This window comes from Condylura cristata, unplaced genomic scaffold (assembly GCF_000260355.1).
Source record: "Condylura cristata isolate star-nosed mole 26May11 unplaced genomic scaffold, ConCri1.0 scaffold00019, whole genome shotgun sequence".
NCBI classification, from domain to species: Eukaryota; Metazoa; Chordata; class Mammalia; order Eulipotyphla; family Talpidae; genus Condylura; species Condylura cristata.
The window spans coordinates 20,883,113-21,007,306 of record NW_004567120.1 but is presented as its reverse complement, the minus strand read 5'-3'; the positions used below and the strand labels follow the sequence as shown (position 1 = coordinate 21,007,306).

Genomic DNA, 124,194 nt, shown 5'->3' with positions numbered 1-124,194 from the left:
AGGCACATTTTAAATGGGAATTTGGAACCAATACTCCAATGATTTCATGACATCAGGCTTACATACTAGAAATGCAGAGTTCAAAGTATGAAATTAAAGACAGTAAACAGCAATTGGAGTCAGGTACATAGTGCAAAAATAGCAGATGTGTTTTCCTTCGATAGTTTTTGCTTTTCTATTGACCTTGTGATTTATCAGCTTTCATCTTGTAGATATGGTTTGGATTCTTCTGAGTGTTAACTGTAATTTAACCAATTATCAATGTGTCCATATCAGGACTAAATTGAAGTGGCAATCGCTTCACAATAAATTCACTTTCTTGTGGTACAGACTGAAGCAAAATTCCTGCCACATGTCAGATATTTTTGTCCACAATTATGAAAGAATTTACTGGCTTCTCCCTTGATTCTTCTATTTCATATACTCTTATTATCATATTTTCTTTCTTGAGGAAGGCAAGCATAAAGAGAATAACATTTATGGAGCACCTAATGTTATACTATTACAATGAAAATGGTTCCTGGTAAGGAGCAGTTGTGAAATAAATATTTATTAAATGAATGAATAAATGTCAGGTATTGTATCAATTTACATATGTGTACTTATTTATTCTTAGAAAGATTCTGTATCAGCTATGTACTTTCCCCCTTACTTATAAAGTTGAAAAATATTTGCATGTATTTTATAGGCTCTTTATGAGGGTTGCATGAATGCACAAAGCAATTAGAATAGTTCCTGGTAAATCATAAGCATTGTTTTAATATTATTAACTATTATTTTTATTTTCCAGTGTCACCTAGGTATGTAAAAAAATTTAAATTTCATGTCTGTCTTCTAAACTTTTCTTCTAAATTTCCTGTTAAATTAATTAAACAAGAGGCCATTAGACTGAGCTGGCTCTAATGCTAAGATGGTCTGGTAATCTAAAACTATAAATGCCTCAAGTTTAGGAAGTCAGATTTTAAAGACAATCGATCATGAAGTGTAAAACAGGATTTAATGCTATAGCCAATCAAATATATTTTTTAAAGATTTACGTATGCATACAAGAACTAGGGTACAGATCATAGGTGCGGGGGTGGGAGGTGAGAAGATTCATTAGAGACAAAGTGGGGAGCAGAATAGGTGGATTGAATTAAATACACTGCTGAGAGGAGCAGCAGGCTGCAGAGGAGAGGTCTGCTGCACCATGTAAGTTTGATCTCTGGCTTGGGCAGTGGCTACAAATAGCTTCATAGTGCTGTGCGTTAACCCTTTGCACCACCAGGGAGGCCCCCAATTTCCTTTCTATACTTCTCTGCTTTCTATAAGTTTTCTCCTTAGTTCCTGCTGGTGGTACTCTTATAACCACTTCAGTGCAGATGGTTACAATAGATAAATGCTGAAGTAAACTCTATGTTTCAATATGCCTCAGTTTATCTTTTACTATTTTTTATAGCTTTAGTGTGCTCATCAAAGAGCTCTAGGATGTCTTATTTTGCTGGTTTTCATGCATACCTTGTTTACTTTGTAATCTTCCCATTTTTCCTTACTTGGACCATTTTGTAATTCTTTGAAAGATAATGTTCCCTCTTCAGTCTGGTTGTACATTACTTTTTTTCCCTTGACAGTACTCTGATCCTGAGGATATATTTTCTTTGAAATCCAAAACAGTTTAAAAATTTCTTATTTCAAAACAATGTTTTCAGTAATTGCAAATGCTACTGCCTAATGATTAAATAGTTCATTTTCTAGTCTTTTCTTTAACTAATGAATTTAGATTCTCTTTTCACTGCACTTGATTCTGGAAGTTCTCAATGTTTGATTTGAGATGGGGGAGGGAGGCAAATGGGATATGGGCACCATTGGCTTGGTAGGTAGGTAGAAGATGTGCATACATGAAAAAAATAAAAATATAACCCCCTAAATTAAAATACTTGACTTGCAATATAAGGAAGATGAGATATAAAGTACAACTTGCTGACACTAGTGGATTTAAATAATTTGACTTAACTTGCTTGCTAATTCGTTATAGGGTTTGATTCTCAGTCCTTTCTTCTGTGGCTCAAACATATGATAAATGTAATTTCTGGCCACATTATCATTTTGCATTAATTTATATGGCCACAAAACAGTTTAGAGAAGTTGTCTTTCCTGATTTTTATTTTTTTTAAGTAGATTTTATGTCAGATAAACATCCCTAAGATTTCTTTAAGAAAACGAGCCCCTAAATAAATTACTCATATTAAAATGAATGTAAAAGTAGTGCATAAGATAGTGAAATTAGTGATAACTGAATATATCCAAGCATTCTGAATTTTCTTCTGTAACTTGGCTGATTAATGAAAAAGATTTTAACACCTATGAGTGGAGTTGTGTAGGCTAAAGCATGAGGGATGCCAGTGTCCTGAAAGGTTGGGTTCAGATTCTGAGAATTGACTCCTAAAATCGAGAGATCGATTACATTCATATCCCCCGTGTCAAACACTGAGAATTCCACCTAAACCAAAAGCTCTTAAAAAGAACAACAAAAATCTTTAAGGCTATTTCATGATCAAAGAGTTTTCAATCAGTCATCCTGACAAGATGAGAAGAAACGAGATATTTTGGCGATCTTGGCACAACTTCAAAGAACGATAGAGCAGAATGCACAAAACTCGTCCAAGTTTTGGAAGGCAGTAGTTTGGCTGAGACCCACATGCACAGCAACGAGAGCTTTTCTTGAAAACATTTTAAAATTCTTTTCCTATTTTGGCATTCTAAACGCGACAAAATTCAGTTATGCCTAAAACTCAATTGTGCACCCATATTTCGGGCAAACGGACCCCCAACGTTTTTTCCGTGTTAACACTGGGAAACGATTCCTGAGGCATTGCGGCAAGTGTTTCAATCAGACAGATAATAGCTTTCTAAACGCGGTTTTAATGTATTCTGAAACGAATGCCTTTCATCCCCATCGAATGGCTTTGCCTTTGTTTTGCAGAACGAAGAAGGTGCATCAACTTAGAGATTCTGGGACTCATCGCCACACGAGCTAGAATCTAGCTGGTGTCGCTTCGCAAGCTTTTGGTACCCAAGGCAGCGGAGCCGGGATTCAGCATCCTTCCTCTGACCATACATTTTTGAAAAGCAAGCGTTCGGCACGTTGGAACCTCTTCTCTCCTCTTCTCAACACCTCCTCCCATCCCGCCCCCCGGTTCCTTCCCACCCTTTACCTCCCCCACCCTCCCCCAGCCTGCGCATGCGCTCTAAGAACCCCCTACACTCACGGCTCAAGCTGAGAGTATTGTCGGGGGCTATTCTCTCTCCTAGCAACATGGCGGCGAGTCAGGGAGGTAGTGGTAACAGTGGGGGCGGCGGTTGTGGTGGAGGTGGAAGTAGCGGTGGCGGAGGCGCGGCCGCTGGGGGAGGTGGTGGAGCCGGAGGGGGAGGCGGCGGCGGCGGCGGGACCCTGGTGGTTCCCATCCCGGTACCGACACTTTTCGGTCAGCCGTTCCCTAACGGGCCGCAGTGGAACCCGGGGAGCCTGCAGCCTCAACACACCGTGAGGAGCCTGGACCGGGCCCTGGAGGAGGCGGGCAACTCCGGCATCCTGAGCCTCAGTGGTAGGAAACTCCGAGACTTCCCGGGCAGCGGCTACGACCTGACGGACACCACCCAAGCAGGTGACAGGACGTGGCGGGGGAGGGGAGCGGGGTTCGGAGAGCGGAGGTGGGGGGAGTGGGTGGCTGCGTGGCTGCGTGGTTGGACTCCGCTGGTCTGGGCGGGTGCGCGGGGGCGGCGAGACGGACAAAGTCTGAACAGCCTGTTCTGTTAAGTGTGAGAGGCAGAGAAGGGAATGGTGGGTGCGGTGGTGATGGTGGTGGTGGTGGAGTGGAGTGGTGATTGAAAGATGTGTGGAAACTGGGTGGGATGCGAGGGCTGAAAGAACGTTGTTGTGAAAGCGAGTTCCCCCCGGAAGGGTTGGGGAAGGAGGTATTGACACCTTTCTTAATGCACTTCTTCCAACTCCCCAGGATGTTTCCATCTTGCCCGGAGGAGGGGCGGGGGAAGGCGGGGAGGCTGGAAAGACAATACATAAAATTGTAATTCTGCATAATCCTGAAAGGCAGACGTGCCCGCAGGAATAGCATACTCCCTTTTCATAGTACAGCAGCTATTTGCCACGATTTTTCTGTGTTCTCCTGTGGCGTGTGTTTTAATCATCCTAGAATAGTCTTGTCTTCTTGTCACGTATGCTTTTAAAGACAGATTTTTGCTTTTCCTGGTGTTGGAAGGCAGTGGTGGTTAAATTAGTATTTGCTGCAGTGGCGAATTAAATCATCAATCACTTAACGTGTCTGGTTGCTAGGGAAAGAATCCTTGTTTTGAGTTATTTTACTGTCTTAATTTTTATAGCAGGAATAGCCAAAAAAAATTAAGGGCATTTTGGAGAAAATAATTAACTCCGTTCTTTATGGAGTTGTGAGTTAATGGCTTATCCTTTTGGATGAGAAATCGGCTATTGTAATGTTCTTCTTACACTCTCTGATCGTCTTTGTTGTGGCATTATTTGTTCTGAGCACACTCTTCTTTCCCTTCTGCCTTGTAAACCAATCTGATTATTTAGGTGTGTTTTGGTGTTGGGGAAGGGCTTAAAATCTGGTACTTATGTGTCTGTTTTCATCAGCTCTGCTGAAAGAAATGGACAAAATCATTTTAATAATACAATAATTTTGAAACAAAATATTCAGTGAATTCATCCATAAAGAGAAATAACGACAGATTAATTTTCAGAATAACACTTTCAGTGTTAAAAATTTCTATATATTACATCAAGGAGGAAAAATCCAAAATTGAAGACTTAACACAATTTTTCTTAGGAATTTCCCCAAGAACTTTGAATATGTAATTGATCACTGATTTTGTGTTTTGGAAAACATGTTTCAGTATTTACTCCTTCTGAACAGATTTGCTAAACAATATATAGTCATGAATATGTTGGCAAGATATTATGCTATTTGGTATGTTTTTGAAAAGCTTCAAGAACATTGGTTTCAGATAGCATCATCTTTGAGATATATTGTTTTACTTATTGCCCTTTATGACCTATAAAAGATCCCTTGATCTGTAAAACAAAATTTAAGCATCCTAGCTTGCATTCAGGGCTTTCACTGTCTGGCTCCAATTTATATTACAACCTTACCTCCCCCAAAGCTCCTACATAGAGCCCTGTCTTCCTACTAGGTCACCTCTCTGTTCCTCAAGTTTATTTTATGATTTTCTGTCTCAACTTTTTAGAAGGTCATGGATATGCCTCACCACCTATTTAATTTTGTCCAAACCCTAGCCATTCTAAGAAGCCATTATCTCGGGTTCTCTTAGTCCACAGCAATTTTCTGCATCTTTGACTTCCCTTGGTGCTTACTGATCTTTACTACTTGCTTGCTGCCTTTATTTTCTTTTTATATTTGTATCTTCCCATCTTAATAGATGGAAAACGCCTTGAAGCAGGGAATAAATCATATACTTGTTCAGTTTTCTTATATGTTGCTTATATTGTACTTGGTAATATTTTTCATAAATGTGCATCTCATGTGATTATAAGCTTTGACTTTTTAGTTTTCAATCAGTTTTCTGAAGCATGTGTTCTTGATAAACATTCACTCATCATAAACTTAGTCAACATCCATAGCAATACAGGATTTATTTAGATAATTTTCCTTTTTTGTTTTTCCAGTTGAATGTATTTTCCTTGTGAGGAAACTTCAAATTTTTTTTAAAGATTTATTTATTTATGCATACAGAACTGGGGTACAGGCCAGTGGTGCAGGGATGGTGAGAGGATTCACCAGAGACAGAGTGGGGAGCAGAACAGGCAGATGGACGAAGCACACTGCTGAGGGGAGCAGCGGGCATGTCAGAAGAGGTCTGCTGCGCCCTGTGGATCACCTCCTGGATGGGTGGGGATTGAACTCATGCTGAAGGGGCTTTAGCTTCTTAGTGCTGTGCTTTAACCCACTGTGCCACCTGGCAGGGTTTGGAAACTTCAAATTTTGAATGAGAAATCTTGCCATATATCGTGGCTAAATGCCACGAGTTTAGTTCAAGGAAACAGGGGCAAGCTTTTAGTTTGTGAAGAAACTGCTATCTATTTTTTTTAAATGAAGGTAGGAACCCTGGAGCTGAAGAAAAATAGACCATGTTTGAAACTGTATGTGTACATAGACAAACATACACACTAACATATCTGTATATGTATGTACAGAATATCCTCCAGTGAAAGTAGTCTGTTAGTGTTATACTTAAAATGACTCAGTGTGACATAAGGTTTCAGAACCAAACTGATTAGTTAGACAAAGATATAATAGTTTATTGGGCTGGGAAGAAATTGGAGGAAGAGAAAATAGGTAGTAAACTAGGAAGCTATTGTTAATCTAGGTGTGAAGTGGTGAGAATCTCAGTTTAAAGAGAATTGCATAAGAAAGGGAGATTGATAAATTTCAAAGGGAGGAGGAGGAGGTAGGGCTTTTATAATTTATTTTCCTGTTTCTAACATATGTATACAGTCAGATAGACCAGTGGTCTTGGCTGCACATTAAAGTTACAAGGGATTTTTTTTTTTTTAATATATGCCTGGTCCTCACACCAGAGCAATTAAATCAGAATCTCTGGGGTCAAGAGACTTGGTATTTTTTTTTTTTAATCTTCCCAGGTAATCTAATGTGCAGTCACTTCTGAGAAGCTCTAAAAAACACTTTATTTTTAGGAACACAAGTTTTAGTTCAGTAATCTTTTTAATGACCTTGTGTGAAGCAGAGACTCATTTCACCCCCATCATATTATTTCCAGAGTGAATAAAAACTTAAGAGGAGGTTATAGTTTCTTCACCTCTTATGCTTAACACTGGTTTACAGTTAATATCAGAGTCAATTTAATGATAAATTTACATTGAGAGTGTAGTGCCTTCAGAATATATAGCGGGTCTTGTTTTTTGTTATTAACAGTATTGCTCTGATGGAAAATATGTAATTGGTAGCTTTTGGCAAAGTTTATCTTTGATGTCTTTTTATCTCTGTATTTCTTCAGTCTGCTCTTTACCTGCCTCCTCTTTCCTGTTAACCATTATTCAGCCCTCCTTGTTTCTTTTTGCCTCTTTAGCTTAACCCCTCCCCACTCCCTACCCCCAATCCTTTGCTGGTCCCTACACCCAATCCTTTGCTGGGATAGAGCCCAACGCTTTCCAGGAGATTTAGCTGGAAGCTTAAAGCTTTCTAGGGAACTTTAATAAGGGAGAGTTTACTCATTTACTTGAATCTCTAATTGGTGGCTTGTGCTCATATATATTTGAATAGATTTGTCTTCCAAATAATTAAAATCTGCACCCATAAAAAGACATAAAAATAGGAATCAGACAGTTGGTAACCCATTTCAGAAAAGTAGCTGACTCTTGTAATGTCTTTGATAGTCTGTAGGTAGACTTGACATACGGGAAATTGACTGTAACGTTTTAGTAGGTCTGGATACCATGATGATTTGTTGACTTTAAGAGAGCTTGAAAATGATTTTAATGGTTACCTAAACAAATCCTGAAACCTCATATTTGATTTTGTTAGTGCAATAAATCTCAGCTTTCTTGCAGCTGCTCCTTGTGCTGCTTTATATCTCTCTATGTCCATAAACAATAGGTCTGTGAAACACATTTAGGAATTCCTACATACATCAGATTGTGCTGTGTCCTGGTTAGTCACATGTTTTCCTGTAAAACTGGAGTCAAATCTAGTGTTTCCTAAATGTGCTGTTTCACTTCTTCAACTATAGGGCATTGCGTTGTGTCAGGTTGTAAAATGGAGCCTGATAAAGTGCAGAGTCTGATTTGTTACATAGGTGAAAGCGCTTTCCTTGCATTCAGTGGAATGAATCTGTGAACTGTGATTTTCTGGCCTGATTGAAATATCTGCTTTTGCTTTAATTTACAAATGTCTTCCTGATAAATTTAATGTGAAGCATTTGTTGACTCATATTTTAACTTTTTTAAAATTTTGAGTTGCTGAACCTTATCGTAACTAATTTTACTCATTATGTGTTCTATAGCATAAATCATTGTTCCTTAATTTCTTTATTTTGCAAGTTCACATTTTAAAATTAAATATTATTTTAAATTGGAGGTTATGTTCATCATGAACATAATACCATTTATATAGCTCTTTATATTTTCTAAGTACTTTCATATGTATTATCCTAATAATAACCCTGTGAGCTTGGCAGACTGGCACATAGTAATTGCTCCTTGTTGTTGAGAGAGGTTAAGTGATTTGCTCACAGTTAAATGGCTAATATATTACAGTGTGGTCAGGGCCTGGATTTTCCAACTCTAACACCAATCCAGTGTTATTTCCATTGTAGCACATTCCATATTATTAAAATAAACATTATGCTAAATGAGTTATATTTTCTGAAAAAATAAGTGCTGTTTAACCTCAGAGGTTATTTAATTTTTGTTTATGGTACAGTGTATTTTATTTTGTGCCTGATTATTTCATTGCTTGTCTTCATTGATCTCTTTTTTGATGATCTTAGAATAGATGAATTAAAAACAAGCTTTTATGAACACAAACTTCAGAAATGATTATGACCAATAGGAAAGAAAAAGACAGGTTTCTTGTCCGTCAAGGATTTATAAAATAATTAAGTGTGTATAGTACAAATCTAATTGTACATCTATGTAACACATAGAAAAGTATTACAGCATACACAACAATATCCAAAATTGTATACTTTTATAAGCTGTAGAAATTAGTGATTTCACAGCTTATGAAGCTGTGACATATAAAGCTTAATTTCTTTCTTTCTCTTTCTTTCTTTCTTTTTTTTTTTTTTTTGTAAAAAAGCTTCCTATAAGGCTAGGTATTTGCTGAATCTTGAGATAAGTGATCAATGTGGGTCAAGTTGTGATTTGGCAGGGAGGGCAATTGTAGAATTTTGGGGGAGAAATTGCATGCATATGAACTAGAGGTGGCATTGCATGATAAAGACAGATGTTTACTGAAGGTTTGCTGAGAGGAGGGAAGTGGTGACTTCAGTGTTAAAATGCAAGAGTAGGAGGTAAGACCTTCATTTGAGGATAGGGGAGGAGGACAGGGTGAGGTGCTGTCAACCACTGGGGAGTAATCTGGCTTTTGCTAAGTTAGCTGAAGGTGAAGGTGCATGTCTATGGACATAAATATCTTAAATTTTAATCTTAAAGGAGTGAGACATTATCATCGGGGAAAAGAAGGTTGATAAGCAGAGGAAAACGCATTCAGTAAAATCACTGCGGAGAATAAGCCATAATTTAGAACTAGGGTTGTGTAGTAAGCTGTTAAAGTAATAGCTGTTGGAAAATAAGAACTTTCTATGTTTAGGGCCTGCCTGGTGGTACGGGGGTTAAGTCTCAAGTACTGTCAAGCATGAGTTCCATCCCTGGCCAGGGAGCTGACCCACATGGCACAGCAGACCTCTCCTGTCTTATCTGCTGCTCCCCTCAGCAGTGTATTTCAGTACATCTGCCTGTTCTGCTCCCCACTTTCTTGTGAATCATCTCTTCCCTAAATTCCCCTCCACACCTGTGATCTACACCCCAGTTCTTGTATGCATAAGTAAATATTTTTTGAAAAAGAACTTACTGGCTCTCCCTGGGGGCACAGCAGGTTAAAGCACAGCACAAAGAAGCTGAAGCCACTTCGAGCCTGCCTGCCCTAGAGGAGAGCCACATGGTGAGACAGACCTCTCCTGACCCGCCCGCTGCTCCCCTGAGCAGTGTACTTCCTTCATCTGCCTGTTCTGTACCCCACTCTGTGTCTGGTGAATCCTCTCACCTTCTGCATCTCTGGCCTGCACCCCAGTTCTGTATGAATAAATACAATCAATCTTTTTTTTTTAAAAAAGTACTTACTGTGTTTTCTGAAAGAAATTGTTATATGAATGTATGTGTGTGTGTACACTGCATAACAGGTAGAAGAGCAGAAGTGGTTGAGGGGGATATTTTAGAATTGGGGTTATAGGGAGACATTCTTAAAGTTTGAAATTTAATATTTTAATACAGAGTTTTATATAAACTATGAAAGTAATTATATGTCGTCAAAAACATAACAATGGATAAGGTTAACACATGATGCTAGGGACACATCACAAATAAAAGTAACTGAAGACTTAGAGCGTATTGATTCCCTAGAAGGTGATATTTGTTAGTTCCAAGGCATGCAGTGAAACTTTGCAAAAGGATATGTCACTGTCAGGCATGCTTAAACTGTGTGATACCCAGCTCTGTTCTATAGAGGCTGTTTATCATCATGACCTAGAAGGGAATATAGTTTAGTTTTCTCTTTCTTTACATTCTGGTTATATTTGGGTACTTTTTTCTTTTTTAAAGCATAGTAATACTTTTACGGTGAGTTCCTGAAAAATTTTGGAAAGATTTGTTTGCTATCCCTTTGTGGAAAAAAATACCTTAAACTCCAGGAAACCGTTTAATGTAATAGAAAGTGATACAAGTGAGTTTCACTTGTGTTTATTTCCTTTTCTATTAGTACAATAAGTGTACTGAAGGTCACACTTTAACATTCTGCTTCAAAAAGGCGAAAATGATAGTATTTAGTGGACTGTAGTGGATAAACAATGTATATTTTCTAATTTTATTTTTAATGTGAAATTTGAAAATAAAAATCACCCCTCTCAATTATCAAGCAAGTCATTTCTTATTTGTGGACACTGTTAATTTTTGTATTCTCTCTTGTGAGTTATGACAGAGATTGTTGTCATTTACTTTTAAACTCATTACTTCAGTTTCCTTCAATAGAATTTTATGTATAATAGGCACTGAGGGTTAAAGAGAAATTAGTAAATAAGGCATAAACTTTTATTTGCACTTTTGGGGAAGACTAACAGTTTGTAGAACATTTGTGAATTTGAATTTCACTCAAAAATTACTTTTTAAATGATTATGTCCCTCAGAGGTTCTAGAATATGCAGCCTACAATTTTACCCCTCTGTAAATGAATAATTACAATATGTAAATCCCTAATACTTTGAGCTAACTGGCTGGGGATGTCTATATCAGTGGGAAATCACTTACTTTTAAAGATATTTATCAATTAAATGTAGTAAATTAAACATGGATAACTGTCTCCTTATCCACTCTTAAGTGTGTAAGAATGAATTTGTCATATTTTATGTAAATAGACAAGGTTGATGAGTTTATGACTGCGCGGTGGTAGGTACTCACATGTCCATTATATAGGTTAATCAGCTGGGTTTGTTTGATCCAACCCCGACTGGTTTTCAAATGGGGGAGATTTTGCCCCTAAGGGATATTTGACATTGTGTGGAAACATTTATGATTGTTACAGATTGGTGGTGGGGGGGGGTTACTGATGACATCTAGTGGGTAGAGGCTGATGCCCTATGCTTTATGTAACTGGTAACTTTTTTTTTTTTAAGATTTATTTATTCATACAGAATTGGGGTACAGGCCAGAGATGTGGAGTTTGAGAGGATTCACCAGGGACAGAGTGGGGAACAGAACAGGCAGATCGATGAAGTACACTGCTGAGGGGAGCAGCGGGCTGGTCAGGAGAGGTCTGCCGCGCCATGTGGATCTCCTCCGGGGCAGGCGGGGATCGAACTCATGCGGAAGTGCTTTAGCTTCTTAGTGCAGTGCTTTAACCCGCTGCGCCACCAGGGAGGGCCGTAACTGGTAACTTTTATATATTACTTGAAGTTGCTAAGATTCATCCAAATTTTTGTGAAGCTGTAGTTCATTAGTTCATTTAAAAAAATATTTATTTATGCATACAGAACCAAGGTACAAGCCAGAGGTGCAGGGGCAGGTAGAGGCCTCACCAGAGACAGAGTGGGGAGCAGAACAGGCAGATCGATGAAGTACACTGCTGAGAGCAGCGGGTGAGACAGGAGAGGTCTGCTGCGCCATGTGGATCACCTCTGGGGTGGGGATGGAACTCTCACTGAAGCAGCTGCGGCCAGCCTGCAGTGCTGCATCCCAACCCGCTGTGCCACCAGGGAGGGCCCTGTAGTTCATTTTTTGATGACTGCATTGTCTTTCATTGTGTGATTGCACCATATTTTATCCACTGTCTCAATTTGGGTTGTTTCCATGCTTTTGCTCTTGTGACAGTGCTGCTATCAGCATTATAGACATGTCTCCCATTGTAAGAGTGCAAGGTTTTCTCTAATGTGTATATTTCAAAGTGGAATTGCTGGGTTACTCCACACATGTCTATTTTATTTTTCAAAGATTTTTTATTTATTTATACATACAAGAGCTGGGGTGTCAGGTAGAGGTGTGGAGGATAAGAAAATTTACCAGATACAGAGTCGGGAGCAGAACGGGAGGGATAGATTGAAATACACTGCTGAGGGAAGTAGGGGCAAGACAGTTCCCTGACCAGGAATTGAAATTCTGCTGTAGTGGCTGCAGATAGCTTCATAGTGCTGTGCATTAACCCGCTATGCCACCAGGGAGGGCCCTTATAATGATTTTTAAGGTCTGTCAAATAGTCTGTAATACGGATATGTGCCATATATATTTTTTTAAGATTTATTTATTTATGAATACAGTAGTGGGGTACAGTCCAGAGGTGCAGGGGTGGTGTGAGGATTCACCAGAGACAGAGTGGAGAACAGAACAGGCTGACTGATGAAGTACACTGCTGAGGAGGTCAGGAGAGATCTGCTGTACCATGTGGGTCATCTCCGGGGTGGGGGATCGAACTTATGCTGAAGTGGCTTTAGCTTCTTAGTGCTGTGCTTTAACCTGCTACGTCTCCAGGGAGGGCCCTGTGTGCCATATTTTATTTAAGTATTATATATTTATTGTTAGATGTTTGAGTTACTCTTCAATGAGAACACAATCAGGTGTGCTCTTAGTTTTATATTATTTCCTCCAGGAGGAATTTAATCTCCTAGAGAACAGATAATGCTTTCTGTATAAAAATTTCCTATGGTGCTTGGTTCACTGCTATGCCTCTCTGCAGCAGTTGATAGGAAATATTTATCAGTTTTTTTTAAGAGTATTTTATTTACGCATACAAGAAATGGGGTATAGGCCAGAGGTACAGGGGTGTGAGAGGAGACAGAGTGGAGAGCAGAACAGCTGAATCTACTGAAATGCATTGCTGAGCAGTGGGCGAGACAGGAAAGGCCTGCTGCACCATGTGGGTCAGCTCCCTGGCTGGGGATCCAACTCATGTCTCAGTGGCTGTTGATAGCTTGATACTGCTGAGACATTAACCACTATGCTACAGGGAGACCCTCATCAAATTTTTAAAATTAAAATTATGGGTAGGAACTTGACAGTTTTATATACAGACTCCTATTGTGTTTATTTGACTCTGAACTAATGAAATGGCTCTGTCACAGTGCATCTCCAGGTAGTTCACATAGGCAAGCCTCAATTTGGCTCACATCTTGGGAGAAGATTCTGTGATCCTCTCTGCTACATGGCGGTATGACATAAGGGCATTTCTTATTGACCTATCTTCTGGGAGGCTGCCCGAAGGCAGTATTATCTCCTTCATTCATTCTGGTGAGATTGGGTTCACTTTATGCATATCATACAGCAGCCTAGAGTTGACTTCTCAACAATAGTGCAAACCACTATGTATGTTATCTATTTTTTGGTACCTCCCTTGAGTTTGCTTTTGTCATGTGAGTCTAGAGACACAGGGAACTGTTTCCATACTGATCGTGCTTTCTCTGTGTTAGCAATTAACTGAAACCATTTGGTCTTACTGTAGATGCTAGTGTGCTGCTGTGTAGAGAACCACTTGGCCACTTAAAACAGACTAATGAGGCCCTCCCTGGTGGCGCAGCGGGTTAAAGCACAGCACAAGGAAGCTTAAGTCACTTCCGCATGAGTTCGATCCCCGCTTGCCCCGGAGGTGACCACTTGGTGCGGCAGACCTCTCCTGACCCGCCTGCTGCTCCCCTCAGCAGTGTACTTCGTCGATCTGCCTGTTCTGTACCCCACTCTGTCTCTAGTGAATCCTCTCACCCTCCGCATCTCTGGCCTGTACCCCAGTTCTGTACGAATAAATAAATAAATCTTTAAAAAAAAAAACAGACTAATGAAATTTGTTTGGCTTAGGTTGTGGAATTTGTCATTGCTTTGTGATTAGTTTATTGTAACTTGTCTACTATACCATCCTGAACATGCTCTATCTCATCTGATCTCAGAAGCTAAGCATGACTCCCCCCAGTTTTGGTCTGTACCCCAGTTCTTCTATGCATAAGTAAATATCTTTTAAAAAAGAAGCTAAGCATGACCTAATTAGTACTTGGATGCAATTTTACTGTAATTTGCTTTTAATTTCAGTATCCAGTATTTATTTAGTGCTTTGTTACTTAAAGACTCAAATAAAGGTCCTTGTTCTCTAAATACAGTATTTTTTTTTTCTTAAGGAACACAGTTTTCTAGCTATAAAATTGGTCTTAATAGGGATAAATCAAAGCAGTAGTTTTCTTTAGCATAGGAACTTGCACTTGGATTATTATTATTTTCTAAAGATTATTTATACATACAGAACTGGGGTACAGGCCAGAGGTGTGTGTGTGTGAAGGGGGGTGAGAGGATTCACTAGAACAGGCAGATGGACTGAAATACACTGCTGAAGGGAGCAGCGGGCGGGTCAGGAGAGGGCTGCCACACCATGAGGGTCACCTCCCTGGACGGGATCGAACTCTTGATTGCAGTGGCTGTGGTAGCTTTATAGTGCTGTGCTTTAACTGTTGGACCACCAGGGAGGGCCTGGGTTGTTTTTCAACCCTCCTTAAGGATTTTTTTTTGTTTTGGAATCCAAAGCCTTGGGAGAAGATTTTTTGATGGACACTGTTCTAATGTTAATCTTTCCTTATTCAGTAAAAGAAGTACTAAAATATCCTTTTTAGAAAAGATTTATTGTTATTTATGCATACAAAGCTGGGGTGTAGGCCAGAGTTGCTGGGGATGAGATCATTCACAGAAACAGAATGGGAAGCAGGATGGGAGGATCTACTGAGAAACACTGCTGAGGGGAGCAGTGGGTGAGACAGGAGAGGTCTGCTGTGCCATGTAGGTTATCTCCCTGGCTGGGGACGGAACTGAATCTGCAGTGGCTGGTGATAGCTTGATAGTGCTGATTCTTTAACTTCTGTGCCACCAGGAAGGCCCAAAAGTACTAAATTATCTTAATGCAAATAGAAATTATATTTTTATTTGTATGAACAGATATGTTTTATTTTCAGTGTCTGGAGTTGAGCTTGACTTAAGTAAAGGGAACATCAGTGTTATGTTAATTGTCTATCAATTCAGACATCTTGGATACAGTAAAGATGAAATGTTTGTCATTGCATATTTCATTAATCAAACTTTGGGAATTCAGATTTCTTTTTTTGGTGTAAGAGAATAATTACATTAAAGCACAATTTTGAGATTATGTGCTACATGCCCTCACTTAACATTTTTAAAGTGATGAAGTATTTTTGAATCACAATATATAACATGACATAACACAGTGGTAGATGTTTGGTAGCACAACAAAGTTGTACCCTATAAAAATAAAATGATTATTTATAATGCCAAATAAGCCATAACCTGTCTGCATAGAGTAACCTGTATGAATAGAGTAAAAGAATATATGGTTAAAATTCATGTTATCTTGTAAAATGTAATAACTTCTAAAATAGTATAAAATTAGTTGTCTTTTTCTTCCAACAGAAACAGTGCTTGTTTATTTAGAAACTAAAAACTTAGAGAAGTAGAAATCACTTCTCATTTTCCTAAATTTCAATAAATATTATCATTTTGGTATATTTCCACACTTACCACCTTATTGCGTATTTTCAGATTTTTTAATGTTTGAGTATAATTTTTTAAAGAAACAATGGTTTGTATTGTATATATAGGTTTATGTTTTAAATGTTCTAGTTATTTCCCTGTGAATGAACATATTTAAATATGTTAAAATAAGTCATTTTTAAAGACTACAGGGTATTTTGCTTCAAGGATATATATACACCACATTTTAATTAGCCTTTACCCTATTGTTAGTTTGTTTCTAATTTTCTATTTTAAATTATCCTAACATGTATATAATGCTCATACACCTTTATTTGGTTTTAAAAATTACTAGAAATTAGACTCTTGGATCAGTGGGTATGAACATTAATTTTTTTTGGGGGGGGACAAGTGGGCCGGTTATTAAAAAGTGACCCTTGGTCAACACAAAACAGCATCTCCCCATTTCTGACCTGCCCCCATATCATCCATGGTTTTCAGCCTTGATTGCATATTGAAACTATATGGATTAACAACAGCAAATACTACTGGCAAATCTTCCCTCTGATCACCAAAATAAAATCCCTGGGATTAGTGCCTGTATTTTGGTATCACTCTTTGGGTGATTCTTATGTGGAGCCAGGGTTTGGAGAATAGTGACAGGCTAGATCGAATTGAACCATATACAAATCTACATTTTTAAGATTTATTTTAAAAAAGATTTGTTTATTTATGCATACAAGAACTGGGAGGTGGGCCTGAATTGGGGTGATGAGAGGATTCACCACAGACAGAATGGGGCACACAACAGGCAGATTGAATGAAATCACTGCTGAGGGGAGCAGCGTGCACAAGACAGGAGAGGTCTGCTGTGCCTTGTAGGTCATTTCCCTGACTGGGGATTGAACTAGTGCTGCTGTCTTTAATTGAGCCACCAGGGAGGCCCTACGTTTTTAAGATTTTTAAAGCAGATTTCATCATATTAGTCCAAAAACAAAGGTCAAGTATTGCATGAGAGACCCAAACAGAACAAGAAATATAGAGAAAAGCAGAAGAAAACACACCACTTTTTTACCTTCTTTTTTTTTTTTATTTTACAAAAGTTTATTTTTACATCATTTTGTACATTTTTTTTTCCATCTCAATTGTAATCCCCGCGGGTTTCCCATCACCAAGTCATCTGTGGAAAACACACCATTTTTTAACTGTTTCGTTATTCCTTAAGGTTCTTACACATTAAAATTGCACTTGTGTCAAGGATTACTATCAAACTGCACTAATTAATTGGGCCAGAGACCCTTGTGGTAATAACGAAAAAGTGCTCCCTATGTAGTGCACTAACTACACTTGTGAGCTCATTGGCTAATTAATGGCCTCAACTGCAAGTGCTATGAACAGGGTTTGAACTTTTTTTATCTTGGATTTTTTTCTCTTTTCAATAGTTTATTTTTCCATCATTTTGTGCATTTTTCCATCTTAGTTGTAATCCCCTTGGGCTTCCCATCACCAAATCACCCATGTGCCATCACCAAAGTCCAGTGCATTACCCTCCCCCCACTGTTTTTGATCTCATTCCCCACTCTACACCCATAAAATGTCTCTGGTATATAACTGTTTATTATTATTATTATTGTTATTTTCTCACCTCACATGTTATACTCCTGCTATGAGTGAAACCATTTGGTATTTTAGGGTATGAACATTTTTAAGCACCTTGATTCATAGTGTCAAAATTTTTTCTAGACAGATTTATCTCATTTTGATTCCTACCAGTGATAAGAAATGTCCAATCAGAGTGGCTTTGAAACCACACCGGTGAATATCCTTACAATTCTTTAAATTTGATTGGTGACTCATGGTATCTTATGTTATATTTCTTTTGATTACTATGAGATTGAATATATTTTCAGTTGTATCTTGGTCATTGATAATTTTCATTTTGTTAATCTGTTTAAGATGTTCTTGACCCAGTTTTATCTATGCATTACTGGTATCATTTTGCTTTTTGATACACTGTATTTTTCCATCCTTTTCACTTGTGAACTATTTCTTAATTTGATGCTTTGAAAGTTCTTCCTCATTCCAGAATAAAGTGACTATTCACTAAAATATTTTTCTTTCTTTTTTTCCTGGTTCATTTCCAGATATATCTTTTTCCTCCATCTGGAATTTATTTTAGTAAAAATTGTGCAATAAGACTGTAACATTTGTCCTTTGTAAAGAATTGTTTAGTAGGCAATAGTACATTGATTCAAAATGCAAAACTTACAGTATAATAACTTTATAAAGGTTGAAGTATAGTGTCATTACTAAACATCACTTTGATGTTTGAATCTCATTACACTATTCATTAGTTAGTTCTAGTTGAAGCTGAAAATTTCCTGTAGACAACTCTGAGCAGAGCTACCGCTGCCCCCTTTTTAATGTTTAAAAAAACTTGTCCTTCCATGTGGCTTATTATTTGTATGACTCAGTCCTTTTCTCATTGGACATGCGCGTAATCTGCCCCTCGGTCAGCAGCTGTGGTTTTCCGTGCACTCTTGCTGTGGTTTGCACCCTTGCTTCTCAGAGTACCTGTGTCAAAATGAGCCTTCCATTATTGCTGCAGCTCAGTAAGATTTGTTATTACTGTCTTCATAAGTGTTAGCTTGAAAAATTTTCCCATTTTTCCTGAAAAATCTACTTTATACTTGTTTTGATCTTCACTGTATTTATGGTTAACATTTTAACTCATCATGGAGCATCTTAGAAATTCTGTGACCTGTGTGTTTCACCATTCAGCAAGACATCAGTGTTGTAGACTGACTTTATTATCGTGTCCTGAAAGATAGCACAGCACCATTCTAGGGACAACGGAATTAAGAAATCACCTGTCTTTGCCAAAAGTATCTTTTGAAAGCAGATGACAAAGCCATAGATTTATGATTTCCCATCAGGATCCTACATCAGAATCTCTTATACTTTAAAGATACTTTCCACTCCTGAATCAATAGACAACTGTGGTGCCTCCTGTTTCCTTGATTTTGTTTCTAGTCCTGACTTTTGTTTTAGATGGAAAAATAGATAAGGAGGCATTAATATTTAAGAGCATGTTAATGAGATTTTTACATACTGTAACAACTCACTTTTGAGTACCATGTTACTAAAGTGCACAGAAAATTTAATTTTTTCATTTTTTAAATTAGGTAATAATTTTGTTTGTTTGTTTTAAGTTTGTTATTTGGTTGATTTTCTGTAGTCTCCTAAAGACATAATTCTGATATATGTTTCTATGTCATAAGAAAGAATATAGTAGTCAATTCCCATCATTTTATTTTGTGTCTTTATGAGCATTATATATTATTGTACAAATGGGTAATTTTTCCTTCATGTCTGTTGCTTCTAGGGATTTAAGTTGCTGTGGAAGACTTACTCACTTGCAGTAGTTCTGAATTTGGCAATACTTTATAGGTAGTAATCACTAGAATTATAATACAGTACAAATTAGTTCAGTGCTCATCTGCTAAATAATGGTTTACTCCTCCATTTTCAGTCTATAATACTTTTGTGAACTTTGAGATACACCCCAACATCGATGCATTTTTCTTACAACAGAAGCAATGCTTACTTACAGGAAATTTGGAAAATAAAAGCATAGAGAAGTATATAAATAACTTCTCATTCCACTAATCTTCAATATATATTATTGGGCTTGCCCGTATTGGTTTTGCCACAACAGATTTGTAAAATAACAATTTTGCTAGAACTAAGTGGTGGTGATTGTTTTTTCCATAGTTCCTTTAGCTGAACTTTTATTATCTAAGGAGATAGTATTAGGTGCTAGAGTGGAACAGTAATTGGGATTTTTTAGGATTGGTATCTGGGTTTTTTTTTTATCTCCCCTATGTTTAATTCAATGGAATGTGGTTTGAGCGACTGTGAGTCAACAAAGGATGCTATCTGGGAAATAAGGAGAATGAGTCTTGGCAGGTAAGGAACCTAGACACTTAAGTACAGGACTGTGGATAACTTTACATTTAAGGTATTTAATTATGTTCCTGTAACTTCACTCTGGGAGGTTTCAGTTCATAGTCCTTGCTCACAAGGAATGTATACCTTACTATTGATAGATAATTTTCCATGGCTCTTATGTTTCTGTACATTTTATGAGTGAAATACTAACTGCTGTCTTTTGGAAGAATGTAACAGCTTCTCTCCCAAAGCAATGGAGTCATGCTTGCTTTCCAGCAAAATAAAGGTAATGTCCCCCCTCACTTTGAGCAAAGTGCAGGTGTGTTTACTGTCTATTATAACATCTGAATTCTCTCAGTTCACAGTTGCTATCCTGTAATAAATATGATGTACTATATGTGTAGTCATCCATCTGTCTCTGTTGCCCAGTGGGATTTAGGGGGCAAAGGAAGCGAATTTGAAAACAAGTATGTTGCAATTGTTACTTGTCATTCTGTGAATAATAAAGTCCTTTGTTTCTCACATAGGAGCGTTAGACCTTCTGCCAAGTGTTAGGATAACTTGGCTAATAAGTAGAATAAATTCTCAGGTGCTTCAGAGTTCATGATGGGTACTCAGTGCAACGATTTTGCCTATAAGATGCTACTACAATTTTGACCAAACTTCTTTAATTAATCTTCTTTTAAAATATTAATAAAATTGATAAGAATCCATTCTTTAAGTAGCCAAGAAAGAGCTGTGTTGACTCAGACAGAATTGTTCTGAAATGGTAAATTCAGCTGAGCGTTGGTGTTCACTACTTATCCAAAAATAGGGACTTGGAATAAAATTTTGTTCTGTTTCCTATTTCAGGAAACAACTTGGGATATCAGTAGGATTAGAATATTTAGAACTTATCTAACTCTGCTTTGTGGTTCCTTGGAACACAATATTTGAAATCTGGGTGAGCTGGTCACAGTAGTGTGTTGGAAAAGCACACATAAGACGGGCTTTGAATTTCATCTGTGCTTACAACCCAAGTACTGTCAGTAATTACTAGTTTTTTAACTTTGGGCATGTTATTCAGTCTGTTTTTGTTTTGTATGTATATTAAAGAATAGTAGCTACTTCACACGGTTTTTATGATGACTGGAAATATGCAAAACTTAGCATTCTGAGGTAGCATATGTAGTATATAGCATTATTTATATGTGAGGGAAAGACAATTTCTGCACTTCCACTTAGGTTATTGTTGATGCAAATTTAGAATTCTAGTTTAAAATTTGTTTTTCCATTTAACCCTCAGACTTCTTTAAGTTGAAACTTATATGTTGATATCTCTGTTAACGGTGAATATGTGTTCTAACAACATCATTATTAGAATTTTTCTAGAGGTAAAAATGTGTCAAGATTTCAAATCTTATCTAGGAATTTTTTTGAATAAGAGCAACTCTGACAATCTGTATTATTAAATAAGAGCAACTCTGACAATCTGTATTATTAAAGAGTAACTAAAAAAAGATCGATGTGTCTTAGTAATAATTTGTGACAAAAACTGTATGCCTTTTTGAACATTGAATAAGATAAAACTGTAATTAGCATATACTAACATAGTATAATAGTATAATTTGAGAATCAGTTTCTATATCCTGGCAGAAATGCTAATAACTAAGGGGCCAGGAATTGCACTGGGCAGCAGATGGATCCATCTGTGGCTCTCTGGCTGCAGCATGGGAGGCAGCAAACAGATTTCTGTTCCATCTGACTACTTTCCTCCCCTGCCTAACTTCCTTGAACTCTGAAGCTGAAGCATGATACAGAACACAGTTCAGATAAGATTATTTAAAATTATTTATTAACATGTTCAATAAGTTCCCAGCAGTTTTACAAGGTGCTTTTTGAAGAAAAGCAGCAAGCAGTACACAGCAGTCTGCCTACTGTTGTTTTATTGCCAGTGTTGCTAGAGAATGATTTATGGTTGAAAATAAGACAACAGAAAAATAGTTGAGTGGTTATATATAGGTTATAGATACCTGTATAGGTGAGTATTCCCAAGGGTAGTAATTAACCTTACTGTTTAAGGAAAAAACACATGGCTGCTCTTCCTCTGATTTCCTTCTATAAGGATGCATGTGATGTCATTTTTCATTTTGAACACTTAGTCTGTGTACACAGTTGCTAGGATGTGCATACAAATTTAAATATGAGAAGCACTAGAACAAGATTTCCTTAATTAGGGGCTTTATAATAACTTTAGCTTATTTTGATTTTATTATACTTTTTTTGATTTAAATCAGTTAAATTAGGATAGTCATTAATTGTAATTTTAAGTAATGTTTACTAAGTAAATATATTAACTCATCCAGACAGTAGTTTATAATACAGATTTAATTAATTCCCTAAGGAAACTCATAATAAAGTAATTTAACTAATCTTTTTATTTGAGGAGAAGAACAAAGCATCACACAATAATATGTAAGTTATTAAAATAATATCTTGCTATTTTAAGTTTTTAAAAATTAGTTGTTAAGAGTGTTATCTTGAATTTTCTCCTTTTACTTCTTTGAATACTTTATATGGCTATTGTGTGTATTTTTTTAATTGTGTGTATTTTTTTAAAGATTTACTTTATGTATTTATGCATGGGAAAACTGGGGTGTAGCACAGAGGTGCAGGGGTGTGAGAGGAATCACCAGAGACAGAGTGGGGAGCAGAACAGGCAGATGTACTGAAATATATTGCTGAGGAGAGCAGCAGGTGGGACAAGAAAGGAGAGGTGTGCTGTGCCATGTGGGTCACCTCCCTGGCTGGGCTCAAACTCATGCCACAGTGGCTGGTGATACTTTGATAGCACTGAGACTTTAACCCCTACACCTCCAGGAGGCCCATGGTTATTGTGTTTTTGCTAGATCATTTATTTCACTCTATACTGCTTGTTGTTTTTTCTCTGTTTAGGTTGTAATTGTTCACCTTCCTGATAGGCCATTCTTGTTTCCTCTTTCTGTAACTCAATTCTCTGATGTGAGGTGATATCTTTCATTTTTGTAATTTCACTGTAGTAAACATATTTCAGCAACTTTTAATTTCATTTATCTACCTTACTTCTTTTTAGCTGTTCATTTAGTAACCAGTTGGTTCTGTCAGATGTCTCAGTTATATACAAATAAAATTTGAACCCACCATGATTCTGACCTTTTTTTAGAAAATAAAACAAATGCATACCATTAATAGCAGCAAACGCCTGTCCACTCTCATTGTTCCATCAAGTGGCATTATTTGTGAGCATAGGTCAGAATTCTGGATGCCATCCTTGGTCAGTATCTCTTAATTATTCTGATTAGATCCTTGCTGGTACCTGTAAGTACTGATATAAAAATATATTTCATATTCTGTCTACTTTCTTTATCATTACTCTTATGCAATCATAACTCAAGAAACCGCCATTCATCTCTATGATCAGTTATTATTTAACTAGTATACAGAATAACAAACTGTGCATGATTTTATTGTAGTATTTTAAATGTAAAAGAAACATCCTAAATCCAAAACGTAATTATTTTCCTTCAGTGGGATTGCATGATACTTGGTTATGCAGAGGAGGTAAGTTGGGATTTGAGACATTTATGTTTGAAGTTCAGATTTTGGTTTTTTAGCAAGTCTGTCTTTTTTTATTATTAAGTAATTCAGAATTTTGTATGATAAAAAATGATTAAAGAAGACAATTTAAGTGATACAAATAAGCTTTAGTCCTTCATGAAGCAGACAGTCTCGTTTCAGGGAACTGTAAAATGGGGCAGAAGGCAGAAAGCTTTTAGAGGATACAGACTAAAGAACAAGAAAGAGAAAAACAGAAAATATCTGATTAGCTAGAGCCACATAGTCAACCTTATTTGAAGTGAGAAAACCTAGAATCCGCTTTATGTTTGGACATTGACTGAATATAGTCAATGGGAGCATTTAGAGGAAGTTATCTATCAGTTCATTGACATGACATATTAGGCAGAAGTAGCTCTTTATTGAGCCTAGAAGTTTATCCCAATAAGAAAGAAGAATCCATATTAATTTTCATATTATATGATTTTTAATTATAAAAATTTGTGTTAGGTGAGTATGCATATATACATGTAGGATATCAGTACATATAGTCTTCTGAATAGAGAATTTATTGGTAAATAATTAGATCTCAGAGTGAGAAAGCTGGACATTGGTAGGAGGCTGTTCTTGTGAGGGCAGATGCCCATGGGTGTGCTCTATCATAGATTTTCTTCTGGACAGAATAAATAGTATACTTGAATTTCTTCCAAATAAGTATAATGAACTAGTGTAAGTATATTTCTGTGATAAGGTAGCTAATTTGATCAATTTTTCACACTGGTTCTCAGCAAGGGTTTGTACCCCAGGGGAGATTTTTTTTTGGCTTCCATGAGGGTATTACTGGAATCTCTTGGGTAGATACTGGACTATTGCTCAAAAGTCTACAATGCTCAGGATAGTTCCAAACAACAAACAGGCATGCAGCTCAGAAGGTCAGTCAATAGTGGTGAGTTTGAGAAACTCTTTAAAAAAGGTGTTGTTTTTTTTTAACCTGCCACCTTAATGTCCTATTTTTCAAATTTTTATTTAATGAATGAACTTATAGGGCCTCCATATAAGTGGTGAAAGGGTTATAGTCTCAGCACTCTTAAGTTACACCAGCCATTGCAGTACAAGTTCCATACCATACTGCAATGGCAGACTAGGGAGCTGACCCACATAGGGCTCAGCGCACCTCTCCTTCCCACCCACTGGTGGCTCCCCTCAGCAGTGTATTTCAGTCATTCTGCCTGTTCTGCTCCCTACTCTGTCTCTGGTGAACCTTCTCTCACCCCCTGTACCTCTGGCCTACACCCCAGTTCTTGTATGTATGTATAAGTAAAAATGTTTTTAAAAAACATTTTAAAACCTTATTAGTACAATGTCTATAATAATTACTTGATTTTAAATTTGTGAAAACAGAAGTCTGTGCTTGTTATAATTTAGGAGAAGGAATCAAGGAGGAATGAATGTCAGTTTTCTGACTTTGCCAACTTGCAGGAGATAAATGCAACAGATGTGTATAAGATCTTCAATTCAGGTTATACTTCTAGAATTTGAGATACCTGAGAGATAACAAGAAGTCCTGAAGATCAGAACTTCAGTGGTTGGACTTATATTTAATTTGTAGTTTGTTGGTATATAAATATAAACTACATATAATCACCTGGTGGGGGGTGGTGGGAGGGTGGGGACCAGAACAGGTAGATCTACTGAAGTACATGCTGAGGTGAACAGCGGGTGAGACAGGAGAGGTCTTCTGTACCATGTGGGTCACCTGCCTGGCTGGGGATTGAACTCAGGCTGCGGTGACTGCACATAGCTTCATAGTGCTGAGATTTAACTTCTTGGGTCACCAGGGAGGCCTGTTTGGTATTTATTTAAAAGACTTATTTATTGTATTACTTTGTGTATAAGAACTGGGGTGTAGGCCAGAGGTGTGGGAGGTGAGAAGATTCATCAGAGACCGAGTGGGGAACACAACAGACAGATCTACTGAAATACACTACTAAGAGAAGCAGTGGCTGAGACAGGAGAGGTGTCATATGTGGGTCAGCTCCTTGGCGGGAGATTGAACTCAGGCCTTAGCAGTGATAGAGCTGAGACTTAACCCATGGGCTACCAGGGAGGCTTCCCTGAATGGTATTTTAAAAGATAAATAACATGTTTGTGTTTTAAAGATTGTGAGACAAATCAAGCATCATTTGTTAGTAAACACATTTTCTATAAGTATATTTTTATATGTTTTTTTTTTGCCTTCAAGGTCATGGTAGATAATATTTTATATATTTTTATATAGTTGCTTGGACTCTAAGTGATTCAACAAGTGTGAAAATAATTCTGTTGATTACTATAGTTACTATAGTTGAGACATCTAAACATTACTTTTGTTTTTCAGATCTTTCCAGAAACCGTTTTACCGAAATTCCTTCCGATGTCTGGTTATTTGCACCTCTTGAAACATTAAATTTATATCATAATTGCATCAAAACCATTCCTGAAGCCATTAAAAACCTGCAGATGTTAACATACCTTAACATTAGGTAAGGAATCACTTGTAAATTCGATTTTTTAAATTACAATTCTAATCCTTTTTAGTAGCAAAGAAATGTGTTTGATTTTGGTAGCCTGTATAGGTAAATATGTAGCCTATATTTGTCTCAACAGTTTCTTATTTTTTTCATATGTACATTATTCTATAGTCTTTGGTTTTGTATTTGACGGCAGTGCTTCTCAAATTTGAATGTGCACAGGAATCATCTGGACATTAAAATGCATGTTGTGATTCCATAGTTCTGCAGTGGGGCTATAGACCTTAGAGCATTTTGAGTAGTAAGGTTTAAATCATATGTATTTCACTAAAATGTATGACATCACAATGCAGATATATCTATGTGCATCCTCAAAGCGAAGTATTATAAAGAAACAGTTCTTAAGTTATATATTTTTTCTTGAGACATCTTGTCACTACTTTCAAGAATGGGTTGGTTAGGTTTTGGAATGTTAGTAAGTAGATGATTTTTAAAAGTTCTTTGTAAACTTTTATCTATTTATTTATTTACTTATTTATTTATGGGAGAACTGGGATGTAGGCCAGAGGTACAGGGAGTATGACGATTCACAGAGACAGAGTGGAGAGCAGAAGAGGCAGATTTACTGAAATACACTGCTGAGGGGAGCAGTAGGTGTGGGTCAGGAGAGGACTGTTGTGATATTTGTGGGTCAGCTCCTGGTCTGGGATCAAACTGAGGCTGCAGCAGTAATAGTTTGATAGCTCTGCGACTTAACCCCTAGGCCACCAGGGAGGTACAGGAAGTAGATGATTGTTGTTGTTAATACTTAAGTGCTTACTATGTGCTAAGCAGTGTTCCAAATACTTTACTCATACTCATTCATCTCAAATTCACATCATTTGAGATATGTACTATTATTATCCTTGCATTACAGATGAGGAAACTGATGTACAGAGAAAACACAAAAGCAAACTGTGTGTGTGTGTATGTGTGTGTGTGTGGGTGGGTGGGTGGAGGGGGGTGGGGAGAGAGAGTGAGAGGGGAAAAGAGAAAGGAGGAGAGAGAGAGAGAGAAAAGAAAACACACGTGCACAAAAGGTAGACCCAAGATTCAAAGCAAGCCAATATGACTTGAACGCTTTATTCTTAGTTATCACTCTATATTTTACATTTAATAAGTAAACGAAAACACAGTTGTCCTGTAAAATGAGTGGCATTGAATAGAAACAGGTGTGTCATGACTTAATTTTGGTCTCTTTTTTTTGAGTTGTAAGGAATAATTTCCTCCCCCTTCGTAATAGTTACTTATCTAAATCCCCAATAGAGAATAATTAAATATAATTAATGTATAGAAATAATAATCCCCTTTTATTGCTGTGATCTGTTAACTCTTATATATGTCTCCCTCTGTTAATTCTTACATATGTCTCCTCAGTGGTGTCACCTGGCAGTACATATTGTTTTAATAATTTTATTTATTTATTTTTAAAGATTGATTTATTTAAGCATATAGAAATGGGGATACAGCTCAGAGGTGCTGGGAGGGTGAGTTTTCACCAAAGACAGAGTGGGGAGCAGAACAGGCAGAGCAACAAAGTACACTGCTGAGGGGAGCAGTGGGGTGTGTCATGAGAGGTCTGCTGCGCCATGTGGGTCACCTCTCTGGCTGGGGATCAGTGGCTATGATAGCTTCACAGTGCTGTCCTTTAACCCATTGTGCCACCAGGGAGGGCCCCGTTTTAACCATTTTATACCTTAAAATGTGTGAGAGGATTGTTTTCATAGATTAGTCATTGGGTTGTTCCTTTTTCTAATAGGGTACATATTTCTGTGCCCTGACTACGAAAAGGTTTGAGGAAAGTGAGCTATTTTTGTTTTGTCTTTGTTTTTATTTCATTTTGTTCTATTTTTTTTAAAGATTTATTTATTTATTTGTACAGAATTGGGGTACAGGTCAGAGATGCCGAGGGTGAGAGGATTCACCAGAGACAGAGTGGGGAGCAGAACAGGCAGATGGACAAAGTACACTGCTGAGGGGAGCAGCGGGCGGGTCAGGAGAGGTCTGCCTCGCCATGTGGACTCCTCCGGGGCAGGTGGGGATCGAACTCCTGAGGAAGTGGCTTAAGTTTCTTTGTGCTATGCTTTAGCCCGCTGCGCCACCAGGGAGGGTCCTTCATTTTGTTCTTTTATGGACAAAAGTGTTGTCAAGAAGCATTACGTTTTTATATTAAACATGTATTGTATAGCTTAGAGTAGCTTTACTAAAACATTCTGTGATTCCTGTTTTGACCTCCAAAAGTTGATTTCTGCTTCTTATTTACAACCAAAAGTTTTTGAGCAAATTCTATAGAAGTAATATTTGTTGCAGGGACTGACTTCCTTTGACTATCTTTAAAACATGTGACAGGCCCTCCCTGGTGGCGCAGTTGGTTAAAGCACAGCACTGAGAATCTAAAACCGTTTCCACATGAGTTCAATTCCCGCCTGCCCCGGAGGTGACCACATGGCGTGGCAGACCTCTCCTGGCCGCCCGCTGCTCCCCTCAGCAGTGTACTCCGTCGATCTGCCTGTTCTGCTCCCCACTATGTCTCTGGTGAAGCCTCTCACCACCCCTGAGCCTCTGGCCTGCACCCCAGTTCTGTATACACAAATAAATAAATCTTTAAAAAAAAACATGTGACAGAAACTGAAGATTAAAGATTATTAATTATGAAGAAATCACCTTCTGGAGAAAGCTGCTCATTGAATGAATCTACTTCTTAAGGGAAGAAAATAGGTTAATTTTTTAAACCTTTTTTTGGTTTGAGGGAGGTTAGAATGCATTCATATATGCCATTTCTCCTCCATTTATTTACTTTGTATTTTGGTGAAATTATCGTGAGAAATGTGTAAGATAATTTTTACTTATTTTGCTCTTCATGTATACTGCCCTCTTTTTCAGTACTCCTACAGGAAGTGCCTTCTGTGATTTAGACACACCCCTTTCTAAGATAATCTAATTGATCCTGAAATTGTGAAGGGTTGTGAAAGGACCCTAGAATCTTTATCATTCCAGCATCTCTGCTAGGATTACTGGTTTAGTGTCGTTGTCTTTTTTCCTTTTTAAAGGTTTGCCATGTGATTAAAGTCAGTCTAGTGTTTGTGTACATACTTTATAGGCATAAATGGGGTGAAAGGCCTCTAAGTTCCCCATTAGGGTAACACTGGATTTGTGTTGCTGCTCGTGTAACATAAAATGCTAGGGATGGGTCTGTAAATGGCACTTTGAAAAATAGGAAGAATTATAGCTTATTGCTTGCTTATGAATGCTTCATAGTATGTGAATGTAATGATACACTTTTTACATTTTGGTAGTGACATTGTCTTAGACTGTTCAGGCTGCTTTAACAGAATGCCATACACTGGATGGCTCATGAACAACAAAAATTTATTCTTCACAGTTCTGGAGGGGAAGTCTAATATCAAGGGTGCCGAAGATTTTGGTGTCTGATGAGATTCCCCTTCCTGGTTCATAGACAGCTATTTTCTCACTGTGTCTTGTGGTAGAATGGGTAAGGGAGCTCTCATAGGGTATAAATGCCATTCATGAAGGCTGTTCCTGCATAATTTGGTTATCTTCCCAAGGCTTCATATCCAAATACCACTATATTGGGGATTAGCTTTCAGTGTATGAACTTTGCAGGTTTATACAAGGTGGATATAGTTATTCAGTCTGTAGCAGAAAGCATTTGGGTTAGTCTGCACTGGCATACAGATTTGCCTGTTGTAATTCCTAGGGCAAGAGTCTCATATCCAGATTGCTTAGATTTGAACTGCCAGCTTGTATGACTTAGAGCATTATACTTAATATATTTTTGACTGTTTATTCATCTGTAGAGTATTGTGATAGTATTTATCTTTCCAAGCAGGTTGTTGTGAGGGTTAATAGAGAGAATTCATGTAAGGTGCCTGGTACATAGTATGCCCTCAACAAATGTTAGTCCTTGTTATATTTAAATGTATCACCAGATGGGAATGTTGTATTAGCTGCAATAAAGGTGCTACAGTAGGTTGTTTTATCATAAACCATAACAAAAAGGACTAGGTTAGAGTTACAATGTGATTTTGAAAATATAATACTGTTTATTCTTTCATAAATTTGAACATAGTGCATGCATATTTATCTTTACAGTCTTTTCCTAGTTAAAGGCATGGAGGTATTGAACATAGTGAAATTATATTAGCTAGCTTGGTTCTGGCTTTCTCTAACTTAGAAGAATGATTCTGATTTTTTGAGAACTGGTAGTGTGTAGCACAGTATCATAGATAACAGCACTGTCTACTATGCCTGGGCAAACAACTTAACCAGTTGTAACCTTTGATTTCATATTTGTATAATGAAGATAATAATATTACCTGTCTTGTGGGGTTCACTGATAAAGTACATGTAAGGATTTAAGTGTAACCACTCATTAAATGATGGTTATTATTTAGTGAAATTTTTATATTTACTTTTATGATGATTTGTTCTTTTTAAATTGACATGTCAGGTTTCAGACATGCTTATATTTTCAGTTGAAATCTTTTATCTACTTGCCAATGAGATTTTCTTATTCTTTTCAGTCGAAATCTTTTATCAACATTGCCAAAATACTTATTTGATCTTCCCCTTAAAGTTCTGGTCGTCAGTAATAATAAACTGGTATCCATTCCAGAAGAAATTGGGAAATTAAAAGATTTAATGGAATTGGTGAGTAAAATAGTTGTATTGATTATATATAATCTGCATAATATATACTTTTATCTTTTGGAATATTACTGATTCCTTTATGGAATTTCACTGTAATGAAGAATAAAAAGAATGCTTGCTTTATACCTCAGTTTTCACTTACCTAGTTTTGAAATACCATGTTTATGTCTGATTTTAGCACATAGTCAGTTATTCATTAGTCCATTGGAAGCAGAAGGCTTGTGTATAGTATTAAGGAATGTTTGTCAAATGGATAAACATGTGCCTATCCAGTTGTGGATGGTATACAGGTCTTAGACCTGCAAAATATGTTTTTTTTTTAAGGTTTTACAGGGCACTTTGAAAGCAGCAGAGAAAGGGTATACAAGAGGAGAGCACATTGTGTAAAAATAACTTCTTGGGAAAAAATAGCCTTTCCTCATGTGCTTTTTTTTTTTTTTTTTTAAAGATTTATTTATTCATACAGAACTGGGGTACAGGCCAGAGATGCGGAGGGTGAGAGGATTCACCAGAGACAGAGTGGGGAGCAGAACAGGCAGATCGACGAAGCACACTGCTGAGGGGAGCAGCGGGCGGGTCAGGAGAGGTCTGCCACGCCATGTGGTCACCTCCGGGGCAGGCGGGAATCGAACTCATGCCGAAGCGGCCCTAGATTCTCAGTGCTGTGCTTCAACCCGCTGCGCCACCAGGAAGGGCCTCCTCATGTGCTTTTTAATAGTTTTGGAAACGGTGGGTCTGCTAGACTTAAGCAGACTGTTCTCCCACCATTTTTGTTACCTGTAGCTCTGAATTCCTAGACAAGGTCAGAACCACCTAGACAATCAGTTATAGGAGCCCAAGCCTACAAGGTGCCTTTCACATCATTCAAAAAAGCAGAAAGCTTCATCACCCTGGGAAGGGTATGCATCAGGAGGGGCCATTGATATATGACAAGGGACCCCAGAAGCTGATCAGGGAATGACTTGTTGATAAGATTGGAACCATGGCTGGGGCCTGGGGTATGGTTGTGGTTACAATCCTTGGTCATCAAGTAGATAAGAATGATCTCATCAGCAGACTCATGTCCCCTTGAAGCTCCAGATGACATAAGCATATTTTTTAGTTTCACCCATCCTTTCTTTGTTGTCTTCCTACCCCATGTAACTAATGCTGTATGATTATTCAGTCAATAAAAAGGCCAGGATCTTGCTCATACAGCAGCATCCTGCACTGTGCAGCCTGCTCCACAACTCCGTCAGTGTGGTGTTGCTGATGCCAGGAAACAAGATCAATGGAAAGTGTCTATTCTTTTTAATTGTCTGTGCACATATAGGGATAATTTAAAGTATAATTTATCTTGAGCATAACATTTTAGGTATTTAAAGGACATTGAACTCTGAAAAAAAAAAACCAATGAGATGCTGAAACATTGAGCTATTTTCACACCTTTCTGTTACGTGAACCTCTCATAGTATATCATGTTGTTTATTTTCTGTTTTATCTTGAGGAATGCTTTCCCATAAATAGATATTTTAAAAGTAGTTGTAAGTCTGACTTTATTATGTGTGGAGAACCAAAACTTTTCCTTGGAAACTTAAATACAATTTTATATGGGAAATCAATGTGCAGATAGAATCTAATGAACAGTTATTCATTAAAGAGTATCTACATGTGCATTTATAGTACAAGGAAGCTTCTTTAAATACACTTAGACCATAGGGCAAGCTTCATCTTTGTTCCTAGTCCTAATCCTCCTCCCCACCTTAGGTGTCTAATTCTGTATTCCTATTTCTAAGATTTGTTTGGTTTAGTTTTCTCTGTTCCTTTGTTTTATTTCTTTCTTTTCCATATATGAGCAAAATTATCTGGTTTTGTCTTCTTCAATGGTAGTATTTCTGAAGCAGCTATAATTCTCTTTTGAAAAACTACTTGCTGTTTTTATTTTGATGTAAAATACATGTCTCTATCACGTTCATCTATTGGTCAAGGGACTGCCAACTCTCCATTCCTTCTGATATTTGTAATCTGTTGTGTGCCTATGTTTATTTTACCAATTTCCAGTACTTGCTTTTCTGTTATTTAAACACATTTACTCCTTTTTATGAATTTTTATTCACTGCTATATCTGTGTTGGGTATTACCTGTCATTAGAATATTTCCCCATGTTGTGTCACAAGAATTTGATAACTAATTACAATGAAATCTGTCACTAGAAACCCAGGGGATACTTTTCGATATTTAATACCCAGTAATTTATAGAGTACCCATTGGTGAGTGGGTCAGTTTCCTGTGTCTAGATTTATTTCTTCAGGGAAAAGGCAGCTATTTGTCAGAATTCTGTGTTGTGTTGTGTGTGTGTGTGTGTGGGTAAATGTTCAGTACTAGACACCTGAAAGAAGTCATAATATTTACTGTAAACGGCAACTTCCCAAATTTTATTATCTATCCTTTGGATAATATTCTATTCTCAACATAACAACTAAGGTACTCCTGTGAAAATGATTGTCACATTATATTATGCCTGTTTACAAGTTTCTGGTACCTTCCCACATCTCTTAGAGTAAGAGCCAGTCTTATCCCTTCCTTTGAACATGTTTGCTCCTCCCTCCTTCCTGTTACTAAAACTTGATTCCTTGTTACTCTTAGTACTTGTCAAGCAGGCTTTGCCCCAGGCCTTTATATTTGTTGCTCCTTCTGTTGGGAATGTTCCTTTCCTATAAATTGATCTCTCATTCTCTTAGCTTTAATAACACCTCTGAAATATCAGCTTTTCCATAAGACAGTTTAAATTGCTAATTCCTTCCCTACTACAAACTACTATCAGTAGAACTGCATTTCCCTTTACACTGTTGTGTTTGTTTCATGGCACTTAACACCTTCCAGTATGCTACATAATCTGCTCCCATTGGTAGAACCTAAACCCATGAGGAGTTATGAGGGCAGGAATTTTTGTTTTATTCCTCGATGCATACCAACACCAAGAATAGTGCCTAGCAATGAGTTGGTATTTGATAAATATTTGCTGTGTGAAGATGTCTTATTTATAATTTGCAAGATATATGCAGGTTACATTTTTTTCTAATCTGTGGCTTTCTTGGATTCTTCCCTATGTAGCTTTAATATTCTTTTGGAATACTTCCTGCTTTCTAAATTTTTGATAAGGCTGAATGCATATTTAACTCCCTTTTGTCCAAGCTAATATCATTTCCAGTGAAAGCTGTAAATTGCAGCAATTGCAGTAGAATATTAGTTTTATTTGCTATGGGTTTGGAATGAGTGGTGTGTGAGATCTTGTTGCAGATATTTCCTTCCTCTTTGTTGTGGTAATAAAAAGGGAGAAGGAGAGGAGAGTGCTGTTAAAAAACTATTCTGTATTCTAATGTCATGCAGATGTGGTTCCTTTACCTTTAAATCAGAGCTTACATTTTAATTTAAACCTGAAAGATTAATTCAGATCTCCTAAAATGTCTTTGCATTATAATATGAGCTGTAAAACATTGCTCTTTTGTAACCTTTGTATTCCTTTAGGCAAAAAGGTTTAAAGTACAGTGGATTCTGATCATATATGGTCTTTAGTTTTCCAACCCATATCTGTAAATGGATTTGACTTTCTCAGCCTTTGTCTAAGCAAGTATCTCAAAACAATTAAAATAAGTGATAGATTATCGCAATGAGTAATAGTTGTCTTTGATTTTTATCTCTGAATGAAGAGCACCTAGATTATCTATGCTTCTGGTTTTAGTTGGTACTAGATGGTCTTTAGTGAGATTTTCAAAAGGCTGACAAAGTACTAATGGTACTGCGAACTTCAGATTTTTACACAGAAAAATTTCTAAACTGTGTTGCCAGATAATTCATCTTCAGGAAAATTACAAGAGGTAGGCATTTGCTAGCTATTAGTTGTATGATTTAATTGAAAAAGTTGAAATATATTTGTATTTTCCAGTTAGTTATAATTTTTATTTTCTTATTTTCCTTAGGATATCAGCTGCAATGAGATTCAGGTCCTTCCCCAACAAATGGGAAAGTTACATTCTCTTAGAGAGCTGAATATAAGAAGAAATAATCTCCATGTGTTGCCAGATGGTAAGATGTGTGCTGTTTTACTGACATTGAAGTATGATGACCTGAGATAAGTAGCCTGGAAACTTAGCAGCAACCTTTTGCTTAGTTCCTGGTATGCAAAGTAGTCCCAGATAGTAATCTTGCTTCATGTTCCACCATGTACTGCTACGAGGCAGGATAGACCTAGGGGAGTCCCATGACTACGGGGCCTGGGGGGCTCATGACTACTGACCCTTTACACACTCCTTGGTATGCAACTATACAACTCAACTCTTGGTATGTAGCTACATCATATCTGACCATGTATAGCTGCCATTGCAAACCCATCCAGAACTTTGTAGAAACTGAAAGTGTAAATGAGCCCCTAATTTCTTGCAGACAGAGCTCAGCTTTGGAATACGAGTCTGCTGAGTTAGCACGGGTGCGTTAAACCTGCTTCTTGTTAGCTTTGGTGTCCATGTTTCCTTTGTGCCATATAACAACATGAGTAAGAGAGTAACTATGTAAAACTTAATTTCATTATTTTTCATTTCTGCACAGAATTAGGAGATCTTCCGTTAGTCAAGTTGGATTTCTCTTGCAATAAAGTGACTGAAATTCCAGTTTGTTACAGGAAACTGCATCATTTACAAGTAATTATTCTGGATAACAATCCATTGCAAGTACCACCAGCACAGGTTTGTAATCAAATATATTTATTTTATTTTTAATTCATAGTTATAACTATGACTGGTCAATTAAGAAGCATAAGAATGAAGAGTCAATTTGTTGTTGTTATTGTCTAAAAGACGTTTTTCTGAGAAGTGATTTGTTTTCACATTTGTAGGCGTTTTAGCATAACGTCTAGAGACCATGATTTGGAGAACCCAAACCCAGAATCAGCTTTTTGATCGTGAGCTTACAATTCTGGTTAGCCTGTTTAAAAGATCAGACTATGGAGTGTGTATGTTACAGGGCAACCCTGATATGAAATAGGTTGCCTGACTGTGATACTTACCCCTGTGTCTAAAAGGGACTTATAATGAGACTCAACTGCAGGCACACTCAAAAAGGTTAATAAAGGGCTTATTTGCAAAAGAAGGGGAAGTGAATAACTCAGGGAGAAATTGGAGGAGATAATTCATGAATGCCTCCTATCATTTCCTCCAGCAAAAACCAAGAGACCTCCAAGGCCCACATGTCTGGTTTTATACCAAACCTGTCTGCTTAACTCCATCCTCAGGTCCCAGCAATTTCCCTTCAGTGATGACATTATGGGAGTTGTAGTTCTTTGGTGTCTTGAATTTCTTTGGCCTGGGGTGGAGATGGAGTCCATAAAATCTATGTGTGGTTTGTTCACGACATCCTTTCCCCCTAAGATGTAAACGAAAAATTATTTTCCCTGTGCCCTTCTAGGTTCTGTCTGAAACACCATCTGTGATAAAAGACAGATTAACAGAAATGCAAACCAGTTCAATAACATTTATATCTCCTTCAATAATGTTTTCAGCTAAATACAAAAGATGTTGGGAGAAGGGAGCCTGTTACGAGAGGGTATCAGACAAAGCACAGTAAATGAGGGATGGTTATTACACAGATTTAAGTGGAAGCCTTCTCCATTGTTAAGAGTTTCTAGAAAGTTGGCCATCCTCTGATTCCTAGAACCTAGAGGGGGACACCCTTAAATGTGGACCGTTCCCTTGTTAAATGTCTTTTATAAAAGGATAACTTTTAGGTTTTCAGAGCTTTTCCTTTGTTGTTTCTTGCTTCTTTTGTGATTATTTGTGTCCCCTTCACCATTTCCCTCCCCTCTACCTTCAAAACACCACCAAAAATGTCCCGTAATTTTTTTGGCTTGTTGGATGTTTATTAATAAACATTAAAAAGCTAGCGGACACTAGCTTTTGAAAGTGTTGTATATTATTGTCTGCTATGCAAATGTCCAGTATTTTTTTTTATTGACTTATTTTGCTGCACGTAATTCTCTCCTAATTTCCTCCATCTTGTTGAAAATGACTGCATTTCATTCTTTCATATGTCTGTATAATACTGTATGGTGTTTATATACACATCATCTTCATCCATTCATCTGTCTATGGACAGTCAAGATCTTCCATGTCCTAAATATTGTAAGTAATGCTGAATATAGTTTTTTTTAAGATTTATTTATTTATTCATACAGAACTGTGTTACAGGCCAGAGATGCAAAGGGTGAGAGGATTCACCAGAGACAGAGTGGGGAGCAGAGCAGGCTGACTGACGAAGTACACTGTAGAGGGGAGCAGCGGGTGGGTCAGGAGAGGCCGCGCCATGCCGGTCACCTCCGGGTCACCTCTGGGGCAAGCGGGATCGAACTCATGCAGAAGTGGCTTAAGCTGCTTAGGGCTGAGCTTTAACCCACTATGCCACCAGGGAGGGCCCTGAATATAGTTTTTTGGTTGATCATATTCGGTGGCTATATGCGCAGGAGTGGGATTACCGGGTTGGATAGTATTTCCATTTTAGCTTCTTAATGAATCCAGATTGCTTTCATTAATGGTGTACCAGTTCATATTAGTATCAACAGTGTACGAGGGTACCTTTTTCTTCATGTTCTTTTAAACATGAACATTCTTTTAAACATAAACATTTTTTTTCACATTTTTTTTTTTTTTGCCTGGATAGCCTCTTTAGGGTATTGTGTATTTATACCTGCTGCTCATTTATTAAATAGGTTATTTTTTTTCAATTGTTGACTTATTTTAGTTTTTTTACATATCTTGCATAGAATTACCTTACAGCCATACGTTATATGCATATATTTTACCATTTTAGTATGGTGTCTGTTTCATTGTCTTGTTTTCTTTTTGGCTATATAGAAAAATTTTAACTTAAGATAATAGCAATTGTTTATTTTTGTTTTTAATTCCTTTGCCATAGGGATTGCTCCCCAAAGATATTTTTATTGTTGATATGGAATGTATTGCCAATGTTTTCTTCTCTTTATTCTATTGCTGCAGGTTCTTATTTCTAAATGTTTACTGTAGTTGACGTTTATTTTTGTGTATAGTATTAGAGCGTTATCACAATCATTCCTTAAGGTGTGGCTTTTTGATTTTCTCAGTACTATTTTTTTTGTGTGTTTGTTTTTTGAGCAGTATATTTTGTTTTTACTTTTGTCATAAAAAAGGGATAGACAATGAACATTCACCATATATAAGAAGTATGCATGAGAATGTGTAAGGGGTTTAGATATTGTCAGCAGTGTGACTTTGGTAGCTGGAAAACAGAATAAGGTATCATTGGTTTACAACATTGTGTGTGTGTGTGTGTGTGTATAGCATTGGTTTACAACATTGTGTGTGTGCGTGTATATATATCACTTCATTCTCTTCTTTTATAATAGATATTTAAGCCAGATATATGCCCGAGGGATTCCTTTATAGGTTTTCTGCTTTTTCTTCCAGACAGCTTCAGTATTCTTTGTTGTAACTCTTGGAAGTTTTTTGAGTATGTGTCTTGGTATAGGTCTTACTATGTTTAGGTAACCATGTGTATTTCTTTTTTTTTTTTTTTTTTTTTTTATTTTTTATTTTTTTTTTAAGTTTTTTTTTTTTTAAAGATTTATTTATTTATTCATACAGAACTGGGGTACAGGCCAGAGGCTCAGGGGCGGTGAGAGGCTTCACCAGAGACAGAGTGGGGAGCAGAACAGGCAGATCGACGAGGTACACTGCTGAGGGGAGCAGTGGGCGGGCCAGGAGAGGTCTGGCTCGCCATGTGGTCTCCTCCGGGGCAGGCAGCAGGCGGGAATCGAACTCATACGGAAGTGGCTTCAGATTCTCAGTGCTGTGCTTTAACCCGCTGCGCCACCAGGGAGGGCCACCATGTGTATTTCTTAACCTCATGGACTTTTATGTTTAGTTCTCTCTGCTAAATAATAGAAGTTTTTCCTCTGTTATTTCTTTGAGTATGTTCTTTTCTCTTCTCTCTCTCTTACCCTTTGGGATACCCATTATTCTTTCATTGTCTTTCAACACAAAATGAGATAATTGTCAAAGTGTTTCTTTATTTTTTAAATTCATATTTCTTGTTCTCCTTCCACCTGTATTCTACTCGCATTAATGTCATGAGACCACTGATTTGATTTTCCATATGAACTATTCCACTTCCATAGCATTCTCCAAATTTATTATCTCCTCTATAGATCTTTTTACATACTGCTTCTCCTTTCTTCTCATTTTATGCTTCATTTTGTCTATTCTTCATTTTATTTCTCAAGCTATTCACTTATTTTTCTCAGTTTTCTTTAACTTTCCTTCTATTTCTTTGACATTCTTTATCATGGTAATTTAAAACTCAGTATCTGACAGGAAGGATATAACTTCTTTGTCTTTGTAGTTGGATTGTGGGGATTTGTTCTCTCTTTCTCTGGTGAACAGTTCCTTGAGAACTCAAGGTGCCATATATTGTATTTTTCTTTCTGCTCATTTGCTATTTGAAGGATGCAGAGCTTTCTTTTTCTGCAGATACTGCTGTGGTTCCCCACCCCCCCCCTTTTTTTAATAACATTTCCTGGTTTTGCATTTCAGTACTTTGTATGACAGGGAGAACAGATCTACAGCTGCTGGGTCAGGATTGGGTGGGTGCCTGTAGGTGCCCAGTCACTGGTGAAGTTCTTGTGTGGGTGTGGCTCATGTTTGTAGTACCATTGATAGCCATCCTGTTTCTGAATTTCCACACCTGTGTCTCCACACTCTGTGGATTGGGCTTTTTAGTACCAATTCACTGCATCAACTTGAGTTCTGTGGGAATGTGGGAGGGGGAACTTAATCCAGTGCTGTCATTTTCACTGTGGGCCCTGCTTGTTTGGCTCACCCCATCTCCTCAAGTATCTTCCCTCATTTAAGGGTATACTTTCACACCAATCAGCTCTTCCCTTCCCAGAGCTGCCAGGCAAGCATTGGAACAGACTTTCCACGTGCCTTAAGATGTGTAGTTTTGAATTTTCTCACTATCTTTTCTATCATGGTTGGTGCCTGTCTCTCATGTCCAGGAGGTGCCGGAGTTGTACCCAAGGCACAAGGTCCTCTGGGTCCAGTGACTCTCTGGGCAACTAGAGAGTATACCATTCTCCTGAGACTTATGAAGGTACTGTTTTTTTTTTATGTATGTATGTATTTCTTATGTATTATTTATTACAGTGGCTATCTTTTCCCCATTTGAAGGTCTTAGGTGGTAGTATGTACACGGATTTATTTCTGAGGTTTTGATTCTCTTCTATTGGTCTATGAATCAGTTTTGTACTAATACCATATTGTTTTTAAAATCCTGTTGCTTTATGGTAAAGTGTGACGTTAGGTACCAAGATACTGCCACTTCTTTTCTTTTTAGAAATTGCTTTTGCAATTCGAGGTCTTTTGTGGTTCCATATACATTTCAGTATTTTTGGTTCAGTTTCTTTGAAAAATATTACATATTTTTTGGTGGGCATTGCATTAAATTTTTACATGATTTTAGGTAGGATAGTAATTTTGCTTATATAGATTCCCCCCATTTGTGAGCATTGGATATCTTTATCCTTATGTTGCTAAGTCCACTAAGCACAGATACAAGTAGAAAAGTATTAATTGAGACCTATTTTATATCCATGTAGAATCTATAAAAGTGATAGTAGAGAGATGCACTAAGAAACCCCTAAGGAGAAAGACTGTGAGAGAGAAGAGGACAGAAAGTAAGGAAAAGTAGACAACAGAGTAGTGATAACTAGCTCCTGTAATTTCACTGAGCAAGAATATCTAGCTGGGGAGAGAGGCCCATGCAGTGAAATGCCAGTATATATACAACTTCTAAGCTATGTATCCTTGCACAGTTTTGCATATATTTAGAAGAAGGTTTTGTTTTGTTTTGTTTTGTTACTCCAGTGGTACATTCCACTCATTCCAAAGAAAGTGCCTTTTATAACTCAAAGTCTGTCTGGACTCCTGGCAGTGGCTGCCTTAGCAGGATGGGAAAAGCTGAAACTTTTGTCTGCTGTTGGAGAAGGCAGTAAAAAGCAAGTTGATTTACTGTGTTAAACCTGGGGCTCATTTGGTTATTGAAGAAAATGTAATTCTGAGCATAAGGTTGAAAGACAAAAAGAATGAAGGTCTATTGTATGATTAAGGCAGTGCTGTCTAGTAAAACTTATTGAATGATGGGAATGGTCCGTAACCTGTACTCTTCAATATCATAGCCTCTTCCCTCACCTGCCTATTGAGTGCTTAATAATATATGGCTAGTACAACTAAGGCAATAACTTAAGTACAATTTTATTTTCATAAATTTGCGTTTAAGCAACTATATGTGACTAGTGGCCACAGTCACTCTTGAGCCCCTAGAAGTGTATATAACATGACTGAGGAATTGAATTTTAAGTTTTACTCAGATTACATTAATTTGAATTAAATGTTTATGGCCACATGTGGCTAGTGGTCTACTGTGTTGAACAGCACAACTGCAAGAGAGACTGAACTGGAATCACGGCTCAAGCTATAGCTGTGTTCAGGCTAAGACCCCATACTGATTGATACCAGTGAGTGCTTACATCCTGAATGTTGGGCCTCTCCAGTAAACTTTTCTTGATTGGTTCCAGAATGGTCGAAACTTCTGTTTTATATATCTCAAGCAGGATTGGCGTAGTTCTCCCTTGGTAAACTCATTGTACTAGGAGAAAGGACCTATACCCCCCTGGAAATTATCAGTTCTTGTCTGATTACTACATACGTAAAGCTCACCATTGGTAATCTTCCACTACATATGCTAAGCTTCCTATTAGCTTCTTAGAATTTTACTTTGGAAAATGAAGATATAACTATGGATCACTGGACATTCTATAATGTGAAAGAGACTAAAATACTGAAAGGCTTTGATCAAAACAGAATGGGCAGCATGGGAATTTACATAATGTTTGAATGATGCCTTCTAAAAATGAGAGAATATAACTGTATACTCATATTAACAGTCAGTTTTGACATAGAAAAAAGTTTAAAATACCCAAGGTCTCACAAATTTTAACTCTCCTATATCTTTTGTTTGGAAGCTAGCAGAGGGTGTGTCTTATCAAAATGAGGGAATAAATTAAGAGGAGTACTTTATATCTAAGAATGACAGTTGTAGGTACAGTCATTGAGATTGGTTTTTCTCAATATGCTCATGGTAGGTCTCTTCAACCAGGTATAACCTTGATATGAACCAAAAGTCAGTTGAGCCCCTGTGAGCCTTGGGAATGTCTATTCCCATTGCTTAAATAGTGTAGATTATTTTAAGAGCAAGGTAGACTTGAGGAGCTTTTTGACCTTTGTTTTTTTTCCTAAGTGAGGAAGCAGCCACAGCTCCCCTTTTTATGGTCTAGAATAAAGTAGTTTATCCAAATGTTGATTCATCAGTAAACATATTTTGTTTACTCTGAGTGAAGATGAAGTTACCCGTTTTTGTCTGTCATGGGAATGCTCACTTCTCTCCTCGATGCCCCAGTTCTTATACACCAATAAGCATCCTCATCCTTCTCCATTGTTCTTCATAATTTATAACCAAGTAAATTCTCCATATGTATATTATTAAATTTTGGCCTTCTCTCCTACTCATCTGTCCGATATTAATTTGTTGGTTCATTTAGTCTCAGAACAACCATAGTTGGGATGGGGGAATTTTCTCCTGTGCCCTGACATATGAATAGTCATAGAGAGCAATCAGTTTGGATCAGGGGAGTTGTTTCCAAAAGAAAAAAGAAGAAAGAAAGTGATAGATGTGTATTTGTCAACATGGAGAAATATTTTATAGTTTCATCAGAGCAAAGGAATAAAATGGGACAATTACTTTAGGAAAGACCACACTTTAGAAGAGAAAGGAAATGTAATCTAAATGTCACTGAAGAATTGAATTTTAAGTTCTGTATGGTTCATTTGTCAATATTTTCTTTGTGATAAGAATGCAAATATTGTAATTTGATTTAATGAAAAATAGTTGTCTGGGTGGAAGAGAAAACTTGCCTTGCTGCTCTGAATCTTCTCTTCCTAGTCATCAAAGAAATTAACATCAGACAGATTAGTAGGAGAAAAAGAGCACATTTAATTTTGTGTGCATGAAGTATTTACATAGCTATAAATTTAAAAGTAAATGAGACAGGATGGTATTTTATATCTTGAGCTAAGGAATGGAATAGGGCCAGATGCATTAAGGAGAGAGGAGGGGTTCTCATATGACAAGGAGGTGGTCACTCATTTGACAAAATCATATGCTTTAGATATCTGCCTTGCCACAAGGTATTTTTCTCTGATAAAAAGTTTATTTCTGGAGGTCACCCTAAATCTGGGTAGTCTTCAGTTCTTTAGGGTAATGGTACCTGTTTCTTCTGAGGCCACAGGGTCTCTTACTGACCTGGGTGTTACATACCAAAGTAACACATATTAGAAAAGACTGCTCTGGACATCTTGGAATAAGCCTGTGTGAACATTTAGGTGTTTCCTTTACAGTTATAGTAATAGCACAGATTTATATAGTACTTAGCTTAGCTGCTAACACTGTTGAAAATGCTTCATGTGCATTAATTCATTAAATTCTTATGACAATGCTATAAAACAGGCTGTCACACAGCTCATTTTATATATGAAGAAACAGAGGCAAAGAAATTAAATGAGTTGTCCAAGGTCACATCACTAGCATCAAACCAAGGAGTTTGACTCCAGAGTCCATGTTATAACCACTATTCCAAGTTTCCTAAGAGGGAGGAGGATGTATGTTTATGTGAGTTGGTAGGGGTTGGTAGCCATGCTACTGATGATAGATGATGGTTGTGGTAGTGTTATGTGAGAAATCTAAATCCTCATCTTTCTTAGTAAGACTTTATAAATTAAATTTAAGTTGAGAAAAATAGCATAACCATGTTATTTATTAATCTGTAGTTCAATAGCAGGAAACCAACTTAAAAGAGCTGAATGTGAGTAGTCGGTCTTAGAGTTTGAAAGGGGTAGAAAGAGGATTAATATTTTGTTATCAGTTTCATAATTATTTAAAAGCTATGTACATGATTTACTGTTGTAAAAATCAAATTTATGAAAGAAAAGAATTCAGAATTATTTGGTAGAGAAAGATTTTTATTTTTACTTTAGATAACTTAGAGGGCAACAACTTTTGTAAATCTGAGTTATCATTTTTTAAATTTTACTCCCCTGCATAGCATTTTACCCTCCCTATTCCTTTTTTCCCCTCACCAGTGAAAACATTATTGTTGTACTTGAATTGACCAGTATTTCATTATTTAATATTTTATTCTAACTGGCCAACCATTACACCTTCAGTTTTCTTTCTCCAGAATTTATATATATATTTTTTGGCTAGCATTCTTCTACTGTATAGACCAAAGAGTATAGTGGTTCCAAGGCAACTTTAAAGGCAACTTTCATGAATTGCAAATTTTATATTGTTTGGCGATTGGTGTGTTGTGCTTTTAAGAAGAAAACACTTATGAAGTACAGAAAAATAAATGCACATTTTTCTAATAAAAATAGAGAAGGTCAGGGCACTCCCTAGTGGCACAAGATATTAAAGCACTGTGAAGCTATCAGTAGCCACTGTAGCACAAGTTCAATCCTCAGCCAGAGAGGTGACCCCCAGCCAGGGAGGTGACCCACTTGGCGTGGCAGACCTCTTTCGTCTCACCTGCTGTTCCCTTTAGCGCAGTGTATTTCAGTCAAACTTTCTATTCTGTTCCCAACTCTGTCTCTGGTGAATCCAGACACTCACCCCACACACCTCTGGCCTACACCCCAGTTCTTGTATGCATAAATAAATAAATATTAAAAAAATAAAGAAGGTCATGGAATTTTAGTTGGTATCATTTTGTGCGACTTTTTTACCTGGTGTCAGAAGTGCAGATTATTTAAATATTCAAAGTAGCATATTGTGATGTCTCAGTAATTTTAGATTATTAAAATGCTTAAATATATTGGTAGATGAAACTTACATTTGGACTTATATAGTAAAGTCTGTTTTTCCATTATTTATTAACAGATATGTTTAAAGGGTAAAGTACACATATTTAAATACTTAAATATCCAAGCATGTTGCAGAATGGATAAGAAACCAGATTCTTTGGACCTTCCATCATTGAGTAAAAGAATGCCTTCCCAGCCTCTCACAGACAGGTAATTTTATAATGACTTGGTGTCATCTCTCTGTATAAAAGGAATTACTGGTCTTGGGTGTCCTGAATATATGTGGGATGATTGGTCACTGTATTAACATCATTAATTGACTGAAGTAAAATATCAACATCATAGAGTAAACTTCTGTGATACTAGAACAAATTTTGTTTTTTTTTTCTGAATTATTATTAAACTTTTAGTAGTAAATTGTAAACACTTATGGTTCATAAACACTAATTTCTTAACACTTGAGTGCTGAATTTTCTTTTTTATTAATTTATGTGTCTTTGTATTCACAAATAGAATTTGACTTTGATCCAAGGTTAGTGGAAGAACAAGACATTTTGGGGTACCTTCCTTGCTTTCTTAATATCCTTTATCTTTTTATTTATGGATCAAAAATTGCTCATTATTGAAGTGCTGTATGATACTGTTTTATTATGATAACTTTGAAATGGTAGATTTGCTATTTTGTTTTTAGGTTATTGTTTCAAGATATTGTTTGGTCTGAAAGATTTTATGAAAACTTAATTCTCCATAGTGCTAAGGAAAATAATTTGAATGGGGTGAGAATACAGAGAGACTGTGCCACTTCCTAAAATATTTCAAGGTTTGTCATTGTATTTATGACAAAGTTTAGACTAATTGGAAATGTAGTATTATAAGTACTATTGTTAACTTAGTTAACAGTGCAAGTTCTTGAATTCCAAAAAAGAACTGTTTCTTGAATATTTCTGCTGCCTAAGTAGAATCAAATATATTCTAAACATTACAGTTAGGACCTAAAGATTATTTTATTTAATATTATGAACTATAGTGAACCAAACAATTCTATAAGAATTGGAATAAATTAGTATTTTAATCTGTTAGTCTGCTTTATATTTATTTTAAAATGAATATACTTTAGTAAAAGCATCCATTATATTAGTCATTTATTTATTTTACAAATATCATTAGAACACCAGCTGATTGACTCAGAGTACATTTTATTGAATGATAACATATTGCTTATGGAGTAAACAATCAAGTGGAGGAATAAGTCAGTCAATGAACAAAGCTAGGAAACAGAATAAATGTGCACATATACACATGCATATATAATTTCAAACTGGGTAAGTGCTGCGAAGGAAAGGAATATCTATCATTCAATAGTGTGGCTTATGGATTATCTTTGGGAAGGTGAAGTTTTATGTCAGGACCTGAAAGAGAAAACCCAGTAGTGTAAAGAATGAGGGGAAGAACATCTCAGCAGGGTACCTTAAGTTCAGAAGAAATCTGGTATATTAAACAGAAGCAAAACAAAAAACTTAAAGGAAGTTAGTGTGGTTGGAACAGAGTGAGACAAGTCGATTTTGGAGAGATACTGAGGGCCCAATTCATGTGGGGACTTTGGAGGCTGTGGTAAAAAGCGTGAATTTTATTGGAAGTACCAGTTGAAGTAAGGGGATAATATCAGATTTATATTTTAACAAACTTTTTTTGACACTTCAACTTGTTAGAATTAAACAGAAGTAGCAGCACAGAGTCCAGTTAGGTTACTGTAGTACAGCTGAAATCAAGGGGTCTTGTATAGGATGATTGCAGTAGAGATGAGAAGTGGACAGTATTGAGATTTATTTTGGAGATGGTCTATATCAGTGTCATTTAATAGAAATGTAACGCAAGTTACATTAATTGTAAATTTCTTGTAACCAATTAATAAAAAATTAAAAAGAAACAGAAAAAAAAGCAACATTTACTGCATGCCTGAACTTGGACTAACCACAATTCAAATGCTCAGTAGCTAGTGGCTACTGCCTTAGACAATAAAGGTCTATAGAGTATACTTTTGAGTTGGCTGTCCAGTGTCCTCATCTCCCATCCAACAGTCCATATTGAAATTCTTAGAAAATTTTTATGTGTGCTTTTTGCTTTCACACACATGCTCTTGGTTATATATGTGCATCCTACTACCTTGAATACCTGTCTAGGTATTGATTATTTTTTGTAAGCTTTGTATTCTACATAGATTTGTATTATGGTAGTTAGGCATACCAGCATTTAGAGTTATACATAAATGACTTTGAAAGCATTTTCTGATTCTTAACAATGCACTTGTTTCATATTATGTCTGGTACTCAGTTTTCTTTTATGTAAAAAGGAAAATAATCGCAGGGATGCTGTCAATTAAATGAAATAATGTGTGGTGTATTTAATGCCTTGTCTATACTAAATACCCAACAAATAGCTTGCTATTATCATTTCATTAATTACAGATACACAGAAGTATTTTAGTAAATTAACTAATTATTGTGTAGTGGAATCAGATGGATTTCAGCTCTAATCATGTTTTAACCTCTTCATTCCTGTGTGGCCTGTTTTATTTTACTCTCTGAGCCTGTTTCTTTACTTAAAAGTTAGTAAGATTCCATTAGCTTGTGATAATGAAATATGTGTATGCAAACAAGTTCAGTAAATGATACTCAATAATTACTATAATTTTCCCTTTGGGAAGTTAACTTTTGTAAGTTTTATTATCCTCATTTGTAAAGAAGAGTAATAGTAACATGTAAGTTGCAGAATGTAAATACTATAAATAAAATATGAGATACACCTAGCATAGCACCTAACACAAAATAAATGCTAGCAATTATTGTTTCTTTTCATCCTACAAGACTTAAGTTCAGATGACTTTCTTGGATGGGTTCTTTTCTAACCTTACCATGGAGAATTATTTGACTTATCTTTTCCTATTATATTTACCTTTGTCATAATGATCAAATTTATAGCTTGCTTATTGTATGGGCTGAGGGAACATTATTTTTTATTTCCTCTAAACTCAGGTGTTCAGCTTAGTGTCTGACACTTAGAATGGGTTCCTGAGTACATTGATATACTCCTGAAAAGGATAAAAATCAAAATTGGAGAGGAAATAAGAGTATCGTGGTTAAGATCATGGCTGTTAGTGTTAGATCATCTTGGTATCAAATTTAGACTGCCATGTGCAAGTTGAATGTCTGTGGGTAAATTGTACACCACCACCTAGACTTAGTTTCCTCATCTATAAAATGAGAAAACCTCACAAACCTAGTAGACTTTCACAAGGAATAAATTTAAACCACTTAGACCAACTGGCACATAATGGTCAATGTAGATTGTATAGTAAATTTGCAAATTAAAGTGAAAAATACTTTGCAACTTGAATGGTATACTGCATAATTTAGAGATTTGCAAGGAAAGCTCTGTAACAAAACAACTGTTTATTCAATGTTTTCAGACTTTATTTTGTGTTCTCTTCATAATCATTAGATGAACATTATTTATAATGTTGAAGTATATTTTTTAAAGCTAATGAAGAAAACCTGAATTAAAGCTAAATACCATTTCAAAGTGCCATGGTAAATTTTGCCATGCCAATAGAAATACAAAACAAAACAGGTTAGATGGTTTTCTATTCGGATTGTCTACTATTTTTGAATTTCTGAGGGGAAGGGTAAGTTGTTAACAATTGGCAGTTTACAACAGAAAATGTATTACATGGGGATGTGGACAAAGTTGTTTTGTGAAAGATTTCTAATATTTACCCCCTCATGTCTTTAAGATTCTTATATATCAGCAGTGTATCTTCTATATTATCTAGGAAAATTTTAAGTTAGTTCTGTGTTTTCTTTTTTTTTTTTTAAAGATTTATTTGTTTATGCATACAGAGCTGGGGTATAGGCCAGAGGTACAGGGGTAGTGAGAGGATTCACCAGAGACAAAGCGGGGAGCAGAACAGGCAGACTAACGAAGTACACTGCTGAGGGGAGCAGCAGGCTGGTCAGGAGAGGTCTGCCGCGCCATGTGGGTCACCTCCGGGATGGGTGGGGATTGAACTCATGTGGAAGTGGTTTTAGCTTCTTAGTGCTGTGCTTTAACCCGCTGCGCCACCAGGGAGGGCGCAGTTCTATATTTTCTAAGAAGAAAACCCTAGCTACCTTGGAATTTCTATTTTTATAGTATGGAAGATTTTTATCCAAATAAAAATCATGGTCCTGACTCTGGAATTGGAAGTGATAATGGAGAGAAACGATTATCTACAACAGAAGTGAGTCCTTTCTGTTCCTTTTTATTTAAGAATTTTATTAGAGCTTTGAGAGAGACATTTGAACATACTTGTTTGTTTTAAATTTTGATTTGAATTATGACCATCCTTACCTTTTATGACTTCAAATGAAAATGGATGTGAATATATTTTTTAAAAGATTTATTTATTTAAAAAAATATATGTTCATACAAAAACTTGTAAAAAAAAAGGTGTTAAAAAAAAAAAGAAGATGCAGTACATATACACAATGTTATCTACTCAGGTATTAAAAAAAAAAAAAAGGTGAACTCCTCCCATTTGCAACATGGATGAACCTGGAGGAGATAATGCTAAACAAAATAAATCAGAAGGAAAAACAAATATCATGTGGTTTTATTAATATGTGGAATTTAGAGAAGAAAAACAAAGAACTGAACAAAAACTAAGTCAATAACAAACACTGGAATCTGACTGTGAGGCTGAGGCTACAGACAGCAGAGGAGAAGGTGATAGGAAAGTTGGAGGGTACCCAGTGGACAATGAGGAGGACTATAGGTGCCCTGGTGGTAGAGGTGGTGTCTTACCATACATCTGAAGGAGTGTGTACCTTTACCCCTGGATCATATACAGTGTTGTAAATCAAAAAGCCATGAATAAAATAATTATAATTGTGAAAAAAAATTATTTATTTGTGCATACAGAACTGGGGTACAGGCCAGAGGTTCAGGGCGGTGAGAGGATTCACCAGAGACAGTGGGAAGCAGAAGAGGTAGATCGATAAAGTACACTGCGGAGGGGAGCAGTGGGCGGGTGAGGAGAGGTCTGCCACGCTATGTGTGTCACCTCCGGGGCAGGCGGGGATCAAACTCATGCTGAAGTGGCTTTAGCTTTTTAGTGCTGTGCTTTAACCCGCTGTGTCACCAGGGAGGGCACAGACATGAATTTTTTTTTAAAGATTTTATTTATTTATTCATATGGAACTGGGGTATAGGCCAGAGATGCGGAGAGTGAGAGGATTCACCAGGGACAGAGTGGGGAGCAGAACAGGCAGATGGACGAAGTACACTGCTGAGGGGAGCAGCGGGCGGGCCAGGAGAGGTCTGCCGCGCCATGTGGATCTCCTCTGGCGCAGGCAGGGATCGAACTCATGCGGAAGTGGCTTAAGCTTCTTAGTGCTGTGCTTTAATCAGCTGTGCCACCAGGGAGGGCCAGACATGAATGTTTTTAATAGCAAATCAGTAAACTTCCAAATACTAGTTTTGCCTTGACAATTGGACATGTAAAGCAGATATTCTTCACTTTATATGTGAAATTGAAATAATGTGTTTAAAATACTTTGTTTTTACCGTGCTTTTTCATTTCAGCCTTCAGATGATGACACAATCAGCCTTCATTCTCAAGTTTCAGAATCAAATAGAGAGCATACATCAAGAAATGACAGCCACTCAATAGGAAGCAAACCTGAATTTCAGAAAGGTAATTCATTTGGTGTCTGCCATATTTATTTCATGTACATAGCCATTAAGATTGGAACTTTTTTTGAAAATAGGCTTTGAAAAATTACAGTATCTGCAGCTAACTCTTAAACTGAGAAAATAGACTTTTGCTCTAAGCATGAGTCAGAGCACACTGCTTTAGCATTCATATTTTCTAATAAGTAATCTATACTTAGACCAGGAGGTGTATGATTTTATTGATCCCAACACAGAAGATGTAGCAGTTCCTGAACAAGGAGATACACATATTGGATCATTTGTCTCTTTCTTGAAGGTAAAGACAACTTTGAACAAATATTAGTAAGATGTTCTTGATCTCCAAAAAGTTTGGTCCATGCTTTTTTAACGATAATTTTCCTTTATGTAAGGGAAAAGAAAAAGTTCCTGAAAAATCTCAGAAAAATGAAGAATTGGGAGATGAAAAAAGGTAAGCACACATGAATTCTCAAACTTGACATATTTGTTAGATATTCCTACTTGAAAGAGTACTTGAAAGAATGTATTTTTTTGTTCATTTACTTATGTTTAGAGAGTTAATTTGTAATTATTTTTTTCTGTCTGTAATCCTCAGTTAAATTGAAAAATCGAGTAAACATTTAAAATTGAATGTTGTATGTACGTTATTTCCCCCTCCCTCCAAAGTATAGTAAAATTTGCTATTGTTACTCCTGAGGTGGACCATACCTTCACATCTATACATTGCTTCATTCGGTCTCTTTAATAGACTTGGAATTTCAAATTTCTGAGACTTAGGAATTCTGACTTTTGGTATGATGCACTTTCCATTTTGTTAGACTGGTGGACTGGTGATAGATATTTTATAGGTATTTATTTCTGTATTTTATTAAAATAATTGCACTTTGGAACTATTCAGTATTATTTATCATATGAAGTGATGGACTATGATCTATCACATATTTCTGTCTCTCATTCAACTTACTTCTTAGGTGAAACTTGTTTAATAGTTACTATATATCAGGATCTGTATGGTGTGTTTTTCCGTGTTTCTAATTCAGTCGTCACTAAATCCTGAAGGTAGTTACTGTCTTCACTTTTATAGATGGGGAAGGTGAAGCTCAGAGACTACAAAGATTCTTTCCTAGAACTCCTTAGGTATTGTGTGCTAAATCTAAGGCGTGAACCTAGTTTTCTGTGATATTCAAGGTTTTCTCTATATAATGCTTCTTCTAAATGATCTCATTGATAACTTTTAAGGAATCATTAGTTCAGCATCTCTGGTATCCCATAAGGAGGTACAATGGTTTATCTTTTACTCTTTATATTTTATTATTTACTTCCTAACTTTTCTAAGTGAACGTAGTTGTCTAAGCTTGAGAGTAAAATTAGTTAAATTACCAGTGGCATGCAAGATATGGTAAGAATGCAATATCTTTGGGTTTCATACTTTTTTTTTTTCCAATAAAGGCAATACCTTGGGATAAAATTACTGGAGTTTAGAGAACAGTTTATTTTAAAATTTCTTCAATCTCTTTGAATAAGAATTACATATGTTAATTAACATTTTGGGGAAATTTTGTTAATCTTATTGAAGCTGTTTTGTACTTCCTCCATTTAAACATTTTAAATAGAGATTTTAAAAGATTTATTTATTTGTGCATACAGAACTGGGGTACAGGCCAGAGGCTCAGGGGCGTCAAGAGGCTTCACCAGAGACAGAGTGGGGAGCAGAACAGGCAGATGATCAAAGTACACTGCTGAGGGGAGCAGCGGGTGGGTCAGGAGAGGTCTGCCACACCATGTGGTCACCTCGGGGGGATCGAACTCATGCAAAAGTGGCTTTAGCTTCTCAGTGCTGTGCTTTAACCCACTGCGCCACTAGGGAGGGCCTTAAATAGAGATTTTTAAAATCAAAATGAATAAAGTGATAAAGGCAGGGTAGTTAAACAAAAATATTTTTAAAGTGCTGTATTTATTTATAATGATAGGTCATTTAGAATTCTGTAGTCTATTGTATTCAAGACTGGAGAATGTAAATGTTAATTTATTGTGGCCATTATACATTTTAGAAATTACAAAGTGGTAATGCATTTCATTTTGTTGGCATTTGTTATATAAATATGACTAGTTTGCCATATTTCCTATTAGATAGTGAGGATATTTATTAAATGTTTCTTATAATTTTAATGTTTTAAATACACAAGGACATTAGGATTTTAGATTTCATGTGGTATTAAAAATAAAAGTGATTTCTGCTTCTAGAATCTGGCATAAAATAGATTTTGGATAACCATGCTTATATTACCTTTTAGACTTGAAAAAGAACAATTTCTTGCAGAAGAAGAAGATGATGATTTGAAGGAAGTAACTGATTTGAGAAAAATAGCTGCCCAGTTATTGCAGCAAGAGCAAAAGAACAGGTATTTTTTTTTTCAGTAATGAGATTTAAATAAGAATATTTTATAATTATTAAATCTGATTATTTAAAAAGCATCAAATAAAATACATGAAGGTTTAATTTAAATAATAGGACCATTCTTAAAATCTATTTCAAGGGAATAACTACTAAAAGACCCTAAGAAATAAATAGGAGAGAAATGTAAAGTTATATTTGCAATTAGTAGAATATTTATACTCACATAGTCATTATATTTAATTTTTATTTAGCTATCACTTTTTTTATTCCTATGTGCTGTATTCCTGTTAGCTTACTGCCATTAGATATGTTGTAAACATTTTTTTCCAAGTACATGTCACATGTATATGGCTTATATCTGATCCCAAATTACTTGGGATATCATTAAACTCCTTAGAGTTGAATTATACAACAGTTGATTAAATTAGTGTGATAGTATAAGACTCACAGGTTTGCACTGGCCCTTTTCTTGGTTAACTAGCATTTCTTCCTTCAACTAGGTTTTCTGCAAATTCAAATCACTGACACAGAGGAGTGTATATGAGCATAAAATCCGTGCAAGTCAATTTTTGCCCTTAATTGCTTAATTTAAAATACTAATTTGTCGATCACTTGCATGTATATACAAATTTGGGGTTAGATTTTTATTCCTTCATATGTGCACATACTTCACTCACCCTCTACATTCCTCTGTGCCATTGTCCTGTCCCCTTTTTTTACTATCACTTCTTCCCTACCTTCTACTCCTCTGCTTATAAAATCAATGCAAGTTCATTTTTAATAAGGAAAATTTCTGTTTTTGTCATCATCCTGTACTGATAGTAACACATTTATCATTTTGAAATGTTTTGTCTGAGATATTTTGGTTTGAGAAAATTAAAGAATAATAAAAGAAGAATTTTGCTTCATTTAATGTGGTAATTAGTATTTCATTTATTTAAAGCAATAAATGTTTATGAATCACATAGTTTTGTTAGGTTTGGCATGTTTAAAATTTAAATATCCTAGTATTAGCTTAAATGTTTTGAAACATAATTACTATTAAAACTTATCAAATGACAAATGTGTGTATTTAGTGGACACTTTTTAAAATAGTCTTTTTTGCATAGCTTTCTCATTCCTAGTTCACATTTATCTTCTGTCATATTGTTCTGTCACCTTTTTCTGATACTCTTCTAATCTTTTCCTATGCTTCATTTTGAATGGGCCTTTTATTTTACTGACTTCTTAAGATGTTTTGCGTGTCCCCCCCCCATTATAATCAAACTATCAATCACCTTCATCTGTTAAGACATTTGATGTAGCAAACTGCCAGCTGCTACTGATAGCTTGAAAAGTAATTGTGTTTCTATCACCCCTACCTGGCAGGTATAAGAATTTATCATTATAGGGAGAGAGTATTACCTTTAAAAGAATTTTCAATATCCATTTCTCTTATTGTGTTAAGAATAACATTTGAGTGCATAAGTTTAGATTTTAATAATGCCTATATAACACTTCTATATTTCCAGTTTCACTGTTTTATTACTAGCTTTTCATCTATCCCTGTGATTAAATGATTAAATTATACTTCTAGTCCAGATACAATAGCAGATGAATAATTACCTCTCATAAGTCTTGTTTTTGCGATCAATTTGTAATCAATACAATTAATACCTAACAGTTTCCCTGTTTCATAGTAGATAGTAATATTGCTGTTGATTAGTTGAGTGCCTGAAAATTAACAAATCTAAAGTTAATTGGAGCCATTTATATGATTAATGTGTTATCTTAAATAGCTTATGCTATTTTCCATGATGCATGTTAATTTGCTTTCTCTTTTCATCCTCTTACTCATATATGAATGCGTTTTTATACTAAATATCGCTATACAGTAACATTAATGTAATAATTGTGTCAGGTTTTTGAAGACATTGAAATGTTTATGATAATTGGTGGTGGGGAGAGAGGTTTTTCTCTGACCTTGGTCCTTTTGGTTGACAAACAAATAAATTGATACAAGACATATTAACTGAAAAAAGATAAATTTTGTATTATAGAAGTTCCATAGAATATAGGACACACCAAATGACGAAAGCATTAAGGTTTATATACTTTTTAGACAATCAAACAATACATTTGTGAAGAACTAAGAGGATGAAGGACTTTTAGGTTTGGATACTTAATTTTGTTAGGAGCTAAGCAGAATTTATTTGCATAGCTAAACAGGCTCTAAATAACTTGTCTATAGCAATAAAAATGTATTTTTACCTTCTACTGCAGTGAGGGAGCCTTTGCATAGGAGATTTAGTTCCTGCGTTTAGGGAGGCAGAATTCAGAATATCATTACTGCATTGGCTTTTTGTCAAGTCATTTTAATTCAAAATAATCAGTATGCCACTTGGCACATCTTGTGGAACCCTACCCTGGACAAGTAACAATGGTCATATAGCAAGGAGTAAGTACATTTTACCTTGCTATAATCTATAGACAATTTAGATTCCTAGCCAATTCTGTTAGTGGCTGAACAAACATCTCAACATTTTTTAAATGTTAGCTTAGTATTTGCTCCATTATATCACTTTTTTTCTTTTTTTCTAAAATACGTTGTTATTGCTTACATCTCTTAGATATATAGATAGATCAAAATGTTAGATTATACTTATATGCACTTGAGTGAGTTGAAAAGCTCAAAACTAATTATAAACCAGTGGTATATAATGAAAAGATAAAATAAATTCAATAGTAATCTTACATAAGGATATATTCCTTGGAAGATTTGATGAAATTTGCACTTTCTCTGGTTGTAGATTTTCTCTTTCACTCTCAATACTATTGTGTTTTAACATTTCAACTTTATTAATGAAGATGCTGAAATGCTACTTAAAATTGCGAGGCAAGTAGGAATTGTAGTGTTTCTTTTTAGGTTTTAACACAAGCTTTATAATTGTTTTGTTAGTGCTGATTTAAAGTAATTTATCTGCAATAAGATTCCCTTGCATATCAGGAAATACCAATTAAGGTCTCCTGCTTTGATTGTATCCTACAGTTCTTTTACCTAGCTACTAGGTGAAGGTAAACACAGTGTTAGGGACTCAGCTAAAAGAAGTCATGCAAGTACTCCAAGACTAGAGACAATTGAAAAATTGATTGAATTCAGTGATGATTTTCTTAAATAGCTGTCCCACTTATTTCATACTATTAAAAAAATCTTCCATTCTTTAGGAAGTTTATACTAATACTTTGTGGATGAAAGTACCCTAAGAGAGAAACAAGAGGATATTGTGTAGAATAATCAAAAAGGTTGGAAAAAGAGATGAACAAGTAAACCACCAAGTAGATAACTCATAAGTGTTCATAGTCTGAAACTTGTTTAGTCAGAAGACTGACCCTCTTTGTATAATTGAAATGCATAGATTAAGCTACTTGCTATTGGCAGCTTATTGTTAAAATTTTTAAAAGCTGATCTTTGTCGCCTCGCAAAATACTGGATTTTTACTTCGTTTTATTTGAATGTATTAAAAGTTCGCCTGACTCAGTGACCTTGTCTATATTAAAGTGATTCCACAAGTCATAACATTACTTGCACTATAATTTTGTGAAATAAAAAAGATTATGTTAAAAATCATTATCTTAAAATCATCATTGCTCTGTATAGTATTTGGCCAAGTGTCATCCATGCTGTTCATGAATTAGAGAAGTGGTAATTTCTCTGTTTCCTTATAATTTGGCCTTATAAATAGATGGTTAGCTGGATTCTTAAAATTCATTTGGTTTATTACCCTAAAGACAGAATTAAAATAAATATGGCTTTTGCAATGAATAGCTTCAGTTGACCAAGTTCTTAGTACAGATTCATTCCTGGTATGAATGAATCGCTCTGTAGTATTTTCTATTATGTCTTTCCTCTTAATGATTACTTTATTTACTTTTAGGTATATCTTCAGTTTTTTACTTATTGGGGAAAGATGTGCTTCGTATAGCTAAATAAAATAATTATGAGAAATTACAATTAAAGTATAATTAAGGATTATGGAAGCAAAATTAGATTTGAGAAGCTTATTATTTTGGTTTAGAATTATAGAAATCATGTACATCATCTGTTTCATGTAATTTTTTTTCTGCTCATGTGAACCTTCCAATATGAAGAGTGTTATTTTAATTTCTAGTTTGTTAAAACTAACTAGGTAGTTCTCTAAACACTTGAAGTGTATCCATTCTTTCTTTTCTGCTTGCTTTACTAATGACTTCCCTGTCCTTTCCCAAAACATCTTACTTCTCCCATCTTTTGGTTTGGTTGATGTACGTGAAATGTGAATACAGACGGAGGCCTTTATGTTATAGAGCATCATTCAGTGAAAAACTCTTCCAGAGGACCAGAGCAGCAGGACGTGCTTCAAGGTATCTAGTGTTTGTGGAAGCCTAAAGTATTAAGGGGCTAGGTTGATGCAGCTAAATTGTATAGTCTTTTGTTGGTAACTGAATTAAAGAAGTGTTTTACTAATTCAGAGTAGATGGCCAGATAACATAGGTGTTAATTTTGACTTGTAATATGACACAGTAAAACATTGAATACCAATTTACACAGCAGACTTTTACATAGGAGAATTCCCAATTACTTAAAATATATTTTATAGGTAAGTGAATGTCAACTTTTTCTTTCTGCTTCCAGGAGATATCACTAGTAACAATGCTAGTAAGTGTGGTGTGGAAATAATTCATAATTTACTGTAGCACAGACCATTGCAGTTTGCTTCCCTGCAGTAATTCTGGGACCCCTTCCAGTGTAGTACTCACTGCTGTCTCTCCTTTTTGAATGTCAATTTTTAAAGATGTATTTTGTTCCTAAGAATCTTAGATAGTTTAGTACCTCAGTTCTGCATTTGGGATTCAGGGCAATTTTAGTGTCTGCCCATACAAAGAAGAATAAAGGTGTAATTAATCTTGACATTGTGTCATGCCAAGCTGTGCTTACTTGTCCTTGCCTCCTCACCCTGACTTCCTCCTAGTGAGGCTCCATTACATCCAAACCAGTATAGAAACTGGATAATCAAAATTGCTTTTTTTTATGTTAACCTTCTTTCTGTGGTTAATAGCATATATGTAGTTCTCTATGTATTGTATTAGTCAACATATAACTTTAAATTGAAATTCATTTCTCATCCATCCTTTTTCTATAGTTGAAGGTTTTATTTTGAATGAAAGTGAGATATTTTACTTTTTATAAAACTAGACTTTAACTATGACAATTAAGTTGCATTTCTATCTAGAGTAAATAGAGAAATATAAGGAATTCATAAATATTTAGTTTAAAAAAGTTAATTACTTTTGTCTTTGATGTTAATACTTAGAATTACATAAAATTATGGACAAACAGTTTTCATATTGTAATTCTTTTTCTGTTTTGGGGAGCAAGGGATTCCTCCAGTACCATTTCATTTGGTTACTAAAAGTTTAATGTACTTGGGTTTTCTTTCTTTTTTAAGAAATGATTTTTAACACCACCTTTACATTTAGCATAAAGGTTTATTATTTAGCTTTTAGCAAATGGTTATGTATTCTATCAATATAACCCTGTATCATTTGCCATGCTGGGAAATCTAAATCTGTCGTGGTTGCTCCTAAATAATCTGCATCTATTTATCTTCTGTCTCAGCCAAAACTTAGATATGCACAGGGCAATAGTGTGACTAGAATATATCTAAGACTCCAGAAAGGTTTTATAAAAGAAACTGCATGAAAGTTGGTGAGCTTCATTATTCCGTAATAGTCAGTGGGCTATAGGCATCTGATCTAAATATTATTAAAATATTGTTTTCTAGCAGAGATCTTCATGGACCAGATGCAGTTTTTGTGGAGATCTTTTATATCTTGTGTGGACTATTCTCTTTAATGTATTTTTGAATTGATGTGTTGATTTGCTTCTAGGATTCTTAACCACTCAACTTCTGTTACAAGAAACAAGCCAAAACAAACTATGGAATGTGAAAAGAGGTATAAAGATATCTTAGTCCTTTAATTTGATATTTTATAAAGAGATTTAATGCTCTGATATGTATATATAAACTGAATAAATGAAATACATTCAGTATGACTAGATAATTTAAAGAGGGAATGCATTTTAGTATGAGTTAAACTTATTGATAAGAAATAAAAAATGCTGATTTGATCTTTTTGTGCTTATACCTACATTTTGTCTCAATGATAGTCATTTTATTCATTTATTAATTCAACAGACATTTTCTGTATTTCTGTTGCTGTCAGAATAATGTGTTCATCATTGTGTTTATATTATTATTCACATTTTCTTTCTTTTCACTTGGGTTTTACTAAAGTTATTTTGATATGCATAAATGGTCTAAGTATACATATATAAATTCCAGAGGATTAGAATACCTTCAAAGCCTCAATTTATTCTCCTTGATGGCTTGAGAATTTGAATACGATTAAACTCCTGAATCACTCTTCTGGGAGTGTAAGGCTCCAAAGCTGGTTTATGGGTATAGAAGTACCTATGCACAGAATGAATAATAATTGTTAAATGTTATATGCATTATTATTATTTTATTTATTTATTTTTATTTTACAAATGTTTATTTTTAAATCATTTTGTACATTTTTTTTCCATCTCAATTGTAATCCACGTGGGTTTCCCATCACCAAGTCACCCGTGTGCCATCACCATAATCCCGTGTACTTCCCCCCCCCCCCATTTTTGATCCCATTCCCCACTCCACCCCCGCAAAATGTCTCTGGTATATGGTTGTTCATTATTTTTGTTATTTTCTCGCCTGGTCCACTATACTCCTGCTATATGCGTTATTTTTTTTTTGAGATTTATTTGTTTATGCATATAGAGCTGGGGTACAGGCCAAAGGTGCAGGGGTGGTGAGAGACTTCACCAGAGACAGAGTAGGAAGAACAGGCAAATCGAGGAAATACACTGCTGAGGGGAGCAGTGGGTGGGTCAGGAGAGGTCTGCCACACCATGTGGGTCACCTTCCAGGACAGGTGGGAATCGAACTCATGCTGAAGTGGCTTTAGCTTCTCAGTGCTGTGCTTTAACCCACTGCACCACCAGGGAGGGCCACATTATGTTTTTTCTTTTTAAGATTTATTTTATTTTTGCATACAAGAACTTGGTGTAGGCCACAGGATTGGGGGGGATGGTGGTGGTGGTGGTGGATTCACCTGAGACAGAGCTGGGAGCAGAACAAGTGGATCGACTGAAGTACACTGATGAGGGGAGCAGCAGGCAAGACAGGAAAGATCTGCTGTGCCATGTGGGTTACCTCCTTGGCCAGGGATCGAACTTATGCTGCAGTGGCTGCTGTGAGCTTCATAGTGCTGTATTTCAACCCACTGCACCAGGAAGGCCCCTGTATTAACTTATTTCTAGTAATATTTGACCCCTGAAATACCCATTATCCTTATGTTTCTTCTTGTAATTAAGTCTAGATTTCTTTTTGTAGGGTTTTGTCATTTTTTTCTGGTCTTGTTTCTCTCTTTATCCAGTTGGATGATTTGTATATATGTGTCTGTTATTTCTGAAATTCTCTTTTCTGCCAGTTTAATTCTGTTTAAAATGCTTTCCATATTTTCTTTACTCATAGTTTCTTTGTGATTTATTTCTCTAGTGAAGAACTTTTTGTTTGTTCCTAGATATCTTTTGTAAGATCTGGTATCTTCCTAATCTGCCTTTGACTTACTTTATAGTAATTAAATCAGCATTTTAATATTGTTATTTTTAAGCTCTGTTAGGTCTCCTTGATGTTTCTCCCTGAACTGTGTCTTTCTAATTTATCATCTTTTGTTCAGATATTCTTTGCTTCTAGGTATGTGTGTTGCCTTATTTTATTTTTGTGGTCAGATGTTGTGGGTTTAATTTTGTGTTTCCTCTATGTTTACCCTGGTAGGGGAAGGAAGGGACACTGGGGCCTAAATACTTAGTGTCAGTTTTGTTGAGAAGTGATGGTGGGTTTAGACTTGTCCACAGGGCTCTACCTGACTCTAGCTGTGGGATCCTGCACTGCCAGACATGGGCACCTAGTACAGAATAGGGCCCTGTGTGCCTCTTAATTGTCTCTTCTGCTGCCACCATTGTTAAAGGGATCCAGACTGTCGGGCACAATGACTCACTTGGATCTGTTCAAGGGAGTGGCAAAATCTCTCTCACCTCTTCTTTCCTCTGCTTGTGATAAAATCTGGCATAATTCTGCCTTAATTCTCTTTACTCTTTTTCTGCTGGGAGTGGGGTTAGGAGACCTTTTCTTGTCCTTGCAGACTGCAGAGCTCACAGAGACTTCCCTTGCCTATGCCCTTGCCTGTGCACACTCCCTTTCCTAGAAGTCTCTCTGGTAAAATTCATTGGGTAGGGCCTTCAGTGCTTGTCCCATAGCCTGTATCATAGGTTAGTATCATAGGTTAGATAACTGCATTTTTGACTGTGATCCCCTTTTCCTCTTTCTTCTCCTTTTCTGCAGCCATGCATTATCCTTATTATCCTTTGTGTAAAACCTCTGTGAAAAAGCACTGAGACTGTCAGGGAACTTCTTAATCTTATTTTTAGCAAATTTATTTTTTGTAGTTGTGTTTAGGGGAGAAGGTGATACAAACCTATCCTCTGCCATGTTGTGGCTAAAGACCTCGATGTATTGTCTTATTATTCCTCGTAACAACTCCATGAGTTTACTACTGTTATTCACATTTTACAGGTTAGAAAACTGAGGCTCACTAGTAACCATAATTTGTTCAAGATTATACAACAAAAGCAGTGATACAGTGAGGACTCAAAATCATGTTGTCTGGCTCGAGAATTCCAAATTTTAACATGTGGTATCTAAAAACCACTTTGGTTCCTTTAGGTTTATACACACACCACTCATTTCTTTTCCTAGATGAATTGATCTTATTTTTCCTAAATCCAAGTCTTCTTATGTAGTCTCTCTTTGTGAATGTGTTGCTACTTACATAATCATCCACGTCAACAACTTCGGAACCATCAGGAACTTTTTTCTATTATGTATCCCTCCTAATCCTGCAATCATAGAAAATTATAGCTTCTTAACATCTATCCCTGCCTCTTCATTCTTATTCTACATTTTCCACCTAGATTACTACAATAGTTCTTGCACATTTCCTTTTTGTCTTTAAATCTTTGAATACTGATTCTGTTATCTTACATATTTGCCATCCTTAAATAGCACTTGCTATTACCCCCTTACTTCCTTTAATTTCTATCTTGAGCCTCCTCCCAAATTCTTAACATTCTCTTGAGAAAGTCTCAATTACCTTAAGCTCAAAAATTAGATTATCTAATCATGACCTTCATAAAACTGTTGCTTCTATTTTTCTAGAATTCTGAACAGTCACCCAATTCCTTCTTTAAAGTTGCACTAAAAATACTTTTTTTCTGAATATAAGAAAATATGACTTTATTGTTGAATAATTTGAAAATTTAGTGCACACAAAATAAATGTCATCTGTTACCCCACAAATCATAGTATTTTAGTAGTTTTCCCTTTGGACTTTTGTTCTGTATGTGTGCATGAATAGTGCATGCAATATACATATTGCATATGTATATACAAAGTACACACATATAATACTGAGTGATACTTAATCAACACTTCCGCTTGGATGTAACTTTCTGCAGTACACATAATACCTCCTTGCACCTGTAAACATGTTTTCCCTGCATTTTTCTCCATTTCAAAAAATGTACCCTGCATTCTTCTGGTGTTTAGCTGAAAAACCTTAGGCGTACATGTCACGTTTCATACACCCCAAATTTAATCCATGAACAAATCTTGTTGACTGTGTCTTTAAAATATGCCCAGAATCTGATCATACTTTACTACCTCTACATCTATTGTACTCTAGGAGTAGCCATCTTTTACTGCAGTTAATAGCCTCCTTAAACGCCTCCTTTCTGCCATTGCTTTCCTTTAGTTTATTTTCCAAAGAGGATCAGATTGAGGTTTTTTATATATTTTTATATATAAAAATATTTTATATCATTACAAAATATATAAAATATATTTTTATATCATTCCTCATTTTATTACACTGTATGCTTTTTCATCTCTGCCATAACCCCCATGAACTTCCCACTACCAATTCACCGGTGTGCCCCTACCTTGTCCCGTGTGCTCTTCCCACCCCTGTTTCAATCCTATTCCCCTCTCCCCCGGTAGAATGTCTCTGGGGTATAGTTGTTTATTGATTTTGGTTTTTACTTTATTACAATCCTCCCCCCCCCCATCCCTTGCATTCCTCCTGTAAGTGAAACTATCTGGTATTTTTTTGTTTTCTTTCTGGCTTATTTCACTAAGCATGGTCCCATCCATCTCCATCCGTGTTGCCACAAATGGCATGAGTTTATCTTTTTTGAATGCTGAGTAATATTTCATTATGTATATGTCCCACATCTTCTTGATCCAGTCATCTGTTTGGGGGCATTTGGGTTAAATTCCACATCTCACCTACTATAAATAGTGATGCAGTAAACATAGGGATGTAGGTGTCCTTTTTTGAGTTAATGTTTTTGTGTCTTTTGGGTAGATCCTGAGGATTGGAATTGCTGGATCGTATGGAACCTCCATTTTTAGCAGTTTGAGAAACCTCCAAACAGCTTTCCATAGTGGTTGTACTAGTATGCATCCCTGCCACCTCACCCCAGTGAGAATGGCACATATTAAAACCAAACTAGCAACAACAAATGTTGGTGAGGATGTGGAGAAAAAGGAACTCCTACAGAGATTGACATTTTTTTAAAGCCTAAGTCAAATCATGTCAGTTTTTAGGATTCTCTTAATGACTTCCTATCTCATTCAGAATAAAAGCTAGAGTTCTTTAAGGACTTGTAAACCTCAACATTATTTGGCCCCCTGCTGTCTTCCTCTCTTCCTGGCTAGTTCTCAAGCAATACTGGTCTCTGTTGAATATTAAAACAGCAGGCATTTCTCACCTCCCCCTTTCAAGTCTTGTCCCTATGTCTAGTATGATTTACCCTAGATAACCATATAGTTTATTCCCTTGTCTTTCAGCTTTCTCCTTAAATGTCACCTTATCACCAAGGAATTGCCTGAACATGCCTCACCCATGTTTTCCCCCTCTTTTTTTCATACTTTCTTATATTTTTCTCCACAGAACTTAATGCTCTGATATTTTAAATGTATACCTTTGTAGCATTTATCATGTAAGAATAATCTTACAGTGGTATACTTGTATGCTAATAGAGTATACATGTATGCTCCTCGACATTTTGGTATTGTTGTCTTACATTTTACTTCCATATATGCTATAAATTCCATATGGCATTAATATTATTTTTTCCTTTAGACAATTATTTCTTCAAAGAGATTTAGATAATCAGAATGTATTTTATCTTTACCCCTTAGTTACCATCTCTAGTGCTCTTTATTCCTTTGTGTAGATCTGTATATCCAGGTATATCATTTCCTTTTATGTGGAAGAAATACTTAACATTTACTATTGATTCGCAGTTGTTGAATCCTTTTAACTTTTGCATATTTGCAATGATCTTATTTTTTCTTTATTTCTGAAAGATGTCTTTGCTATTACAAAATTCTAGGTTAACATTTTGTTTTCTTAATGTTTGTCATTTAAAAAAAATGTTATTTATTTATGCATACAGAACTGGGGTATAGGCCAGAGGTGGGGTGGTGGTGAGAGGATTCACCAGGGACAGAGTAGGGAGCAGAACAGGCTGATTGAGTGAAATACACTGTTGAGGAGAGAAGTGGTGAAGACAGGAGAGGTCTGTTGTGCCATGTGGGTCACCTCCCTGGCCAGGGATTGAACTCGTGCTGCAGCGGCTGTGGACAGCTTCATAATGCTCTGCTTTAATCACTTGCGCCACCAAGGAGGGTCGTTTTTGTTTTCTTTCAGTACCTTAATGAAGTTTTACCAGTGTGTTGGATTATGTTGTGTCTAATGAAAGAACTCTTTTGTCAATCTTTCTTTTACTGAACTCACTGTGATTTTTTTCCCCCACCCTCTGGTTGCTTTTCATATTTTCCATTTATCATTTACTGCCAGTGACGTGACTATATATCTTCATGTAGTTTTCTTCAAGTTTCTTTTGCTCTGAATTCATTGAACTTTTTAAATTTGTGGGTTTATCATTCTCATGCACTTTGAAAATATGGGGCCCTGGTTTCTTCATATATCTTTTCTATCACCTGACCTGTTCTGGAGTCTCAACTGTATGTATATTAGGCTACTTGAAATTTTCCAGAAATCACTGGTGATCTGTTCATTTTTCAATATATTTTTCCTTTGTTTGAGTTTTGCTATTTCTTTATGTTCATTAATCATTTCTTGTGAAATGTGTAATATTGTGTTAACTCTATCCAGTTTGATTTTAGATGTATCTTCTATCATTTAGACTTTGATGTTTAGCTACTTTAAGTAGATAATGTGTAATTAATATACCCATTCCTTTTTTCTAGCTTCTTGAATATTTACTGGTTAAATTTTTAATTGAATGTGAGACATTGTTAACTACCTTTTGGGGCATTGGATATTTTGCTATTGCTAAAAGTGTTCTTACACTTTGTTCTGGGATATAGTTTGATTACTTCAAAATAATTTGATATTTTGGGGAGTTGGTTTTCTGATATATTATGTGAGATCATTGAGGCATTATTTTATTACCAAAGTTGTTCCCCTCTTGAACCAGTACCTTTCTTAGTAGTTAGCCCTATGGCTCTACTTGTAGTACTCTGTGAATGTGAAAAGTAATTTTTCTGGTGATTTATTGCTCATTCTTTTCAAGTCTTATCATCAGTGTTCAATACTTAGCTGAAATTTGAAGGCTGTCTCTGTAGGTCTCTTAAGTTCTTTAATTGTTCGTTTCTATTTCTTTGTTACTTTTTCTTGTTCATGCTATCCATCTTTTTCCCCTGGCTTCCAGATCTGTCTCTTTAATTCTGATAATGTTGCCTAAGTTACCCCCACTCTGGGCTCTAAGTCTGGAAACTTACTGCTTGCAGCAGCCTGACTTGATCATATAGTTTCCTTTGTTCTCTGTTCTAAAGCATAATCTTTTTTTTTTAAAGATTTATTTATTTATTTGTACAGAATTGGGGTACAGACCAAAGGTGCAGGGGCAGTGAGAGAATTCACCAGAGACAGAGTGGGGAGCAGAACAGGCAGATTGACGAAGTACACTGCTAAGGGGAGCAGTGGGCCAGGAGAGGTCTGCCATGCCATGTGGTCACCTCCGGGGCAGGTGGGAATCGAACTCATGCAGAAGCAGCTTTAGATTCTCAGTGCTGTGCTTTAACCCGCCGCGCCACTAGGGAGGGCCCGTAAAGCATAATCTTTTTATGCTTGCAACTCATTATCTTGGAAAGCATAATTTTATATATCTTGTCCTTTTTCTTGGTTTGGTCAGCCATTATAGAAAGCTGTTCACTGTTATTCTGTCTTGAAAAGAGGAAAGATCTGACTTTTACATTATATGTTCTTTGTCAATATTTGAATTTAATGGTTTTTCCATACATTCTCTCTACCTACCATTTAAAAATTGCTGTTCATATTTTACACATATTTATGTGATTTCAACTTTATATTTAAAAATTTTAAACCATTATTCTTGGTATTTGACATGAGGTAAGGAATCTAGTTTTTTCCTCTCTCTTATCTTTCTCATTGTTGCTCCCCTGCATCTTTTTTTCTTACTATGTGTACTTTATTCTTGGTTATCCAATTATCCCAACACTGTTACATAATACTTCTTGTTCAGAATGAGTTCAATTTCATCTTCATCATAACTTGTTAAACTTATAATCCTGTATTGTTTTCCCACTAAACAGTCTATAAATTCTGGAGCTAGTTCTCTAAAAGAGAACTGTGCTTTTTATATAACCTTATTATATTTACTATACTTTGTATATAACCTACCTATTATATATTAATATTTTTAGTGAGGAAGTTCCATTTATTATATAACTATTCTTGATTATCTCTTTCCAAATTAACTTCAAAAGTGTTTTTTTTTTTAAGACTTTTATTTATTTATTCATACAGAACTGGGGTACAGGCCAGAGATGCGGAGGGTGAGAGGATTCACCAGAGACAGAGTGGGGAGCAGAACAGTCAGATCGTCGAAGTACACTACTGAGGGGAGCAGCGGGTGGGTCAGGAGAGGTCTGCCACGCCATGTGGTCACCTCCGGGGCAGGTGGGAATCGAACTCATGCTGAAGTGGCTTAAGCTTCTCAGTGCTGTGCCCCAACCTGCTGCGCCACCAGGGAGGGCCAACTTCAAAAGTGTTTTAACAAATTTCTAAAACCCATAGTACTTCATGTGGTTAATATATATCAACTAATATAACTGATTTTATATTTCTTTTCTTTTGTGCATGAGATTTTTTCCTAATATACTTTATAATTTGTTAGGAAAGCTCCTAACATTTTGATGTTTTTATAACTGGTAACCTTAACTCTTCATAATAATAATTAGTGATATTTCTATTTTTTTTCTTTGGGTAATCATTTTTTCTATAAATTTAAAAAAAAGTTTCTAAAAAATTTTTCATTTGATAATGTTCATTTAAAACATCATATAGGTATTACATATCTAGCATTATAATTCGAAATCTGTATGTACTGTATTATAATCATCACCAAAAGCCTAGTGTCCATTCCACCACCATACGATTAATGTCCTTTACCAGATTCACCCTTTTTTCTTTCCCTTGTGGTACTGCTGTTTTGCTCTTTTAATGTAAGAGTTGGCTTTCATTTTTTTTGTTGTTTTGTTTCTTTATCTTTTACATGAGTGAAATTGTATGGCAATTGTCTTTATCAATCTGAATTATTTCACTTAATATGGTCTAGGTCCATTCATGTTGTCACAAATGGCAAAATTTCATAATTTTTATACCTGAGTAGTATTGCCTTATATATGCATAAGTAAACAAATATATCTATATTTACATATAGATAAATATCTTTATAACATTCATAATGTACACATTAAAGTAGTTTGAAATATTTTAACATACTAAAACATCTTTTAATTTTTAGTATATCAGCAGATGAAATTAATTCACCGTTATCACCTCTTGCATGGCAGGTAAGAGGAAGTTAAATTAATGTTATATCAAACATTTTGTACTCATTTATTTAGTTAGAAGGAATTGTTTTCATTGTAGCCCTTTGAAAATCAGAAGGATCAGATGGATGAACATCAGTGGCCAGAAACTCAACCTATAATCTGGCAGTGTGAAGAAAGGAGGAGGAGCAAACAGATTAGAAAAGAATATTTCAAGGTACTTTAGTAAATTTAAAAATACACTTTATAATTATTTGTTTTGATTTTAATTGCTTTTGTTTTACATTAAAAAGGTAGACAGTAACTAGTGAAATACATTAAGTGTGTTATTTTGTCTTGATTGACCACACTTACGTGGTATAGATACATGACCCACTTATATCCTTAAACGGATAGTTAAGAATGAGTAGATAAATCTGAATTATGATTTACCAAATAGTTTACAACAAAGATGAATATTTGCTGTTAGTTATAATGTTTATTTCCCAGAAAAGGTTTTTGTCTGGATTTGTCTTAATAAATAGTTGATAGTTGTTTACAATCATCATTTATCTATTTCTATGAGAATAAATGCTGTATTTGCAGGACCCAGACTAAAATACTTGTCAGAGTTCATTATTGTAATTTCTTATGCATATAAATAGTGCAAACAAAAAATAGCCAATTCTGTTTGTTTTTACACCTTTTCTATTTACGAAGGCCTAATTTTTATCTAATAGTAATAAAAATAATAATTTGCTTAAATATATACTCATAAGCTAAATTGTAGATAACTTGAAATTTATCTTTCTAATAAATGAGGTTATACTTCATAGCTTACTCTAGTGGAATTGGGTAACTAAATACATTGATCTCTTGCCTTTTATGAGAGTATAGCATATATTTGGGAGTTGTATCATAGGAACAAATATAAAATTGCGGTATATTTAGCAAGTTTAAAGTTTAATCCTTCAGCAAATATTTAGTGAATCATGTTAACTGGTCAATATGAGAGGTGAAGAAGGAGTAAAAGAAATAGTAAAAAAAAAAAAAATGGGAAGGGCTATGTAGGCAGAACCCTGGTCAGTAATAGTGAAAAGTCTATGTAACCCAACCCTTTATACTAGTCTATGAGATCTTGAGCAAAGGCATTTGATAACATTTGTCAGTAGATTAAACTTAATGAATATTTGATGATATGGGGAAAATTGAGTATTTCTAACTAATAAAAGATATTTGAAATTTATTTGATCAGTTACTATAGTAAAAACACAAATTCTGATGACTGAAATAGTCACGTGGCACTTACTAAATTCCAAACACTGTTCTAAGTTTTTTACAAATATCAATCCATTTACTGTGCAGAAAAACCCAATGAAGTAGTACAATTATTCCTGTTTTACAGATGGGGAAATTAAGGCAAGAGGCTGAGTATTATGCTTCAGGTAACAGCTAATAAGAAGCTGAACTAAGATATGAACCCAGAACCTAGCTATGGCGTTTATTTATCTACTGTAAATAGCCTAGTAGCAAATAAAGAACACTTTAAAATAAATATAATTTTATTGATTTTTACAATGTTTTTGTAACTTATGTTAACTTCTCATTAAAGTCATAGTTGAGACATGAGGCAACCATTCAAAAATAGTTCTTTGAAAATTGTTCTTTTATTTATAGGATCATTTATTAATGAATATTACATTTTATGACTTTAACATACCATCTACAATATGGCTATTTTGTAAATTGCTAAAATAGCAAATGAGATAATGTTTGAAGTGTCATTGCATAAACCTTCTTCAGTAATGTTAATTTCTTTTAGCTTGTAAGTAGATGTAAAAATAAGCATTAGTCATTGAGAAATATTTTAAGGAGATATTGTAGTTCTACTCAATAATCAGAAGATGTCAGTGTTATGACATTCCAAATAAACTGAACGTGTTAAGAGTTTTTTCCCATGATGTTAAGAAAGAAAGCTGAAAGACTACTCTCTAAATAAATCAAAACTATTATTAAGAATTGCCAGTATTTTCTTGATTAAAATATTAATGATTTCTATGAAGTGCCTTAAAGAAAATTACTCTTATTCATCTATTTCTTGAAAAGCATACTCAGTCTTTCATTAGACATTAAAAATATGCAGCTTTAGAGACTAATATTAAAATTATCACTGGGCTTATTGAATGGTGATTCTTTTAGTTATGGAACATGTGGAGCTTTTGTGCAACTACATCCTGTAAGACATAAATAACAGAGTCATGATTTCTCTTGTTTGTGTCCCATGCTCAACTATTTAAGATGATGCTTATTCAGTATATTTACTCAGTGTGTATATGTTGTGTGTGTATGAAATCCTGTTTTCAATTACTCTTAGTAGCCAGGAGTAATATACACTGTTACATTTTTCATGTAAAACCCTGAAAGTAAGTAAAGGATGTTTCCATTAAATTGTCCACTTTATGTGAACAAGAAGATAAATTGGTTCAGATTATATGATTAAATATATCACTGTTTATATGACTAAATAAATCATTGTAGGAGAGTTATGTGAACTATTTTAGACTCCCAGGTCACTGTTCTGTGGATTATTACTCTTTAGTAAATAAATTTGAGTGTTCTTGTGGCCAACATAAAATCACTGTTTTTTTTTTTTTTTTTTTTTTTTAAGATTTTATTTTATTTGTACATACAGAACTGGGGTACAGGCCAGAGGCTCAGGGGCGGTGAGAGGCTTCACCAGAGACAGAGTGGGGAGCAGAACAGGCAGATCGACGAAGTACAGTGCTGAGGGGAGCAGCGGGCAGGTCAGGAGAGGTCTGCCGCGCCATGTGGTCACCTCCGGGGCAGGCGGGGATCGAACTCATGCGGAAGTGGCTTTAGCTTCTCAGTGCAGTGCTTTAACCCACTGCGCCACCAGGGAGGGCCTAAAATCACTGTTTCTTAAGGTATTCTTTGTAATATGTTACTTTACTATGTTTTAATATGTTTTAAAGAAATGTTTTGATACTAATTTTAACATTAAGTTTTATTACCTGCCACAGGTCACTGTTCTCGCTAGCCACATGGCAACTGTTTATTTTCTGCTCAGTCTGAGCTTTTCCAGTTGTTTTTTGCTTACCTTTTCTGGGGAAAGGTCCCTTTTATTCCTGGCAAATTCCCACTAGTCCTTTTGAATTTACAGATAGGACTGTAGCATAATTTATATATTTATACATACTTACAAATCTCAGCTGTAGCATTTGGGTTTAAATCCTTAGTTGGGAATCTACGTTAGTTTTACAAATTATTTAGCTCTGTTGGGCTTAATTTTTTTTAATAATTCTAATAGTATCTTACTTTACAAGATTGTTATTACTATAAACATATTTGATGGTATACACTACTTAGAAGAACACTTGCCATATGGTATATACTTAATAATTTCGGCTTTTAATTCCCTCAGATATCCTCTTTTTCTCTGTTGTTGATGTAACATATGTTTACAACACTGTATGTGATTAGGGGGTAGGTTTACATCTCACAAGTATGTCCCTACACCACGCCACCCCTCGTAGTCCTTTGCCAGAAATCAGTGGGCGCTTTGCCCTCTTTGTTGACACCCCCACTCCAGTAGCTGCTACTCCACAGTTGGATTTCTAAGGTTTGTTTTGGTTCGGTTTTGTCAGTTCATTGGTTTTGTTTTACTGTATTCCACATGTGAGTGAAATCATCCAGTGTTTGATTTTTCTCCTGACTTATTTCACTAAGCATAATTCTCTCCAATTCCATACAGATTGTCATATGATGTGTAGGATTATTTATAGTGAGGAGGAATCAGAAATAAGAACTCCAGTGGCTGTCATACTGTATTTTCTTGATTTTTTGAATCTGACAACAAATACTTTTTTCACATGCTAACATGTTATATTTGTGCTTCAATGTGAAATGGAGCTAATAGTACTAAATTCAGGGTCGTTAGGAAGATTTGGTGCATTACTACACACAGCACATTTCAATCAGTGTCTGGCATATAGCAAGCACTAGTGTGTTAGCTATTACCATTGTTACATTATTGTGCTGGCAATATGTACATTTAAGCTAGTATTTGCTTTTTACTCGAAATCAGTAGATTTCTTAAAAATCGATAACATATTTGAATTACAGACTTGATATGAGATATTGGAGGCCTAGGATGGAGTATAGTTGAGAGACTTTAGAAGTAATTCTGAGGAAGATTGCAAAAAGAATTGGCTAGATTATTTTTTGTGTATGATGGATTAAGAAAAAGAAGGACTTAAGATAGTTTTCAGGTAGCAAATCTGAGTGAAAGGAAAATGGGTTAGTTTAGGTTGGATATGTATTCGCAATGTAGATAGATTAAAATGCTTAAAAATAACTTGCACATAGAAAGCATTATCTGTATGTATTAGCTATTAGTAAAAGTAAGGACTACTTAAACTGGTTATGTAGTTATGCTTAGTAACAGCTAATTTAAACTACCAAATATGATAGAAACCTTACCTATAATGTTCTAGTAGAGAATTTTTATCTCCAATAAAAAATAAATTATGTGTTTTGAATATTTTTCAGTATAAATCATCGAGGAAGAGTTCAAGTGGAAATGAAAATGATGAGGTGAGGAGAAAGGGTAATATTAACAATTCTTTAAATACTTGCTTATGTAGCTAGATCAGAGTCAAATGCAATCTGTCTTTTTGTTTCTTTGTTATTGATTTAGTGCATGGATTTTCTTCAATAATAAGAACAGCATCATATAATTGTAAATGTAATCATGTAATTTCCATATCTTATTTATAATACAATTACTGAGTTCAACTTTAGAATTTTGTTAACATTCATCTTAAAACATAATTCACAAATTAAAATGTTTCAATCTTTATCATCCTGATTAGTCTGGTCTCAGTTGAGATTTTCATAGAATTAATTTCTTTTCACAAATTCTGTGTACTATTTTAACATTTGAAATTAGATTTCTACAATTTTTGTGTTACTATAAATTTTCTACACCATATTTTAAGCTACATAGCAGCCTAGCTTTTTGAAATGATTCAATTTTATTACCATCAATGTTTAACTGTGTTTTTGTTTGGAGAGATTAATGCTTAATTTGATGTTGGGTGGTTTTGAAAGACCTTCTTTGGTGTAATAAATGGAATAACACAGAAAATATTTGGGGAACTCTCAGCTACAGGTCAACTTGGCAACTCTCTCCATGCCCCTTTTTATTTTATGTCCATTTTGGTCCTTGCCACACTATCTAGTCAGTTACCGAGACCTACATTTTTTAATGCTGAAATATTTTATTTAAAGATTTATTAATTTATTCATATGGAACTGGGGTACAGGCCAGAGATACGGATGGTGAGGGGATTCACTAGAGACAGAGTGGGGAGCAGAACAGGCAAATCGACGAAGTACACTGCTGAGGGGAGCAGCGGGCAGGTCAGGAGAGGTCTGCCGCGCCATGTGGTCACCTCTGGGGCAGGCGGGGATCGAACTCATGCAGAAGTGGCTTTAGCTTCTTAGAGCTGTGCTTTAACCCACTGCGCCACCAGGGAGGGCCCTGAAATATATTTTTTAAAGATTTATTTATTTATGCATACAGAACTGGGGTACAGGCCAGAGGTGCAGGGGCAGTGAGAGGATTCACCAGAGACAGTGTGAGGAGCAGAACAGACCGACTGATGAAGTACACTGCTGAGGGGAGCAGTGGGCGGGTCAGGAGAGGTCTGCCATGCCATGTGGTTCACCCTCCGTGCCTGGGGATTGAACTCATGCTGAAGCATCTTTAGATTCTTAGTGCTGTGTGTTAACCGGCTGTGCCACCAGGGAAGGTCCCTGATGCTGAAGTAGTTTTAGTACATTCTCTATCTACATTTCTATTATTTTTGCCCTGGCACACTCCCTCATCATTTCTTGCCCGTACTATTGTAATAGCATCCTTACTCTTCTCCCTTTCTCTAGTCCATTCTTCTTCCTGAAGCCAGAATGATTGTTTCAAATAACAAAAGTGACTAGGTCATTCCCTAGCCTAAAAACCTTTGATGTTTCCCCATCACTTTGCAGCTAATTCTAAGACTTTCTTGATCTAACCCCCGTTTACTACATAAGCCTCAACTCAAGACTTTATCTTTCACTCTACTTACTCTCCAACAATATGGAACTGCACGAAGGTTTTATATATTCATCATTTCATTTATTGCTGTTGTTCCTTTTTTGTTGTTGTTGTCCTCTTATCTTCAACTGTTGTTCCATTCTTGCTTTTTTTTCTGGTAAACATCTACTTAATTTTTTACTTTTTTGGGTAAAAGATGCCTTTATCAGCTCACCATTTCCCCAAATCCCCCTTATCTGTGTGTTATAATATACTATGCACAGCTCTATCATTGTATTAAGATAGTTGTAGTATCTGTATAATTTAATCTGTTTCTACCATAAACTGAGAGATTCTTGACAGGATGTTATTTGCTAATTTTCAGTACTTACAGTGTCAATCATAGGGTCTGGCAATATAATAAACACTCAACATTTGTTAAATGATGCACAAGTGTCATGTGTGGTATGTAGATTTAAGTTTAAATATTAAGATTTTTGTATATTGTTGGTAGTACTTATTAAAAAATAGGTACCTTTTTGTTTTATGCAATTAAATTTTAATTATTTCTATGCGTATATTTTGTCCACATAATTTTTCCGATAAACATTCTTATTTGAATTGGTGGAGTTTTTTGCATGCCTCCATGTACCTATCTCAGATTGTAATGTATTGCTTCCATTTCTCATGAGGAATTATGCTGCCATTTCCCATCAGGAATTAATCTTACATGGATTTTTTTTCTAGAAAATATGAAAAAGTTTTCATTGTGATATTTAAAGAATATAGATTTATAGGAAAATAATTCAGCTGAGTAGATAGTATTTATGAAATTTCAAAGTACTTATAAGTCACCTGGAGATTTTATAGAATCTGATTCAATAGGTCTTGGGTCTGAATTCTGTATTTAGAATAAGCTCCCAGAGGACACTGACGCTGTTGAGTCACAGACCACATTTTGAGTGGCAAGGGGGCAGATGGTGTTTTCTAGATTCTTTTCTAGCAGTTTATCAAAACAGTTTTCAGTTTTCCTATATGTCTAAATCATCATTCATATTTTAATTTCATTTTTCATCTTTTTATTTTTATATTTTAGCAAGACTGTGATAATGCTAATATGTCACCACAATCTCCAGTATCATCTGAGGTACAAATTCTGTTCTAATATGTGTTTACATAATTTCTTCTTTGTCTGTTTCCTCTAATCTCATCATTTTTTAAAATCAGTGTAATTTGTTCATCCATAGTCTAAGATTCACATTAAGTTAATTTGTATGTGTAACCTATAAAAATTCTATGAACAACCTATTTTAGAAATAATCCTAGTATATGTCTCTTAAGTTACTTACTGGAAAATGCCTATAGGGCACAGAAAATAATTTATAAATGTTTTTATAATTCATCCATGTTTTAAAGTAAATAAAAACAGCTTTAAAATTTTAAAGTTGAAAAATATGCTTCAGCATTGTGCAATGACCTTTGGTTTTTCTTGTAACCAATTAGGTCTGAAAGCAATGCAAGAGAAACTTCCTTTTTCCACGAGAAACATCCCTGGAGTGGGTTGTTCCTATCGACTAGAGGGTACACATTTCTTGGCATCTTAGACCTAGAGGGGGTGACTTGGGGAAAAGGGTAGATGAAATTATCTGGTGGTTTGAATGCATGATTCTTCTAATTTAGTTAATCACTCATTTGGTGAGTTTAGGACTTAGTCTAAATGTTTGGATCATCCAAATTTACCATATAATTGTTTAATTATGTAGTTTTTCATTATAAAGTTTATGTTTAATAAAAGCTGAGATTGTTTATTTTGGATGAGTTTTACTATAAAACTTTCAAATGTACATGGTGATTAACTGTATAAACACATTGCTATATTAGCAACTAAAATGACTCACATTCTTTTTGAAAATAATTTAAATTTAGGGTATCCTAAAATTAGTCTTTGTCACCTACTTTTATAAATCTTTTATTTTTTTATAACAAATATAAGCATGTAAGTGATTACTTATTTACCTTCTTTTTGATTTTATGGTTTATGTTCATGAGGAGAATATTAGTGCCAGTTTTCTTAAATTACATTGCTTTTGGATAAGTGATATTTTCATCTGGAATTAATAACAGTTTAATCAAATAATGAAGACAAACTGAGACTTGTAGACTGATAGTGGGTGAGCCTGTGGCTTGGTGGCTTAGCCAACATTCAAACTGAACTGCATAACATATGTTAGAATTGTAAATTTTAAAGAATCAACAGAAATTTGATTGCTTCAATTTCATCTGTGAATGGAAAACAATATGAAGTGTTTTGCTATTAACAAAGTGCTTATTTATGCATTTATACATAAGAGAAGTCCCATGAAAGGGGTTGAAAGACCAGTAACTTTCTCAAAGACCCTCAATAATAATTGCTAGAGAAGTGACTGAGACACAGACTCTACTTCACAGTTGTTGTACAACCATTACTATATTGTTACAAAATTACATTATTTTACCACTTTACAGACTGGTTATTTCAGTTTATTTCACAACAGCCTCCTTTTCAAGATGAAGAAATAATCACAGAGAAATTTAATGCTTCCTGAAGACTTAGGCTATAGTATCTGATTGCAAATTCAGGTATTTTGACAAACCTATTTGTATAGCACACAGTTGTGTGAAAGCAATTCTAAGTAATATGCATTCAAATAAAAGAGATAATTTATCATCTATCATTCTGCAGGTACAATTAATATGAATGTAGGTATTTGCCTCAGATTTTGTACCAAGTATTAAGTTCACAGTAAATGCTGTATAAATGTCACTAAATATCCATTTCCTTTTCATTGAAACCTACTTTATTCTTTTTTGGAGACCTTATTCTGGTTCTTCATTTAAAAATATTTCACACACTTTAACAATTTTCCTTATACTGTGAGAGAAAAGTATTTAGAGGCTTATGTAATCAGATTAATTAGTAAATATTTATAGATCTTTTAGAAAGTGAAATGCATCGGTTTGAATGGAAATACAATTTCTTTGTTTACTACAGTAGGCATGGAAAAAATAAATGCTTCTCAATTGGAATGGATGTGAATACCTAACCACCTTGACTAATTTGAAAGAAAAACTATTACATTTGTTTTTCTGTTTTTAGGAATATGATAGGACTGATGTTTTTTCACATGGTCCCTTTGGCTTGAAGCCTAGATCAGGTAAATATATATTCTGCAACTAAATTTTACTGGTTATTTATGAAACTAGATTTTCCCAACTTAAATGGAATGATTCCATAGTTTTAAGTACACATAGATTCTTTCCCCTCTCCTAAAAGTAATTTTTTCTTAACCTTATTTGTCTTTCCAATTCCCATTCCCCATTTCTTTCTTCCTCTTTACCTTCAAGCTCCTGAAACCTCAGCTTTTTGCCTTAGATATACTGCAGTCTTATTTCTACTCTACTGTGACTGCTATTAGAATGACCACACTGCCAGCAGAGCAAACACTGTTTGAAATTATAGCACTCCATTATATTGTGGTTTTAAAAAGGGATCTTTTCGCATTTGGCAAGCCCAAAAGAAAATGGATCCATGTTACCTGGCAAGGTATTGAATTATAGTTTTTATTCCTGAATAACTGTATTGACCTTCAAGAATAATTTCCTTTTTTTTAAAGATAATAAAGGCTTATTTATGTTCAATGATAATTCTTAACCTGGATAATAAGTTGCAATGACATATGTTTAAATAAGAACATGTATAGGTGATGGTAAAAATCCTTACCCTTGTATTCCCTGTTGCTTTCAATTATGCAGATAAGTAGATTTCAATTATAGTCTGCAAAAATATTTAGAAACTATTAGAAAGTAATAGTGTTATGTAGTTTTGTACTGATTCTTTTTATCATGCCTCTTTTCCCACCAATGGTTGATCCTTCCTATTATCTTTGTGATAAGCAAGGAAATGTCTGTTTTTATAGCTTTTAGCCGTTCCTCTCGTCAAGAATATGGAGCAGCAGATCCAGGATTTACAATGAGGAGAAAGATGGAACATCTAAGGGAAGAACGAGAGCAAATACGACAGCTTCGCAGTGTAAGTCAGATTGACCTTTCATTTGGACTTTGTAGACATGGGTTTAAATTGGAAAATTAATGAGGTATGTGGATTTTATTGTTAATGCTCTGTAATTTTGGAGTAGATGATGATTAATAATACATTTAGCATATATTTAGACAAAATATCTATCATGTATCCCAATTTCTTTATAGAATCTGGAAACCAGGTTAAAAGTAATTTTACCTGATGACATTGGAGCTGCATTGATGGATGGGGTTGTTCTTTGTCATTTAGCCAATCATATAAGGCCACGTTCCGTAGCTAGTATTCATGTACCATCACCAGCAGTGGTAAGTTTTTTCTATAATTTGTTCATTTTCTAAAGAAAGAGCTTCTTGGAACTGTTTTTAAATAATAGACTTCAAGAAATTCAATTTTCAGTTTTGATTAATTTTTGTATAATTATGCCTGAAAAAACATCTTTTCCCCCCCCTTACTTTACAGCCTAAACTGAGCATGGCAAAATGTCGAAGAAATGTAGAAAATTTTCTTGATGCTTGTAAAAAGTTGGGTGTCTCACAGGTAATTATAGTTATTCTAACAAAATGATCAGTTAAATATTAATTTGTTACATGCATGCCTGGGCTTTTCTTTACATTGAGTATGAAGAATACTTTCTGAACATGAAAAGGAATACTTTTCTTTGGTACCTTTTACTGACTTCCAGCTTAAACTGTAGCAGCTATCTAACGAAATTTTAAATTACCTTTAAAGACATTCATAAAACAGATACATATATTTATAAACACAGATAGATATATCTCTGTATGTGCTCTATATGTAAAAGTATGGGCAAATTTGCTAATCATACACATCATTGGATAAATATAACTTAACTAGTTGATGCAACTTGATTGTCATGCTGTTGGTACTTTCATTTTTTCTGGTAATGGACTTTTGGATTCTTCTATAAATCCATTGATAGATTCTGATTGATTTGTGTTCACTGTGAACAATCAAAAATTTCATTTTGAAAGGTAAAATTGTAAATCCTAGTAACATGTCTGACTGGAATTTTTTTTCTTATATTATTGTTCATTTTTGTGCAGTTTTTGTTTTCTCCTCTCATGAGTAGTCCCTGTAGATCTCTTACCTATCATGAATTGTCATTGTAGTCTCTTTTGCTCTTCCCTGCCCTGTTTTGATACTTCTGTCTCTCCCTCCCTTGCTGCATGCCTCAGATGGATGGTGAGCATGCACATTCATCTTTTTGACTGGAAAATTTTTGTCTGAAATTTTTAGGAATTTTTTTTGTAATAACAGCAATATTATAAAATTAACATCTATACAGTGTTATAAAATGTAAAATGTAAATGAATAATCAAAACTGCTTTTGGGAAAATATTAGTTTAACATTGACATGACTGTTGAGAGGACATGACATACTTAGTAGATCACAGTCAAGTTGTGCTTTTTTCCCTTTAGTGTTACTTTAGAAAGTTGCTTTTATTGAGATATAATTGACGTAAAACATTGTATAAATTGAAAGTATGCGATATGTAGATTTAATATACTTATGTGTTAAGTTGCACCTGTGTAAGCTCTCTTCAGCAGTGGCATAAGTTTCTGCTCTCACATATTCCACTTTAAACTCATTGTTCAAATGAGTAAGTTTAATTAATAAAGAGAGAATCAGTTGAATTACTGTGCAATTTGGAGACTACATGCAGTTCTGCTCTCATTTCCTGTTCTCTGTGTGATCTGATGTTTTAAACATTTCTATATTCTTTTTTGTCTCTTAGTGAGAAGATGGAAAAATTTTACTTTATAGCTGTTATTGTATTATGTACATTTTCCTATTTTGCTTATATTAATTTTTTATTAATGAAGTACCATGGTTTTACACCTTTGTTAGTATTTTGCAGTACTGGATTTCTCTCTTCAGTTGTGGTTATCATAGCTGTCCCATCACCAAAGCACCCATAGTCCTCCATAGTCTGTTGTGCTCTCCCTGCCCCTTTCTTATCTCTCCCTTCCTCCTTCTGTTGGATGCCTCATACCTATATTCAGTTTCAAGGATTAGTTTTATAGATTAGTTTTATAGTTTGTCTTTGTTTAACCCTTTGGTTTCTCTGTATTCTACATATAAATGACATGATCCTTTTTCGTTATGGCTTATTTCTCTTAGCATAATCCTTTTCAGCTCCATCCATGTTGCCATGAATGACATGAGTTTATTTTTTTGATTGTTGGGTAATATTCCATTGTGTGTATATACCATGTATACCATGTCTACTTTTTTTTAAAGAGTTATTTATTGATACCATCAGAACTGGGGTACGGTCCAGAGGTGCACGGGTGTGAGAGGATTCACCAGAGACAGAGTGGGGAGCAGAACAGGCAGATCGACGAAGTGCACTGCTGAGGGGAGCAGCGGGTCAGGAAAGGTCTGCCACACCATGTGGGTCACCTCCTTGGCAGGAATCAAACTCATGCTGAAGTGGCTTTAGCTTCTTAGTGCTGTGCTTTAACCCGCTGTGCCACCAGGGAGGGCCCATCATGTCTTTTTTTTTTTTAAAAAGATTTTTTTACTTATTCATACAGAAGTGGGGTACAGGCCAGAGATGCGGAGGGTGAGAGGATTCGCCAGGGATAGAGTGGGGTGCAGAACAGGCAGATGGATGAAGTACACTGCTGAGGGGAGCAGTGGGCGGGTCAGGAGAGGTCTGTCTCACCATGTGGCTCTCCTCCGGGGCAGGCGGGGATCGAACTCATGTGGAAGTGGCTTAAGCTTCTTATTGCTGTGCTTTAACCCGCTGCACCACCAGGGAGGGCCCCATTTTGTCTTTTTAATCCACTCTTCTGTTTTGGGCATTTAGTTTGTTTCCATATCTTGACTTATAAATTGTGCATGTTTCCTTTCCAGTTAGTGTTTTTGTGTCCTAGGGAGTGGAATTGCTGAGTTGTATGGTAGGTCCATTTTTAGTGTTTTGAAAAATGTCCACACTGGTGGACATTTATGGGGGAGACCATTCTACATTTCCCTAATACTGTAAGAGGGCTCCTTTTTCTCCACATCCTTGCCAGCATTTGTTATTTCTGTTTTTTTTTTTTTTTAATGTTGGTCATTCTCACAGGTGTGAAGTGGTATCTCATTGGGATTTTGATTTGCATTTCCCTGATGATAAGTAACGATGAACAGTTTTTCATGTGCCTGTTGGCCATTTTTTACTCATCTTTGAAGAGTTGCCTCTTTTATCTCTTCTGCCCATTTTTTGAGTTGTTTTTGTTTGCTGAATTGTCTGAGTTCTTTGTAAATGTTTAGTGTTAGTCCCTTGTCAGATATATGGTATGCAAATAATTTTTTATCATTCTCTGGGGTGTTTCTTCTTTTTGGTTACTGTCTTTTTTATGAAAAAGAAGTTTCTCAGTTTGATATAGTCCAAGTTGTTTATATTGTCCTTTGTTTTCCTTGCTGCTGGGGATGAATTTACAAAGCTATTTCTGAAGCTTATGCAACCCCTATGTTTTCTTATGTATTTTTTTTTTTTTTTTTTTTTTTTGGTTTCAGGTCTTACATCCATGTCTTCTATCTACTTTGAGTTCATTTTATTTAAGAAAATTTTAGGGGAGAGTCGTTTCAATAAGTATTGAATGAATGGATACTGATTTGCCAGTGTGGTTTTAATTTGCATTCTCTGTGAACTAGTAAAACATTCATCATCTTTTCAAGGGCTTATTTGTCATTTGTATGATCTCTTTTATGAAATGTCTATTTAATCACCTTTTGTGTAAATAACTTTGTATGGCATAATTAATATGCCATAAACTGTATACCTTTAAATATAACTTTGGTAAGTTTTGATACATGAAGTCACTCATAAAATCCTCACTAAAATAGAAAAAATGTTATTATCATCAACTACAAAATTGCTTCCTGCTCATCTGTCATGAGCTACTTAGGTTGTTTCTATAACTTGGCTTTTGTAAATAGTGCTGCATTGCAAACAGGAGTGCACATACCCCTTCAAATTATTATTAATTTTGCATATTTCAGGTAGGTACATAGGAATTGGGTTCATATGATATATCCATTTTAATATTTTGAGAAATATCCCTATTGTTTTCCCTTGGTGCTGGATCAGTTCACATCATTCCTATCAACAGTGTATGAGGTTTTGTTTTTTTCCCCATTTTCTCATCAACACTTTTTCTGGTCTTTTTGATATGGGACATTCTCACAGGTGTGAGGTTGTATCTCATTATAATTTTGCTTTACACTTTCCTGATGATAAGTGATGAACATTTTTTCATGTACTTGTTGGCTATCTGTATGTCTTCTTTGAAGAAGTGTCTCTTTAGCTCTTCTGCCCGTGTTTGATTGGGTTTTTTAAATTTTGTTGAGTTGTTTGAGTTCTTTTTATATCTTACATATTAGCCTCCTTGTCAGATGTATGGTGTGTAAATATTTTCTTTAAGGATGATTTTCTTTGTGCAGAAGCTTTTTGGTTTGATATAGTCCCACTTATTTATTTTTATTTCTGTTTGACACATAGCAGTCAAGTAGATAGGCATATGCATAGATAGCATTTGGCATCTAAAAAGGCATTGGTGATTTTCACTAGAGCAATTTTATGGCAGATACTTTAGGGACATTTGTAAGATAGCTGTGATGAAAAGACTTAAGGATTGGAGAAGTGATGAACTATTCGTTTAAGAATATTTGATGTGTAGTGAAACATTCAGGTGTAAAGTGGGAAGGTAATTAGTATGATAGTGTTTTAGGTAAGGCCAACTCTGTAACTCTTTCCTAATATAAATTAAGAATCCAAAAACATTATATTTACAAGAGAAAATTTATACAATTTTGTACTTTTTCCTAAAGCTTTATAGAAATAATGTGTGGTGAAGTATAGAATTAGACTTACATTGGTAAACTAAATGTTGTATCTATAAATGTTGATTGTTTAATAACATATCCCTGATACAATATTATAATACAAACTCAATTCAGTAAAAAAAAGAAAGAAAATCCAATCTGACTTATTTACATTTTATTGCACAAGTTAAAAAAAAATGAAAACAAATGTTCAGATGTCTGTTATTTTGTTTTTCAGGAAAGACTCTGTTTGCCTCATCATATTTTGGAAGAAAGAGGTCTTGTGAAAGTTGGTGTCACAGTCCAGGCTCTTCTGGAGTTACCTACAAACAAGGCATCTCAGCTTTCTACAGCTTGATACAGCATTTAGAAGTCATAAATGTGTAGTTTCATTTCTTTGAAGTGATTTAAAAGATCTCAAATTCATGAATAAGTATTTCTAACCAAGATTTAATCTAACAAACTTTGTTATATCAAGCCTTTGGTTTTTTTTTTTTTGAATTATGTTAAAACATCAAACTTAAATTTTGAATTTGCAAAAGTTCTTTTGGAGTGGAAACTAGATTAATAAGAGTTTTTGATTAAATTCAAATTCTCTTTTTACTAAGTCAGTTGATAAACTTGGTGAATTTTCAAAGTCAGTTAGGTACTAAATTGAAAATGTGCTTTCAGATTAATAATCACATGTGTTTAATTTTATATCATAGCATACTAGTATACATCTGGATAAGGTAATTTTTTAACTGATTTAAAATAATTCTATATTTGAGTTATTTAATACACTTCTAGTTTATACAAAATTTCTTCAACCTTTGGTCTTAGTTTTCTAGAGAAAAGTGGGTAGAAAATCCAGAACTCTGGCTTTATATTGAATTCTTTTAGTATTAGGTTGGTGCCAAAATATTTTCAGTTGTACTGTAGATTGTTTACATGTGAAGTGCCTGTGTAATGATGACTCTGATATAGTCTTAAGCATTTTTGCAATTTCATTATGTCTCAATGGAATCCATGAATTTAAATTTTTTCAGTAGATTTTGTAAGGTCAGTAATATGTGAGGATTTAAATGAACCTCACAATGCAACATTGTGGTTTTCTATTTAGTTCATTACAATTTTCCTCAAATTGGTTGTTTCATGTTGTCAAAAATGTTAATATGCTTAATTTATGCTATTTAATTTTGCAAACCTTAATCATCTTTTAAAATGTATTATTTGAAGAGTATTTTATTTCCGTATTGAAAATGTTACACAAAACAGTAACATTTTTGAAAACTAGCAAAGTACTAATTATCAATGACATGTTGATACAACTGCCAAAGTTTGGGTTTGTCTTCACTTTCATAAACATTACATCAGTACGCTACCTTTAGTTATATTCAGAGAGCAGCAATTGAGGAATAGGTTTTTATTTGAAATCTGGCCATTTGGAGATCTTGTAAATCTATGATTCTCAATAAGCATGATGTTAAATTAAACACAGACCATTCTATAAATATTTTCATAAGTATACTGTGCTGCATAAAGTCATTTTTAAATTTCAAAATGACTAGATTTATGTTGGTTGTAATGCAGGAATCTTTCTAAAATATTACTGTGATGAATAACTTGATTTCCTATAGAAGCATCTTAGTATAATTAATTTTGGAGTAGGCAGGCAATTTATATCTTAAATATGTGATTATTTGCACTTGTTACCTCTTAATGTGGATGCAACTTATTAAAAATGTTGGCTTGGATATTTCAAAGGGCATTAGGTAAAAATTAGTGTGCCAAATGGTATGGGGAGGGTTGGTCAGTTTATACTTTTTTTGACCAGTTGGCTTGAAGCGATATATTTAAAATCTGACTTTAGTATACAGATGTGTTTTTACATTCCACAAAGGTTAAATTTGGAGCTTTTAAAGAATTAAAGCTTTTTATAACTGTAAGTTTTTAAATTATTGGTAACTTATTACTTGAAATATCTGAGCTAATTAGTTAATCTCAGTCATAACTAAACAATCCTCTTTGATGTGATCAATCTTCCAGTAAAAACTTGGATACTATAGGTAAATAAATGGCAAATAAATACCCAAGTTGTTAGTTTTTAATTTGAAAATTGGCAATATTATAAAAAGGGACCAAAAGCTATAACAATCACTCATTGTTTCATAGTTATTATGCTATAAGATTCCTCTTATTAATCAATCTAGTTTTTACTTATTTTAAAATATTGTTTTATATCATTGAAATATTAGTGACACTATAGGCCATTTTCTTATTACATCTTATTTATCAGTTAATTATTACTTTAGAAAATATAACAGAACCTCACTGTAGCATTTACTGAGAAGCAAAATTCCATTTCAGATGAGTCTATCTTGAGCCACACCATGGCAGTTTATTTACTGTGATGCCATAAAGCAACACCATTAATAGCATAGTCCCCCAAGGATACACTCTATCAAAGTTCCCATGTATTTCTTTTAGTAGTTTTTAATAAGTGTAAAGTTTATTCTAAATGGTTTTTGTGTTTATATATTTACTTCAGTTATTGAATTAAGAATGGTTATCATTATTTGAATTGGATTTGTGATTTGAAGAGGGTTAAATAATCAACCTAACCTTTTATTAGGCCCTAAAATGCAGTAGATAGCTACTATAAATTTTTATTACTATATGGCACAAGAAAGAATTGATGTTGAATATGTTAGAATTGAAGTAAGGAGTAAAAATGCATTGCCATGTGTTTAATTATCGTTACTGAATGCTAGTTTAATGACTTTTCTAAATGATTTTTTTGAAGAACTCAAATATTTGTATTAGTCACAGATCTATCATGATTGATTTTCTGATGCATTTAATAATAATAAATGGAACACTAAATGTATATTACCGATGCAAACTGTGGATAAAGTTGAATGAAAAAGTTAAAGTCTGAGATTTCTTTTCTCCCTCTCTACCTCCTCTTTCAACATCACAGCATCTGGTTTTTGTTAGTGCTTGGTAGTTTATGACTATGTTCTCTAGTATGCAAAAATTGAGAGGTTATTAAAAGTAAGATATTTAAGAGTCCATATTCTCTTTATATTATTGTTTGTTTTCAATAGGAAATATCTTTTTTAATGAGTAATTAGGATATCTTCACAAAATAATGTCATCTTTATATAAAGTAGACTTTTTAATATGATAGACTTTTTATATGACATAGATATCTGATAGGCCATAATATAAAAGGAAGAATAGATTAAATTATGATTATTTTTAGTGTATATGTAAGTGCAATGTTTAAGATTTAATTACACTTAAGCTATTTGATATGGAATTAAAATAATAGGTAAATGTCATGTATTTTATTAAATTGCCTATTCATAATTGTTCATCCTAAAAGGAAAAAGCTATTCAGATAAATATTAAAGGTAATTTCTGTTTTATAGTTAGTCACATTAATAATAAAGTCTCATACTTAAAAATGTCCTTAAGTAAATATTTGGCATAAGTTGAAGGCTATTCTAAGTTTATCATGCAGTTTTGCACTGTCTTTAGATAATGGTACTGTCTTTAGATAATGTTTGTTTGTTTTAGCAAATTTTGATATTCTTATAGACTGGGTCTCTGGTTTTCAGGTGCCTATCCCTTCATCTATAGAACTCTAAGGGATTGGATTCCTTTTCATACGTTACTAAATATCATATTGATTTGGAAATGCCCAGCTATCTTTTGTTCGTTAACCTTTCCTATTCCTGGGGTGGGGGAAATCACACTCTATTTGAAGTGTTTAAATAACTTATATTTCCTATAGCGTGTATGTGTGTGATGTGATGCAAGAGGGTGTGGTGCAAGACTCAAGCTATTTAGCAAAAGGGGAGTCTTACTGTATCAGAAAACCAGAATTTAGAAGTTGTAAGAATTATAAGTAATTTGTGATAGAAATTTACTGATTGAATCTTTTGAAAGTTACCAAAATTTGTAATAGATGATTGCTTAAAATGTGATTAAAAAAAAAACTTTTAAAGAAATTATTACTTACTATTTTCTTGGATACTTAAAAGCTTAATTTTGCTTACTTCACAATTTATTATTTTTTCCTGCACAATTTAATATTAGGAAAAATAAATTATTTTTACTGTATCCCATTAATATTAGTTACATACCTATAGAAATGAATAATATTTTAGGTGTGTACATAGGTTAAATATAGGTATTCTTTGCTTTTGAAAGTTTGGATTATACCAATTCACATCTGAAAAAGACCCACATTAGTACCTGTTTTTGCTAACAAAAATTAAAGGAGGATTTTTCTCTTTTGCAAATAAGTCTTTATAAAACTGGTGAACACCAGGAGCAGGAAGAGTAGGAAACTCCTTCCCTGGGAACTACTATACACAGGCTGTGCATTTATCATATACTTCTTACTTTCACTAGACGTTTGTGTTATTTCAGGGTGTGTGTGTAATCTGGAATGATTTTTGTAGGTATTTTTTTTTTTGGATCTGAAATGCTGTAAATTTTCCATATTATGAATAATTGCTTATTTTCTTTAGGTCATTTTGGATTATGAAAGGCTTCATAGGAATATTCTACTTTTGGAGAACTGTAGAAACCTATCTAAAAAAAGAAAGGAGTATTTCTAAAAGCAAATTGAGTATTTTGAAACTTTGTGTAGCTATCTCAGTTTCTTCTAATGCAAAAATACATAAAGTTGTACTCTTTAAGTTTATGATATGATGATTCAAATGCTACCTTGTGGAGGTGATTTTTAAAAATATTTATACATATTTTTTTTTACATCATTGTTCATTTTTGTACAGTGTTTGCTTTCTCCTCTCAAGTGTAGTCCCTATAAAACTGCCACCATCAATTCACCCGTAAACCATCTTAAACTTTCATAGGTTTCAACTTGGGGATCTTATTAACATATACCTGTTGACTCAGAGTTCAGGGATAAGTTTGTGATTCTGCATTTCTGACATGTTCCCAAGTGCTGCTGATACTGCTAGTCCAGTGACAACTTGGGAAATAGACTTATCACAAGCAGGGCTTCAGTTTACTGTGTAATAGGAGATTTGTATCTTAAATGACACTTCAAGCTCTTTACAGCTGGTTCTTAATATCTTTACTAGGACTCTTCATATGTGTTTACATTATTAAGAACTTTGGAATTTTCTTTATAATTTTAAAAGACATACATAATTCTCTGATTAACAATATTTCACATTTTTATTTTCTTTTAAAACTTAAAACACATATGGACATATAATTTTAAAGGTAAAGGAAATTAATCACATGAAAAGTAAGATAATGTGATAATAAAATGGCCATATATATCCACATAAGTTAATGTGATGTTCAGTTAGTAAATATTAGTGCATAGCACCTTCCTCTTTTGGAATCCTTAGAAAACTACATTAATTTCCCATGGTTTCCATGTCAGTCTGTTCCCTTGCTAGTCAACAACCTTGACGTTGAATTCAGAGCATTCTCATTTGCAGATTACCATGATTAATGTGAAATTTGGGCCATATACAATTATATATTTAATTCTAAATACTTATAATTTGATGTCAGAGCTCAATCTTTCAAGTATAGGTTTAAGAAGACATATGTATAAACAGGTGAGAACATACTTGTTCTTATAGATCTCATTTTTTTGTGTGAATTGATGGATTCATTTACTTATTTTAATAACTTTTCCAAAGTATGACATAAATTGCTAGTAAAAAAACACATGAAAAAATTAGCTTGAAATACCAAGAACAGGCACAAATGTGTTCAGTCAGGGGGATTCATTTACTTTGATGAAAATGTAGAAAAGTTGTTAATAAATATAAAAAAGAGGGATCATGTGACACATTGAGCTAGACTTTTTTTGATATTTGAATTATAAGTAATACAATTGATGTAGTTATACTTATGTTCACTCTCATTTATAATCTTTAAAATCCAAGACTAACAACTCAGAAGAAACTAATATTGTGCTATAACCCAAATTCTAAAAGTTATGTTTTGTTCGATATAGTCATGCTTATTAGTGAGGAAAATATATGTATAAAATACACATTTTAAAATGTGGGTGTAATTTTATTATGTACCACCAGAACTTGGAATTTTTTCTCTGTATAAGATAAGGAAGAATTGCTGTTGAAATTCATTACTCTCATGCTCGTATTTTGCAGACTAATTTTTAAAGCTCACCTCTCTACTACTTTAGAGATTGGTCTCAGCAGATCATCCTATTTTGAATAATTGTTTATTACATTTGCATGGGGGCAATTAATATACTACATAGATTTATAAAATTTTCTATATATAAAATGTATTTCATTAAATTTGTATTTTTGTTATTTCTAAAGCAATTACTTTTGAAACCTTTCTCAATGTGAAGTTTCAGAAAGCATCATGTGAGCTTAAATACAATACTTTTATGTTTTTGTCCTGTTGTAGGTATGAAATTAATAAAACACTGAAGCTCTAGTGTTTTGGTCTTTGGAAATGTTAATCAAAAGTAGTGTTTTAAAGCAAATGATAAAATATTTCACTTTTTATTGTTTCGAGGTACTTTTGATATTTGATACATTATTAGTGAGATTTATGTCAATAGGAATCTGATTCTTTAATTGATCTTTTATTCATTTGAATTGTCAGTTATTTCCAAATTGTTCCTTCTTCCAATGGCTACATTGCAGCAATGAATGCAAATAGAAATGTTTTCCTGTTTTCTAGATCTTTTCATAAACGAAGGTGTCTGTTTAAAGTTGCTTTTGTACTTTCTGGCTGATAAATACATAGGAGCGAAAAACAAGAAAACCACAAATGATGTGTGGCCTAGGACCAAACTTGACAAAATAAGGTATTGTTAAAGAAAGAATGACTGTATGACTACTAAATAATATATAATATTTATTGAGTTCTTATTAAGTGCGTAACACTGTACTGTTATGTTTTCAAGCATTGGCTAATGTAATCATAAAAAAACTTATGAGATGGGTATAGATGCTTTTATAGATGAGGAAACTTAGGTCATCGAAAATTATATGCCCAAATTTATCCACATCATAAAATTCTAGGATTCTAGTCTATCTAACATCAAGGAATGCTTATTCTATACATTACCTGTGGGAAATAACCTTCATTGTTTCACCTAAGAAATTGTTATGCAGTCTTCACTTAGTTTTATAATTTAAATTGTAAATGCTTTGCGGCATGTTTATGTTTTTTCTTTGTTCATTTTTTTTTGTGGATATTCTTCTTAATTTAGATGCTTGTACTTTCAATATTTCTTGGAGGGGAGTTATTGGACAACCAGGTGGAGGATGGGCAGGTTTACTGTTGATTTGGGAAAATGGAGAAGGATCTTGGAACCTTTGGTAGATTTAACAGGTCTTTAATGCTGTAGCAGGGGACCAGATAAGGCAAACCAGCAGGCAAGGGGCAGGAAAGAAGGCTGGGAAGTTGGCAGCAACCAAGCCTCTGAACACCCCCCATCTCCACACTTACTCCTCTCTGTTCCCCAGGTGTCCTGACTACCTATGCATGCCCTGTGCTCTCCTCCCTACCCTGGCTGGCCATGATCACAAGTTTGTATGCCCAGTGCTCATAGTCCCATGTACTTTTTGCGATAACATCTTACCACATGTGGGTATCCAAATATAGAAGGAAAAGAAAGACGCAGGTGGTGGCTGTAGAGTCTAGGGTGGCAGGTGAAACAAGAACCCAAGCCATTCCATTTTCCTTGGGGGGAGGGGGTTAATGGTGGTGTGGGTTGGATGTAGGATTTGCAAGCTCCTTCATCTTCTGTTGGTCTGAGAAGGCCTTTCTTTCTCCCTTGTATATGAAAGAGTCTTGCAAAATACAGTGTTTTTTACTGGAAGTTTTTATTTTTAATTTGAACTAATCATTTCATTCCTTGTCTGTAGTCCTTCCTCCCTTCCCTTTCCCTTCAGCTCCCCCTTAACCTTTCCTTTTACCTCCCCTCCCCTCCTCCATCCCTTCTCCTTTTCCTTCCCATTCCCTTTCCTTTTCTTTTGTCATATTTTAAAAAGACAGGTTGAAAAGGAAAAGGAAAAGGAGAAAGGAGAGGCAACTCCACAGTTGTCCTGTTAAAACGTGTGGTAATGGGATAAAAAAGGATTACTAGGAGTCCAAATGCAGAGCCATGAAAAGCCTAGAGGGACTGCACCAAGAAAGTACAGTCCAGCTTCAATGACAGTCTCATTTTTATTTAGAATCAGACAGAAAATAAGATTAAAGAAGCAAGCTGTCATGGGGAATGCACAAGTGTGTGTGGGATGCGTAACCAGCTGGCCCCAGCCAAGGCTGGGAATAGGGAGACAATCAAGGAAAGTCTCAATGTTTATGTTACTCATAACCATAACACCTGTTGCTATTTCTGCTCATGCTGTTCTCAGCATGTATTGTTTCTCATACCAGGACTTTGCCCTGAGAGGTTTCTATTTTTTTTAACATTTATTTATTTATAGATACAAGAGCTGGAGTACCAGCCAAAGGTAGGGGGGGGGGGGCTAGATGATTCACCAGAGACCTAGTGGGGAGCAGAATAGGCAGATTTACTGAAATATACTTTGAGCAGCAGTAGGGTCAGGAGAGGTCTGCTGTGCTATGTGGGTCACCTTCCTGGTCAGGGATTGAACCTGTGCTGCAGTATCTGTGGGTAACTCTATAGTGCTGCATTTTAACCTGTTGCACCACCAAGGAGGGCCCTGCCCTGAGAGGTTTCTTATCTCAGACTTTCCCTATTCCTATTCATGCTCTTTTTAGCATGTATAGATCCTCATGCCAGGACTTTTGTCCTTAGAGATTCCTTATCAACTTGCCCTGTCTGTATACCAAGAGGCACAGAATAGTCAAAGCAAAGAATAATCAAGGCAAAGACACAGAATAGTTGAGGCGCACAATAATCCAAACTCCTACACATAGCCACAGATGGGCAGCTTTGGAAAGAGAGATGCTGCTCTGTTATGCAATGGTAAAGGCTTGTGAAAAGACACTTGCCACAGGTAGACAGGAGAGCTGTTTCTTATAGAAACATCTGTTATAAGTCTGATGGGGGTAACTTTATAGGTTATCTGCTTCTCCCCATTAGCGACCTTCAATTTTGGTTCCTTGTCTTGAACTCTTGAAAGTTTTATCAGTATGTGTCTTGGGGTTGGTTTTATAATATTCAGATAGTCCATTGTGTGTGTGTGTGTGTGTGTGTGTGTGTTTTAGTATGTATGCGGACTTCTATATTTAGTTTCTTAGGGGAATTTTTGTGTAGCATTTTGTTGTCTTAATTTTCTCTGTTCCCTTCTCTCTTCTCCTGGAATACCCCATTTTTGTATTGCCTTTCCTCATGGTGCTGGATAGTTCTTGAAATACTTATAGATTTTTTTTACGGTGTATTTGTTTTTCTTCTTCGACCTGTATTCTTTGTGCATTATCGTCTTTGAGGTTACTGTTCAATATTTCATTTGATTTATTCTACTTAAATAGCTTTCTCCAAAAAGGGAACTCTTTACACTGGTGGTAAGAAGGTAGACTATTCCAGCCCCTAGCAAAGGTGTTTAGAAGATCCTCAAGAAGCTAACAGTGGATCTACTATACAATTCAGCATTTCTATCTTACCCAAAGAGCACCAAAATACTAATCTAAAAGTAAACCTGCACTCCTCTATTTATACAGCACTGTTTACAATAGCCAAGATATGGGAACAACCTACATGTCCAAAACAGAGGAATGGATCAAAAAGATGTGGTACATACACACAATGGAATATTTCTTAGCAATCAAAAAGATAAATGCATGCCATTTGTGGACCTTGAAGGGATTATGGGGAAAGAGAAATATCAATGGTTCAATTTAGATGTGAGGAATAGGGAAACCAGACAAAAGGTCAAAGACAAACCTAGAAAGCTGACCATAGATCAGGCATTCAGGAGGGGAAAGAGTACAGTGGAGTATAGTGATGGACTGTTTACAGGTGGGAGAACTATGATCATACATGAGGGAGAAATCCCATATTGTCAAAAAATTAACACGGATGTAAGACAAAGGTACTTCATTAAAAATTAATTTAAAGTACTAGCTTTCTCTGTTTCTTATTTAAAATTTTAGTTTTGAACTTATGCTCATTAATTTTATTTCTCTGTTTTTCTGAATTTTATACACCTTTGATGAACTCCACTGTGTTTTCTTACATTCCTTTGAATTTCTTTATCATGACAATTTTGAATTCTTGTGCATGATATGAAGAAAAGTTCTTCTATGTCTTTGTGGTTATAATCTGAAGATTTGTTTCTCTCTGTTGTGAAATATTCCTTTAAAGACTCACAAGGTGTTTTGATATTTTGGTATTTTTTTCTGTGTCCTCCAGATGCAGAACTTGCACTTTTACAACAGATGGCGCTATGGGTTTTGAGTTTTTTTTCCCCCTAGTTTGATAGTTCAGTAAGTTACACTTTGGAGATAGAGGTTTGACTTGGATCTGCTGAGTAGGGGGTTGGGGAATGGCCTGTAGGTGTCCTGTCACTGTTAAATATTGTGTGTGCAGATGACTGGTATTTGTGGTAGCACTTGATAGCTCTACTCTGGGTTTCCAGAGGAACATCTTTACATTTTGAGGAACTGAAATTAAAGTGCTGCTTCACTGGATCAGTTGAAGTTCTCAGAGAATGTGGGGAGAAGAAATGCCATTTTTTAAAAAGTTTCCATTTATTTATTCATACAGAACTGGGGGTACAGGCCAGAGGTGCAGGGATGGTGAGAGGATTCACCAGAAACAGCGTGGAGCAGGACAGGCAGATTGACGAAGAACACTGCTGATGGGGTGCATCAAGCAAGACAGGAGAGATCTGAGCCATGTGGATCACCCCCTTGGCCAGGAATTGAACTCACGCTGAGGCAGCTTTAGTTAGCTTCATAGTGCTGTAGTGCTGTGCTTTAACCCGTTGTGCCACCACGAAGGGCCCAGAAATGACATTCTGAGCAGTGTTCTGGCCCACCTGTTTCACCCTAGTACTTCTATATGTGTTCTCCCCCCCCCCCATTTAAGGATGTGTCTCCACACTAATTCACTAATTCTCTCTTCCCTAGGGCCACCAGCCAAACACAGGAATACTATTTTGCACCACCAATTCCTGCCTGGCCTCAATTTCTAAGCACCTCCCTCTACCTACCTTTTTTGTATAGAATTGAATTTTCTCAGTGCCTCTTCTATCTGGGTCTTCAATATTGGTATCCTTCACAGGAGGTTTTCAAGGATTTTTTTAAATTAATGTTTTGCAGTCAATGTTTACCTTTACAATTTCTCCATAATTTTGCTATTTCCATCATTGGATCTTTGGATAGTTCTTTTACATATTTTGTCTATGAACTGCAGTTGAGCTAGATTTTCCTCTTCTATAGTGTATAGTTTTGTTTTTGAACCTGTCAAGTTTTTCTCAGTATCTTTCACCTTGTTAGTTGTCAGACCTTTCTAAATGTTTAAATTTTGATTCTGAAATGTAGTATAATAGCAATTTTCATCATATTTAATCACATTAAAATTTCATAAACACACCATTATGTCTTCATTTATATCTGTATATTATAGATTATGTTGTTCTGTATTTTATCAATGAAATGTTTTGGTGGAGCCCTTACTTGTTACTGATGATAATATTGTAAATGTAGCTAGGCAACTAGCTAAGAACCTCTGAAAATCATTTAGGTCAGTGCTGCTTAAAGTTAATGTGCATACAGATTTCGGGGGGCAGGGTCTTGTTAAAATGCAAGTTTTGATTCAGTGGGTCCCTGATGGATCCTGAGATTTTGCATTTCTAAGATTTTATGTGAAGTTGGTGGTGGCTCTTGAGCACACTGAGTGGGGGAAAACCTAATCACATCTCTCAGTCTCAGTTAAAATAATCAGAAACTTCTTTATAGATGAAAATTTCAGGAATAAGATACATTAAGAATAAGGATTTTTCTCTTTCATTTATCTACCTCGTAACGCCAATACAATGAAATCAAATTCTGTCGATAAACTCCCATATCATGCTGCCTGTTGTTCTCTTTATATGTTGCCGAGGCTCCTGGAGCACTCTTTGAGGATGCGATTTTTGATCAAAATCATACTAGCAATAAGTTCTAATTTGGACCAGCTGTGTTTCTGCCATGTGTTAGGCAAATTCAGATAAACTGAACAGTTTTACAATACTTGGAAATTCTCATTTACTTCTTTTTTAATTTTTTTTCAGTTGATAACCTAGTTTTATGACATGATCAGAAGGAGTGCTTGGTATGATTTCAATCTTGGATAGCTTTGAGAAATATTGGTGTTAGGATGACTTGTAATTAGAAAAACTGCAATTTAGCAGATTTTAAGAGGGATAGAGTGGCAGTTCCCTGGAAAATCCCCATTATCAGGAATGATCTTTATTTGACCTAATGTTATGACTTCCTCGATGAGGAAAACCCTATTTTGAGCATAGTTTTCATTAAAAAAAAATTAGAGGGCCTTAACATCACAGCTTCTAGGGTGGCAGTAACAATTGGGGCAAACAAGCAAAAACACTTAACATCAGGGAAATGAGATGTACCTAAAAATCTTTCTAAAGTTCTGACATACGCCTAGAGATCTAGATAATCGTGAATATGTGTAGGGCTGGGCACATACCTAAGGTAGACCTAAGAAGACCCTAATCTCTTAACTTCTGTTTTATCTTGAAGTGTTGCAGAAGCAGGAAATGAAGGTTAAAGGAGTGTTGTTACTTGCCTTAGTGCTGAAGGCATTCTGCAACAAGCAGAGCACCTCAGCAAAAGGTCTCATAACCTATCTCAAGACTTCAGAGACCTCAAAGGTCATTAGCCAAAAAAAAAAAAAAATTATGTCAGGTAATTACTAAACAAACAGTAATAACATTGGCACCAGCAAACTCCTAGGAGGGCATGTCTAATTTCCAGAGCTGTCAAACTACTTGTGTCCAATTTTAACAAAAAGATTACAAGGCTCACAAACTGGAAAATATGGTGCATAACCAAAAAAAAGTAAACACCATAACTGAGGAAGTCAGATGTTTGGTGTACTACACAGACTATAAAAAAACAATATTTTCAAAAACCTAAGGGAAAATATATCTCAGAAGTGAGAATCCTAAAAATATTGTCAAGTGGTATAGTGACCAAATTTATTTCAGATGTAAGTAGTACTGAGTGCAAAAATCAGTGTGTTGCGTTGGGTGTGGCTGAAATGGGGTAGAAGTTAATGGGGTATAGAGATTAAGGTATTGAAATTCGAGAATGATTTTGCAGGTCATTTATGTAGATTTGGTATAACCTAGGATGTTAGCACGTGGAATGGAAAAGAATGCCAAACTAACCATAAATAAAAAGTCTTCATTGAATGAGGAATAGTAGCAGGGATTAATAGTTCCACAGCCAGAAAGGTTCACGTGATTAGAGGTAGATGGCATAAATCGATGTTTTCATAGGCAACTAAAAGTGAGATTCAGAAAGTAGTATGAAGTGAAGAAGACACTGGTCCCATCACTTCATTCAGAGCAAAATAAAATGTAGAAATAACAACCTCAACTTGATAGTATGACAAGATGTGTTATTCAGAGAAAAGCCTGTTTAAATTAAGGTCAGGGAAGAAAATTAAAGTGAAGAACTTAAATTGTTGCAGCTTGTTAAATATAATGAAGTGACAAATTAAGATACCATTGGTAGATTCAGTCATGAGAAAAGAAGTAATTAGAAGAAGAAAAGACAAGCAAATGAATTTACATTCTGTAGGATAAGCAAGAATGGTAAGATGTGGATTAAGCTGCTTGAGAGTTACCAAATGGAATTCTGGCCTTCCCTAGTGGAGGTCAGTGAGCAGGTGTAGTTCCGTTTCATTTCTGAGGGGACTTTGAGTCTGCTGTATACAAGGGAAAGAATTATTACCTCACTTGAATTCAAGGGTTCAGTCTCATAGCTCTAAAGATTCATAGAATATTACCTCCCTCCATTTCATTAAGTCTTTTGAAAAGTCCAGATTGGGTGTTAGGCACAGTGCCTTGTATTTTGGATTTATTTGAATGTTCCGTTATGATTGGCTTAAGGGGAAACATGTAGCAAGATCAAATGAGTGGTGTTTATAATTCCCACAGCATCACATCAAGAGGCACGTGGTGTCAAGCCGTTCCCACTGTTGCTGGAGTTACGCTTGACCACATGGCTAATATGGTGACCACCAAATTTGCCCATTGTAATGCATCATTTTCCATTTTCCATTTCAAGCTATAGCTTAAAGGTGAATCAAGTTCTGTGTAGACCATGTCTACTTCACTGGAATGAGAAAAACAAGCAGTGAGATATGACTAGCATACACATATAATTCACCTATATTTTAAATTGGAAAGCTGTGAAGAAGTGCTTTTAAGAAGATACGTGAGGGAGAAAATAGTTCTGCGTGCCCAGAGCGGTTGTGGAGGAAATGAAGGGATATTTTAAGAGTTGTATCTTTAAAGATGAGTTAGAATTCCTTAGCTGTTGAAAGTGGTAAGGGTATTGCAGAGAAAAAGCATGAGGAAGCAAATGAAAAAAGCTAGAAATTGCCTAGTTCTGCTGGGAGAAAATAAATCCTGAGTGCTGTATAAGATGCATAATGAGTGATTATATGGTGTTGGAAAGGTAGACTCGGGTACACTGTATAAACTCCTATGCTGGGTACATTGTGTAAGCTCCTATGCTGTACTAATTCTGTTGAGAGAAAAAAAGAACAATGAGGATTTCTTAAAAAAAAAAAACCAGGAGTATTTAAATTTGACTTATGGGATGTAGACATGGCAGTGGGGCCTGATAACAGGGAAGATTTGGCAAGAACTCGGAGAGATTTAGAGGTTCTGTGAGCAATTCCACAGACTGGGTCAGTGATAGCAGGATAGGAGAGGAAGGTACTGATATGAGAAGTTTCTTCAGGGCTTAAATCAACAGAACTTGACCAATGACTACATATGTGTATTAGAGGAGAAGGAGAAGTCAATAATACTCTTAAGTTTTGTGACTATTGCTGCCTTTGCCAAGAGAAAGAAGGTAGTAGATAAGCAGATTTGTAATAGGTAAGATAAGTTCAATATATATTGAGTTTTTTTTTTAAGATTGATTTATTTATGCATACAAGAACTTGGGTACCAGGTGCAGGAGGTGAGAGAATTCACCAGAGACAGAGTGGGGAGTAGAACAGGCAGATTGACTGAAATAACACCGTTGAGGGGAGCAGCTTGCAAGATGGGAGAGGTCTGTTGTGCCATGTGGTTCAACTCCCTGGTGGGGATCAAAATGGTGTTTCTGTGGCTGTGGATAGCTTCATAGTGCTATCCTTAACACTTTGTGCTACCAGGGAGGCCCCATCTATTGAATTTGAATTACCCAAAACATACAATTTCCTATTCAAGTTTCATTTGATAGTTCCTTCCTTTTTAAGAGGCTTTCCCCCCCTTCGTTTTATTTCACGTTTCTGGATCACAATGAATAAACTGGAGTGAAAGCAAGACCAATATTTAACTCCATACACAAAAATTAATTTAAAATAAACTAAAGGGGGCCCTCTCTGGTGGTGCAGCAGGTTAAAGTACAGCACTACATAGCTAAAGCCACTTTAGCATGAGATTGATCCCTGCCCTGGGGGTGACCCACATGGTGCGGCAGACCTCCTGACCCACCGCTGCTCACCTCGGCAGTGTACTTCATCAGTCTGCCTGTTCTGCTCTCCACTGTGTCTCTGGTGAATCCTCTCACCACCCCTGCACCTCTGGCTTGTACCCCAGTTCTGTATGCATAAATAAATAAATAAATATTTTAAAAAATAGACTAAAGATTTGGACATAAGAACTGAACCCATAGAGCATTTGAAAGAAAATACAGAGGACACTACCACAAAGATGTATTTGGGGACTGAACCCCAACAGCAAGGAAAACAAAAGCAAAAATACACAAGGGGGACTACATCAAAATTGAAAACTTTGTACGTCAATAGAAACTATCAAAAAACAAAAGGATGGCCCATAGACTGGGAAGAGATATTTGCATACTATACATCTGACAAAGGGTTAATCACCAAAATTTACAAAGTACTTAACAATCCAAAAACAAAGGAATAAATGACCCAATTAAAAAGTGGGCAAAGAAGCTTAATAGACACTTCTCTAAAGAAGATAATTCAGATGGCCTACAGACATGTTGAAAAATGTTCAACATCACTTTTTATGAGAAATACAAATGAAAACCACACTGAGATGTTACCTCACTCCTGTGAGAATGGCCCATATAAAAATGAATGATATGTCCCCTGAGAAAAACAGTATGGAGATTTCACAAGAAGAGAAAAACAGAAATTCCACATGACAAAACAATACCTCTATTAGGCACTTAACCAATGTGGAAAGATTTTTCCATACCTACGTACAAAGCAGCTCTGTTTATAATGGCCAAATTATTGAACCAACACGTGCCCTTCAATAGAGAAACTATGGGACATATATTCAGCTGTGAAGTAAGATGAAATAATGGCATTTGGTACATAATGGATGGACCTCAAGGTGATTACGTTTTATGAAGTCAGTCAAAAAGTTAAAGATAGATTTCAGATGGTCATACTCATCTGTGGAATATAAAAACCAAAAAATCAATTACACAAAAACGATAGAAGGAATAAAACTTGACTTGGCCAAAACAAGATAATGATCACCAGGGGGAATCATTACCAGAGGGAAGGGGTGGAGGGGAGGTGGGGGGAGATAGACTGGAATATGGGCATGAGGGAAGGAGAAAGTATTAGAAAATCAAGAGTAGCACAACTTCAGATGAATATGATAATAAAATATGTCCTTTGACCTAAAGATAACCAGGAATCAATTATTTGTTCCCTGTGCTGTATCCTGGTAGTCAAACTTGGTGATATCTGAACAAATTTGTATTAAAACTCTAGGGAGTATCTGTGCTCTCAAAGGATTTGTGTACTCACTTATATGCTATATGAAATAATTTGAATCTTTCAGTTTTTCAGTCAAGTGAGAATAATCAGCATATAGATTGACACTTAAGAACTGCCAAAGGGTTAATGAGATAAAAATGTGAGGGGTTTGTTATACTACACTCAATCAAGATAAATCAAATATTTTCTTTCTTGAATTTGTTTTTCTGACAAAGCTGTTTTTACTTATTGTATTCAATTCCACTGAACTCTCTAATTTCAATTAATGCTAAAAATAAATCCCCTGGAGGAAAAAATAATGAACAAAGAGTGAAAATAAGCCAACAGCATGACATAGAGTTCATGCACAGTTGGCTATGCACTAATAAACAACATTAAGAAGACTGGGTTCTTAAGAACACTTCCTAATTATGGTCACAATCTGTGCCTTCCGAGGATAATATAGTACATTCAGAGTTTTAACAAGGGTAGTGAAGGCAACGATAACAAATTATTTTCATCGGAGTTTTTCAGGCCATGACCTGTAAACAAAGCTCTTATATATTCCTAGGAAAGGAGGTTAAGAAATCGTTAGGCCGTAAAAGGTCGATAATTTTGAAAATATTTTTTTAAGATTTATTTATTTATTCATACAGAACTGGGGTACAGGCCAGAGATGTGGAGGATGAGAGGATTCACCAGGGACAGAGCGGGGAGCAGAGCAGGCAGATCTACGAAGTACACTGCTGAGGGGAGCAGCTGGCGGGTCAGGAGAGGTCTGCGGTGCCATGTGGCCACCTCCGGGGCAGGCGGGGATCGAACTCACGCGAAAGTGGCTTAAGCTTCTTAGTGCAGTGCTTTAACCCGCTGCGCCACCAGGGAGGGTCAATTTTGAAAATATTTTTTAATGAGAATGATAGATTTAAATAAAACCTCAAATTTCTAAAATCCTCAGGACTTTTCCCCCTCTTATTTCAGAGCAAGCTCCTTTTGAAAATTCCATTGTGAATTTCCTCTGTTTAATTTACATTGTATTGTGCAATGTGAAAGGCTTATAACTCAGTCTTCCCAGATGTATCTTGTAATGTTCTCCTTCTGGCCTATCCTTTTGCCAGTATAAAGATTGTCTAATGTAAGTTTGGTGCTGAATATTACTTGGGGTGAGAAAAAAACTGAGGTCGAAGTACTCTAATGGGGAAAGGAGAAAGAGTCATAATATCTGTTTGCCTGTACTTAATATTTTCTTGCTTATAACTTGGCTTTCTCTTCTTATATACTTCCTCTCTTTGTGCCTAGAAATTTCACATTTATTCTTTATATGCCAATCTGCTAACTCATTTCTTTATTTTGCAGTCTGCTCTTTCTGGATAAGGGATTAGATAATGGAGATTATGAAATGAAGGATAAAGTTGAATGAAGAATCTTAAAGAAAAACAGAGGGAAGGAGATCTGGAGTTGAACCAAATCAAATTGATGAAGTAGACAAACTCTTTCAAACTATTGCCCTTATTCAGTTTCTCTTGCCAGCTCTACCACTCTGCTTTTGTACTTTCTTGTTGCTTCATGTTTCTCTCTTTATGGCTTTTCCTTGGCTAGCATTAGCATTTGCTTCAGCTTGTAGAATTGTTCTTCGTGCCCCTTCTTCCATGATTTCCACCTTCTATCTGCTTCCCTCCTGAACCTCATTTCTTCTGGCCACACCAGTCTCACCATGTTTTCTCCGTGTTTAATGTCCAGACAACAGTATTTTCATTAGCATAGTGAAAATGAAGGATGGTGCATGTGTGTATGAGGAGAATGGACCTAAATGTACACAAACACACACACTCGACCAGGGACAGGTATACAAACTTTACTGAGAGCTCTAATTCCAGTCTGAGGTGTGAAGACTCTTAATCAATACAAACAGCATAAGATCTTCTCACAGGAGACATCTGCTTGACCACTGCATTCAGGAAAAGAGGAATTTACCTTTTTTCAGGAAACTTCCCTTAGATCTGTGAACCATTATTTGCTAGCTTATTCTTGGATTGTTTTCCAGTGAAATATGATTACTAGATCCTTGGTACAGATTTTAAAATAAGCTTTATAGTTACTTTGAAACTATTTAGCATTTCTCATTATAAATACACCTATTCTTTCTGCATTCTGACCCTCAGTGTGTCTGTGTGTGTTTCCTTTGAATCAGCTTTTCTCATCTTTTCCAAAGGAACACGTGTATTTCTGGGGGCAGATGTTTCTGTGCAATTGCTCTAGGAAACTACAGGAAATGGCCAAGATGGCTTGGGAATGTGGGAGGGAAAAGAGAATACATAGAGATTTTTTTTAAAGATTTATTTATTTATGCATACAGAACTGGGATACAGGCCAGAGGTGCAGTGGGTGAGAGGACTCACCAGATACTAGGTGGGGAGCAAAATAGGCAGATTGACTGACATACACTACTGAGTGGAGCAGCGGGCAACAGGAAAGGTCTGCCACACAATGTGGGTCACCTCCCTGGTCAGGTATCGAACTTGTGCAGTAGTGATCGCGGACAGCTTCACAGTGCTAAGCTTTAACCCATTGCACTACCAGGGAGACCCCTGATCTTAAAAATATTAAGGCCACCTCGATCTTAAAATTGGAATGGAAAAAATATATATATAAAATTTGCCAGGACATGATATAAAATGATGTGCTTTAGCATGAGCTTATAGTATTCCTTTGGAGAAGAACAAGTTGAGTCATTAAATATGGGACTATAATAAATTGAAATATATGCATACAACTACAGTGATCTGTGTTGTGAAACTTTTCTCCAATAATAGGAGTGTCACTCTGTTCCCCTGGCCTTTATATAAACTCTGGTTTCCACTGCATAAGAACATTATTGACTTTAATGTCTGCAAATTTCAGGCAGATTAATATTTACCAATCTCTGTTCTCCCATTTTTTTCTTGTGCAAAACCTAAATCTCCCAGCTTCCTTTACAGTTAGGTTAGGCCATCTGGTTAAGTCCTCTCCAATGGAATGGGTGTATGTTACATATATCAATTCCAGGACTTTCCCATAGAACCTCCACATGTAATTCCAAACTTCTTGCCATGAGAAGGAATGGTGGCTGCCAAATGAATACTGGAAACCACATGTTGAAAGAAAAGCTACCTGGTGACCTGAAAACCCACTTGGGATTGTTATATAAACGAGAATTAAGTCTTTATTGCATCTGAAGCACTACGTGTTTGTTATAGCAGTTTATCCTGCTCCAAGTGTGACACCATGCTGGGTACTCAATAAATACTGAATTAATTGTTGAATTTATAAATCACTATATTAGCCTAATTCATGAAAGATCTCCCAGAAGGAATAATTATCATGGAACATAAAAGCTCCAAAACTTTCCATTTGCATTTAGTTTCATTTATTTTAAGTGATAATTGATACTCGGATATTATGGACTTACTGAATGCCATATTTTACTAAAAATTCTTAAGAGGGAGATGATATTTATTACCTCTTTTTAACATATCAAGAAACAGGTTCTGGGTCTCCTTGGTGCCGCAAGGGGTTAAAGCGCAACACTGTGAAGCTGTCCACAGCCACGGCAGCACAAGTTCGATCCCTGCCCAGGGAGGTGACCCATGATGTGGCAGACCTTCCCTGACCTACCCGCTACTTCCCTCAGCAGTGCACGTTGTCAGTATGCCTATTCTGCTCCCCACTCTTGTCTGGTGAATCCTCTCACTCCCTGCACCTCTGGCCTCTACCACAGTTCTAGTGTGTATAAATTAATCTTTAAAAAAAAAAAAAAAACCAGGTTCAGAGAATTAAGTCACTTTCCAATACAACACAGCAAAAAATTGCCAAATAAGGATTCAAATTCAAACCTGTCTGACTTTAAAACCTATTGCATCATGCTTTTTTAAATATTAATGAGTTTGGTTTAATATACCATGCTTCTCTTTTAGATTCACAGTTGTGAAAACAATATGAATCAGAGCCAATTGTTATTACTTGGATCTTAGTAAATTTCTAAATAAATATCATATGAACTATGTAATCTTAGCCAACTAATAGAGTCATTTAAGTATCATTTAATATTTGACTGTTTCTTAAGTTATTCTTAAAATTGTAGGGTGAATGTAAAAACTCAGCTGGATGGCATGGGAATTGAATTTGAGATATCAGGACTAAACAATTTTCTGATTAGGGATCAGGAAATACATTTTCATTTTACTCTTGGAAAATCACAATTCCGAAATTCATTTTCTGAGTGGTACTGTGATATTCCAAATTGAGAGAAATATATTTTAGGGATGTTTTAGATAGACACTATAATGAATTTACATGTAAGGATGTCATTTCATCAATCTGTTTTATTATTTTACATATAATGACATTTATACATGTCTTATATAAAATAGTTTTATAATAACATTAACTACAAATATAGTTATACATAAACAGGAAACAATGTTATCATCATTTGGCAATATAAATCACATAGGATGTTATATAATATTTATGAGGTATCCTAGAGTAAAAGAGGAGTGCACTGAGCACTCATTTATTAGTTTAATTTCACCATGGTGCAAGATACTGCAGTTCATTTGTTCCCAGTTAAATTTCTGTGACATTATCATGTCTTCTTTAAAAAATATATTTTTAAAGATCTTTTTATGCATACAGAACTGGGATACAGGCCAGATGTGTAGGGGTGGTGAGAGGATTTGCCAGAGACAGCCAGGCAGATCCACGAAGTACACCGCTCAGGGGAGCATTGGGCAAGACAGGAGAGGTCTGCTGTGCCTTGTGGATCACTGTGGTCACCGCGGGGGAGGAGGAATGGAACCACACTGAAGCAGCTGTGGCTAGCTTGCAGTGCTGGCCCTAACCCGTTTCGCACCAGGGACCGGCACATTATCATGTTTTAAAAGAACTAACAGACACAGATATCTAAAATCTTGCAAAGAATATTGAAAATTTTGCTAATAATGTAAGCACAAGGGGATTAGAAATTGGCAGCATTCTTCATCAGCCACATTAGTATGAATTACAAAGTTAAATACAAAACAATGCAAATCCAAAACCCATGATGATCTAATTAGACCTGCCAAAACACTGGCCTACTAAGCTCAAAGTTAATGAGAAAACTTTGATTTATGAATTTATATCTTGTATAGTATTGGTAAACCATAGATGTTTTATGTCTTAAGATAGTGGTTCATACTTCCTGTGTATAATTTATAAATACGTATAGCTACTGAGAGGCTATATTCAGAATAGAAAACACAATAGAATTTATCCTTCACAGTTTGGGGACCACTCTTAACATAGACACTTATTGTACTGTATTGCCAATGTTTATTTATATGTGTGTTTTCTATACTAAACTAATTTCTTGAGGGAACAGGGACTTTGGCTCCTGTTTGTGTCTACACTATGTAGCTCTTGGTCTCGCATTGATTGGTGCTCAATTAATATCTACAAAATGGAAATAGATCATGACCAACATTACAAAATAACAAAGACAGTGAGTTCTATTTCCAAATAGGCTTTTTTTGATCCTGTGATCTTGAAAAATGTGCTAGTATTTTCCTCACTTAGAAAATAGGGTGAGTAATACCTATTCTAAGAATAGGTATTCTAAGAAGCCTCAGGGGCTTCTTATGAAACACACATGTAGAAAATAAATATAAAATTTTAAGGCATGTGCAGTTCTGGGGTGTGGAACTGTTTTTCAAATAAAAACTATTTTGGAAGCTTAGGATCCTGAAAGGTAAGAAAATTATAGAGGAGAGAAATCTTAACCATATTCTGAACATTAAATGCCTTCTGGCATATATATAGTCATTGAATGTTTCCTCCAATTGTTGAAACAAATTGCTTTACTAAACATGTAGTAAATGTTGCAGGACTTGTAAATTGCTGACCTCTTCCAAATATCTCCTCTTTCAAGTGGTGTCAGCATTCCCTTTGCTCTTGTTTTAGTCAATTCTCCTGATAAAGGAGCTCTTTTAGAGATAAGAAATGGGAGCACAAAAGGAAACCACGCTGCAGCTTCTCTGTTCTGTTTGAGAACTCATTTCCTGAGAATTGTGAAGGTTCACAATCACAGGAGAAGGCAGGCAACTCTGATATTGCTTAATTTCTATTTTGTTAACTAAGGTAACTAAATAGATTTTTTTTAATGTAAACAAATGCACTATACCAATTTAATGAAACCAGGGAGATGTGGAGCTTTAGGAGAAAAGAAGGTATTAAAATTTCAGATTTTTCAGATATTCAAAATGAACAACAATTAAAACACTTAATCAATAAAAAATTAAAAGCTAAACATTACAGATAAATAACTAAATTTCCAGGGTTTTAACAGGTGGGAATCTCAGGAGTAGGAGTGAAAGGAGTGAGATTTGTGAGTGATGTCTACCTGTCCCACATGATTAAAGCTGAGGTTCGTGAAAGGTCCTTCCTGATTATGTTGAGACATGGCCTCTCGGTTTTTTCCTTGAATATTTTTGTTTTCTCTTCAGTCTTCACAGTCCACTTCTCTCTTACAACTTCACAAATCAGGACATGTTTGTCGCCATCATACTTACTATTTCTGTTTTCAACTTAATGATTTTACTAATTGATGCCTTTCCTAGTATATCAAAATAGAACGTATCTTAGTCCCAACGTTCTCTACCAGCTGTGCCTCAGAGGAATTATTCAATTTAATAATTTATTTAAAACATTTTTTCAAGCAATAATGTGCATTAGATACTGTTTAAGGAGCCTATCATCAGTGGACAAAATAGAGAAAAATAACCTGCTCCATAGAGATAGGCAATAAATGACAAAATTACTTACAAATGAACAGGCTAATTAACACATATATATTAGAAGAAAACACATGCTTTGAAAAATGTAGAAATAATAACTATGCAGTCTGTATGTGAAGAACAGGGAGGAACTGGTACAAGTTGCAGTTCTAAAATAGGGCAGCCACACTATACATTTCATTGAGGAGACATTTGAGAACTCAAAGGAACAAGTCAGAGACAGAGCAGACTGATCTTTTAGGACCCTTCAAACCTCGCTATAAAGGTGAAACCTGGTTTGCTTATGTGTAAGATTGACCCCAATTCTAATCCATGCCTGGGTTAGATACAGAGGGTGCTATTTCCTTCTCTTGATGAAAGTCAGATTCAGCAATGGAAGACAGAAGCCAGAAGCCTTAGAGGGGCATTTGTTCTCATGCTGTAGTGTGATTTATAGGAAGGCAGCTTTTATGTTGACAGTATCTTTTATCCAAAAGTTCAAATTTCAAATATGTAACATATGGCAATTAGAACATAAAAATGCACCTTGGGATGCACTATGTAATTCTTTAAAGAATCTAACTTGACAATAGTAAGTGTCTGGAAATGAGGACATGTAGTGCTCAGCCAAATATTTCTCTGGTGACATAAGTATTGGGGAGCCAAGAACTGTATCATCCACTCTAGTTTTCTGGCTTTCTCCCAGGAGTCTAAACATTTATTTCCCGAGAAATACCACTTGAATAATTTCTTGGCTTCAGAACAGGTTACCACAAAGCTAAAATTTCATTGCCCTTCTTATGTGAATTGGAGCCAGGACTTACAACTTTTATTTTTTTAAACACTTTGGTGAAACACCTATATTGTAGATAATCTGCACAATATTGCATATTATTTTGTGATATAAAATATTAGGAAAGATCAGATTCTATCAACCCCATGAAAATGAGCATACTTAAAAAAAAAACTCAAATCCAGATTCCTGGTAACAGGAGATATGTCACAGGATATGAGATGTGCTCTGAGAATATTGAAGTATTTCTTCATCAAGAAGAAAAGAAACCAAAGGGATAATTTGATAATTGTTTAAATTACCAATGACTCATGCAGGAGATAGTCAATAAGTAATTACTTTATTATTAGATGATTAAATAGATTTAAGAGAGGCCATGGGAGAGTTTGGTTAGATGTAAGGAAGAGTCTTGATTGTGAAACACTGGAAATAGTTCCTGTGGAAAGTTGTGGAATCTTTTGTCTACAGAGGTTTATAAATTGGAGAAAGTCTCGTCTGTCTGACACTGAGTGTAGTAGTAAGACCTAACAACCCTAAGGTTTCTTCTATAGTGCCACTTTGGGTTCATAGCTCTTTTGGAATCATATTATCTTTATACAGTGTTGTAGTGTACTGCATTATTTTCACTTAAATTGATGGTCAAGAGTTATTTTAAAAAAAATATCTTCTGGTAAACTATTTGTATAAACTTTAGTAGTTTCCTCTCATCTTCAAACATAATTATTATGACAGCCTGAATAATACCCAGTTTGTTACTTTACTGTGTCTATGAAGTAATTATTTCATTGGTGATGCATATAAGAGCTGGGGTGTGGATCAGAAGTATGGGGTGGTGAGAGGATTCACCAGATACAAAGTGGGGAGCAGAACAGGCAGACTGAAATCCACTGCTGAGGGGAGCAGTGGGCAAGACAATAGAGGTCTGCTGCAACGTATGGGTCAGCTTCCTGGCTGAGATGAACTCAGGCTGCAGTGGCTGCTGATAGCTTCATAGTGCTGAGATTTAACCTCTACACAACCAGGGAGGGCCAATTTACGAGTTCATTTTTAACTCATTTTACTCTTCTTATATAGGGCAATGTAGAGACAATTCACATGGAGTAACTGGATCTATTTGGAAAGGTAAGTTGTTGTTGTTTTTTTTTAATTTACAATGAAATGATATAAGAGATAACAAAGAAAAAATTATTTTAAGTATCTGTTGGAGAATAATTAGAGTTGAATATGACTGTGGGTAATTAACCTTATGTGACTGTTGAGGAAATTAGTGTACTGAGAACAGGAAGTTTAAATGCAATGTAACTGGTAGTATTAGGTCCAAAACTCAGGTTGCATAAATCACAGTCTGGAGTGCTTTACAGCACACGCACACATCACTAAATCTTTCTCTGTTTTGGTGGTGGTGTCTAGTGTGGTGGTACATGAACAAGTTTGTTAGACTGAAGACTCCGTTGATTAAAGTTTGCATTCATATTAAAGTAGGAGGTGGTTTAGAAAAGTATGTTCTTTAAAGAGGGACATAGGAAGGGTAGGACAAAAGGTAATTCGTTTTTAAAAAGATTTATTTTATTTATGCATACAAGAGCTGGGGTGTAGGCCAAAGGTGCGGAGGTGGGGAGTGAGAGGATTCACCAGAGAGTAAGGAACAGAACAGGCAGATCTACTGAAACATACTGCTGAGGGGAGCAGCGGGCAGGACAGGAGAGGTTTGCCACACCTTGTGGGTCACCTCCCTGGTTGGAGATCGAACTCACAGATAGTCTCATAAATCAATGAAAACATATCCTTCCCTCAAGAAATTTATATTTCAGTCCAGGGAGGTAAAGAGGTGAAGAGACAAATGATATTGTCCATAATAACTAGAAGCATTTTCCCATATGGTTTTATGGAATCTCAGACTATGTGTTTTAGCAAGGATATAATGTCTGAGTGGAGTTTTGAATATTAAACAGGAAGATTTTTTAAAGATTTTATTTATCGATGCATATAGAAGTGGGGTAAAGGCCAGAGGTACAGGGGCAGTGAGAGAATTCACCAGAGACAGAATGGGGAGCAGAACAGGCAGATAACGGAGTACATTGCTGAGGGGATGGGTGGGGAGAGACAGGAGAGGTTTGCTGTACATTGTGTGTGACCTCTTGGGGCTGGGGATTTGAACTTGCACTGACGCTCCAACCCACTGAACCATGAGGGAGGCCCTAAACAGGAAAATTTCATTATCTTCTCCTTAGATTTTTTGAAGTATGTTCTAACTGGAATTCTTACTAACATATTTACGTTACTACATTTTGAGGGAGCTTCCAATTCAGAGGCAATGATGCATAAGAATTTAAATGTTTGGTATGATTTCATTCAGGTTGAAGTGTTCCAAGTAAAGATTAGTAGTCTAAATTATGGGGTGAATTGATGCCGTGAATCTTGTCTTGTTGAAACTGAAGAATAGTAAATATATTGTGAGTGGAAGACCAATCCAGTCCAATTTATATTTTGACATAAATTACTCTACATGTGGCTCCTAAGTAGACAAATGGGTTGAAGTACAGTAAGCATAATAGCAAAAGCTCAATTTAGAGGCATCTTGAAGATGTCGACATCCTTACAAGGGCGGTGGTGATGGGAGTAGAGAGAGGTGAATAGATTCAAGAAGTAACTAAGAATTAGTATTGATAAGTCCTGGAGTTAAATTGATTGTGATGCATGAAATGGAGATGAATAGAATGTTTTGTTGGGTTATACAATTAGATAGCAATACAATCACCTGAAATTTGGAGCAGAAAAGGAACAGTTGTGGGTGGAGGAGGAAGATATTCAGTTCAGATTTAGACATGTTCGGTTTGACTTCCTTGTGAGACATTAGGTGAACATTTCTAGTAAGCAATTTGATATAATGATCTGGAACTCAGGATAACAACAGTATGTACTTTCCCTTTTGTGCCTCTTCGCAATGCATTTAGAGTTCATTCTCAATAGTCTAGCCCTCGATTTCATATTGTCCTGTACCAGTCCTTCATTATCCTGGTTTCTTTATACTTCCCAGAAACAGGTATTATATAACCCATCTGTATCATTATGTAGTGCTTACTTGATCATGGGCATGAGTAAGGACTTGCAAAGGTGTCTAAAGTCTTGCATTTGGGCAACTCATCATTGACGTCATTCATGAAAAAATTATTAAATGGTACAAATGATATATATCATTTATAAATAGCTTAACCGATGTCACAAATAAGGCTTACATGTGCAATCAATTTTACTTCAAAGATTTGTAGGAGAGTCTCTATTACTTCATTCCCCTAATTTAGGTTTCCCAATCTTTAAAAAGAAGTATAAATAATAACTGTGTTACTACATTGGCTTCCTTACAATGCTGTATTTTATTTTTTGGTGCCTGAGATTCTGTAACCCACTCTAGCATATTGAATTGGTAAAGCAGGGAAAGAATCTGGTTCACTGTTATTTATTGCCTGGGGACTTGAAATTATCTGAGGATGTTGTATCCTAAGATCCTTCCTGCTTCTTTTTTTGCCAAAAGACGGGCCTCTTTAGTATCAATAGTGGAACTTGAGGGATTTCTATTAAGCATTTTAAAACTCATATACCACTAATAAAATGACAACTTGAGAAAATCAATGTGTATTGTTGATATTATTGTTCTTGAAATTATGGTGTTCCCTGAGTGTTAGGGACTTTCTGCTGGGACTCCAACTGGGACTTAATTTCCTAATTTTATTAAGGCTTAATCCAAAGACATGTACACTATGGTTTCCTGTTAATGAATAATTCATTAAGAACCAAATCAGGAAAGATCATGAATCTTACAGTAAAATTCTAGATGGTTGCTTTTCTGAATTCTTTTTTTAAAAAAATATATTAGAAATGGGTTTTTATATGCTCTGTCACTAACTAAAAGGCCTTGATTTGATCACCACTCCTTTCAGGGTCTTGGTTTCTTTGTCTTCAAAGTGTGTTAAATTGGAGTTTCCATATTAGTTTCAGCCTTACTATTTTAACATTCTGAGAAAGTAGTGCTTTTTGATCTTTGAAAGTAATAATGTCAGTTCTCATGATACAATTACTAAATATTTTATACTGATAATTATTGAATTTAGATAATGCATATGAGATTTCTCATCATTATTTCTACTTTTATGTTTTAATATGTTTATAAGTTTAAATAGTAAATTTAGAAATATAATTGATTAATAATATCTAATTTATCAATTACATACTACATACAAATGTGATTTTGTAAAATCTATTTTGTATCTATGCTGTTTTCTTCCATTGTCATCTTAAGCATTTTTACATAGGAGTTTCCTTATGATCATTCCAAGGGCAGTTTTCTTCAGTTTCTGACAACTGTGCCATGATTCAAACCAGATTTAAAAATGTCTCCATGTACACATTTTCAAAGTGAAGGTTCTTATTGACCAGGAAAGTAGTAAATTTTCTTATAAGCATGATATACTTGAATTGATTTGGCAACTTGCAACATATAATTTACATTGATATAATTAACTTTAAGTAATTCTTAAATGCAGGTTTTTTTCTACTCTTTGCCTTATACATTGCCACACCATTTTTGCATGATAATGTGGCAGATTACATTATAGTTAAAAAAGTGTTGCTTGGGACCCTCCCTGGTGGCGCAGCGGGTTAAAGCCCAGCACTGAGAATCTAAAGCCGCTTCCACATGAGTTTGATTCCTGCCTGCCCTGGAGGTGACCACATGGTGTGGCAGACCTCTCCTGACCCGCCCGCTGCTCCCCTCAGCAGTGTACTTTGTCAATCTGCCTGTTCTGTTCCCCACTCTGTATCTGGTGAAGCCTCTCACCACCCCTGAGCCTCTAGCCTGTACCCCAGTTGCTTGATAGTAACCAACCCTAGATGCAAATCCCTATTTTAATTATTTAGTAAATGTGAGACCTTGAGGAAATCATTCAGTATCTTGGAGTCTCAGTTATGCCTTCTATAAAACAGGAATGTCATAGTAATATCTATATTGTGGAGTTATTATGAGGATTAAAAGAACATACGTAGTCATTAAGTATACTGTCTGAAGAGCAGTGTAAACTAACAATATCAGCTTATTCTGCTGTTATTATTTTAGTCATTTATTTGCATTATTAGAATAAATACTGTGGGGGGGGATAAAAGAAACAAAGCAAGGGGAGAAATATGTCTGTTTTGGTGACCTTTACTGGAAGAATTCCATAAATATTTATTGACCATCTGCTATAGCGTAGGGATTGGATTTATATTGGGAAGTAAGGCAAACTTCCACTCTTAAGGAAATCACTTACAAAGGAGAGTAACAGACATGTGAAAGGGCTGACCTTAAAGGAGTGAAAGAATAGGCCATTGTTACTATGCTGAGATTTAAAGGAAGGTGAAACTCAAACCAAAAACCTGTGACCTGTCACGAGGCCTGAAATAACATCAGCATATTTCTTAAAAGATTTATTTATTTATGCATCCAGAACTGGAGTACAGGCCAGAGGTGCAAGGGCAGTGAGAGGATTCACCAGAGACAGAGTGGGGAGTAGAACAGGCTGAGGGAAGCAGTGGGGAAAACAGGAGAGGTCTGCCGCGCCATGTGGGTCACCTCCTGGGCAGGGATCAAACTCATGCTGAAGTGGCTTTAGCTTAGTGTTATGCTTTAACCTGATTCGCCACCAGGGAGGGCCCAACATCAGCATATTTTTCCGTTGGAATGTATACATGCTTTGAATTTTGAATTCCATATGCAAGTGTCTTAGGAACAGTAACACATTAGGTAATGTCCTTCCATTATACTTTAATGAAGATTGATTTCTGTATCATGAAGATACAAAGTTAGTTGCTAAAATAAGAGACCTCAAAATATTATGTTACAAGCAATGGGCTGAAGGTGGATAAGCAGCATTGCTGCAAAGTCATCCAAGACTGAGGGTCTGTATAGTTGCTTTGCTCAACCTTGTCTTGTGGTCTGATACGGCTTTCACTATCATCATGTCTGTACTACAGCTTTCTGGTGAGGCAAGGGGAGAGAAAGAAAAGGAAAGGAGATTTTCTTGTCAAAAAAATGATCAGAATTTTCACAAATTACTTCTTGAATATAAATTTTTTAATTATGTCATTAAAAAATTATTATCACACCAAGCTGAAAAAGGGTGTGGAAAATATATCTTGCTGGGAAGCCGTGTACAGAGTTAAATTGTGAATTTCTATTAACAAATGTAAGAATAGGAGGATAGGTATTGAGAAACAATTAGCGGGCTCTGCCACATTTTATCAGGTACTGTTGATAAACTTCCTGAAAAACTTAGGCTTTTCCAAATAGGTGGACAAAATATGGCACATAAAGAAATGGTTATCTTGATTGGGGTGTTTTCTGACATCAGTTATCTTATCTCAGATTCTCTGATACCAACGGGGTGGGGGTAGCCTACAATTTAACTATCAGTAGTTAATGATGACCCACAAATTAAGTGCTTTGCCCTATAAGCCTGCCCCCAGTTCAGATACCAGTTGAAAGTTCCAGTACTTCTAACCCATCAGTTATAAATTCAGGCATTCCCTCATCTTTTTTTGGGGATGGTAGATGCCAGGTAGCATTACTGTTATTCGGAGGAAAGAACAGTTCATGTAATGGTATAAAAATTTAGAGTATTTGAAAAGCAAAACCATGCTCTATGGAAACATCATCAACATCCCCTCCAGCAACATTTCCAGAAGAATCCACTCTCGTTACCAATATCTGCAAATGGACAACAAGCCAGTACCCATAATAGAGGTTTGACTGCTGACTTGAAGAATTTTAGGAAACCAAGAGAAAAGACTGTCACACAATGTAGATGGCTCTTTGTGGGCAATCTTCCTGCTTATATCACTAAGGAGATAATGAGGAAACTATTTGAGAAACATGGAAAGGTAGATGAAGTCTTCATTCATAAGGATAAGGGCTTTGGCTTTATCCACTTGGAAACACAAACCCTAGTGGAGTTGGACAACATGCTTCTTTGGAAAGTAGCTGCATGTATGCGTTGTTTGCTTGCCATAGTGTATTCTTCAAAATTAGAAACTATCCTCAGTAAATGTCCAATACCTTCCTGTAGGAAAAGGGCTTTTCTGTGTTTGGTCAGGCAGAGAGGACTGCAGTCATTGTGGGTGATTGAAGAAAGTCCTCAGGATAAGGCTTGGTTGAATTCTCAGAGAAACCATCTGCTTGGAAAGCTCTGGACAGATAGCAGTGAACCTTGTTTCCTGCTATCACATTTCTAAGGCCTGTGACTGCACCCAAGGACCATAATGAAGAGGGAGGTCCAGTGAAGCTAGAATAAGAATCAACAAATTAGTAAGAAATGAGAGCAGCCACCTTGATTTGCACAGACTGGCTCCCCTGAGTCTGAGCAGCCATACTCTGGAGAAGCAGCAGCATGTCAACCGCGACATCAGGAAGCTAGCTGAGAAGGTGGAAATGGAGATGGAGGCTGCCTGAGCACTAGGTCATGCTTATGAGGCAGGATATGAAGAGACTTAAAGAAGAACTTGATAATGGAAGAGCTGCATAGTTGAGAAATGGGAAAAAAAGAAGAAAAAAGCAAAAGGAATTGGAGCTCAAATATGAAGACATGCCACAGCGACAGTCAGAAATGATGTAGTGATGATGGCAGCAAGGATTCCAGGGAACTTGAGAGAGCAGGAAACACGGAAGAACCAGAGGTCTTGGGAAGTACTATGGACATAAACAACAGAGGCGCCATGTTCCCTGCTCCTCTGCTAGCTCTTACCCCAGCTCCACAAGCTTGCCACTATTTCAGATAGAGCCTTGGGGTTGATTCCACCAGCAACTGAATGCATTGGAATCTCCTCTTGCATTCAGTCATGCAGCTCCTGGAGCTGAATTTGGTTCAAAGAAACATCACTGATTCATTTCAAATTGCAATACTTCTTGTTTCCCAAAAACCCTAAAAGAAGGGTTGTGGACTAGCCAGAATTCTCCCCTGTGAGAGTGTTAGGAATTCATCTCTAGCTAGGTGTTCCTTAACTTTTACTACTCTAGGAGAATGCTGGAAGCAGAAGGAAAGAGAGGGGTGATGAGTCAGTTTTGTGTGGTGGATTATTTAATCAGTTCTATGGGATGCATTCCTGAAGTCTCATATAATTTTTGAGAGCCTGGAGGGAACTATGATCTGGTCCAGTGAGAACCCCATTAATCTTCATTATTCCATTCTTTGTCTATATTGTATTATTTGCTTTCTCAATTTTACAGCTCCCAAATCCAGACATTTCTACATATACTACAAAAGCCAAACATCTCCCAACAACCTTAGCCACATTGCTTCATTCCCAGGTACTGAATTCCATTCAGGCAAATGTCCACAGATGTCACAGACAGCAAGCATAAGACTACTGCTCAGAAACAACCAAATGGGAGAAATGCACAGGGCAAGGTATGGACTGGGGAAGGGGCAGGGTGAAATAACTAGGAGTTTCCATGCTTCTCTCTAGTCATGCCACCTTCCCAGTACCACAGCAAGTTTGCCAACCTGAAAGTTCTGCATACTTGAATATAACTTTTTACGGAGAGTTTATCATTAAGGCAGGAGAGTGTATCATTAAGGCATGATTGATTAAATCATCTTATCTTTATGTGACTGAACTCAATTTCCAGCCTTCTTTTGTCCTTGCTCCCCAGAAGTCAGGGCTAGGACAAACAACCCTTAGGCAAACAACGCTTATCCAGAAGCTATCTATAGAGACTGGCAAATAGACACCTCATTAGCTTAAGCTCAGGTATGGTTGAAAGGGTCTAATTACAAATAAAAAAAGACACTATTGCTCAGGAAATTCCTAGGGTTTTAGGAGCTCTATGCCAAAAAAAGGGGACATTGACAAAATACATTTTGTAATTGTACAATAACTTGATATTATCAGGAGTAGCTGTGCCCCCTGCAAAGTCAACACTTGTCTAAAGATAATCACTCTTTTGACCACAGCCTAGGTAGAATGAGCTGTCCTCTTTATTGTGTTCCTTTAACTGCCAGTGGCTCTTCCCTAGTATCCTGTTATTATCACATGGTGTTGTCAGTATTCAATAATTTCTAGTTTCTCTTCCTCTAACTGGAACTTTAGCTAAATGAGGTAGTATCTCACTGGCCATTGTAGCTGTTGCAACTAGCACTGTGTATGACTGCATTGTAAACTCTTGAATGTGAGTGAATCGAAAGCAGTGTGTCACTGTTGGCCTCTGTGGTCTGTGGATTTTTGTTTAAGCATGTCTGTTGCTAATCTGGTGTCTAGGTTATAATGTCACAACCTGTATTTCCCAGACAGGTGTTTCCAGAGATTTTCAGCTCTGATGTCCAGTTGTTAAATCTGTGGTAGGGCCCTCCCTGGTGGTGCAAGGGGCTAAGACCCAGCTCTATGAAGTGATCTGATCTGCAGCCACTGCAGCAAGAGTTCGATCCCCAGACATGGAATTCGATCCCCAGCCACATGGCGTAGCAGATCTCTCCTGTCCTGCCTGCTGCTCCCCTCAGTAGTGTGCTTGTCAGTTGGCCTGTTCCATTCCCCACTCTGTCTCTGGTGCATCCTCTCACCACCTGCACTTCTGGTCTGTACCTCAGTTCTTATATGCATAAATACAAGTAAATATTTTAAAAATAAATAAATACATCTGTGGTAGTCTCGATGGGAATTTAGAGTTAATACATTTCTTGGTTTCAGAATACTAAAAACTGGATTTCTGGGGAAAGCAGGTAGTCTCCATGTTCTGTATCACAGAGTGTGTTCTTTATGGGATATTGTTATTGTATGTGAACTCTATAGAATAACTTTTCAAGTCAGTTTTCTGATTAAAAAACCCCTTAGAATCTTGGAAGCTTGATATGTGCCTGAATGTTTAGACATTGCAAATCCAGAAAATCCAGACAAAAACTCTGTTATATACATATAAATTAGTCAATGGTTGTTTTTTTTTCTTCCTTCTTTTGCATATTTAATATCCCTTAATCCTACAAAGGAAATACCAAGTTGAGGCTAATGCGTCTGTGGTTCATCACAGCAGCAGTTCACTATGTGATGCCTATTTCCTGTTTTCATGGTCAGGAGAATTGGAGTTGTAGAACTTTACATTATGAAAGAGATCTCATTCCTGCCAGTTAACTGCCTTAGCTACTGAGGAATGAGAAAGAACATTGCAGGAAGAGCAGTGGAATAGGCTTCAGGCACAATTCGATTTTTTTTCCCTGAACTTTTGACTTTTTTTTTTTTTTAAGATTTATTTATTTATTCATACAGAGCTGGGGTATAGGCCAGAGGCTCAGGGGCAGTGAGAGAATTCACCAGGGACAGAGTGGGGGAGCAGAACAGGCAGATCGACGAAGTACACTGCTGAGGGGAGCAGCGGGCGGGTCAGGAGAGGTCTGCCGCGCCATGTGGATCTCCTCCGGGGCAGGCGGGGATCGAACTCATGCGGAAGCGGCTTAAGCTTCTTAGTGCAGTGCTTTAACCCGCTGCGCCACCAGGGAGGGCCACTTTTGACTTTTTTAACAGTCTGTTAAAATTTGAGTCTTTCCTTTCATAAAACTAAGTATTACCTACTGAGCTATCTCAAGGGGATAATAGATAAAAGTAAATAATTTGAAATATATGTTCCTGCTAGAAAGGCCCTGATAATACGTGTGTAACTGAGGTGCATCCTAGCTGCACTTAATGATGTCAGCCAAGGAAATTTCATTTCTGACATATCCCTCACCAGATGAGAAACATTTTCTTATAGCAAAGAGCCTAGTGTGTGCTATACTTTTTTACTGATGAGTTTAAGCCATTTACATTTAGAGATAATATTTATATACTGGCACCTACATTTGCCATTTTGGTCATTTTGTATTTTTTTTTTCCTTATTTTGAACTGTTCTTGTTCATTCTTCTGCTGGATTTGGTTTGAGGGTTTCTTGTTGTATTTTTTGGAGTGGGGGTTTAGTCATGACAAAATTGTGGAGTTTCTGTTTGTCTGAAAATGTCCTTATTCTTTCTCCATAGAGGAAGGAGAGCTTCTCAGGATAGAGTATTCTTGGTTGGCATTTAATGCTTTGAAGTTTGTTGGGAATGTCCCTCCACTCTCTTCTTGCCCGAAGTGTTTCTTCAGAGAAGTCTGATGTCATCCGGATTGATTTCCCTTTATAGATTATTTGTTTTTTCCCTCTTGTCATTCTCATTATCTTTTCCGTGTCTTGTATTTTTGGTAGTTTTATATCTGGCTGTATTTCTCCTGTCATCATGGTGTTTGGTGTTCTTCTTGCTTCTTGGAGGTCTAGTTTCATCTCCTTCTTCATATTAGGGAAGTTCTCTTCTATTATCTTTGTGAATATTTTCTCTATTCCTTGGTCTTTCTCTTCACCTTCTGGGATACCTATAACTCTGATATTTCCTTTCCTAATGGTGTCAGATAGCTCTTGAAGTGGTTCTTCATTCCTTTTCCTTTTTACTTCTTTTACTTTTTTAATTCTCTTTGTTTCTGTATCTTCAAGGGTGCTGATTCATTCTTCCCTTTCATCTATTCTGTTTTCATTACTTTTCCCAGCATTCTTTATCTCTTCTAGTGACCTTTTCATCGCCTGCATTTCTTCTATTTCCTTTTTTAATGTCTCGTTTTCTTTTTTCAGTTCATTGGTTGCTTGTCTCATATCTTTTTTCTTTTTCATTTCTTTCATTCATTTCCTTGTTTGCATTCTTCAATTCCTTGATGGTTTGCCTCATATCATTTTTTTTCCTTCTCACCTTCTTTTTGTTTGTTTATCATGAAGATTCTGAATTCTCTATCTGGTAGGCTTAGTAGTTCTTTATTTCTTTGGTGCTTTCTGGTGACTGATCTTTTTGTGGTGAATTTTCCCCCTGTGGACTTGCATGGGTATTTGTTTTTCTTCTTTTCCAGGTTGTGTATTTTCAATACTTTCTATTCGCTGAGACACGGTGTTGCTATTATTGACTGGCATTTTTTTTGGATGTTCTTTCTGGAATAGCTGAGGGACTTCCAGACACTTCAGTTGTGGAGGGTATTCTGAGTTGTGCTATTTTTCCAGCCCCCACTGTGTGTAATTGTATCTGTCATCTCAGCCAGTAATAGTCAGGGGTCTCTTGTGATGTTCAGCCTTTTCTAGTAACAGGTTGAGGCCTTTTCTGGAAGGTGTCTGTTGATCTTTGTAGCCTTCGGATGTCCCGCGTTCCCCCTGTGTTTGGTTGTGCCCGTGAGGGGTATGATATATTAGAAGTGTTGTAGGCCTCCCTGGAGCTGGGCCTGTGGTTAAGTTGGTGGCTGGCTTTGTTGACTTTCTAAGTACTGTGAGCCTTTCTGGCTCATAAGTCTTCAGGCCTCTGCTGTGGGGGCGGGATCTCCTCTCCCATCCCCAGGAGTACAAGAGAGTGCCAGAGGGCTGCAATCCTCCCAGCTGAGCAGGCTGCCAGTCCTCCCTCTGAGCTTCCAGAGCTCTTTGTGTCTACTCCAAACAGTCTCCCAGAGCAGTGCCTCCCCACTGCCTGAGGTCCTTTCACAGAGCCCAGCTGTATCTCTTTAACTCCGGTTTTGCTGCAGTTTTTGTTGGTAGATGCAGTAAGCAGGTAAACCCCTTAGCAATTCTCCCTATTTGAGGTACTTCCTAGAGCCTCTCAATGTCAAATGTTGTCAAATGTGCCCATGGAAGATTGTTAAAGTTGTTGCATTTTCCCAGGGTTGGGCCTGTGGTTTGAGTCCAGTCTAACTGGTTTTTTTTTTTTTTTCCTCTTTTACCTTTGGGCTTTGTGAATCTTGCTGACCACGCCTTAAAAATGGCACCAAGACCTGACCACGCCCCAATGTTGCCTAGTCTCAGTTCTCTGTTGTGGGGGGCAGGAGATGCGGGTAGGGCTAGAGGTATCCCAATTGCCCAATTGCCAGTTCCTCTTCTCCACCTCCTGGGCTCTAAGTAGAGCTATTCTCCTCCCCCACCCCCACCCCGCAGCTTGGGGATCCACTTATCTAGGTGCATTGTCTCAGTTTGTATCCAGGGCTTTATCAGGGCTGCTGGGGCAACGAATGGCAACACATCTGCCATCTGTGGCGTGTCCTAGTGTCTAGGTGTCTGGGCACTCCCAGATCCGAGCTGCAGTCTTCCCACAATTTGGTTTCCTCTCTTGAGCTGAGTTGTCTCAGTTTATCTCCAGGGCTGTAGCAGGGCTGGGACAAAAAGCCCTCTTTCTGCAGCGCTTCCTGTGGTCTGGGTGCCCCAATAGGGGCTCCCCAATCGTTGAGTTTCCCCCAGTTATCTTCCTTCTAGTGAGTCCAGGGTGTTCTCATTTGGGTTGAGGCTTGTAGTATGTAAGTCTACTGTCCGTTTTTAATCTTAAAATCCTATGAACACTTGGAGGCAATGATTTCTGCAGCTTCACTCTGTCACCATCTTGCCACTCCCCTACTTTTTTAATTGATTTGAGTCCCTAGGGAACGTTGTAAGCATCAGGCTTTATTTTTATCTCTTCCCCTACTGTCTGCTGTGGGCTATTTAACTGGACTTTGGCACTGATTTGGAAGTTCAGTTCTTCCTTTGTGTCTCTGATGAAATCAGTGTCCAGACCTAAATCTTTTTTGCCTAGTTTCTGCTGGTTCCTATCCAAGGACTGTTTGTTGATGGCTTGCAGCATCTTTTCCTTCATCTCACCCAGTTCTCCAAAAATAATGACTTGATCCCAATATCCTGAAGAACTTTCTATCATGAAACTTTGATGTACATCTTCATTCCATGCCTCTTGGTTGACACTGATCTTGGCCTGCATCAAATGTGCCTTCACACCCTCTCTTGATTTTGGTGTAGAACAACTTCTAGCTAGGGAGTGAGTGCTCCAATTAGTCATCTTGTCTCCTTTCTCTGTACCACGCAGGTGCACTCCCAAATCATTTTTTCCTGAAGAGTTGCAACATGCCTTGTATCTGGGGCAGAAAAGAAAGAGTGCTACATATAAGTATACTGTATCTACCACTGCAACTTCTATCAATGTCACTGGAAGGCTCTACATAGGACCTTTTTTTTTTTTAAGATTTTATTTGTTCATACAGAACTGGGGTACAGGCCAGAGATGCGGAGGGTGAGAGGATTCACCAGAGACAGAATGGGGAGCAGAACAGGCAGATCGACGAGGTACACTGCTGAAGGGAGCAGCGGGCAGGTCAGGAGAGGTCTGCCGCGCCATGTGGTCACCTTCGGGGCAGGCGGGGATGGAACTCATGCGGAAGTGGCTTTAGCTTCTTAGTGCAGTGCTTTAACCCGCTGAGCCACCAGGGAGGGCCCAAATTTTCTTTTTAATGTCTCTCTTTCCATACTATATGTTCACTGGTTAAGTTATCAAAGTCAAGGTGGAAGTTTATATCTAGTTAATTTCAATATCTAAGGCACGGTGTTATTGTTTCCAAATATATTTTAACAAATATATTTAACTTTTGCTTGCATGTCTACAAATAAATGTACTGTATTATTCCACGGTATTGTTAAACTTCTATTTTTTTTCACATTATATGAAACATTTGCAAGGATCAGAAGATTTGGGGTAAATAAGAAGCTTAAAGAAAACTTCCTGGGGAGTTGTGTGTGCTCTTTTTTTAAATAGAAGATAAATGAGTTAGTTGGAATTGCAGTCAAGAAAAAGGAAAAAAAACTATTTTGAATCTAGGGCTCCTTTTTTCTTAACATCATGTAAGGAAATTCTGATTATAAGATTCCTTACATAAACATAATAGATAATTTCTGATAAAAGTGATTGTGAGATACACAAACTAGCTGATATCTGAAAAACAAATGTCGTAAACAATTCTGTTTCCTTGAACTTTCAACTTAGAGTGAAGCATTGACTATGCAAATGAATAGAAAGGAACAAAAGTCTCAGGGTTAAATGTAAAGCTAGTACTGGAGAGAAACTACCCCTTGCCCCAGTTCATTCAAATTTTCTGCTTTTTATTTTTTCATTCACATATTTAGTGTAAAATATATGTTTGGTGTCTGAGAGAAGTTTTCAAGTCTGAATCTGTGTTCCAAAGAAAATTCCTTTTTATTCATTGATATATTAGTTAGTATATACACTTTATCTATTCTCAATTCATCCCTGTTTTAGAATATATCACGAACATCCTCTAATTTATTTTTTTAAAGTGTATTTAGAATATATCAATATTATTCTGATTTCTGATAACTTTTCATGGTTTTTGGATATGGAAGCTAAATCAAGGTTTAGACAAGAAATCTGGTGTCTTGAAGGATGATAGACAATTTAGTGGTAGCTGAGTTTATTTATTTACTTTTATCTGAATTAAAATGATCTTGCTTGGTTATATTGTTACAGGGTAGGGTGAGGGATACCCCGTGTTCCCCAAACGTTCCTACTCTAAATAGATTCTGCCACCCACTGCATCAAGATAGAACATAGTCTAGTGTGTAAGACCTTGAATGGAAGAGAACTTTAATACAATTAATGTACAATACGGAGACAAGAAAGGAAATAATAGATAACACAGTTTTCACACACAACACCCCAAATTACCCATCTCCTCATGGATAAATGCCCAGCCAAACAGGGATGGCCCAAAGTGGGTCCGCTGAACTTGCCCAAAGCCTGCCACAGGTCTAGGGCACCTTCTGGTGCAGACACATAAGAAAGGGGCAGAAGGGGCCAGGCAAGTCAGGAAGGAGAACAAAATCAAAATCCAGACAAGGCTTCCATTGTCAGCCTCCCCACAGGTCTCTCACCCACATCTGTTTCAAGTGTCTCCTTCCACGTCCCCCAAGCCCCTGGTACAAATTCAAGGCCACGAAGAAAGCATAGCTTCTTCTTCACATGTCTCATTGCAACATGTGCCCCCTCCTGGTCTCTTTCTTGCTCTCCTCCTTCCTTCCTTTCTCCCTTCACTCCTTCCTTTCTTTGCCCAGTCTCCTCTCCAGCTTCTCCCTGGCACAGCTCCACCCTTCCTTGGGTGGGGCGGGGGAACCTGGAAACTCCCATTTTCCTGGGAGTTTTACAAATTTTCAACGGAGAAAAAAAGTATACATCACATTACCTGACATGCAATTACACTTCCAAGGGATTTTAAAAATCTGAGGACTCTTAGGCAACATCTAGGCATTTTGTTAGTGAGAAAATGATCATTTCATGTGGAAAAGTGCAGCGGCAATTGATGTTTCAACTAGATTACATCGGTAGTTCCATTCAATAAATTTATTGAAACTGAGATGCAGAGAGTTTAAGGAATTTGCCTCAGGTAATGTAGTTTATTGGGGCAGTGAGAACCTGGAGTAGAATTCAGGTTTCCCAGGCTTTTTCCATTTATGATTCTTCATGCTTAAAGGTATTTGAAACTCAAAACAGTGAAGCATTTGGTATGGTACATTCTGAGGAAACAACATAGACCTGGCAATCATATTCTTACCTTTGGATTATCTTTTAATTCCTACTCTGGTGAGTCACATAGTAAAATAACATTGGTGTACTGAAATACCATTATCAGGAACTAATTTCGAGGGGGAAAAAACAACTCAAACTTTGTGGTTTCCTCTGAATTTTTTTGACAGTTGTAACTTTGAATGCTGACCTGCTTTGAATGCAAGTTTTCTCCTAACAATTGGTAACTTTCTGGTGGATAAAACAGAGCTCCTCCTACATAAAGACTTCAGTTCTAAGGTCATTTAAAATCCGTTAAGCTGGGAAGCTGTTCATTGAGAGATTTCAGTGGTATTGCAGAAGAACTTGATTACAACAGGATACATTATTCAGTTATAGTAAGTTTGGAACTTAAATTTGGGGAAGGAGTGTATGGGATGAGATATATCTTTTTGTGACAAAAGTAGTTTGTTTGACTTGCTATAACATTAATTTGGATAAATTCCACATTTTTGGGATGAAATAAATAGGTGCTGGGTAATCAGTATGAATAACACTATTGCTTTTAATTTTTATTGTATTATTAGCTTTTATTTTCTATAAAAAATTTAACTCTTACAAGCAAACTTGGTTCTTTGAAAATGATAAAATTAG

General features: G+C 36.0%; 1 protein-coding gene across 2 annotated transcripts; it reads left to right on the top strand.

Annotated features, from left to right (window-relative positions):
• Positions 1–3,270: 3,270 nt before the first annotated feature.
• Positions 3,271–85,565, top strand: LRCH2 (leucine-rich repeats and calponin homology (CH) domain containing 2). Of its 2 annotated transcripts, none has more exons than XM_004685724.1 (21): positions 3,271–3,644; positions 25,671–25,815; positions 30,387–30,513; positions 34,473–34,578; positions 35,098–35,234; positions 44,566–44,699; positions 48,678–48,765; positions 50,109–50,220; positions 50,417–50,514; positions 50,609–50,667; positions 52,511–52,618; positions 58,522–58,587; positions 67,652–67,700; positions 67,780–67,896; positions 72,228–72,272; positions 74,849–74,899; positions 76,889–76,946; positions 77,709–77,821; positions 77,998–78,135; positions 78,290–78,367; positions 82,903–85,565. In XM_004685724.1, exons 1-21 carry the CDS (start codon positions 3,296–3,298, stop codon positions 83,020–83,022), a joined length of 2,298 nt encoding a protein of 765 aa, XP_004685781.1. In that variant the 5' UTR covers positions 3,271–3,295; the 3' UTR covers positions 83,023–85,565. The 2 variants fall into 2 exon arrangements, with proteins under 2 accessions (XP_004685781.1, XP_012582473.1); XM_012727019.1 differs by lacking the exon at positions 3,271–3,644 and adding an exon at positions 56,917–56,994 and having other exon boundaries at positions 25,734–25,815; positions 82,903–83,126.
• The last annotated feature ends 38,629 nt before the right edge of the window (positions 85,566–124,194 follow it).

Bases quoted from the DNA above. Each gene is read 5' to 3' on its own strand.
- LRCH2 (XM_004685724.1), top strand. From the start codon at position 3,296: ATGGCGGCGAGTCAGGGAGGTAGTGGTAACAGTGGGGGCGGCGGTTGT. The intron at 50,668-52,510 runs GTAAGCACACAT...ATTACCTTTTAG, and splicing joins GAATTGGGAGATGAAAAAAG to ACTTGAAAAAGAACAATTTC. The intron at 72,273-74,848 runs GTGAGGAGAAAG...TTTATATTTTAG, and splicing joins GTGGAAATGAAAATGATGAG to CAAGACTGTGATAATGCTAA.